The following is a 126,133-nucleotide window of genomic DNA, read 5'->3' as shown; positions in this document are numbered from 1 at the left end:
TGTAGTCCCTTGTTTATTGAACCGGCAGCAGGAGCCTGCAGTCAGCGCGCCTTGTGTAAGCAGTGTCCCCAGTGGTAAAAACGTTTGCTGTTATTGTTGGCTGCTCGGAGCTCACAGTGTTTTCACGGTCGTTAGGGGATCTGCTGCGTTTCCCCGCAGAACACATAAACCGGCGTGCACGTGTCGTTTTTACGACTCGGGCTAAATTTCGGAAAGCCCGCCAGCAGATACTTTTCTTTTGCTTTGCTTAGAGCAAGCTTCCAGGCTTCCCCAGCTCGTCTGCACAATGTCATTTCCAGATGCACGCCCAGGCTGAGCTGAGTGCTTTGCCGCCAATGAAAACTGTTAGGCGGATCCAAATCGAGGACGTCGTGAGCAGCTTTCATGAAAAACACCATTGCAACGAATCTTAACACTCTAAAAGGACAGCTCTCTAATGAGTGAAGTCGCAATAATATGTCGGATGCTTGTGGCTATAACAATAAGAGCGATAAATGCCGATAAATAAAAAAGATCAAAGAGATACGGGAAGCCTAAGGGATCGATTTTGTTTCTGGTTTTCAATAAACAGGGGCTCTTAGACAAGTGCAAGTGCTCCTCGTCATTCGTTCGTTAATTTTCTTCCATTCGAACAGCCCGGCTTCTTGGTCAGAAGTAGATGCCCAACGTCTCATGAGCATACCCCTTATGGATGCAAAATCTTGCTGCATTCAGGCATCTTTATTGATGCTTTCCTATTGTCCATACCCTTGACAGAGGTCTAGTGCACAAGCTATTTGAGCGTTTAAGCTAAATTTAACGCGTTAAATTAATTCAGTTAAAGGTATTAGGCAAAAAAAGAAGCGGTACTTAGAATGAAAATGGCTGGTGCGCTTGTAAAATATTGTAAGTGGGGCTCAATCGATAATGTCTTATCAAGCTCGGAACCCGTACAAGCAAAGGTAGCAACTAAAGAAAATTACATTTAATTACTGCTACAAAAAGGCTGCAGTGATGCTGAATTCACGCAAGAGTGAAATGCAATGAAACAAACGATTCAAAAATAAAATTATAGAACTTATTCTTAACTGTTAATAAAACTCAACGAAAAATTGTGACTAGATTTTGCATATTGCTTTTTATGTGATGTTCTTTTGAAACTCATTAAATCATTGAGATTATTAAAAACTAAAACATGCCAATTAATACTTTCATAAATTTTCAAAAGAAACCATATTTCGGCTTTTAGTCAAACAAGCCGCTCTTTGGAGAATACGATGGAATTGAATTTTGGAAATTATTTATGCTTTATGATAAGAAGTATTAAAACACGCATGAACGCGGAAAACTTGGCTAAGAGGAATATATATATATATATATGAACGCGGAAAAATTGGCTAAGAGGAATATATATATAATATATATATATATATATATATATATATATATATATATATATATATATATATATATATATATATATATATATATATATATATATATATATATATATATATATATATATATATATATTCTTCTTAGCCAAGTTTTCCGCGTTCATGCGTGTTTTATATATATATATATATATATATATATATATATATATATATATATATATATATATATATATATATATATATATACTGTTTAAGAACTTCTAGAAACTACTGTCACATTTTATGTTTCAATGCGGCAGCGTTAAGGCTGCCATTGTTGCTGTTGCCTTAGTGTCTGTCGTTGTACAGAAAATCTGGCGTCATCATCGTCGGCTTCGTTGTGGTGAGCGAAAAGTAACCGGAGAAGCAGCCTGGGTGCGCCAACTAGACATGTGATCTTGCTGCGTCATCACAACCTGCCTCCTGCATAGTCAGCGAACTGATAATCGTGGCACGTGGCAGTTAAGTTAATGGTTAATAGCGAGAGGTTGCTCGGAAGGAGCGATCTGGGTTGCGCAAGCCCCACAGGTGGCAGCACCTGCCTTCGCAAGGCAGTGGCCCTTGGTTTTTAATTGTCACATTATAGGACTCCCAGAGATTTATGAACGCAAAGTCGAGAATGACCAATTAAGCATATATGAGCAATAACCCATCAACGCTTTCGCATCGTACCGTTAAGGCGGCGCTTAAATGGCGCTGCAATTTTGTAAGCATTTTTATTCAATGTACACTCAACAATTCTGGACAGAAGCATTTTTTTACTGGGAACAATTTCTCAACGCGTTTTTTATTATGTTAGTAGATATAAATATAAAAATGAATATATCCGGAGACCTCCCGTGAGCGGGCTCGCATATTTTTTGCTATTCCCGTTTTTGCTGTCTTCTAAAACATTTGTCGTCGGTTGTATAGAATCTAATGCGGAATACGCATGGGATGGCTGGAAGGATGAAAGCAGGCTCCTATACTATTAATGCAGGAAGGCGTTCAGCGTCTGCATGTTCACCTCGCCATGTCTGCGAATTATTCTATGTTAGTACACACCTTTGAAAAAGCATTGAAAGCAAATTACAACCGAAACATTTTGCGCTCGGAGCAAGCCAGCAATGTGCCAGCTTGTCGTTAGAAAGAACACCGCTGGAGAAACTGCTCCTGCCAGCTGGGCAGGCCTTCCTCACTGTCCATGTTAAAGCTTTCCTCACACTCCGTCACTTGTTCTTAAAGACTTCGTCACCACGACCAGCCCAAAGGTGAAAGTAACTTGCGTTTGCTACATGTCTATTGAGGTCTTTCATCTCCATACAGTCGACTTCATGGCTACCAGCGCTGCATGTGCTGAATTAACGACGATATGCATTATGAAATCGATGATATACGAAGGAAAAGCGCAAGAGGCCCATAAACTAAGAAAACTGGCTGATTACTGTGCCGATCCAGCATCAAACAGAGCGGAATAATCTGAAGGCAGTTATATCTGAAAATAAACAGAGATACAGAAAAATTCAAGGACGTGTCCACTCCAACCACCGTGGCCGCTAAGTGTGAAGACAACGCCCACGGCAGCATCTAGCCAGCGAGGTGTCGTTGTGTAGCTGAGGTGGTCAGTGATGCTTAGCGATGGCAATCGGGAAACGTGCGCGATAAGAATCCGCCGGTAGATGCGCGTTAATTTATGTCAGTCGCAGAGCGTCGGAGCCTTGTCCTAGAAAGCAATAGCATACAGCGAGATGCAAAGGAGAGCCAGAGCGAAGTTCTAAGAGCCTGTCCACTAGGACTGCCACTGATCAAAGTAATTTATTAACAGCAACCTGACTCCAACTTTTATGCGTACACGTTCTGCAAGAGATAATGGCTTCCTATTACCTTAGGCGAAGATTGACTAAGCATGCTTGCTGTATTTCCTCACATGCTTTATTATTAGATGACGAGTTGCCATTAAGAGAGAGACGAATAACCAGTATTAAAATCAACTTAGCCATATTTTGGAAGTCTTCGTAAACACACTTTTGTTTATATCAACTTGCTACTTAGATGACAGAGCCTAGTTTTAATTTATATGCTACCAAGTGCATAGGTACCAGCGCCTTTCTGTTTTACATCTCATTCGACAGCTAAGCTTATTGCACATGTGTTTATTTTATTACAGTCATTTACGGATTCTATCCCGAATAGTCATGAAATTGAAGTGCGCATTATTTGTAGAGGTAATAAAGACCCGCAAGCCAAGACATGCCAAGCCAAGGCTCATAACAAGCCAGGATAGAGAAGAAGAAAGAGTAGAAGAGAGAAAAGAAGTAGAAAAAGAAAAAGAAGAAAACAGTATCCATGATACGAGAGAAAAAATGAACAGACAGTAAAGGAAGATGTAGGAGAAGCCCATGCAGAAGAATCATAAAGCGAAGAGAAAAAAGAAACCACGTCAGGCCGATAGAGTGAGAAAAGAAGAGAAGCGAACGCGTAAATAACAAGATAAAGAAATGGAATATACGAAAGATAAAGGAGCAGAAAAGAGCATGTAGGCAGAAAACTTTTTCTTCCGGACTTTCCCTTCCTCATTTTGTCACCCTTTGGTTTGGCTTGAGCCTTCTTCTCTTCCTCTTCACTTTTTTTTTTGTTCTTGGCAGGCAGAACCGAAGTCAAGCTTAAGAGTGTTAAGTCAAGGGGCCATAAAGAAAAGAAGATAAAGACGAATTAAGATGAAGTAGGGAAGGAGAAGAAAGTGAAGAAGCGAAGAAAACAAAAGCCAAAAGTAAGGACGCATGGGAGAGAATGAAGAACACTAGGAACCTAAGAACACGCGAAAGAAGAAGAAAAGAGGAAATAAGTTGCGAGAAAGAAGGGAAGAATGAGGCGAAGAAGAAGAAAGAAAAAGAGAACGAGGAGAATGATACTCTGGACCTTCTTAACCACATTCTTAAAGAAAATGCCGAAAAATCGATAGTGCTTAAGTTGACTGTTGTAGTACCTAGAATGAGTGTCTGCCGAGGTACGAGTAGACTGAGTACCGGGACACGCTAGCAGTCACGGCACCAAAGAAGCACACACGTCTACGAGCGAGCAGGAAGGCATCCGCTCCGCCCCGGATGTGTCAGTCTCTTTGACGTCACAGGATCCTGATCCCACCAAACAGAAGGCTTCAGCCCGCCAGGCGGAACAACGCCGACTTCGCGAATGTGCCCCAGTCAACCCAGCACCCCTACTGGCTCGGCTCCCTCCGGACGCGCAAGTCCTCAACCACGCGGCGCGCTCCGGAGCGGCCCACACTCTCGATGTTCTTGCTAAGTGGAGAAACCACACTGCCAGGAGAGGGCGACTGCCTGATGCGAATCAAGATGTCTCGCATTTATAAGGGTCCTGTTCTACATGTGACATGCACGCCAGCGCTACCATATATCACCTTTTATGAGAGTGTGTCGTACTACAACGAATCTGCGCATTATCCCGTACATCGGCTGCACACAGGATTGGATTTTTTCCTGGAACTTGCCTATCCTTGTGGGCCTTTGTGTGCTCTACTGGCGTCGACCACCTAAGGTGCCCTCCCTCTCAACTTCATCTCACAATAACTTGGGCACTGAGCCATCCAGCTTAAACTAAAAGGTTTCAATCAATCGGTTTTTCTTAAGATTTTCCCGCCTAAGCTACCGTTGGAACCTGTTTCATTTCCCTTCTGTTATATGCATGACTCATGACGCATGACTCTAGCACCTTCCATTGGATTACCATGTGAGAGTATACTAATTGGACACGTTAATCTACCTCAACCAATCCGGTAATCCCGACTGATCCATCTTCATCCATTTTCTGGGATGGGCCTGCTTGCAAACTTTTGAGGGTCCTTTGCAATTTTGTTAGGTGAGAAAATTTCCAAATTTTCGGAGTCCTCAGGTTTTCAATTAGGCAGAGCCCTATGAATTCGGCACTGGTGGTCATGTGGTGTTTATGGCTTCACAACCTTTTTAGTGAATTGCATAGATCGCGAGGACTATGAGAAGCCTTCATAAAACTGCTGGCACAGTGATGCACCGGTTAAGCGAAGCGGCTAAGCTATTTTTTTATTTATTTACCGGCCATCGTAGCATTGACAAGTGTAGAATCCGGCGCTCTGCCTGAAAATTTTGCCGTTCCAGAACAGAACATCAAACAGGTTGCTGTGATCCTGAAATTCTGGAAGCATAGGCACATGTGTAACACATTCTTGTTCAAAAAGTATTTTATTCATGCCTTCAGGCGGCGTCGCACAAGGAATCCGGGTTTTCGTGCTGTGATAAGGGCTGCTTTTCGAATACTAAGTGGGCTGGGTTCTACCTGCGTGCATCCCATTACCGTTCCCCAAAAGTAACCCTACGCAAATCAGAAAATTTGCAAGAATGAAGGTGAAGACATTCAACTGACTATCGAGACCTTTATGCATGCAGCCCGCCGCCTAGCGGTTACCTCGCAACGCACGTGTAATGCATTCCTATGAGCTCAATCCACTTCTAACCAAAGTAAACCGCCGTAAATGTGTTAACTGCGTGCAATGCTGTCACTCCACGGATGTAAGTCGTTAAGTGTTACGAGTAGCTTGGAACACGGAACTTCCATTAACCACACTCGCTCGCACTGGGACGTTACGCACAGAAATAAACCGTCGTAAATAACCGCTCACCGCCCGAGGTGGTGGTCTCGCCCACTTATCGAGGCCCCCGTTCGGCCTCTGATCGTCATGGGAGGGGTGCACGGTGGGACTTCTGGTCACAGAGGACCGTGGGAAAGATATGTGCATCATTTTTTACAGCTTTATATGTTTTTGTTTGTGGCCTCAATACTGTATGATATGTTTCTGTCCTTCCCTCCTGCAATAATGATTTCGGGCTCAGCGTGCGGTGAGTAAACAAACACACGACTAGCCGTCATCAGACTCGCGGTCTACCAAACGATGTCACGAAGACAATAAAGCGAATGCGCAAAGATGATGGGTCCCCATCCCGATGGTGCAGCGGGGTATCGGCCCGAGCGGGATAGCGAAATGATCGAAGAAACGATGACGCAATGCATTGCGAGTTTGTCGATTGTTTCTGTGATGGTGATGGCGGGTTCATGGTTGAGTATTAAATGACGGGAATGCGTATAATTGCGTTTGGCCACTACGTTTATTGGCTGTGTTCTGTTTTCGCTCCTTGCATCCCTACTGTGCGTGCCTTCTTTGCGGGCCAGAGAAAAGCGTGCATATCTGCGCTCGTAATCGTTTTTAAACTGCACTTCCATCGGAAATCGAGATCGATGCACGTGTTTCGTGATTTTGCCGACTGCGTTGGATTGTGTTTCGAAAGTCAAGTTCCTTGTTTCGACGTCGGGGACGAATTGTTTTCGTGGCAAGGACGAATGGCGCAGGACGATCGAAGCCAGCGAGGCAGGGCTTCGGGAATTTTAATGTTTTCGCTGCAAGCGTTTCGATGCGTTTGACTGCGTCCAGTTGTGCTAGGCGTAGACTGCGTGCAAGGTATTGTTGCGTGCTCGTGGGCAAACCAGTGACACACCTATGCACGAGACTCATACGCCGACGGCGAGCACTACGCTAAACGAGCGAACTAGGATAATGTATGTAGTGCTCTACCCTTACACAAATTTATTTAGACGGTATATATACTAAGTACTTCTCTCTACAATTTCTATAGACTTCCTATAGAAAAACACTAGAGAACAGTCTATGGACATTACCAATCCTGTAGATAGTCTATAGACAATATATAGATTTATGGCCATACACATTTAGTATACTTTTGTCTGTAGACAGCCTATAGACTGTGGATAGACAAAAATAAATATCTATAGGACGGCAATAGTCTATAAGCAGTATACAGACTGTCTATAGACCATTTTTATGAGGGTAAAATATCTCACATCTAAAGCTGTTATGTCCTTACTGTTGTAATCGCCGCGGCGAGGTTCGTTACTTGGGCCTGACAGAGACTTGTGCGTGTTAAGGCAAATGAAATGCCTTTATGATTCTTTTTTCTGTATTGTATACTGTCCATTATGTTGACACCATTGAAATGTTCCATTGCTTGTTTCGCATTTGCATTATGGATCTATTTTGTAAGCTGCACCGAACTGTGTGCTCTCGGATATGTTACATATCTTCCCCTACACTAATGCCAAGTAGGGCGCGGTAGAAACCTGAGTAAAAAATAAATAAACAAGCAAAGAACTAAATATCAAGCATTAAATAATGAAATATTAATCATCAACAAATACTTTTTAATAATAAATAAATCAGAGAAGTTGAGAAACAGCACGAAAGAAACGTGAGCACAGGATTTGCTGAGGCGCTAAGAACATCAAAAACGCAGGCGCCATTGACTGACAAAACCATTTCCTGTGCATCGACGTCTATGATACGAAGCACGTGAAACTGCGAGAAAAAATTTCAAGCTTTCGGTCAAGCTCGAATGAGTGATAATGCATCTGAGATGCGTTACATCCAGTACTGGCCTTCCAGTCACGGCTCCTTATCGTAAGTACCCTCAAAATTCAGCTTTGAGGCAATGTCAAGGGGGATCTAATGCCAGAGAGATTCGTGCCAAGAGTACAAACCTTTGGGCGAGTTGGCGCAATGCAATCAGGTACAAGCGCAAAAAACAAGGGCAAAGAAGGACTCGCAGCCGACTGACTTTATTTTTTTAGTAGTCTAATATTTTAACGCTAATTTCACCCATTTATGCTATTTCACGCTCCTTTTCTGAAATCTTCTTTCCTGATCATGGCAACTAAGTTTTATTGACATATGTAAACATTTGTTCAGGGCATTAATGCATTTACTATGATGCGATTAATTTTACTTTCAAGAATTGTTAGAAATCGCAAATAACCATGCAAGTGTTCTTCCATGCAGCTTCCTAAGGTGAAACGCCCTTTTTGTCGTGGCACTCGGGGGACACTGTAGAAAGACATGGGGCAAAAATGGACATTTCACCCAGAGCAGTACGGAAGGATCAAAACCCACGTCAAAGATTCTAAGACTACTGGAGTTTATGGCGCTCGGCTGCTGACCCGAAAGACGCGGGTTCGATCCCGGCCGCGGCGGTCGTATTTCGATGGAGGCGAAATTCTAGAGGCCCGCGTACTGTGCGATGTCAGTGCACGATAAAGAACCCCAGGTGGTCGAAATTTCCGGAGCCCTCCACTACGGCGTCCCTCATAGCCTGAGTTGCTTTGGGACGTTAAACCCCAAAAAACCAAACCAAAATACTGGTGTTTGCTGTGATTTACTGGAATAGAATGTGGATTTGTATTACTCAGGATCGGCAGCGGTCGAACAGCGGAAAAGAAGCACTGTAGTAAAGACTCCTTGCCTGCTGAGCAGAGCTTTAGGAGAGGGCAGCTAACTCATTCCTCGAGAATCTCACCTTTGACAATAAATAGCTGCAACAAGGAGTACCGTAGCAAGGGTAGGCTTAGAAAAACATTTAGAGCCATGGTTTCGCAATCACTATGAGGACTTGTAATGTTTGTTCATTAATGAACATAACTCCTGTTTCTAAAACGCACTGCGTCAACTCATGCTCACCTTTTTAATTGCACCTTTTTATATAGCATTGTTGATAAAAAACTGTCTCACTGTGTAACCAAATGCATACGCTAAACTTGTGCGAATTAAAGATAACCAGTGGCTAGGCTTCGAGTTCATTGTTCTCCATGGACAGCATTGTTATCGAGTCCATAACGTGGCTTCGAAGCCACGTTATGTAACAGTGCATGCTGTAACGAGCATAGGCACCAACACCCATCGCCGCCCATTCAAAGCTGTGAGCAGATTGATCGCTCTAGTGTGCTCCCGTAATCCGATACGCGTGTAAGGGACGGCGCTATATTTGTCGAGCGAAGCGCGTGACGCATCGCAGCCATGCCGGAAGCTCCCTGGTTACGCAACCTTCTGACTGCTTTCGTTTACTGTCTCATCCTTCTCCAGTCATCCACAACGGTACGCAGGTACTTAGATAACCGGAGCTGCTGGACCCAGACACAATGGATAAATATATAAACATACACGCGTGGTCTCTGCCAAGCAACTCCTAGCATTTGCATTCACGCTGGGAGTACTAGGACTGCCTGTCAGCGACCGGTTGCAGAGACAAACCCAGGCTGCCGCCTGGGGCAAGGGGTGTCGTGCCGCTGTAGGGGTGTATCCCGGAATAAGAACAGGACGCTTTCACGGAGGCATCCGGGCAGCGGTTGAAGCAGCGTGCTTTGAAGCGAGCTAAATTGGCCAGCCGCTTTATCACGACGCGCTGCCGTTCTCCCCAGAGACAAGAGGCTAAGGGGTGGGGCTAGTAAGGGGGGGGGGGGGGGGGGGGCAGGGTTTCCAGAATAGAAAGTCATTGTTCGCCCGGGTGATTGCGCTCCACTGGAATTCTGCGGGGGCTTTTGTTTTTTGCATTTATTGTGTTTTGCCTTCTTTGCTTGAGCTTGTTGGTGTGGTGCAGACCACCGCTGCGGTATTTGTCGGCACGGCATCGTTCCAGGTGGAGAGGGAATTGTCGTAAAGCCATGTCTTTCTGGGCGGGAATCGTTGTTCCGCGTTGTGGGGCACCAGGGAGCACTTCTTTGTCCACAGTTGCCCTCGCTTGGCACCTGTTCCCTTTTCTCGCAAGAGCGGCATAAAAACAGCAGCAAGAATGCTCTGTGAGTCACAGGAGTCGAGTGGCTCTAAATGTTCTCGCGTTAAGCGCTTCCTCAGCGTTTTACGACGCTTTCATTAAGTGCTTTTTTCAGCAGTGTTTGCTTGGCGGCTAGTTGGTTGATATATTTTCATGGCGGAATAGATATTTAGCGCCTGCCTAGTTGCCTTTATGGCTTGCGCCAAAAAGTATTCCGCCTTGTATTAAGTCGTCGGCTAGTACCTCATATAATCTAGATGCACAGGCGTGAGTAAAAATGGAGAGACCACGGCACTGGCGGCAGAAGCAGCGGCGGGGCCGCACTGCGGCGCTGCTATCGAGCATCATGTAGGGTGCCTCTATGCCAGCGCCGGGGTGGAGACAACTTCAGCGGCGCCGCCATATTGAATCACACGGGATCAACGGCGCTAGCGCCTGTAACGGCGCCGTTCATGCTCTCGGCGCGCTTCAAAGTGCTTTAACCTGAACGGCCTTTTGCAGCGAGAGCTACACTGGGCTACCAGTCGAGCATTTCGCGGTACATGGCAGAGGCAAGTTGGGATTCAATATGGCGGCGTCGCTTCAGTTGTCTCCACCCGGGGCTCGCATCGAGGCACCCTAACGCCTTGTACTTTATGTGAGGGTGCCCTGAGTGACGACAAACTTCATCCTCGCTCTGGCGCGGATGCTGATCATGCTTTGTAAATTTTCAGTGTGGCCTGCGGCTGTTCTGCTGCTGACGGTCTTGGCAAAGGATAGCAAGCATCGCAAAGTTTCCACGACGTGGCGCTGTCGGGGAGAAGCGATGCAAGTGGACGGTTACGAGGCGTCAAAGCACTGAGCTCCGGAGTGCTTAATGAATTTATGGGGTCTAATGGCCCCAAGCGACATAGGCTACAAAGGTTCCCGTAGTGGACGGCTCCGGATCACTTCAGCCACGTGGGGTTCGTTAACTTGCACTGACAGCGCACACTACACAGGCCTCCAGAATTTCGCCTCCATTGAAACGCGAGCGCCTCGGCCGGAATTGAACCTGCGTGTTTCGAGTTAGCAACTCAGCACCATAACCACTGACACTACGGCTGCTACGGAATGATAAAGGTCCGTTTGATTTTAGTTGCATGGATGTTTTCTGTTTTCACGGCACTGCAGAAAGAGTGGTTTTGTTTTTATTTTGAGTTAAGAACACGCCTGCACGTTGTTATGGCTGTATAACGCATCTAATAGCGCATTCAAAACAGTGATCTCCTTTTCGTTTAAGGCTCCCGCCGCGGTGGCTCAGTGGTTAGGGCGCTCGACTACTGATCCGGAGTTCCCGGGTTCGAACCCGACCGCGGCGGCTGCGTTTTTATGGAGGAAAAACGCTAAGGCGCCCGTGTGCTGTGCGATGTCAGTGCACGTTAAAGATCCCCAGGTGGTCGAAATTATTCCGGAGCCCTCCACTACGGCACCTCTCTCTTCCTTTCTTCTTTCACTCCCTCCTTTACCCTTCCCTTACTGCGTGGTTCAGGTGTCCAACGATATATGAGACAGATACTGCGCCATTTCCTTTCCCCCCAAAACCAATTATTATTATTAAAGGGCGATTTGGATTCACATCCTCAGTAGTGATGGCTACAGTGAAGTCGCAACGTCTTTCGTGATCCTTCGATAGCTACCCTTCGCTGTAACTGCCAGAAGCCCAGTAGCCAAACGCAGTTCTAGAAATTTGTCAACCATGATAAGCACACGCGCGCGAGAGAGGGTGAAGTTTGTCGTCACTCGGAGGCACCATCAGCAAACGCGCGGCACGAGATAGCAGCGCCATGGTGTTCACGCATGCATCCATGCGTGCACCACATTAATAAACACCAGTGACTGAGAAGTGAACAAGGAGACACGAAGCATTAAAAAAACTGATTCCTTATTTGAAAACTTCGCGTTTTGACAGAATCAGAATCCTGCTGCATCTTCCGAAAACCGCAAGCGGAAGTGACATGCTCTTTACAGGCAAGAAATGACAGTGTGTGAAATCTGGAGCCGAACTTGCGAGAAAATTGCCTTTTTTTCGTTTTTATAGTCTTTTTGTTGGCAATATGCGACAACTGCAGGTGCAAAATTTATTTTTCCTGTGTACTACGTCTTGCAGATGCGACGAAACTGTCTTAAAAGTCGGCAACATAATTTTCTTTAAATGTGCGTACAAGTAGCAGCATTTCTCAAATAATATAATAAACCAACAATCAGACACCAAATGAAATTTGTTCCACATTTTAAAGCGCGTTACGGTGTAGTGCGTGCATCTGTGGGAAAAAATAAACTGCAGCTGAGGGCCAAAGAGCTCATTTTTTGGAATATTTTTCCGATGCCTGGTTTAGCCTCAAGCCTCATATTTTGAGAGCTGCTTGAGCGGCCTAAGCGCTTTTTTCTCCTAACAAAAATCAGATGAGGACTATGTCCCAACAGTAATAAGCATGAATATTTTTCAGCGAAATTTAAAATCACCGAGAGCCGCACCTGCGACGTTTGAAATGGAATGGCCTATATATGAAAACGCAATTCCCACATGTTAAGTTTAATGGCTGGCAAAATGATCTTGACGCACTGTGAGAGTCATTAGCTGGGCCATTGCTTGTCGTAGTGATGTTTTCTTGTGCAGCACTAACTGCGTGAAGAGCACGTGATCGTTTAGTTTGCATGGTTTTTCTTGCGTTCGTAAGCACATCGTGCATAAATTTTAAGGCATTAATGCGAAAATCAATTGTTCCCTCGACAGCCTTTATTACTAATGGCTATCGCTTTAGCCACGACCGTAACAACCAAATAAACTGGTCAATTGTGCAGCGCGCCTTTGCGCTGCGCCATTGCACCGGTAGTGGTGTCACATGAGTTAATGTGCATGGCCCATTAACAATTCTGCGAGTGCCTTCTAGAGTTACGTGATTTCTTACAGCCTTCGATTCTATGTTTACTTTCAGTCACGCTTGGTAGAAACTTGGACCACCTGCAGTGGGAAAGAGCGCTTTCCACACTAGGCAGCGATCATCACCTAATTCGAATAACGCTAAACTATCGCCGATCTCAGCGCAAATTTACCATTAAGCACACTAATTGGGACGCGCTCCGCAAATTTAGACAAGCGCAGCCAACACAGGCCCCCTTCGACCTAGACACCTGGATTATTCAGTTGCATAAAGACATTCGCCAACACACTCAAACGCTCGACTCTACGCCAGACACCCCTGTTATTGACAGCAAGCTCGCCCACCTCCTCCAAGCACAGGACAACATAACGCAAAGGTGGAAGACTCAGAAGCACAATAGGAGACTAAAACTCAAACTTGCCCAGATTCAATCCCAAATAATACAGTGTAGTGCCACTCTTTACAAAGCTAACAGGGCTCAGGTTTCTGACGGTCTCCGCGGCAATCTCTCCACAACCCTCGCTTGGCACCTGTTACGGCACATGCTAGACCCCACGCAATCCAAATCTCAGACGCGCCTTAGCATTCGCCGCCTCGCTCACAACCATCAACAGGACACCGACGCCTTCCTCGCCCAGGTGAAATGCACCTATACAACCCCCGGTCTCCCTTGCAAGTATCCTGATTATGCAGGCCCAACCAGCCCGAACTTGTCGCCCTTATTACAGAATCAGAACTTCGCGCCGGCCTATTGAAATTACGGAATACCGCTCCCGGAGATGATCAAATTACCAACGCAGCTATCAGAAATCTTGACGATGCTTCCATCTCTGACTTAGTCAACTACTTTAACGAATGTTGGGAGGCAGGTACTCTCCCTGCCTCGTGGAAGCATGGAAAAATTATTTTTATTCCAAAACCCCACAAGCCTATCACCCTACACAACATCCGCCCCATTTCTCTTACATCCTGTCTAGGCAAGGTCTTCGAGCACATAATTCTTGCTCGGCTAACAACGTACATGGAAGACAACCACCTTTTCCCCCACAGCAAGCTCGGATTTCGTGAGCATCTATCTGCGCAGGACGCCCTACTTCAAATTGCGCATGACGTGCTTGATGATACCATCCCCCACCACACTAAAGCTATCCTGGCAGTTGACCTCCCCAAGGCATCTGACAGAATTCGACACGATGCCATCTTTCGGGAACTGCAGGCTCTACAGGTAGGCCCTAAAACCTACAATTACGCTCGCGCGTTTCTCTCGGGCCGCACTGCCTCCCTGCACATAGATCAGATTACCACATCCCCTTATACACTCGGAGAGCTCGGAACCCCTCAAGGGGCGGTCCTTTCTCCCCTTTTATTTAACGTTGCTCTCATCCCCCTAGCTCACAAACTGGCTCTAATCCCACACCTAAAGCATACCCTGTACGCTGATGATATTACCACATGGACCACTCATGGCTCTGACGGGGAAATTGAGGAAACTCTTCAGTTAGCAGCAGACACCATCTCCTCTCACGCGTCATCCATCGGGCTCGAATGTTCCCCATCAAAGTCCGCGCTCTTCCTAATTAGGCCAAAATCTAGAGCTGACTCGCCCATCCAAATCAATTTAAAAGGATCCCCTATCCCCATAACACCCGCCCTCCGCATCCTTGGCCTCCACTTGCAGGATTCTGGACGAAATGAACATACCCTTAAAAGGCTCAAGGCCTCCACGCATTCCGTTTTGCACCTTCTACGCCCAGTGTCCTCCCTTAATAAGGGTTTAGACGAAGCGGACAACATGAAAGTAGTGCACGCATTTACGCTTAGCCGCATTCTATACGCAACCCCATATCTCAAATTGAACCGCACGGAAACCGAACGCGTGATCGCCATGATCCACCTTGCGACTAAGGCAGCCCTAATCCTACCTCGTAGCACTAGCACAGCCAAACTTCTTGCACTAGGCATGCATAACACCATTCAGGAACTAGTTGACGCGCACCTTCAGACACAGTACCTTAGACTTGCCACGAGCGCCACTGGCCGCCATATACTCTGCTCCCTTCGCATCAACATACCCGCTAACCAGTCAACCCTTATACCCATCCCTCGACACATCCATACACCTCTCGTTGTGAAACCCCTTCCTCGAAACGTCCATCCCCAATATCACATCCCTCGCCGCGTAGCTCGCGCTAATGCCCTCCATAAGTACTATGGGCAAGCCCACGATGCCGTTTGGGTAGATGCCGCATGTACAGCGCATGAAGCGGTAGCAGTTGCCCACAATCCAACCCTACCTCACCCCCTAACTCACCGTCTTCCCTCGGGCTCTACGCCTGAGGAGGCAGAGGAGACCGCCATCGCCCTAGCCATTGCACATTCGTACGCCCAATACATCTTCAGCGACTCCAACACGGCTCTGTCCAACTTTGCCAGGGGCAGGATTCATGCCCCTGCCTGGCAATTGTTGAGCACCCCTACCCAAAATTTACCGCGCAGGGTAGAGCTTCAGTGGGTGCCGGCTCACTCTGGGAACCTTGGAAACGAGGCTACCGATAAATTGGCCCGAGGTCTGATTTGCCGGGCTCAGGACAGTCTCGATCTAGGATTCTCGAGGGAGCGGGCGCACACCTTTGCGGAGCTCACGCAAATACCCCGTTTGGACCGTCGGACTTACCCTCCTCCCCACCCCTCTCTTACGCACTCCCAACAGATCCTCTTCAGACGCCTCCAGACCCGCTCTCTGTCATCCCCTCAGCTTTTATCCCACTATTGCGGCCCATCCCCTGCATGCTCCCTATGTGGTGACCCCCACGCCACACTCTCTCTTATCCTTTTCGGCTGCCCTGCTGACCTTCCCCCGCGGGGACAGCACGCCATCTCGAGCTGGGAGGACTGGGAGGTCCTGCTTATGTCTGCAGACCCGACATCGCAGCTTGCTGCGGTGACTCGGGCTGCCGACGTCATGTCCCGGCATGACCTACTTGATGCAGTGCGGGACCGTGCAGTGGCCCAGGGACCCAGGTAGGTCTAAAACTTACTTGCTGAATAAAGTTTTTCTGCAGCGCAGGCAGAGGCTCTCTTTTTTTTCTTTTTTTTATGCCTCACCATAATTTATGTCTGTCTGTCTGTCCAGTCCGGGGGATAATGCCGCTTTTGGTGATAGACGGGGCATGTGACTTGGAAAAACACACGCTGTGTCGCTATATCATGAAGACGAGCTTGCGCAGCGAGCAAAGCCACATTAGGAGACGTTTTCCGACAGATTCCAAGGAAAGAACAGAGGCTACACAAGAAAAAAACAGTGAACGTGCTAAACAGAACATAGTGATAGATTTTCAGTGGCGCTAAGGTTAATAATCCTCGGATCAGCTTTCGATGTCATAAGGTATGGGACATAAGGTGCGCAAATATTGTGGACCAGAAAGTTCAGAGGGAAAGCAATGGCAGACCGACCAGTAGTAACGCTTGAACGGAGAATCTGAATATGGGCGGTGATATACAAGGAGCAGAAGACCGTGAAGAAATATTGAGTTCTATTTGTAAATGTAAAGTGCCTCTCGTTACGGGTCATTTGTTGTAAACAGAAAGAAAAAACTACTACACTGCATCTACATCTTCGTGTTCAAGCTTTTTCCGATCGAAATCCTATTTATCGCCTAATTGGTCCTCACTGGGATGAAAATCGAGGGCATCTATAAGCAAAAGCTAATTCAACGGCGTAAGGCGTATAAAATGTAGTGACTAAAAAACTTTATTCAGAGTAAGTAGTGATGCCATAGTTTTTATCGAACCCATTAATCTTTGTCTTCAAAGCTATAATGTCATCTCGCAAAGATTCGACAAAACAAAAATCCAAGTGAGGTGCCGCTTTCTAGGCATGCTTAGTGTGCCTCCTTTCTTGATGACTTTTTCGCTGACATGTAAAAATCACTTTTGATCTCAGTAACGAGAGTTGACTTTGATGCGCGCGGCATATGTGGAGGGCTCAGAAATTCTTTCCAACCTTTTTTGTTTCCTTACGCGGAACCAAATCTGTCGACGAATCCTTTTGGATTCCGTGTAATTAGAAATGCGTCAGCCGCTGCCAGTTCTGACTGCCTCGCTATTTATGCAAATATAGAGCACTGCGTCTTCTCCAGTCATCTCCACTCTCCCGTCCCTCCGCCGCCTTTCTTTCACCCTTTTCTTGGATTCGCTGGCTGTCACCGACACAGCTGGAATCCCAGCTTGATATGGTCCAACAGGCGCAGTACACTGAGCGCTTGACCTGTGCTCTTTAATAAAAGGACTCTCTCTTTATATTTAGGCTCAGCAGAGAAGCTCTGCAACAAATAAGAAACTGGGGCAGCTTTACCTCCTGAAATATAGGCCGCCGCCGTCATTTTTTGGTGTGCTGTTTGTTGTTCTTAAAGAAATGCAAATTTCTCTCTTTTGTGATCTGTGTTTAGGGGAAGAGGCAAAGCGCCAATAAAGGAAAATAAAGGGCACGGACTTTAAATTTGAGCACCGATGCTCTCAGGTCTTCGCGGCCGCGGAAAAAAAAAAGTTCACTGAGAGCGTCAAGGAAAACGCGAAGGCTTCACTCGTGACGCTGACAGCACAACGAGATCTTATGTTAGGGCAAAATATTATTAGCACATACTACTTTCATTTAAATAGCGCGATGGCCGGCACGTGAAATAGTTAACGTTCGCCGCTTGTATTAATGGTGAGCACCTGTACTACTTCGGTATTCTTGTTTACTCGTTCGGTTATTCTGCTCGCGTTCGACACGAAGGGGACAGTACTTTGAAAAGACATTTAATGCACAAAATTAATTATCGACGGTAATGGGTATAACGAAGTGGAATCCGAGAGAAGGTGAAGATAAATCAATTAGGCTTACAGATCAGATTTAAAGTTACCATAAATAGGCAAGGTGTAGCGGTCGCATGCAATAGTTTAAGACCAGTAGGACGTCTGTTACGATACAGTGAACTTTGCTTGCATTATGACGGTATTGATTTCCTAATAGCACTTTGTCAATGGATATGGGATAATGGTGTTCATTACCAATGGAAGCGTGATTCATGGGCGACATGATGTATTGAAGCAGGGCATGCCAGGCGTTTCGGGGAGGCCCACCACTCATCTTTAAATATAAGGTTTTCGAGGTAAAGAGAACTTTTTGCGTCATATTAATGCCAAGGCTGGCTGACGCCAGAAAGCAGGTGAATCACGTAAACTGTGAAAGTTGACTAAATTCTAATAATTAATTTATTAACTATTACATATAGCAGCATGATTCCAGTTAGAGATTTGTAGACGGACGTTAATGATAGCCGCATCAATTTTTATAATATCAAAAGTGCGGTTAAACTCGCCGCCCTCTCTCAGAAAATTTGGGCCATTACACGTGCTGTTCGAAAGCCGTGCGTCTGCGGGAGGCACAAATGCGTCGTCCACCTAAATTCGACACTCCGTAGCGGCGTAGCATGCGACAGTCACCGCCCCGCTCCTCGCAACTTCGCTGCTCCCGGCAGTAGTTAATGAATTATTATTAGGATATGCCGCCGCGGTGGCTCAGGGGTAATGGCGCTCAGCTGCAGAGTCGAGAGACGCAGGTTCACATTTCGATGGAGACGAAATTCTAGAGACCCATGTCAATACATGTTAAAGACCCACAGGTGGTGGTCAAAATTTCGACAGCCCTTCACTAAGGCGTCCCTCATAGCCTGAGCCGCTTTTGTACGATAAACCCCCCTAAATCTTTTGTGTGTGTGTCATGTTAGCACTATAATAAATGCTTTTATTATGCCTTACAGAGAAGTTGAACATTACGGGCACACTACCGCGAGCGAAATACAGAGGATTGATAGCGCCCGGAGGTGCGACCAGCTCACGTTGTTCACATAACATCGAATAGTAAACGTTAAACAGACCAAAAACTTTCGCCATTTCAAAATGTAATATCATGTAATTTGATGGCACTATGGGAATATTTAAACTTAACTGGGTTATAGCGGGATAACAGAAAAGTCTCGTTTGGTGCGTGTACCGCAAGGTAAAGGGTTTCTCGGGAGGCAATGCCTTACCGCAAATCCGTGAGAACTCACCGCGGGAGGCCACATATTATTACAATGCATCATGGAACACAGTAAAAACCTTATGTCACAAGAGGTGAGGGACGCTACTCATAATTGTTCGTTCTGAAAATAAACTGCACACGACAGCACATGCTGTGTATTCGGATGGGTTGTTCCCAATGAAACCGGCTTGCCCCAAAACAACCTCTGGTTGCCATATTCTGACCAAATAACTTAGGGCCAACAACGACAGGCGGCCGCTGACTAACCTCGGAGCCATCACTAGCGTAAAGATTTATTCTTGGTATCAACTGAGCGTGCAGGGTTTAAAGCGGGCCCCTCTTCCGTCAGACCATGACTGACAGCGCTGAAATTCCTGGACGCTATCGTGAGCAGGGCGCACGGCCTATGAATAATTCGTATATAGAGAGCCTCTCAGTGTATTCCGCTAACTGGAATGAAAACGCTAAAGATACCTCATTAGAAAAAGAGCTACGGGGTGATTTTCAAGACGCTCTGCGCCTTTAATTCTTAGTGGAGATCTGAGGAAAATGTTTAGATCGCCGGGAAAATAATACGGACGAATTTGTTATGCAGGTAATACTGAAAATGGACTATTCATTTCTGGTCAGTGCGCCACTGCTACAACTGCTGCTAATCAAAATATTCTGGCAGCATATTCCACAGCTTGATAATACGTAGAGTTTTTGAACTTACTAAATATCGTTATACGTTGTGAACTTTAGACAAGTGTGTTTCCCCCATCCGCACCTATCGAATGGAAAGAAATAACCGAATTTTCCACAAACTGCCTTCATAATTAATGTTAAAACTCAAGTTGTAGAGCCGCGTGAGAAGCATGCAGCATACATTTGCGTGCCATATTATTTTGCGTGTAGGGCTTTGCATCAAACGTTTATTCCTGCAAAACAGGATACGAGGCTGGACTCGCAGACATACGAGAGAATGCGAATATAGCTGTGCGCGAAAACGAAACCAAGTTGAGTTCGCTTGGGCCAACAGTGGCTCCCCAGATAGTGCAGCATATCTGGTGCAGCTCAAAAGCGGGTTGCCAATGACCCAATTCCTCAGCTGTTCCTAATGCTAATTTTAATGTGAATGTTAATTTGAGAGGATATGTGAAGACATATCCTCTCCATGCACATTTCGCAGCTTCCGCTCTCTCAAAGCACAGAGTAGCCCACATATTTGTATAGGAATTTAAAAGTATTTTTGATGTAAAGCCAGTGAAGTAATTAAGGGATATGGAGTAGGTCTTCTCTGACCAACGGGTACGATGTTTTCATACAAATAATTTCAACACGAATACAAAATGTACCCACAATAGAACGGTAGTAATAATTTTATGTGAAGAAGCCAGCGCGAAAACCGGACGAGAGGCACAAGAAGACTCACAACACGTTCATCAGCGCTACTACTAACTATTAGTGGAAGCTGTAATAGTCAGCATATATAAGGGGAAGGAGAGGATGCTCGGAGAGGGAAAGTTGAGGCGCAGGTACCTTCCAACTGAGATTTTTAGTAAAACAAATTTTAAAGCAATCAATAGTATCGCTGGTCTGTGTCTTATGTATCTCCTTGTGTCTATCGCCATGTTTTAGCTCTGACTTCTTCCCACAAGGCAGCACCACTTAGTACGGAAGCATGTTCTCTACTAATGATTTATTTGCTTCATTTTTCTTGGGTAGGGGGAAGCTGAAAAATATTTCACTAGCACTTCAACGCCCATTTGAATGATAAAAATGTTTATTTTGTTTTTCTAGCCTGTTTATCGATATAAGACGTACGATGCTCTCAGCCAGAGACAGTTCTACACACGGGTGACAGTCACCGCCTTGTGCCGTCAGTTTTGTGTGTCATTTGTGTATGCTGTTTTCCCACGACGCTCGCACGATGTACTTTCCCTGTTGTAAGCGGCGTCGCCGTCCGCACTGTATCCGTCTCCAAAAGTACAACCACGTTCACCTGTAGGAGGATTAATATCCAGGTAGGAGGAGAGCAGTACTTTTTTATTATATAGATAACACGATACGGCAAGGATATTATATCTCACCTGCTTTCCTTCGTACCTGGATCAGGCACATTGCAATATGTGCCTAGTCCACGTAGACCATGAACTTTTGTTCTCGAACACGTGAGTGGGGCAAATTTAAAATTATCACTTTTCCTTCAAGCAAGAGGAGAGTGAAAATTCTGGGATATATTGTTTATTTTTCTATTTCTCTTCTCTTAGCCAAATAATTTTTTTTATAATGTTGTGTTAAGATTTAAATCCCACTGTGCCATAATTCGTTCAACAGGAGTTAACAGTATTGTAAATAATAATAAAAGTAACATGCCGGAGATTTTCGCCTCCGCCAGTTTTTTATAGACTAAACACTACTTTCTAAAGTACATCCTCCTCAGACACAAGACAAAGTTTATAATGCGAGTCTTAATCAAAATATAGTTATCAGGTCTGGGTACGCCCACAAACGCTTATAAAAGAAAACAGCGGTTGGTCCCACAGTTCTTGCCTTAATCCCTTGCTCCATGCTCTGTGTTGTGGGCCTGAGTGCCTTCAGAAGCAACGTCTTATTGTGCGTGCTTGTTATGTACAGTGTTAACAACAAAAAAAGCTTACCACAAGTTGGAGATATCCGGAGCGGCGGAAACGACAAGAAAAAAAACAGATGCCGGTGATTGGCGATTGGCCGCACTGGCAGCCTCACGATGGGCGTGTTGGTGACTCCCCAGCGCCTCTCGTTGCTATAGCGCAGCAGCTGGGATCGGTCACTTGTAGTGATATTTTTTTCGCCACTTTGCATACTCTGCTGGAAGTGCAGTTAAATCGAGATCGCACATGATGTTCTTGCTGAGCCTAAGGAACTTTGGACCTATTGACCGCGATACTAGACACTTAATTTTGACAAAACAAGCAGTTTGGGCAGTTAATGAGCGCGAGCGTATTGCTACAACAGTATACTGTGACTACATGGGGTCGTAGTGGACGTTTCGCGTCGCTGTTACACTCTGCTTGCGGAAATTATCTGTTTTTTAAATATACCGTGAAGTGCAGACGCATATATTATGATATGCGATTCGTGACGAAGATATGAACCCTTAAAGAACGAGTGGTAGGGCAAGTCTAGAGGAGAGTACAAAGAGTAAAAACACTCCTGAAATTTTGGTAATTGGCAATATCTCTCGCACAATCACCGTAATCCATCCCAATAATTACTCACCTTGTTTTAATGAGTGGCATCCCAGGTTGTCTTGGACATCGACGAAAATGGTCGTTCCGTTGTTTTTATGCATGCTTCGTCTTATTCTGAAGTTTCATCTCAAGGTGATACAGATGAAAGTCTTGCAATATGTTGAGGCTTATGCCCTAATTTCGCACAATAAATTTATTCAGTGACAATTAAGCATCAAAATTTTAAACCTGGGCCCATTTCTTGGAATTTATTTATTGTGCTTAGAACTTATACCTATCTCATTGAGAAAGCACAACTGGATCGAATTTAAGAAACTTGGGTAATAGTTCTTCATTATGAACGAACAAAATAAAATTGTGGCTGTACCTAGCTCTGCATATGGAAATCGGTTTCGAGTTGCGGTTTTTACTGATGTTTAAACCTTCGCTTAGAAACATAGTTATTGTAAGACTTACTAGTAGCACTGGTGTGAAGTCGCCATTCAGCTGCCATTTTTCGCGTACACTGTCTTCTTGCTCAGTGTTCCAGAAATAATTTCAATTGCTTGGGCGAGTATACCGTGCATTGTGACCTCTCTTGTACCGTACATGGACGCACATGTACTCTTTTCCCGTGTACAGTTAAGTGCAAGGTACGAGGCAGCTAGCTGCACAACGGTGAATGGCATAGGAAAGTTCCATGATGGCATCTGGCACCATACCTTTGACATTAAGAACATTTATTAATAGACGGCATAAACGGCGCATTGAATATAATACATTTCTTAGACTCGCAGCGCCCAGTATTCGAATGCTCCTTCCTGAGGAAGAGCAAAAACTGCAACAACTTAAGGTGCGGCGTTTCAGATGGGTGATGGAAATCATCCGCGCTCATTTCTTCTTCACGACAGGCATAGACTTATGCACTAGTACTTCTTGGAGAACAGCACCGCTCCTAATGGAGGTAATATTCCCGCAAATCTTTATGATGGCTCCTTTTTAATCTTTCTTCTCGAAGCTTCCAGCTAGCGTCTTTTGTTTTTTTTTTTTTGCTACGGAGGTTACTAGATTTTTATAGAAAGAGTGAAAGTATGTACAAATGTCTCATAGACGTTCAGGATTGTTATGGGCGTTTCCTGCTACTTGTGGTGAAAGTTCATTCCCTTTAAATTGAGTGCGGTCAAAATCAGCGAGCATTACTAACCGGCCGACATTGGTGCGCACATGATGTTATCGCCACCGCCGAGTCGTATTCTTTTTATCGACATAGGCTTGCCTAATATACAGTTTCCTTTGCACTCCAGTCCGCTGCGTACCGCCCATGTTTGTGCCCACAATGTCATCCAGGTACGTGACAATATAACAAATTATGTGTTCCATACAATACATTTAGAACTTGCATTTAAAACCTACCTTACAATTCGGTTGCATAATGATAAAGACCCAACTGAAGAATCAAACCTTACCGAACACAGCTCATGGCGTCAAGAAAAGAGCAGAACCCTAATCACATAAATACGAAAACCTAAGGGCTCTAGTCCCACTCAACAACAGGTCCTATCTCGTTCACGCACTTTTCAAGTTCACTTGCACAGGGAGCAGAGTTTAAACACTTCTGCAGGAACAGAGAAACACGCTGACTTCCTCGAAGTCTGATCTTCTTCCGGACAAACAAATAGTAGTACACAGCACCTATGGCAAACGTGGCCACAAGCATGGCGTACTGATACGCGTAGCGCCTGACTTGCACCAGAGTCACACCAGCAAGGACGACGCACACCAGCAAACGCAAAACGGCGATCACCGTTGGCACTCTGTACGGCCTAGGCGCGTCTCGCATGGAACGCCGCAAAAGGAGCAAGCTGACGACGCTGACCGCTTCCCAGACATTGCCCAGCAGGATGCTCACCTCTATCAAGAAGTGAACGGAGCCCACGAGGGTCAAGGTCAAGGACAAGATGCAGCGAGCGACCACGGCCGCCAGGGGCACAGAATTTTCCACGTGGACGAAGGACATGAATCGGGCCAGATGGCCTTCTCGACTAGCAGCGAAGAAGATCCTCGAAGAGGCGAGTACGTCCACGCATGTGGATCCGAAAACGGTCAGCGCGATGACCAGCGGCATGACGGCTCCCATGCCGCGGCCCCATGTGGCCCGAGCGAAGGTTACGGCGACCGCGTCCGTGCTTGCGATTGTCTGAGAGTCCAGGACGACAAAAAAGGCGAGGTTCACGAGCAAGTAAGTTATCACAGTTATGATGACGCTGACCGCTATGGCGACGGGTATGTTTCTGCCGGGGTTCTTGATCTCTTCAGCGACGCAATTGATGCAGTTCCTGCGCAATAAATCAGGCTGTAACGAGCAGTACTCTGAATTAAGGAAGTGGAAACAAAAAAACAAAATATTATTATTATTATTATTCCTGCAGTTCCTGCACAATGCAAATCTTTGACAATATTTCACGAGTCCCCACCTGACTGACACGAGGAAGATCCAGGCACAGGGCTCTTGCCCTTACCATGGTGCATGCGACTTTATGCAAACGCGCAAGGCATACGTTCGCGGATGAACGCCATTCGCACAATGTAGCCCGTTTGACAGTTCATTTTCCTCACCAGTCAGTTTACACCATTTAAACGCTGAGGGGTGAGCTCAGAGTAGATAATAAATCTAGCATCAGCCTGGTTAACAGTACCCTATCATAATGTACTGTCTTTAGCAAAATAAACAGGCTTTCGTGACCGTGGCGGAGCGGCAGCTCTGTGGTCGCCAGCCCTCGTTAGCTGTGAGGGTAATCTCCGTGCAGTCACCTAGTGACATTGTTATCCTGTTCTGGATAGTAAAATGCCTGCTGACGGCATAAGCAAGGGTAAGGACAATCTGGTTACTTTTGACAGAGAAGGTACCTGGACCCCAGAACACTGTAGAGTATGCAATGGGCACGAAAAAAGCGCTTTTAAAATTTCGGAGATACCCAAAGCTTAATAAGTACCCGCCGAGGAAATGTTGAGTGCATGCGTATGTTTTTTGTATGAATTCGTATTACCTCACCTTTATCACCTTCATCTGTGATAGCGTGAAAGGCACAATTAAGAAGATAGCATCTCAAGGGTTCCTCAGAGTGTGCCTGCCACTCTTCCTTTTTTCTGGTTGGACAAGCTATGCCTTATAATGTGACATTTGAGATGATTGCCCGTTTATGCTTGCTCTGCCTGTATTACTAGCGACGTTCTCATTGCACCTAAAAATGAAATAAGCAAGATGAATTACCATCCGGAATAGCAGTAGATGGCAGAATACGTAGCCGCTGCAAGATCTCCGACTGAGGGGTGAGTATCAGAATAAGGTTGAGTGTCCCAGATGTGATTTCCTGATCCCGTGGAAAAATAGAAGGCATAATTCAGACCACTCGGTTTTCATAATTCTAGCAGTATTGTGCGTAGTCTTGCAGGGAACCTACCTCGAAATGAGTACACGGCGCCAGTAATAATAACCGCATAGAGGAATGCGCACTTCAACCCAGAAAAAATGTCCTGGACTTTGGTAGACATCCTTATAGAGAAGCAGTTCATTGCCGTTGCTAAAGCTGCAGGTGATAGAAGAAAGTAAAGGACATGAAGGCCCGCCACACCTCAGGTACAGAAACTGAGGTACAAAGCCCGCGAGCTATACATAAATAAATTTTTAAATTTTGCTGTCTGTAGACTATATACATATGCGTACAACACAAAATCATCTCTTTTACTGTGCCTTGCCCAAAGCAATTCTAACTGTCACGATGTTTCTTACGGTCATATTACGGTGTGTTTAAATATTCTGCCATCGCGCATTTTAATTGTTCTAAGTGTGACTAGTTGCAGCAACAGGCCCCGTCTGAGGAACATTGCGCGCTTTCGGCCTCAACAGACATCACAAACAAAGCTCTTTGAGTAATCAGAGATGCCTAACTAGACAAAGGCATGCGCCTATAGCCTGGCTATTATCACAAGCGGTCGACGCAATGCTGAGTTGCACTTTTTGCTTCGCAAAATGAAAGGTTGTGAAGGCAATGCTACATACGTCGCTGCCACTTCGCAAAATCTTGTTCAGGGCAGACAAGACAGAGGAAGGGAGCCTTTAGACAATGCAGACATGAGAGACCTTGTTTGTTTTAACAGCAAGGAAACTGTGGCAAGTGTTGAAACTACATAATTTTTGTCTACCTTCTAGCAAAAAAAAAAAAGTACGTTTTCTCGAAGATAACAGAAATGCACAAGCGCTTCAGCGCCCTGCTAGCTGGCTGTCTCTAGGCTCGGTCCCTCTGGAATATATACAGAGCAGAGGAAATGTTATTTCAAAAAATTGTTCTTTAATGAGAATCGAGCCGTGTGGACTGTACATCGAATGTGGACTGTACACCAGAAATCACGTCATTATGCGCAAACTTGGTGCACAAACCGCCAACTGACAATTGCGATTTTTCTTCGCGTCACAGTACGACGTGTAAGCTCGCGTAAGGGTGCCAGCGACGAAGTGGGCCCTTCCACAGTCTTACAAAAATAGGCCGTCCGGGAAATAAGTTTCAGCGGGTGCTGACAGCACTTTCGCGCTATGTCAGCAGGTGGCAGCCGCTCTAGTGTTTAGCCGCTCATGCCGGAACCGCCATCAACACGATGCTCTATCCTCGTAGCGACAGAGTACGAAATGCAGGCCACCTACTAAGCAGGTTATGTATGGCTGCCCCTTATTCACGGAGCGCTTCCATGCTGGCGTTGGGTGTTCGGCAATTTGCATTCGTTCGCACAGGCTAAAAATGTGCAGTAAGATAGAAGTGAAATGATGTTCACAACTTTGTGCAATCATCATACTGCAACCGCATCTCTGAACACAGTATTCCGAGAGGTAATTAGCGCTTTGAATAATATTCACGAAGAATAAAAAGGTACCCTATTTGAAATTATATATACCGACTGAAAATACTGCTGCATTTTATCAGGGCATTTTGCTCCTTAAGACTTGTAGCAGATCATGTTAACTCTTTTTACCTCAACATTTATCCCTACTAGAGATATGTAACGTAGACCTTTTTTACATGGTCACATAACGTATTTGCTTTGGGTAACACGAAATGTTCCCTTCAGTGAGTAACAGATCTATGTCATTATTGCAGGCGGTATGTCTTCAACTACAGACACTGAAAATGTAGGGAAAATAAATAAATCGACCAGATATACCACAATTAACAGCAGGAGCTCTACTATATACGCCCCGCCCTCCACGCCCCTTCAAGTGCAACCTATCCTACCCCAGCGGTACCACGTGACCACAGCAGGGAAAATCTCGAGGTCACTCATCCCTGGGTGACCAAGAGGTGATTATGAGAATTATTAGGCTGGGAGAACTGCCCCATAACCCCTGACTACTTCAATGTCCTAACGCAATGTTTTTCACAATGCCTGCATAAGCTGGACTCTGAAAACAAAATGATTTCTTTAAAGCTTTTCAGAACAAAAGTTCTGAATAGAGTCAAGGTAAGAAAGAGAAACTAATATTGAGCTATCACGTAACTCGCACGTAATTTGCGAATCGCATGGACATTAGTTGCTTTTTTCAAAAATGGCTAACATTTTTCCTCTCCTTTCTTTAGCAACCCACATATTTATTTGCCCACTTTGAAGTCTTTTTGATCAGGATTCTTTGCACTCCTGCTTCCCGATGAATAATATTCATATACCTGCGATCAGGTAATGAAAATTGAGATCCTCAGACAGCCTCTTGTTTCCAATTAAATATTTACGTGTGGTGACAAAAACTGACGGCACAAATCAAGGAGTCATAGTTTGGCAATAAACGCAGTAGTTCTCTTGAGGAACTATCGTGTGTAACATTAGGTGAGATACCTGGCTTTTCCTATTTCAATAAATTTCAACTTAACATCTGCTCAGGAGGCAAATTAAAATTTTGAGGTGCTCAATTTGTTTCGTTTAATATGTAGGACTTTTTTAAATTCACGGGAAAACAACTGTTTTTGGCTGCGTAATTCTGCAGCAAAGAAGTCGCAAAAATTGATCCAGAAGTTCGGCAATCCAAGAAAGGCATTCCTGAGGAAAGTGATGGGTCAAGAAGGAGTAAAAACACGATGCTGAAACTATTTCTTCGTAGTTATCGCTTGTTTCTACGACTGTCAGATACGTTTTGAAGTTCAAAATACAGAAGTATTTTTTTTTTTGCGGTGTAAAATTTGCTCGCAATAAAAACTGCAAAATGGTGGCCTAAATCCTACTTTGTTCCAAAAATTTTTTAAACATCTAAAGTGGCTCGCAATTCTGGAGCAATAACAGAGCGCACCCTATATTTTTTAAACTTTGAAATTAAATCCCACATGCACTCTACACTTCATTTAGGCCCCTTTGAAAAGGCGAACGTTGTACAATTCGGCATTGAACTGAATTATTATATTTGCATTTTGGTTAGCACAGCGACACAGCTTCAAGAAATAATTTGAAGCTTGCTTTAGCATATTAGCCCTGTTTTTATTACGCTGAAACCCTAGTAAATTCTCTATGTCCACTCTCTCTCCAGGTGTCTGTAATGCCAGTGAAGAAATGTAATGTTATTGAAACATTTATTTATTGCTACTACGGCTCATTGAAGATTTTGTGCTTCTATTGTTATTTTATATCAATCTTATTTCATCCCTGACTGCACGTAGAAATTACGTGTTTTAGAACGGCGACTTTTTCGAATGCAAATTTCATAACGCGATATGAAGAAGCACTTTTTAACTAGTAAGTTAATTTTGACTAAGCCATAAGTCGGTGCAGGCTTAGTAATAACCTGACGGTAATACAGCATATTGTTCGGCAGAGCACATTTCGCCACTAACACTCTCGCCTCTTGTGTACAGGTTCGGCTAAGATATTATGAAACACTGTTCGGCGCTTCAGATTCTTTCTTACGTTCCGCATAGATTATGGTGTCTTGGTTCAATACACGAATGCACCAACGCCATAGACAAACTTGAGTATAAAGCACATTTAAATTTTTGCTAGGTAACGTGTGAAAGTGTTTGATGGGCGAAAATTTCTCCGTAATATAATGGCCGGGGCCGTACATAGCTTTCGAAGGCGGAGATAACAGAGGACATGGCAAAAAGAGTGCACACAAATACATAGAGCACGGAGTGAGTCATCTCCATTTCAGTGTCTCTGGCGAAGGTGCCTCAAACGTAGTGCGGAAAATTTGTTCACGCACATGACACCGTTTCCGTAAAATGCACTACAAAATAAAATGGGACAGTTCATGTCACTACTCCCGAACGTAAGGCCCCCCACAAGACGTACATTATTCCAGATCAGATTACACTCCGAAGGAGGTGTGTAGGGACGAACTTTCTGGCAGTTATCGCTCGTTATCGCGTAATTTATTTGTTCTTTTGCACTCTTCCATTCTGTCCTTAAAGTCAGCAAGCTTTCTGGACAGTACAATGTGCATGCTGATATCGTTTAGGTTTCTTTTTAGGCAGCCTACGATGTCACTCGTTGTTTCTATGGCCTCAAGTTCGGGCGAGAGAAAGTTGTCCAGTGCTTGTAAACTAGCCTGCCATAAAACGTTCCTCAATCAGTGATACATTCTATCTCAGCGAAGACTCTTTTTGTGTGGACATTTGTACCTCACGCGTTATCGCTTGCGTGTCGTAGCCCCATAAATACTGTATGTGGACCCATCTGGGCACCTTAATGTGTTTCAGGAAACAAGGCTGCTCACTAATAAAGAGTGACGAGACTAGTACGTTGACTTCGTAGGGTGGCGAGCAGTCTGGGTACGGTAGACTCAGCAGGTACGCAGAGAAGGTGAGCCCTTGTATGGAAGTGGCCGCGGGTTCCAAGAAAAAACATGTCCAGGCATAGAAGAATGCCGGAAGGTCACCACACACACCGTACGGCCGACCAGCAGCCAAAAAGAAGGCGTAATCGCCTCCAGATGCCGGTAGCAGCGCGCCTAGCTCAGCTGCGCAGAGGCCACCTGCAAGGACGAAGTCATATTACCAACCCGATCCAGCGGTAGAACTCTGGTGTTCTTATTTAAAGGCTGTCTAACTGTCTGCTTTTATCTGATGTCATGGCCATATAGACATTAGTTTAAAACAAGCACTTGATTTTAGAATGGAGCCCTTTATGATTATTTAAGCGTGCAAGCTGAAAGTAGTGTGGTTGCCAGCAACAGCCGATGGCCCACAGGTTGTTAAGCTGAAGAATTGCTGCTGTAAAGAGAGATTTTTTTTAGAACATCAGTCTATTAAACGACAGAAATGTTTCCTTATTATTGCGCGTGTAAACTTATGACTGATTTTTGCGCGGGTAACGGGAGAGCGATAGACATAAGCGGTCTTTATAAGGCCCGTAATGTGCGTCCTTGTTCTATGGCGGGGCATTTCCAGCTCACACTCTCTATCTGCTTTTTGCAGGCAGAGTTGTGGTGATTCACTTGGGTGGAGCGCCACTGCAGACGGACTTAATTTGGCTCAGTTTTTTCTCAACTTTGGGTAGTCGTTTACAAGTACACAAACCAAGCTTTCGTTTCCTCCTGCGTGTCTAATGCGGCTTTTATCATCCCACGCCAACAAAAGTGACTTTTTATATTTTTATTATGGATAGAGAGATCGTCTCATTACGGTAATGAGAGCTACCCTCCACGGAAACTGGCCGCTTCGATTCCCAAAATGATCGCATAACAGTAAAAACAACTATTCTGGAACGCACCAATTCGCTATATGCAGTACAACTCCGGCCCAACTACAGCAGGAAAGCTATAAATGTTCATCTCTGCCCAACCCGACGTTCTCTAACAAGAGATGGTCCCTCATAGCTGCATAGCTAATGGAAATAGTTTAAACAAAGGTAGTTGCTCCGAAAATAACTGGGGGATTCGAAGGATGTGATTGAATATCGTGTGCAAGGATGGAATACTAAGTATTCTGGCGTGACAGTTCAGTACAGCCAATCGACTCATAGTGCGCACTCTGAGCACAACCTGGGTCGGAAATAGTGAAAGGAACTTTGCAGAGAGCCTCCTGAATACACAGAAATTCAACACAATGGAGAGTTGTGTGACATGGATCTAGTGTCTTTACGATGGGAATTTCGGTCGCTACAAGAAATTTATCTTGCAATATAGTACAAAATGATATCTTTTTGCGGAGAGAAAGTACTGCTTTCTGTTGGATTAATTACAAGGAGAGTTTAAAAATGTTAATGAAGTTGCTTTGCGTTCATGAAATTCTCGCAGGTGATGTGACGCTGAATTTCGTTTTCTTCTTGAGCAGGAAGCGTTGCCGAAACGGTTTCTGTGTACCGATGCAAACAAATCTAATCAGAGCACGTTCTCGCCTTCTATTCATTTGGTTAGCAGCATATTGTTGAATTAGGAAGTACTGGTACCATATCTCATGGCGCCATATCAGTGGTACCATATCTCATAGCAACACAATCACTTTTTGTGTCTGGGATGCGACGTGACTGCAGAATAAAAAGAATGTCTGCAGTTTAGTTATCTCTGCATATGTGCATTTCCAGCTCCTATAATACACGCTTTGCCGTAACGCTTTGTAAAAGAACAACAAAGAACAAAGCTTATGTAGTTACGGAAAATTAAGCACACCAGATGTATATGCAAATTCTTTTAGTCTCATTGCATTTTCTAAGCACGGAAAGCTAGAACGTTAGGGAATGCTCATTTTAAACAATAGCAGCTGCCCACGACATACAAGATTACCGTGCGGAAGTTGGAGCGACTGGGTTGTTGAGCAGCGTAACTAGGAGCGAGTACCGCCATTTTTGTTGAATCTTCCTAGACATTCGCGCGCCCCGCCGCTCTAGGACTGGTGCCGCCATCTCATTTTGAGGAGGCGTACTACAACTTTTATCTTCATTTGTTTATAAGTGCAGATTGGCCTTCTGCTAAGAGTTCCGACAGGTGCCGCTTTTGTACATCGAAATAATGCGCACAGAAATTGTGAGGCACAACAGCAGGAAGATAGTAAGACAGGCGCTGAACAATTCAAAATTTTGAACACTGGCAACGGTTGCATATTTAACAAACCTTCCAACACCGTCCTCCCTTTTGAATTCCTGACTGACGCTTGGAAAAGAGAGATATCTTTTTGCATATGCTTCTTACAAAATTAAGTAGTATACTGACAACCCGAGCAGCCACTATCTAGTCTGGTTCGTCGCAAAAAAGAATTAGAAATGTTGCAGATAACGGCAGCGCAAAAAAAAAAAAAATTAAGGTACTAATTTTGTCGTCCGCTGCACGGCACAAGAGGCTACAGAAGGCAAATAAAGAAACCTTACTCTAATGCCTAGTTTTCGGAGCCTATCACGTTGTCACAGTGCCCGCAGCACTGCAAATAATATCGAATTCTATTCATCGGCCCCTGCTTCAGCGAAATAGTCAACTCCTCTAAAGCAAGGTTAACTACGCTCATTTATGTAAAATGTGACGCGAGATCACAAAAAATAGCCCCTTTTCTAAGAATTTAACGACAGTTCTGAACACATTCTTCAATTACTTCTGTAAACGAAGTGAGAACTTGGATATTGTTTCTTGTGTTGCCGTTTGAATTTTTATTTTCTTTTACATCCGCTGGACACCACAAGCATCTTTATACATAGACTTTTGCTTACGTTGAGGTATAACTGACCAGAAACAATACCATGACATGCGTGGCCATTGGGTCCGGTTGGTGCATATTGCCAGAAGAAAGGAAACAGCGTGCAAATGTGATCGGCAGAAGTGGAGACTAGTGCACTCTCGGCAGGAAAAGTAAGAGATTGTGAAAACGGCTTTAATGTTTTATTCCAGTGCAAATAAATCACGCAGACAGAAATAACGAGCGCGACAAAGAGACCTACCATGCGTAGCGTTCATATCGACGCCGTGAACGCTTACGGCTGTTGCAGAATTCATCAAATAAAGTTTTAACCGGATTTACGCGGTGCAGATCCTTCTCTGGGCCATAGTACGAGTGGCATGCAAACAATTCTCTTAGGTAGACTGTTATTATGTATGAAACCGCAAAAACATCGACAATTAATACTAGGAAGCCTTATTCAACCGGACTGGTATGCAATTCTTTTAGCTAGTAATGTTCCGGAAAGTTTTCAGCAGCAAGCTTTGTCACTGTGCAGTGGACAGACTGATTCCTAAAGCCGTAGTATATCGCTTGTCTGTTGTTAGTGGTACTGCCTGATTATCTTTGAGTCGCAAATTTATGTGGAATGCTAAGAGATTGTATACAGTGCAAGGCTAGTTGCTTGTGCGTAGACCGGTTAAGGCAATTGCTGTGCTTACGTAAACGTTCGCCGGTACATCACTCGGTTTGTCCAGTATAGAAGCATCCGCAACAGAGTGGAATACTGTGCCTCTCAAGGGGCGAGCAGTTAGCAACTAAATCTACGCACGGATTCGTTCCCACGGGGCTGCCGTCAATGTTTTTATTGATTTATTTATTGTTTAGTAACAGCCTAGAATGCTCTCACGGTGTTAGGAGTCGAGATAGCTACCTCAACGCATGAGCACCTAACTATGATGTTTAGGCTGTAGTATACATGGAAGCAGGAAATAACAGTCACCTTGCTGTTAACTTGGTAAGGCTTACTTTGGTTAAGTAAGGCTTATTTAAACGCACATGTGTCAGGTTCACAACTCCAGTGAGGCTTCCTTGTATAGTCCCCCAGCGGCAAGAGCAACTTGTCCTTTTTCTCTTGCTGTTTATCGCGCGATGATAAAATACAATGGTTTTCATCCATATTTTTGGACACTCAAGTTCACCACGAAAATTATTTTGCCCTGAATGAATTCGCGTCATGAAACCAGGAAAAAATAGGGAATCCATTTACCTATTAATGCGTTGACTCCGCCGAGAGTCCATAGTAGAAGGTCTATGGTAATCGTCTTCGAGTTTCGCAGAACGTTTCCCGGTGTGATGAAAATACCAGTACCTTAAAGAAAGCAATTCAACTGTTCAATGGAATAACTTTTCACATCTACTGAGCAGATTTACTGCTCTGGGTTGGAAAGTTTCAGAAATACTTAAGAAGTTACAGCCAGGTCAGTGAAAGGAGCATAACTTATGTTCACTTATTCAATCGCATATATTGATGTTAAAAAGGGGCGAACCCACACTGGCTTCGAAGGCAAAGTGAATGGGTACAGAACGTCTCACCTATGATGGCTCCGAGGAGTAGCGTGATGCTGCTGAATAGACCTACGTCTCTCTTCAGCGTAAATTCCTGACTCCGCTTCTGCGTATCTTGGGGAAGCAAACTGCAGCTGTCGTCATCTCCCCTGTAATCCTCGTCGAAATCATTGAGCGCATTGTATCCGGCTCCGTTTGCGCGCCGTTGCTTGTCGCGACAGGAAGCCGGTTTCTTTCTCGAGAACAATGCTGAAATGAAACGAAATCCCCAGTGCATGAACCCTACACCAGTCGCCTGAGAAGTATAAAATCTCGGTTCCCTTTCATTACAGCATGAGAAAGAATCCATAACTACAGCGCAAACGACAGGACAGAGATGAAGAAGGGACACCACACAGCGCTGTGTGGTGTCCCTTCTTCATCTCTGTCCTGTCGTTTGCGCTGTAGTTATGGATCATCGTAAACACCAACTCGCCCAACAAATGCTTTTGATGAGAAAGAAGCACGGAATATGAAATATATAATTTAAAAATAAAAATAATAATAATAATTGGTTTTTGGGAAACAAAATGGCGCAGTATCTGTCTCGCATCTAGGTGGACACCTGAACCGCGCCGTAAGGGAAAGGATAAAGGAGGGAGTGAAAGAAGAAAGGAAGAACGAGGTGCCGTAGTGAAGTGCTCCGGAATAATTTAGACCACCTGGGGATCTTTAACGTGCACTGACATCGCAGAGCACACGGGCGCCTTAGCGTTTTGCCTCCATAAAAACGCAGCCGCCGCGGTCGGGTTCGAACCCGGGAACTCCAGATCAGTAGCCGAGCGCCCTAACCACTGCATCACCGCGGCGGGTAATCAATAATTTGCAAAATTGGTTTTCAGCATGCGTCCGGTATGCGGAAGATGAGGGGTTTGAACCTTAGTGTCGTCAGGTACCCACCTAAAAGCCAGTGAGTACAGATTTCCCCCTGGATTCGCCTGTTTTCGGGTGATTTGCTTTAAAAAAAAACGCTTTTGGACTCCACCTCCTTCAAGAACAGAAAAATACGTTAATCACTCCACTCTTGGGCCAAGTTGACCTTGTTTCGTCTATCAATTAAAAAAAATCGTCATCTTCATCATACCCTATCTGGAGCACTTCATGGCAACAAGGTTTATGGTCTTTACTGGCCCTGTCGGCGCAAGCAGTCCCTTCCGCAAAGCTCGTTACATCCTCCGTATTCCCACATACTCCGCATTAAGCATGGTGTGTTTGGCTTCATTCGGACACGGTGGATCCCCGACGAGCTCCGGTGGAACGAAAGTTGCTTTTCACGCTGTCCTAGAACTGGACACACGTATAGTTGTTTTTCTCCGTCTCCGTGCAACCTCTACTGTTTGGAACATGTGAAGCAAACATTGCTGCTTAAGATGTTTCGGCATCTTCAGCTATTTAGTTCTGCAGTAAATATGACAATCGTCTCTAAATTGTAACTCAGAGCTCACAGCTTAAAAGCAACAGGAAATTCCGTACGCTAGATAAAAGAGGCATGAATATGAATGTTCTGGTTATGTTTTCTACTGAGAATTAGGGTGAGAGTACGTACGCCGGTACACGCAGAAATAGCGTAGAATGACAGGCTACGAGCAAAGTATCAGAGTCAATAAACACGCATACGCAGAAAAAACTGACATCCAAGTAGAACCCTGTTGCAGCGAAACGCAGTACTGCTAGTATGCTCTCATGAAACGTGGAGTTTAAATTGTCGTAGACCATTTCCAAACATTTAAGAGCACACATTTTTACTCTAAAATTGAATAAAATATTCCGAATAAATTCTGCGGTAAGGAGAAAAATGTGAAATTTCAGAAGTACAGGACACTTAGACCTTTCTTCGCTTAAATATATGCAGTTATGTTTGAAAAATTGCGCGGGTGCGAGTGCTACAAAACTAAAGCTACAGAGAATGTTTGCTACGTTCAAATCAGTGCGAAAGCGTGGATTTGGGCTGCATAGAAGGCGACGATGAGCGGGCAGTGCCGCGAGACGGAGCGCTTGGGTTTGGCCAGCTGCGAAGAAACAACGGACGATCTACCCACCAGATCAGTGCTTACGCACTAATAAGCACATAATGTTCATTTACTGCAGGTTAAAATGTATGTTATTCGGTTGGGTTTTTTTTTTCAATGGCATATTTGAATTTTCCTGCAATCACAATCTTTCATTTTCTTTACTTGTCTCTGATGGAAGCCTTTGAGAGCACAAAAACGCTTGAAGGCATAGGCTCTGCTTGTGCTTTACAAAGTGTTCGTCATGTTTTCTGCGTAGTAGTAGGTATTCATTGCTTTTTTTTGTACGTTGAGACTACCCTACTATGAAAGAGAGCGCGATAGTGTGGCTAGAGCTTCAGGTCTTGCAATAAAGCCATTTAATTAAATGTAGTACCACCAGAACAACACAACATCGCGTTTTGCCACCCATATTGCGTGTTACTGAAACAAATCTTTCCTAATTATCCAGTGCGCAAAAATGATTAAACTTCCCATAATAGAAGACAAAATCTAATTGTATTAACAAAACACTTGTTAACTTTACACTCAGTTGTTGTGGACACTTTTTGTCCCACTCTCCCTTACTCCTCACAGCGTTCACGCCCCCAGTCAAATTAGGCACTACTAATAAGAGATACATACTTCTTATGGACACTTCAACAACACATGCCTCGGGCAGGGTTGTGCCCAAAATGTTACTCTTGCCTAACGGCGACATTAGAAAGAAGAGCGACGGCAATGCCGGAATGCTGCTTTGCAAGGCTGTTTGGTCGATGATATAAGACCGGGAGATAGCAAGTGCGAACGGGAGGTGTATAGCGAACCCTTACTCGATGAAAGTGAATTTCGTCCAGCTGGCGGACAGATTTTCTTCATTACTGGTGTCGCACTGTTGGTTTTGGACACTTCTGTCAGCTCATCTTTTTGGTGTGTTCGTTTATCGCTTCCGAAGTGTCTAAAAACACGTCTAACGTACTCACTTCCTTCTACGTAAAGGTACGGCGGACGTAGCTGTGAACCCATGGCGAAATGCAAGTCAAACAAATTCCTCTCATTCGAGTTGCTCGCCGCTTCTCAACGCAAAGCGTATACAGGTCACATGCTACCTTCACTCCTTTCGAGGCGCGGCATAGAGAAGTTTCTCTTTCTCAGATTTCCGCACTTCCACAGATCGCACAGGTCGGCGTCCTCACGATACCACCGCTGTCACTTGCACCCTGGTTGCATGCTTGCGACTGCGTGACGTGATGTGGCGTACGCCAGCAGAGATCGCGTTCTCCCTGTGCCTTCGCTTCGTACTAATTTAGCAGTGTCATGACGGATCACTTCGATGTCCTCGTATAATTTAAACAAACTATCACCAGCATTGGCCCCGCCTGCAAGACTGCACCGAGAGCTGAAGCGCAGATACATCTACTGAAAATAAGGTTTTCTTACCCATCGCAACTAGAATCTCACAAAGCAAAGCAGGCATCCATAATATGCCGTAGTACTTACAAAGAAATTTTGCTACCAGTTCTTTACATGAAGATGCAGCGAATAGGATGGTAATCTCTTAATTATTTCAATTCTACCTCACAGCTGTGGCAAAAGAAATAACATGACAAACTCATTCGAGGATTACTGGGGCAGCGGCGACGGCCAGGAGAGCGAGCCTGTCGTGCTCGAACACAATGCACGAGGGAGAAACAATTGCAAATCTGGAAGCGTGAACAATCCACTTCCGGGAAAAACAAGGAAGTTGTTTGCAGGAGAATAGACAAGCGCTTAACCCGCAGTTTAGTCTTTGGCGCTAATGGTCACGTATATGAAGTTTAAAGCCAGTGGGTTTGAGTCTTGCGTGAGCCGAAGGGCCCCCCTGAACCGTCGCCACACGCCACACACATATCTGGAGCATCAATGCAGCGCACGCTAGACATCAACTGGATCACTGCGCCTCGCCCCACGAAAGCAACTCCCCAAGTTCAGTAACAGGGCTTCGGCACAAGGCAGGAATTCCCATGTTGCCTCATGTCGGCGTAGAAATAGCCGTGACTAATTTTGCAATTCACGCACAGCAACCAAACGACGTGCGACAAAGCGGTAGAAATATGTACAAACGGCACATGATGTTTACAGTGCGTGGAACAGCACGAGCATTGCTGGCGTACTGAAACTATGCCCTGCTCTGAACAGCAATCGTTCCATTCCGGGCAGTGGGCAAACATTCTTGAACCGGAGGTATAACTATCGTAGTACATCAATGGTAATCCAAACTAGCGTAACGAGGTCGCAACGGATTGGGTCGCCAGGCAAGCATCAAATGACAATGAGCTTCTACCTATGCCACCGCGCGACCCACACCATGGACATGAATTTACCCACCGTCGCGTCCTCGATACCAAAATCTAAGAGAACAATATTTTTTTTAGATACGTTGGGGCATTGAAAAACACTGATCTAATCTACCTGACGTGCGCGGAAAAATTATGTACCCTGTCCGTCTGACCTACATTTAGTCCCAGCCTTTCTTTTTAGGCACACCCAGCCAATTCGTGACAAAAGCCTTTTTGGAAGGGAACCCATTCATGAACGCAATTTTTTCATATGTTGGAATACTTCCCTATAGCAATCAACGTATCTGCAGATCATCCGACGGTGGTCTTGAATTTTTTCTCCTATTAATGATTTTGCTACCGTCAAAAGCGTTCGCAGATGTTTTTTTATGGCAGGCTTAACTGTTGGATGTGAGCAATGGAAAGAGTTCAAAAGAAAAATTTTGCTACATATCAGAAGAATGGTAATCTTTAAAGTTACCGTAAGAGTATCTTACAATTTTCCAATCTTCAAAAATTTTGCGCGATATTGCTGGACATGGTTTTCCCCTGATGCCTGCAGAACGTGTCTGCCGATCGGCGCTTGGTGGGCTGGCATGCAGCTTTCCTTCGTAATGAACTCAGCGGCAACTCAGCGCTTTCCCCGCGCGTGTTTCCGGCGTCGCCACCCGGTCGTTCGTCAATCCACACTGCTCCTTTCCCAAGCGTGTTTTCCGCTGTGCGCGGCAGCGCGTGGTGGGTTTTCACACCCCGGATAAATGCTTGCAGGTTTATCTCGGCCACGCGTGGATTGCCCCTACTGCATGAAACATCCCTTCATACAGCAGGTAGCTTGCCTTTGCGCCTGCCTCAGTGGAGCCCCAGTAGAGGCCTTTGGGGGATTTTATCTACTTTTGCAACTACACGGATGGATACCGGTTCGTGATCCGTGCAAACACAGAGGCGTTCCGGTGAAGTGAGCAACTGCGGTAGCTGTAGAAAAGATGCTGGTGCTTTGAATACGTTGGGCGCCGTCACAAGCGCACCTGTGCAAATGCAGAGCACAAGTGCAGAGTACGGCTGCCATTTCAAAGGTGCGCTGTGAACGGAATAAAGAGCAAAAATGACCTGACACAGGAGATACGGACAGGGGAGAGCGCGCAGAGGAATGTCAAAACATAACTCCACAGTATGGTTCTGGCATGGAAAGTCCATCTCAGTCCCTCTTCTCTGCCTTACATACTTCTGGCTGGATCTTATTGGGTCCTTGGTACATCAAAACACCTAAAACTTGTTCTTCTGCTACTGGGTCCATGCTACCCGCAGAGCTGCACCATGCATCCATGAGGAGCAGGAGCAGTCATCTCTCCATCTTTGCACCTACATCTGTCACTCTCATTAGAGTGTAACTTCGCTAAGCTGTGGTACTCCAAACAGAGCGCCGTCAGCTTGAGTTGAACCGCATCACACTTCAACGACACTATCCAGCCCTGAGCTGAGCTTGCAAAAAGCTGTGTTGGAGTCAGTCTATGGTATGTGCATTGTACGCCTTAGGTGCTGCTTTTGCGTCGACGCGACAAGTTGATGCGAGAAGTCGATGCGACAAGTAATTTTAGGTCACATAAACACACGTCTGTGACGCGTTTTCGGCACCTCTTATCTGTGTGGTATGCGATGTTTAGCGCCCCGAAGGTACTAAAGGGTTATGAAAGGCACTGTGGTGTACGGCACCGGTTTAATTTCGGCCACCTTTACCGCACACTGACGTTGCACTGAATGTGAGCTGGTTTGCATTTTGCACCTCGAAATGCGACAGCCGCGGACGGGACACCATCCCGCAACCTTGGGCACGACAGCTCAGCATCATAGGCACTTGCACGATTATATCAGCCGCAACTTGTGAAACAAAATCAAAACGATGGACATTCGTGGTCTGTGGCGTTTCTTTTCACGAAGTATTTCGAAATGTCCTGCAAATAAATGGCTTACTCTCAATGCCGGAAAAACAATGTTCACGGTGTTTTTTACTCAAGCAGAAAGAACATGAGCTGTCACCGCATAGCACTATGTCCTAACGGAAAGCGTTTTCTTAGTGTTTCTCAATGCACAAAATGTGGATGTGTTTCTCGACTCGCTTGTGCACTGGAAACAACATGGTTGATAATTTTCCTTTAAACTAGGTTGCACGGCCACGTAATGTTAGGAGCCGCAGAATGGTTTTTTCTGACCGCTTCTATCCGTAATGCATTTCGGTCGACTAAAATATTCTGTGGCTCCCAATAAAACGTGTCAGCAAAACCCTTTTAATCCAAAGCTATAAACTATGTTGTTTATAACTGCTTTAAAGTAGCTTATGCTGTCACGTTTTATTAAGAGATTTCGTGCGTAATGTATTTCGCCGCCGTGGTGACTAAGTGGTTAAGGTGCTCGCCTGCTGACCCCAAAGGCGCATTGTCGACCCCGGCCGTGACGTTCGCATTTCGATGGAGGAAAAATGCTAAAGGGTGTCTACTGTGCGATGTGAGTGCACGTTAAAAAACCCCAGGTACTCGAAATTGTCAGGAGCCAATGACTGCGTCCTTTATAGCCTTAGTCGCTTAGGTACCTTACGCCCCAAAGGACCATATACCACAACCATAATGTATTTCCCGTTCTTGCGCAGTCCGCAATGTTTCAATGGCATGCGGTAAACCAAAATATATTTGGATCCAATTTGTCGCCTACAGAAACGTGCCCTCCGTATTCTTTCTTGGTGTCTGCGCACCGGAGCAGAACACTTTTTCAACAGTTGCGCACATTACCGATATCAACGACATATAAAACGAAAACAGCTCGAAGAGTAAACGCCGCCTTAAGAAGTGATTATCTGCAGCCCCTCACACTTCTCAAAGTCACTGGTGAGACAAACAAGTTGAGCCAATAGTAATTAACTGAACCTGCAAACCTGTTATTATCGTCATAATGGAACGCGTCTAGTTTAGCGCTGCCAGTGTAATAAATAACGTTTCTGATGCCTTCAAATAAAAGCATATCACTTTTTTTACTATATTGAAAACATTTTCTTATACTGCCAGGAAATAAGGAAATGTCAAATTGATTATGTTTGGGATTAAATTTTTTTTTCATTTCTCCCCGCCGTCCCTATTTCGAGCTAGAAAAGCGCAAACGTTTGTGAATTTATTGATTTAAATAGCAAAAAACCAATTTCGTCATTCAGTGTGCATAATCGCACTCAGATTTAATGGCGCACCTTTTTCCAAATTGTGAAGCCTGCGGGCAGAATCACAGGACTCGCCGAGATGCCTTCGTACGCCTCAGGATCCCTGTCCGCGAATTTTTGGTTCTGAATCTGCGTCGGTGCTGCGCTTAATCTTGAAAAGAAATTATTAGCACATTCTGCTCGCTTTAACATATTCCTCTGCTCATGCTTATCCACGCAGTTTGATGAAGACAACAGAGAGCCGATTGTGGTTGTCACTGCGGCTGCAGTCATCTGGTTTTTGCAACAATGACGGCAGCTACGATATCATTTGCTCGCTTCAACTCCACTAATGCGCAATTTGTGGAGCTAAAAACAATCTTGACAGTAATTTCGAGAGTTATAATGTCTGTAAACAGCAGTGATCTATGGCAAATGCTGCTGATCTGGTCACGTGGCACTTAGTTTTAAAGGCTTGCCGCATAGGAACAATGCCGTGAAAGAAAACTTCTGTAGTAACTCGCTCTACGGAACAGTAAATGTTTCGGTTCAAAAAGTGGCAGAATTAGACGGTTTTCAGGTACAATCTAAAAGCATATCCCTAGGAATGTTCCGCAACTGTATATTCTGCCAAGGCTCCCTATAAACTTTTTTGCTTTCTTTCTTCTTGTCATTCAGATAAAGGCTTAGTTCCTTGCATAACACAGCTTGAAGCCGGTGACGACTACCTGAAATGTCTTTTTTCTCCGTTTTTGAGCGAAACATCGCACCCGAGGCTGTGCACTGCAGTAATCTGCAAATACCAACGTAAGCATGTTGTAAGCATTAACCTGCTTGTTATTTTTAACTCGTCATTTACGGGAAAGACCGAGAAAAAAGATGGAACGTCCAGTGACGAGGAAGGTCACACTTCGCACTGTAGCTGGATAGCATATTAAAACGCAACTCGAAATCTGGAGATGACTCACTCATTTCCAGACAGGCCGAGTACACGTGGACTCCTCAAAAACTTGACGCCGTCTAGGCTAAGCCACAGTCAACGTCACGCGTTCATACATTCCGGGAATTCTTCACACCACCGTTACACATCACAACGTTACGTGCACGAAAGTACGCCGGCGACGTCATCCTTCCGTCGCGCCGCCGATATATCCACCGGAAAAAGAAAAGAATAAAACATCCGTCTGTCGCGCATTAGCAGCTGAAACCAGGCATGCGTGGCTCCACATGTGTCCAATGTTGCTGTCGTCCCTCCGGCTGCGGCTATGGGGCGCCTCGGCGCTCAGAGCGACTAGACCGTTCAGGCGCGCAAAGCGCAGCAGCAGCTGTCTGTGCGACGGGGCTAGGCGGCAGCGACCTCCCTGTTCGAGTGCTTTTTTTTTTCAGCCGCCTTGTCGCGACGGTGAGTGCTTTTCGGCTCGAAGCCGCGTGCGCAGGCGCGCTGTGGCAATCTCGAGCTTGTCGCTGGGGTCAGGCGTCAGGCGTGCACCGGTTGCTGCGACTGCGTTTTGATGCTGAGATGCACCGCGCCCGACGCGTCAAACCAATCGTTTTGTATGTGCAGCTTTATCGTATATCCCGGGGAGGCTGCACTTGCGCACACACTGCGGCGAAGCAAGATTTGTTTCTCCCTGTTATGTGCCTATCACAGCCAACGAATATTTTTGCTACAGGAGGTGGCCCAGAAACGCTGTAGAATGGTAATATTTTATAATATTAAGGGGAAACGTACGGACTGCAGGTTGCGGAGACCATACGCAGTGGCGCACCTTTAGGATTGTGCCACTGCCTTACGATGGAAGAAGCAGCTATCTTTGTGGCCCGTGAGACCTAGGTAGCTCCTCCCGATTAATTTCTTGCGGCAAATCATCATTCAGTCCGGTGGGAAGGTGGCAGGCTGCCGCCTGCCAGAACCATGCTTGAGGCAAACAAATACACATCGGCGAAATGCGGGGAATATCCTGTATAAGTTCTAGCGGACTGCAAGTGCTCTCGGGTTAGTCCCCACACAAGGATGAATTTTTTGCTACCAAAATGTTTGTGTGAAAGCGGTATAGTAGTTTACTGCGGCCGTAGGCCTCCGGTTGGGTGTATTCTAATGTGCAATTAATTCCTCGTTTTCAACGTTGGGGATGGCGCGAAGCCCTTTCTTTGTACCCCGAGACTGTTGTGCGTGTTTCTATCTCGAAGGTTCGTTGGTAGCTTTAAATTGAGCACGGCCGAGGAAGAGCTGGAATTTTTTAAACGGACAACTGCGGAGATAATTTGCTTGCTTTGGTTTGGGTTTTCGGGGTTCAACGTCCCAAAGCGACTTAGCCTATGAGGGACGCCGTAATGAAGGGGTCCGGAGATTTCGACCACCTGGGCTTCTTTAACATCCACTGACATCGCACAGCGCACGGGTCCCTAGAATTTCGTCTCCATCGAAATTCGACCGCCCCGGCCGGGATCAAACCCGCGTCTTTCGGGTCAGCAGCCGAGCGCCGTAACCACTGAGTCACCGCGGCGGGGAGAGAATTTGCTTCTGTTGATGACACTGAGTTTTTGCTTTGTATACCGATACTTAGCCCGGCAAACAGCAGCCTTTAGTATTGCGCAAGCATGCTTTTATGTTTGCAGTGCCCAGGTGACGCTGGAAGCGCTCACTCTACGCTTAAAAACTGTTACAGTAAGCCACTTCCGTCTCGAAATTGTGAGTGGACAATCACGAATGATTAGAGGTGCGCGTTTGTCTCATATCGTTATTTGTCTTGGGGCTCTGTGACTGTATAGCGCTAAGATTTTCCTCGCAGCCGCTTGGGTGCATGCAAATGAAATTACTCATTAGAAACCTACTCCATGCTCGAGGGTTTCCCTAAACATTGGCAAACAACTGGCGTACTCACCCTCAGGAAGATAACGTAATACGCTTTCAGCTATTAAAGGCAAGTCTTGCTGTATTGAAATTCCATTGGTAGTTCATCATCATCATCATCATCATCATCATCAGCCTGACTACACCCACTGCAGGGCAAAGGCCTCTCCCATGTATCTCCAATTAACCCACCCTATGCCGCCCCCTGCTACGCTTGCCATCTCTTGGAATCCACTATGTTACCCATAAGGACCAACGGTTATCTTGCCTTCGCATTACATGCCCTGCCCAAGCCCATTTCTTGCTATTGATTTCGACTAGGATGCCAATAAACCGCGTTTGTTCCCTCACCCACTCTGCCCGCTTCCAGTCTCTTAACGTTACACCTACCATTTTTTCTTTCCATTGCTCACTGCATTGTCCTTAACTTAAGCTGAAGCTTTTTCGTTAGCCTCCACGTTTCTGCCCCGTAGGTGATTACCGGCAACATACAGCTGTTGTACACTTTTCTCTTGAGGGATATTGGTAAACTGTCATTCCTGATCTGAGAAAAGCTTCCATATGCGCTCCACCCCATTCTTATTCTTCTAGTTATTTCCCTCTCATGATCTGGATCAGCTGTCACTACCTGTGCCAAGTAGATGTACTCCTTTACCACTTCCAGCACCTCACTGCCAATTGTGAACTGCTGTTTTGTTGCTGGATGTTGAACGTTACTTTGGTTTTCTCGATGTTAATTTTCAGACCCACCTTTCTGCTCTCTCTGTCTAACTCTGTCTGTCCAACTTATTGATCGTGATAAGCAGTTCACCTCCTGAGTCACTCAGCAAGGCAATGTCATCAGCGAATCGCAGATTATTTAGGTATTCATTAACTCTTATCCCCAACTGGTAGCTGGTATGAATAAAATCGACAGGTCGGAGTGCCACGTGGCTATGCCATTGTCACAAACAACGCCCGCCGCAGCCTCGCCTGTCCTGAATGACATAGGGATGAAGGCCGGCGGTGGAGAGATATGCTGCTCAAACTTTTAAGGGCTTTCGTCCTTAGAGCGATTCTCTCTCAGATGTTTGATGACACTTGGGACGTAAACATCAAGAACCACGGACTGGTGATGCTGTGCAGAGTCTGTGGGAGTCCCTCGCGTCGTTGTTATCCTGGACGTACTCGACTTCAACGACTCCTCTCATCTCTGCATGCAGTGTTCGTTTTGTCTTCTTGTCCATGACTCGGGCGAACCCGTCGTCAGTCGAGGCCGAGTACATACAGTACGGTGGCCTGACTGCTTGCGTCACTCATGTTACTGAACGAGGCCTTCTTTGTGGCCAGCCCTTGCCGACTAAATCAGTTCCAAAGGACGCTTCCAACCTCTACATACACTGCACACACTAAAAGGAAGCGACGCCACGGTGATTATGCCAGTAACCAGGAAAACTTTCCGAAGAATAATGAAGAGGGCGCTGCTATATTGAACAACTTCATCGTTTTGTCTCGCAAAGAATGTTATTTGCCTAACGCGCTTCTCTGAACGAGCGATCATGTCATGTGAGAAAAAGGAGCATAACCGTGCATTAGGGAATTGACTCAGCATGTCTGTGCAAGTATGCCATGCGTAATCACTGTACACATCGGTTGACAAAGGAAAATTATAGAGGGTACATTATACTACTCATGTACTTTGAATGCCAGACCCTGCTTTCTTGATTTTGAAGCGAAAAGCTTCACTACGCCAGCTTTTCGAGCCGTCAGCTTGGCCGCAAGTTGAACCTTGAATGTAACTAGAGGTCACGGGGGCCGCAAGTTTTATCTTGAATGTAGATAGAGGTCAAATCATGAGCATAACTGGTGGTACTCAGATTCGACACATGACGTCAGCTACAGCAGCGGCACCAGCGGCTGTTATACCATCTCGACTTTGATCTTTTATCTTGACTTTTGACACTTGACCTCCGACTCTTGATCTTGACCTTTGACCTTGACCGCCGGTCAAGCTGGAAAGCGTCTGCTGGCATCGCATGCGCAGGTCATGAAAGTGGATTCTGCATAAAACGGCGGTGCACTTTGATGCGTTCAGCAGAACACTAGGTGTGATCGATGCGGCAGGCACGCTTGCCGTGGAGACCGACACCCGAACCGCGCCCCTAAGGGAAGGAAAATGAAATTTTAATTGAACTTAAGGAAAAGAAATGACGCCTGTCTCACATATCTCGGTGGACACCCGAACCGCGCCGTAGGAGAAGGAAAGTTCAATTAAAGTTTGTTTTAAGGAAAGAAAATTACGCCTGTCTCACATATCTCGATGGACACCCGAATCGCGCCTAAAGCGAAGGAAAATTAAAGTTGGTTACAGGAAAAGGAAATGACGCTTGTCTCATAATGCGCGAGTTGTTTTCCCCATAAAACCCTCTTTTTCAATTTGCCTTTCTAAAATTATCTGTAGGGCTTGCGCGTCGTTTGTAACCGGATTTGGTTCCATATCTCCGCGTACAACGAGCAATAATTACAGTTGTAAATATCACCGAATCTATATTAAATATATACTGTCTTGTGTGAGCGCCTTTAATGTCAGTTCGAAGAAAGCAAGATGTTTAACAAATAAAAAAAAACGCCTACTACTGTGTGTGTGTGTCAGTATGGTTATCTACGGAAACCGCCAGTCTGTCGACCACAAATGTTGCCAGGTAGATGCAGCTTTTCGCTTTCGACCAGGGTTAACCCGAGCTAAAGCACCAGCATTTTTTTTTATTTCCTGTTTATTTCCGAAGCATAAAACAAAGATTCTGGTTCTTTCTAATGGCACACCTACTGATTAGTATATATATACGTGAACCCAAGCATATATTAGGTTCACTTTTATTAGCCAAAAAGCAACGCGGTTATGTGGCTTTCGGTCTCATGCTCGCCAAGCAATCTGAGAGTGCGGAGTTCAATTCCCCTACTCCTCCAAAATAAATTTTATTTTTCTTCGATATCACAGTGTCGTCATCTGGGATGTATGGGATTGGGACCACTGCTCCTGGTTATCGCCGACGCCAGGTCTCGTTGTTAATGAGCTGTATAGTGTTTTCGCAATAAATACCTGTTTTAAACCATTCGGCTAAAAAGGCTTTGACATCAGATTGGAAGGCTCTGGCGCGTGTCTCGAAGGCGAATACCCGAGGCAGATGTGCACATGGGCCGCAAAAGCACCGGCAGCTGCTTTTACGCCGGTGCGCACAGCAAGCGCAGCTGCGCAAACTACTTTGCTCCTATCCGTTTGTGCCCGCTTTACCGTATGAAAAAAAAAAACGGCACGTCTTTCTTCGCGATCCGCACTCGTGTAGGTTCCGTTTGTGCGCAGCGAGCACGGAAACACACTGCCTTCACTGCTGATGAACAGCGGCTATTGTGTAGAACAAATTACATATGGCTTCGTTACGATGAATTCGGTTCTGCTGTAAAGAGTGGGAGGCACCTATAACCATTGGCTATGGTCCACGACAGGATTGGTCTTTTGAGATTTGAGTTTTATGGTGTGCACCACAAAAAAAAAACAGGCTGAAGCATGATTAGGCTAGACAAACACAGTCAGTTGTGCTTTTCTTGTCCTTCCTTCGCCTGCGTTTCCTTATGCCACATTCTCTGAGACATATTCAGTCAACATGCCAGATTCGACACTTCTATAGATGCTTGATTGTTTCATTTTTCCTATAATGTGCATATATCTATTTGCAGGTATCCTCTCTTAATGAATTGTCGCTTTCGTAAGTATTCTTGTCATGAAGGGTTTCTTTTTTTTGTATTTGTGTGACGCGCACTGGTCACAGTTTGGCCCTCAATGAGGAATGAAGCACGAATTGTAGACGCTTGCATTCCTTCTTCCTTGGTTGCCGTTCTGAGCAGATTATCGATATGAAATACAAAAACGATATCTAGCACTGCTGGGGGTAATTGACACTTTGCTAAAGATACAACGCAGTTTTGTCCTGGAGGGTACCATAGTAACAATAATAGTTGCCAGTAACTATTTACTTGAAATGCCGAAATTATCCTTGCTAAAAGTCTTGAATGTGTGTGAATCCAAGAGTCCCAAAAGCTAAAGAAAGCATACGGGGATGTTTGTCATTTATAAAATTCTTGGTGTTCTTGAAAGCTTCTTGAAAACTAGTTCACGTATTTTTAAGCGAGGCAGCAGCAATTTTTTTTGGGCTGCGGTGGCTCAGTGGTTATGGAACTCGGCTGCTGTCTCGTGACCCGCCGCGGTGGCTCAGTGGTTAGGGCGCTCGACTACTGATCCGGAGTTCCCGGGTTCGAACCCGACCGCGGCGGCTGCGTTTTTATGGAGGAAAAACGCTAAGGCTCCCGTGTGCTGTGCGATGTCAGTGCACGTTAAAGATCCCCAGGTGGTCGAAATTATTCCGGAGCCCTCCACTACGGCACCTCCAATTCTTCCTTTCTTCTATCAATCCCCCTTTATCCCTTCTCTTACGGCGCGGTTCAGGTGTCCAACGATATATGAGACAGATACTGCGCCATTTCCTTTCCCCAAAAACCAATTGTATTATTATATGACCCGAGAGACACGGGTTCGATCGCATTTCGGTGAAGGTGAAATGTTACGAGACCCGTGTGCTGTACAATGTTAGCACACGTTAAAGGACCTCAGGTGCTCGAAATTATCCGGAGCCCTCCACTACGGCGTCCCTCATAGCCTCAGTCGCTTTGGGACGTTAAACCCTATAAGCCATTAAGGAGGAGAAGTCAAAATAGCTAGCTACTCAATACTAAATAACCAGCCTAATAGTTAGAACGTCTTAGCTTTATAATGATGCGCTACATTCACCGACAATGCAATGCAGAAAAAAGCGCTCTTCTAAGACAAAAATTCTGAGTTCTATTACGAGTGCCTGCTTCCTGCGTCTCAGTCATTTATACATTCTGTTTATAAGCCTTGCAGTATAAGGTTCGCACTGATTCACTGCAAGTAATATGGGTCATAAAATATAGGATGAGTGAAAGAAAATTTTGAAGTAAATATTCGAGGAATTCGTAGCTTGCCTTTTACTCAAGAATGACGCCTACACCGCATTGATAGGCTGTTTGTAACTTTTTTCTACTGCTTTCTCACTTTTCAGAACCATGATTTCTTCAGAAGCCGTTATCATTTCACGTTCGCAAATAATACCGCGGAAGAAACACTGTGCGAAATTGTTCAGTGTACGAATGCATCTCATTGGCCGCGAGTGAAAATCAAACGATATGAGCGCGTTCGACTCAAATATTTTTTTGCATATTCAGCATATGGGCACAAGCGTATATCTACGGCCTGAGCAGCACTCGCACTGCGAGCACAATTAAAAAACGAAATATGTTAAAAATCAACACAATGGCACTGTGAGGACACTTTCTCAGTAAACTGAAGGATCATATACTATGCTCGGCATAGTACCTCCCCGCCAAAAGTAATGGAAGGACAGGTTTTGTTTCAAAAATAGTATACCAGGAGCCGTTACGGCACCCCTGAAAACCGAAAGGCGTCGCAACGTGAGGACAAGGGCTCCCCTCACTTTGCACAGATTCAGAGCTTAAGCGCTGCCATAAGTGCTTCGCTACGCGGCTAAGAAACAAACCACTGTTGCTCGGTTACTTTTGACAAAGGGGGTACATGCTAAGCACAGGTAAAACGTTCCTAACGTTTTAGAAAGTCACGAGCCTTCTCACCTAGGGACCGGAGTGTAAAACTTCTTTTCAACACTCGACAGGCGCAACAGCGTCTCTGCTACGCACTACCATCTGTAAAACACCATTGCTGGTGCTGCAAGCAGATCATGTCCGTTGACCTCTAGCCGGAGTGATGTGACTGAGCACATATACATTCATCTGGGTCTACACGAAGATGTTTCGTAAGCACTAGAAACAATTAAAAATTCGTCTGTCATGAACAGTTCCCAAAGACACAGGTTCTCACATCTTTTCTTTAAGCATGATCTCCAGATCATTCGCGCAAGGGGCGGAGAACAACACCTTCTGTAGGAAACGTGTAAGCGGTGCTGAACCAGGAACACTCAGCGTAAACACCACAAACACGACGTAGTACAGGGCACCAGCGACGAACATCGCCGCAATCGTCAGGTACAGCACGTAGTCCACGGGCTTTAGCAGAGGCAGCACCACCAGCGCCACGACGACTAGGAACCTGATGACGGCCAACGGCAGTGGAACTGTGTAGGGCCTGTGGGCGTCTTTCATGACGTACCGAAGACAGAAGAGGCACAGCAGTACTACAATCTCCCACAACACTTCCAGGAACACTGAGGCTTCAATCAGGTAGGAAATAGAACCAATGAAGGTGAACGCGAGAGCGAGCACACCGCGTAGTATGATGGCAGCCATAGGTGTCGAACTGTTAACGGTGATGCAAGAGAAGATGGGTGACAGGTGTCCCTGTCTTGACGCTGCCAGGATGACGCGAGCGGAGCTGAAGAAACCGGCGCAGAGTGTGCCAAAGGCGCTTATGGACACCGCGATGGGGATGATGCCAGCGGCTTCCTTGCCCCAGGTGGCGGCTGCGAACGATACAGCGATGGCTTCGGAGCTGGCGAAGGTGTGTGGGTCGAGAACGACGAAGTAGGCGACGTTGGTTAGCACGTAGATGGCCGTCACCGAGAGGATTCCTATGAGGGCGGCTCTGAGGATGTTCTTGCTGGGGTCGCGTACCTCTTCTGCGATCAGGCATATCTGCTTCCTGTAACAGAGAGGAGGTAAAATATTGTGATGTGGCTTTAGGCGAGGAAACTAATAGTTTCAAGTTTTTTTTTTAAATGCATACAGTAATAATGAATAGAATAAAATCAATACAAAAGGAGGTTCCATAGTACACGACTGTCGGGGGGACCTCCTAGAGCAAAGCAAGTGGGGTAAAATCTCAAACAATGGAATGCAGTGTATTAATTAGCCTAAATATACAACCTACAAAAAAGCGACGGAAACAATGTCATGTGTGAAACACGGAACAAAAAGTATATACAGTAGCAAGTTTTAAACATAATGCAAAGAAAATGAAATTTTAAACAAGGATTACTACTGCCTAAGCATGTGAACCACACAGCAACTTAATTAAGTACTCTTTAATGCGATGATGAAATGAGTGAACAGTAAACGACGCTTTAATTTCAGATGGTAAGGTATTTCAACAGGATATGCCGGCAAATAACGCCCTTAATAACTGTCCCTCTACGTGCATCCGTTGTCACTGTGCCATGCGTAGCGCTCTCATATACGGAGTTTAGCATTCGGGTTTTTAAAGTGTTTTGCTTCGTCATTCTCTGCTCTTGTTTTTCTCGGTTCTGCGCATGCGTCATACTTCCTTGTGTGCTAGTCCTATTGCACCCCCTGCAGTTTTGTTTCTGTGAGCTTTCAGTTCGTTTCGTGAATACGGCGGCTTGCAACTATCATGCCGACCGCCGTACCTGATAATCAGTGATGTGTAGGATCTAGTTAGCAGCCCCCGTTTCAGTAACTTCGGCGTCCCACAGGCGAACATAAATATAAAATACATATAAAGAAAATATAATTGTATTCATAGGCATTTTGCTATATATTTCAGGCATTTATGAAGCGAAAGTGTCTCCATGGAAGAAAAAGCAGGGCTTGGGAAACAAAAGGCGCGCTTACTTTATATGATGCAATAATTCCTGGGAAAAGAGATAAGTGCGTTTCAGCTGTAGAGGCTGTTCACCTTATTGCAATCCAAAGCCCTTGTAACAGCTTACTGATAACACCTTATCAATTTTTATTGCAGACAGCGCGGCTGCAACAAGAGGCTATTGAAAATTATCGGGAAGGAATATTGGCCCCACTCGAGCAAAATGAGAGGTATAAGAAATGCTCTTTTTATGGTATTTGACTCCATATTACCGGATGAATGAAGACACCAAGAGATGCTTCAATAAGCTCTTCCACTTATGCACAGTTTTCTTTGGTGACATGTTTGTCCCGTATTTTTTTGCGGGGTATTTTTAATTGTAGTGTAAGCACTCACAAAAGCTGTAAAAATTGACAGTCGTTTGAATTACGGATAAAAGAATTGCTAGATGTTTCAGTCACTACCTGTTTTCAGCGGTATGTCGTGATTTCCTCCCCTATTTTTAGGTGTTCAGTGTACTGCACTAATATTATCGGTCAATGACTGCAATTGCTGTATAACCTATTTTTAGTTTTACTTATTTTTGTCTGTAATTGTTGCCTTATTTTTACGCCAGTATATCCTTGGTTATCTTAGGTTATGTCACTGACGTTTTTAATATTAATTTATTGTTCTTATTAATGTGTGAACCATGAGAGGGCCCATAGCGAGAAATCAGTGTGTGGAAGTGATGCCTGCATTCAGACGATAAATGCACAAGAACGAAAGAAGGAGCGAAGACGAAAAGTGCAAACCAGGCGGGAAACCAAGGCTGCGCGCGCTTTGGAGGCGGCCAATGAGAGCGCGCCTCTCAGAGAACCGAAGAGCGGAGAAAGAGGAGGTAGGAAAGAGAAGCGGTTTAACGGTGATGAGAGAGAAGCAGTGATAAATCTTGGATACTTGGACGCAGCTTGAGTTCGGTCACATCGAAAAACAAGGAATGTTTAATCCACAAAAGTGTGCGAACGCGTTCCGCCACATGAAATCCAAAATGTCACACAAATGTGGACCGGTTGTGCTCAAATATGCGTGATAAAAATCGCAGAACTGATAGTCGCAACTTGTATCAGCCATAGCTCGGGAGTCGAACCGTCAACAAATGCACTGGTGAGCTTATGTGGAAGTGCATGCGTGTCTTCGTTGCATCTCTCATTAGGTGGGCACTTCAAAGCATGAAGTTGCGTCCAGTCGCACCGATCAACAAGGAAAGCTCAAGTCGCAAGTACATGTGAAAGCTTTCCGCCGTACCAATTACATTGATCAGCCTAGAATTTTTATTAGTATTTACTGTGAACATGCTTGCTTTTTGCTATAGTGTCTATTTTCCGTTTTCAATTTGTAGTTACCATATCTGGCGTGTGCGTAGTGTCCCCATTGTCGTATTTTGTGCACTGTGCGTCGCATTTATTCGGCGTGTTTTTAGCCTTGTGTTGGCTGTTCTAGTGACTTCATGCATTATGCAAAAGAAGCAGCTCGCACCGCTGTGAGGCATGAACCCCTCTTCTCATGTTCACGTAAAAATAAAAAATAATATCGGCTGATGAAACAACGCTTTTTTCCTTTCGTGTTTCAGTTTCTGTTTTTGCATTAATTGCCTTGCAGATCGATCATCATAAATCGATTACCTCTACTACGTTGACGGAAGTGGAAATAGAGTTTAAAGTAGCTTATGTCTTCATTTTAACGGCATGGCGCAGTTTCTCAACATTCGTATTCGCTGCGAATCAAAAAAAATATTTCAACAGCTCACTATGCGATGTGTGATCGAAGCAATGTTAGATACAGCTTCAGTAAAAATCGGTGCTCGGATGGTTGGTACTTTAGAAGTAAGATAGCACTACACAACAATCGCGGTGTCCCGGAACATGTGTTGTTGCTTGCACGCTTGTCGACCCTGCTGTTGTGACAAATTTCTTCGAATAAAATACAGTACTGTTTCCAGCGCCGTCCTGTCTACTCCTTCTTCTTATGAATGCGCCCTTTTGTGCTGGTTCTTTCCGTGATTATTGCGATTAAAAACCAACTGGCCCATCAAGCTATGCTTCTTCAATTACAGCATACGACGAAAAGACGACACGATACAGGTCAACGTCACTGCAACTGGTCAACGCCACTATGGCTCAAGATCACATGTATTACAAATTCACACTACATGAGTGCACATGACGGTGTCATCGGTTTTTTAACCCAATAGCGTTAAAGCTATACCGTTCAGGGGAAAACGCGGTAAAGTTGGGTCGTATAACCACGTCACGCGTGTACGTTTGGAATGAAAGCAATTGCAAAGAGGACTTGTAATGTGAACTCAAGGTGAACGCATGTCTTAATGCAATGAAATTTTTAAAGTAATTTATTATATGAAACAAAGCTTTTCATAAATTTTACTCCCTGGGGCCGCACGTCCGGTCTACCACCGACTAGGCCATGTAGGCACATGGGGGGATGGTGTGTGATATCGGCTTAATTTTGCGCTTATAAGTGTGGTTTTAGTCGAGTGACCTGAAGACATGTTAATCAGTGAAATACATATTAAAGTCACATTATATGCGTAAAATGTAGTGGGAAAGCATTCAAAGACCAGAAAGAATGTGTCGCGATTATTGTGATCAATGTGTGAATGTGAGCAAAGAACAGTGACTATGTAAGAAAAGGAAGAGTTAGAGCGGACCATTAACACTGTCGCATCATACCCATTAAGGCGGAGTTTTCATCATCCCCATCATCATCATCCTGACTACGCCCACTGCAGGGCAAAGGCCTCTCCTATGTAACTCCAATTAACCCTGTCCATTGCCAGCTCCGTCCGCCCTATGCGGAGCTTTAGTGTCGCCTTAATTTTTATTTTCTATTTTCCCGCTTTCTCTCTTCTCCTTTTACTGTGATTAACACAAGCAAATTTTAATATGTTCTCTTGCAAGGACGTCTCTATGAATTCGCGCTCTGATGAACACAACGCGATCGATGCGTCGCTGAAACGTTCCCCCACATTCTTATGCATGTCATAAGCTTGCAAAGTGAGTCTCTGTTTTTCGCTTCCTCTTCTGCCCACAATCCTTGCACCTCAATATTGCGGCACAGACTTGGTGTCTGTTTGATTTCAAACTAAATTCGCATATTTATTCTCTTGCTGCAAGTTTAGCGCGTGCTCTTTAAAGCGTTCATCTGGGTCGTGCCGTATTTTCGTTGTTCTATGGTCGTTTGTCAATAATAAAGCATTTCTCGTTTGCGGGGCTCGAAAGCTTTACCCTCTTTTCTGAGCACCTCGGACAGCAAAACTTTCGATATGCCTGCGTATGTGTAAGGTTCTGTCAACTGCACAATGTGATACAGCAAATCGCACAAATAATTTCTACATGCGTGACGCTTTACTCACATTAGGAGGAACTTTCATTTCAGGCGATGGAAGTTCTGTCTCTATGTAATCCTTGTTTGGCGGCCATAATTTTACGCCATTCTGTGATAAGCATCAAGAGTACATAAAACTGCTGCCTTTAACCAGTTAAAATCTGGCAGAAAAAGAATAAGCGATTTACGGTTAGCGGTCTTTATGAAACTGAAACAAAGGACAAATAAGCACAATATTAGACTACAACCAGCACGTATGGTCCAGCACGTATACACTCATCATGCTCACTACAAAAAACAAGGAAAGTATTGACTGCCTCAACGTCTTTCGTGGTTTCATGGTAGCAGCTACTAATGCAGCTCTTCACAAACAGCTCAGAGGTGGACGCCGTGTTTGACACTGCACTCTGCCACTTGCGCACTTCTAAAAGCAAAGTAGGTTGAAATGCGAGACTAACACTACGGCCTCGACATTTGACAAGCCACATGCTCGCACAGTCCTATGATGGGCATCATTAGTGTGCTTTGAGAGTCGTACATGCGAATGACTTCCAATTGACCACCCGGAACAGGTTACGAAAAATATGAAGCACATTGAAATGTTCGCACCAGAACCTATGCCCTGCCTATTGAGGAAGCTTTCTCTTCTCCCCAACGAAGCTCCTACGACTCAGACTCCGGCATCTGCTCCACCAAGTCAATGCTAAGGCGCCGAAAGAGAGTTACGGTACCGGTGTTGTTGAAGCACATGGATTGGGCGTTTTCAAGAAAAATTGCCTGCCTCTTTTTCATTCTAGTTTTTGCTTAGCGGTGCTTTACAGCACGACAAACCCATCACTTCTATAGTTGCTGTTTTATAGTCTCATAAGACGAACAGCCATTGGCAGTAATTTTTATGTAGCGATACAGCAGAACGCAACCTCATGCAAGGAAACCCAGAAGACAGGAAAATTGGCTCAAAGAAAGATAGAAAAAAGCAGGCGACAGTGTTTCAGCGCGTTGTCACATTGCGACATTTCGTAATATGAGTGTCTAGTTCTACACGTCAATCTCACAGAAATTTGCAATGATATCCAATTTGAAGTATCCTGCTAATAACGCTGCGGGGTTCCAACCAAGGCTGCTAAATTGCTCGCACTGGATGCTCCATAAATGCACGTACGATAATGTTGTAGACTCTGGCATACAGGATGCTCGATGCTTGGACTGCACTGAGTATCACGGTTGCGAAGGCACTAATGATCTTACCATCCGCCGTAGGAGTATAGCGCTCCGTAGAACGCCAAGACTAAGCGGCTCGGTGACTCTGGCTTGTTGAACATGGCCTCCCCTTGAAAATGATTGCCTGAAATACACGCGGCACGCAAGCTGTCGTAAGCTTCTTTTCAGCAATGTTGAAAAAAGAAACATCGTTGCTTTACGAAACATTAGTTCTTGGTCCCTCTGTTCTTTTCACTCCTCAGATACATCCTGCCAGTATACTGCAAAAAACTCGCGCACACATTGTATACCTTGGTTACTACTCTGATATGTAAACCACGCGGCGCAAGCAATCCTACATGCCTGAAGGTAATTATTGTCAGAGATGCATCTCTACGCTTACTAAGAACCTGCGAGCACTGTTCTGGGTCGTACTATCGGGAATAGGTGGGTGTCGCTGTAACAGTTCCGGCCAGCCAGCCGGAGGTAAGAAACATGATCCGACTTGTTCTCGAATGTGTTATTTTTCGCTGATTAAAACCAATAAAAATGCACACGATGGCACGGCTTCAAATAAAAATACGGGATTTCATCTCAAAGCGGTTATAATGGCAGTGTCACGACCAAAGCAAAACCGCAGTTAGTCGCGTCTTCCGTGATCGCATTCTGTTTTTCAGTCAGTTTATGATAGGGAAGTCTTGGCAACTCAAAAAAGAATACGTACTTTGAGTTGGAAAATATTGCTTGTAGTTTTGTAGATGTTATAGTCATCTTGCTTTGGAAGTTTTACGGGTACTAACTGCTATAACGTGAACATCTTGACTACTGAGCATTTGTCTCTCTGTTCCCTGCTTTTGTTTGCCTTATTCGTGTTTGAAAAATCAGACAGGTTTTTAATCTCTTGTCGGAGATGTAGTTTTGTTTCCTCAGTTCTTCCTGACGAAAAAAATCAGCAGTTGATTTTTTTTTTGCTTCTTCATTGCTTCGATCCGATGGTTGTTCCTGGCCTTCTGCCTGTAGCAGTATAATCCAGCATGTATTCAGCTTTAAAATATGTTCTCAGGCTTACTCCACAAGTATGTATGCTCTAAAATGGACTCCCAACTACTTCTTTTCTTTGTCTCTCTGGCCCCTTGTGCCGTCGTTTGAGTTCATTAATATATCTTAAGTTTCACTCAAAGTAAAAGACTGAACTATATCCTCTAAACATAGCTGCATACAGTGAAAGAGCTCAGCTAAGTGTTTTGCTGCGAAATAACTAAGGCCTGAATTTTTTTTTCTCAAAGGCAAGGGTAAGAATGCAGAACCAATTAGATTATCTGAAAGTTAATTTACAATTTGAATAAATGTTTACAAAACACGAGCTTTGTTGCTTTTATATCATACTTTAATGCCTGGATGATCACTTTAAATGGTGTTACACAAACCAGGCGAGTTTCTACAAAGCGTTATCGTACAGATGAGGCCTTATGTCGTTGTATTTACCTGGAGAATTGAAAAAGTGGAGGTAGATCCGCGAAACATTGACGAGTCTGCCCTAAAACACGTGCGCCTGGCATAGCAGGTAACCACACCAACTGTTCACCAATTCGTGGAATCTTTCCACCAGCAATTAGTTAAAAGAAATAACACACACACACTTACTATTAGGAGCGAAGACTGCCCCTGTGATTATCACAGAGATCAAGACGAGACACTTGACGCTCGAGAAGACGTCCTGAACTCTCGCCGATGTCTTCACGGAGAAACAATTCACTGCGGTGGCCAGTGCTGCGCGAAAAAAAAAAATAGAGGTTGTTGCAAACGTACATTCCATGCCCTAAGCAAAGTATATGTTGACGAAATCTCAGACCTGAGCGTAATAACGGCGTGGCCTTCAGAACACAGCCGGAGCGAAAGGCTATTACGCGTTCAAGTAAAGTGTTTTATACGCAAGAGCAGTCGTGCGTTTATGCAGAACGCTGGTGATTTTCCGGACAAGAATTATTACTTAAGCAACACTGCACATGACTGGTAAGCGCGAAAAGGTAGAAAAAAAATAAGGACATGAAACCACTCCATAGACCTTTACGCCTCTGATGTTGGCATCGACTGCTGGCCGGTGGGATACTGTAACGACTCTACCTAGTCTTAATGCCTCAATAACATTGCAGGCTCTGCAAGGTATGTATGTTTTTAGTGATGCGAGTAACTTTATATCCTAGAGAAAGGCAGGTTTCAGAAAATAAATCACACAACGCATATTCGCATTCACTCGTGCACAGCACATCTATTTTTGCAGCTGTAGGTACTGCCCCCTTATTTCTTTTTTCCTGAAATGAAGCCTGTAGGTTATGCACAGGCGCGCTGCCCAGTAATTTTCTGAAAAGAAGAAATGTCTTTTCACTACATTCAACAGGAGTAGTAATTACCGACATATGGGATTGTGGTGATGGCACATGGCAGCAAACGTTCCTGCACATGCTTCAGAATCCTCGGGTAATGAAAGCTTTATCTTTAAATTTACGAGATACAGCAGAGATACGGTATATGCAAGGTGGTGGCGGAATGTGCATCTTAAAATAACAATATAGTAGCGAACATGCGGTTAGAAGACAATCGTGTAAACATGGCCATAACTTAAGTCACTGTGCGCTATAGAGCTCCGCCACTTGAGCAGTCTAAGTACAGAGCGTTTCTCCATTTATTTGGCGCTCGCCTCATTTTGTTCTGGAATCGCCATCATAATCTATCGCCGCCACACTCAGTCTTCTCGGGTGCACTGCAGGACAAAGTCCTTTCCCAACGTCCTCCGCGTAAAGAAAGAAGAGCCCACACATCCAAACGCAAGAGAGTAATATTGAGGAGCGCTTTGTGGCGGCCTGTAAAATCATCAAGTCCTTATCCGTGTCACTCGCATCCACAAACTTTCCCAGCAAAACACTCCGCTGAAATTCTTCCAGTTACCACCGCCTTGCTCCAGCCATTAGCAAGCTATCTCAGCAAACCAATCTCAACCTTACTGTCTCCAGCAGCCCCTCCCCACCTCCCTCTACCACATTAGTCTACAATGTCATTTACTTTGGTGCCCACTCTCTCGCTCTACTAGACCATCTCTTGTCACTATACCTAGCTGTCCACATATGTGTCCTTCTTTGTTATTTCATTCAGAGAAACATCAAATGTACCACTTAGACTCTATACCACATTCCTTTCCTTATCTCTCTAAGCGTTACATCCATCAGGTGCCTTGCCATCACTGCATGCATTGACTTATGCCTCATTTATAGATTTTCTGCCCGCCTCCAGGCTTCGCCACCACAGGGAAACACTACAAATTAGTACCTCACCATATTCCTCCATCCACGTTTTGCATGGTGCTATGAGGTGACTGCTCGTTTGGTTACACTTGCCAACGGTACTTCAAGCAATGAAAAACCTACCTTTTACTGCCACAACAGTACAAGAGCGTATTGACGCTTTGCATGCAACATTTCTTAATCGCACGCGTCACACAAGATAATAATAATAATAATAATAATAATTGGTTTTTAGGGGGAAAGGAAATGGCGCAGTATCTGATGCATTTTGTAAAATGGCGACCCCAGGCTGCACGTGCGCATCGCAGACTCACTGGTGAAGCTCAGCGCAACAAGGACGCTGATCTCGTACGGGGCGGCGCAGGTCGGGTAGACGACGCTGAGCGCGTAGCTGGAGAAGGTTAGGCCTTGCAGAGCGGCACTCATGGGGTCCAGCACCAGTGAGTAGCACCACATCTGCATGAAAGGCAGCACGTCCCCGAACCGGCCGAGGACCTTGCTGGCTGCCGTCAGGTACGCGTAGTCCCCGCCAGATGCCGGCAGCAGCGTCGCCAGCTCGGCGTAGCACAGCCCACCTACGAAGTGTGCAATACAAAGTCGATGGGCACTCTGCGTGTTTGGGCGAGTTGAAATGACATCTTTTCATTTCTCCCAAGCAGCGCAGGTAATGGGCCCAATATTGCAAAAGGATGGTCTCATACTGGTCCTTTGTAGGGCCGGCCTTTGCCAATACGGTTCCAGTATTGGGCCAATTACCTGTGCTACTTGGGCTATGACCTATTTGCATGCCAGAACAGAAAGGCAGTATAGGTTGTCACTGTTGGATGTCACCTGATCGAGGCAAAGGCATGGTGTGGTAATAGAAACTCCATGAAGTTTTCATATAATGACTAGAAGTTCAGCTCAGCCAAAGAGCAACATCTCTTAAAGGCACTCATAATAAACAACTCTTTGAACTTCCCATTAGGCCATCATACACACAAGGTTAAACTTATCAGGATCCCATGCAGCTGGGTACAGTATTCGCTTTCACTCCATGATGCTTAGATTTTAGATGCTAGGAAAATTTTCAATACTGCTTTTAGGTTCACCTCAATTAATTAACACAACCTCGTAAACAACAAAATGAGCACATTACCGCACCGGTTAAGGCTTTGTTGGCCGCGGGACGTTTGCCAGAGATCGGTAGGTAGCGTGAAAGAGATTACTTCTTTAGCATGCCTACAAAACATCGCACGTCCCATGTCCCATATTCGATATCTCACGTCGATTGACACTCATAAAATTTCGTCGTCCATGCCAAAGCAAAAATTCATTGCCTTATCGGGCGAAATAAGAGTTTCCTGAGCCACAGCTTGCTCCTCCACGCGCTATTATAGCTGTAGTGAACAGATGATAATAAATAAAGACGCTTCGTTCTGAAAGTCTCGGAGTTCATGAAATCACAAGTTTACTTCACCAGCCACGCTCTCTAGACTGGCCTTTATATAGGGCCAGAGATTGTTGCTTTTTATTTGGGTTATTTTGCATGCCGTTACAATGGGCGTAAACAGGAGGCCAAAAAAAAGCTCACAAAAGGAAACGCACCAGAAAAGGAAAACAAAATAGAACATCCAATTTTAAGCTACTAACACGTGCACCTCTCACTGCAAAAAATGTTCTGAGATTACGTCTCACTAATTAATTTCATAAAAACTAGATCTCTTTAGTAGATTAGCTCCCAGGAGGTTTACGTAATTAGTACATGTAAAAGAGGTTGGCTCTCTTTCTTTGGTGCTCGTTTTGAAAGGAGAGGCTTTTTAAGGTGTGAGGAAATTCTGAGACTTACCTATGACACTCAACACTCCGCAAACGAGCCATACGAGGAGGTCCACTCCAATAGAACCGGAGTTCCTGAATACCGAGCTTGGAGTCACGAAGATCCCAGATCCTGCGAAGATTCGTATATAGATTTTATACAATGACGGATAATTTTAAGGCGCTCCAGTAATTAATGACTAATTAAGCAATACTACAAACGCAATTACCACCCGGTCTTAAAGGAATCTAATTACTTGGGACTGTGATGATTGTCTCTCCCTTTCTCGCCGTTCTTGTCACTAGCGGTTACCTGTGTGCAACGAACGGCGGTCTGTTCTGGAGCCAGGCTACCTGGTTTCATTTGCGCTTTATGCCACGCAATTGATGCATGCGGTGGGCGTCTATACTCTGCTTATTTCAAAGCCATGACGCTGCAGCATGCCCTACTTTCCTGCGAACAATACGCGCATTACCTCTCGGCCGTTCCGCTTTTTGTTTGTCATCACTGATTCCACAAATACAAAGACCTTACATATCAAGAAATCACGATTCGCCGGAAGGCGTGAAGAGCCGTGTTTTAGTTTAGATTGAAGTGCCGCAGCCGAGGCCTAGTGGTTTGAGCATCAGCCTTGTAGGCGGGAGTTGCCAGATTCGGTGCCCACTGCTGCCGCGTATGCACTGGTTTTACAATGGGTAGAAGCTTCTCTCTGGCCTTGTGGTCGGCTTCTCTGGGGTGAAATGCTTGGAAAATTGATCATTGGCTCCACATTGTGTTGACTAGAAATACCGCGAAGCATGGCGCTCTTTGACCAATGCTGCCCTTGGTGTTTTGAAACTCATCATAATCATCATTACCTCTAAATGTGGCACAATGCCATGAGCGCATTTCTATGCTTTAGTTAGCCAGTGCATTAGAATAACGGACAGAATTTTTCATCGTATGCAGCAGAATCGCCAGTTACGCAAGTGGTTTGCCAAAAACCAGGCAACAAAAAAAAAAACCAGAACAGTGGACAAGCACTCGGCGCACTAACATTTCATGTGAGGAAAGGAATGCAAGAAAGAGCAATAGGAGACATTCTCCTTCTGCTTCCTAATTCTTTCCCTGTTGGACACGCTGTGACGCTTCAGTACGTAGCGATTCAACATGTATTACTTCGTAACGAGAGGCCGACGCAGAACCTAATCACTCCTGTACTAGCGGCCCCGTAAAGAGTTGCTAAAACAACGTTTGATCATACATCTTATTGCCCGATTCTCCGTAGCCTTTCGTAAAGCTGCTGGACAAGCTTTAAGACGGGTTGTGGCAGCGGATATCGCTTTGAATCTGAATTTGGCAGAAAACCTTAATACGTCGGAGATAAAACGACTCCACTCATGCTGAAGAATACAACCACATATTCTACAAGAAGGCGATCCAGGCTGTCTAACTGAGAGCCCGCTAAACAAAAGCTGACAAATATCTTCAAGAATGCTCTTTTTGTGACCAAGAACTCAGGTCCATAGGCTAATGCAGCTTGTTTGTCATCTGCTAGGATGCTATTAAGGCACCTTGGGCGACTCAACTGGGAAGACCGCAAAGATCAGGAGGACCGAGAGTACCCCGCACTTTTAATTTGTATTTTCTAAAAATATTATCATCCATAGCCATCCAATTCCGTCATTCTGATGACCTCACACTGGACTTCGCAGCGCGTCAGCCACATCAAAAGTGTTTACCCGACACCTGCTCACAATTCTGCGAATCTTCTCCCATTTTTCTTCCAAATTGGAAGAGACTAGAATCATCTCGCTCATGCAGTGCTCCACTGCAATCAGCAACATTTGAAGGCTCATTGAGTAAATATTACACTTATGTAATCACTGATGTATTCCTTTTTACATAATACCGCTAACCGTCCTGTAATACTTCATGTCTGGAGCCTTTGAGGTTATTGTAAATAAATAAATAAATTTCCAGAGATTTCACAGCACCGAATCTACCCTCGAGGTGAAGTACGCGGTGCTTAATGTACCGAATCACTACGTGGTCTATGAGAGGCGGCCCGGTGTTATGAGACAATTGTGAATTAGCGCACAGCAAGTGCCCATACTTTAAATCGAAAGGCAGCCGTAGGGGTCGACATTCCCTAATATTGGGCTCAGCAGCTGAAAGGCCGTTAAACAGGATAAATCGATGCGCTGGAGAACGGATCAAAACCTCGATAAATTATGTAAGATATTTTCAAAGGTGGCGGCGTATAACAGTTTTTGTGTACGGCTTACGCGAATTGTTCTTAATTTTTGAAGCGACAAGCTTCACTGCGCTAGGTAAAGCCGTCGTCGCGTAGGCCGGCAACCTTAAACCCGACCACGGTAGCCGTGTATGACAATATGTGGTACAGTTATGGTGTCGAACCCTTGACCGCTGACATTGACCCCTGACCTTTATTTGACCTTTGACCTATGACCTTCGACCTTTGATATCGGGTTACCTTTGGGTTTACCTTTGACCATAAGAACATCCGAAGGGGTGAGTGAACCCACGTGATGACATCCCATGGGGGTGTCGTAAGAACATGTGTTACTACGTCATAGCCACGTGGTAGTGTGGATATAGGCAAAACGGCTGTCGCGAGCGGGTAGTGGAGCTGGCATGGACGAGCCTCAGACGCTTGGCAAGCGTCCTTGCTTTTCGCTAAATTCCAGGCTTAGCCAGGTTAAGCCACTGCCGATATTTTCTTTCAGTTGAACGAATTTTTACTGTGATACGGAATTTTTGGTAACTATAGCTACCAATCTGGATTTTTCCATTTACCATTGTGATATCCGACTTCTTTCATTATACTGAGAGATACAACTTTTGTTTTTAAATAGAAGTGAAGGATGTGTATTTATTTATTACATTTTCCGTGCCCAGAACATGACTACTTACCAATGACGCTTCCGATTATTAGGGCGACTGCGCTGCCGAGACCAACTTGCCGCTTGAGGGCGGTCTTTTCCACCGAAAGAGCTGGTTAGGTTGTCTGCTCTTGCGGGACAGGAACTTTTTGATCTTTGGCTTTCTTGCTTTCTTGCACCGGCGACACATCGACCGGCGCAGACGTAGGTTCCCAGCTTCCTCTGCTGGCTGAAGATCCTGCACCCAGAGATGCGGTGTGTGGGCAAATTGCTGAGAAAGTAAATCACTTGAAGAATTCATCGGCTTTGAAATAGAACAGCATCCCAATAAACGTTAGGGTTCAAGAGGAACCACTAGGAGGCTAATAATATCTTGAATGCGGTGAGAACAACGATAAAAAACAAAACCGGATCAAAAAGTCAAAAGAAAATTTTATTGACGTCAAAAGAATTGCAACGAACTTGTGAACACAACGGACTTTTTGTTAAGATCAAGGTAGAGGCATGCTTGTATCGAGTCAAGAATGAAAGACGCGAAAAGCTGGACTAGTTAGGGTTAATCAGCAACATTACACTTAGCTGAACCTTGCTGCAACCATTAAGTCAGCGCAGAATAAAAAAGAGTGTCACGCCCAACGTTTCCATTACAATTCTCATCTTGCTCTTTGACTAGTATTTGCTGGAATGGAAAAGGAAACATTAGAAAAATTTATGGCACCTGATGTTCAATTCCTGATCTCCCAAGCTTGATTTGCGCAGGCCTCGGTGTATAAATAATGAAACTATGTTATTCACAGTGAGTAATATGTCCTCTTCATTGCGGCATGATCGACAACGAAGACATCTCACAGTAAGCGCTTGGGTACAAACAACAATAAATTATTTATGGCGCTGCGGTTCTGGGTGTGACTGCCGCAGTTATCTTAGTTTAATAGAAGATGAATCCTTGCAGAGGCTCAAAGCATCAGCCGGCCAGCGGTGATGCTGCAGCCGTAGAGCAGTTGCAACGTTGGCAGCCGTGGAAGCTGGTTCATCGAGTTCCCTAACTTCATGATTAAATACTGATTAAGCAGGACCCCAAGAAGAAACTTTTATTTTGAGGACACCTTTCCGTCCAGCTATAATACGCAGTAGAACCCGATTTCTCAAGGAATTTCGAATAGAAGGCGGTACAAATTTTTGCTATCCATCAAATTATAACTGCTACGCAACAATGTTATCGACCATGAGGTGGTCCCGTGATCCAAAAATGGTGTCCTAATTCAATTTTCTCCTGCAAGATGTTAATACTGCTATTGCGAGTGAAGCTGCAAAAGTAATGACGACTATCAGTGCTACTATAGCATTACTACTGCCGCACAATTATCACCATCGCAGCTATGTGCATTGCATGATAAAGGAGTCTCAAATACCCCTGCAAACAGCTCTGTTCCAATACCCTTACAGGCTACACTTGTTGATCATATCCGCGCATCCGGGTTTCCTATCCCACTGCTGCGCTCGCGTTCTCTTGTAAATCATTCTGTTAATCTAGGGGACCATCAGCTACCTTGCCTTCACATTACAAGCCCTGGCGGTGCCCCGATTTACAACTAGGACACCATTCATTTAGTGTCCTAGTTCTCAGTGTTACACCTTTCATGTAATTTAATTTATTGATCCTGAAGGTTCTTTTCGGGGTACTACATAAGAACAGGGGTAATAATTGAGTTCCAGTGAAGATCATGATGTCATGTCTTTCAATGTTTGCCTTTAAGGCTGATGGACAGGTGATGGCAGTGGCGGAGTGCGAAAGGCCGTCGGGGTCTGACGCGGCAAGTGGGAAAAGGATGTGGTGAATTTCACGGTACGAGTGCATGGGCGATGAGCTTAAAGGGGATGGAATTTGTGACAGGATATATGTTGCGGAAGTGTGGATATGTATGGGTTTTGACCACTGCGCTATAATAAAATGCATGGTCAAGAGACAGGGTTCCGGCGCGGCGACGGAGAGAAAGACTTCGCAAGTTGGACTGTGGTTTCCAGAATGACACACCGACGCCGTGCGAATATTGCGATCTTAAGAAACATGTCGTGCGATTTCGGACGGCTTAGAATGCAGCGATCAGATATGCTACTTGGGTGCTCCACATAGAGGATGCATATTCTAATATTCGTCTCACCAGTGATTTAGAAGCAACCATTTTTACATGTTTAGTTGGGTGCCGTTAATGTTTCAGAAATACTGAAGATTTATTTGCAGGGAAAGCTCGCGCGAAGTAAAGGCACCTACCATTTACCTACTGCTTTAACCAAGTCAAAATGAGGTCCGAAATTATAGGCACTCGTTGCGGTGAAAGGCATCTATGGTGCACTGGGGCTGAGCCTGAATTCGCGGCGACAAAATGTGGGCCGCATATCAAGAGCAAAATGATGACGTCCTCACGTACGCTACGACACCAGTCCACGTTGAAGAGTTCCACGTGGTCAGAATTTATTTACAACCCTAAACTATGCAGTGTTCAAGGGCTTACCTGTACACTTGGACGTTAAATTTTGCGATCTTTCCGATAATCCTTCCTATCTCACTCCGCTCTGTGACGACGCCGTAGACCTCACACTTACCAGCCTTGGAGTTTAATATTTTGCGGGTAAGTTATATACGATTGATCCGACTGTAGCCTCCACTAAAATAAATTGACAAATATGCAGCTCCCAGTATGCCTTTAGTCAGCGGAATTCATACAGAAAAACCAAGAACCCCAACGGTTCGAACAGTGTCGCGTTATTTGTCAAATTTGCTTTTCTAACCAGTTACCTGGTTATCGCCGTAGGTACTATCGCGTTGGAAATAAACGCGAACAACGCGGTGCCTACGCGCTCTGCTAATTGAATTTCTTTTTTTCGCGTTTTACCTCGGCGGCAAGAAAAAGAGGTTAGAGTTGTCCTAGAATGCATCACGGACGACTCCTGCGGCTGTTTAGTACCACGGAAACAAAAGCGTTATAAAAAGAAATGCGAACAGCGGAGCGCCTGTAGGCTCCGCTCTGTTCGCATTTCTTTCCATCATCCCTGTACGTAGTTATGTCATGTTCAGCTCAGCTTCACAATTCGAGTCATCTAATTTTATCATTTGATAGAAGCAGACATGCAGATAGACATAAAATGCAAGCATGAGTAAGAGGGTACCTTCCTTGAACAACAGTGGATGCATGACGAGGGAATATTAGCTCGTTCTGACTCTCACTAGCCTTCTCGGCGGATGCGTAGGGAAGGAATGCCGCCCACGTGAACTGCTACTTGTCATTAGAGACATATATCAGTGGGCAGAGAAAAGGAAATAAAATAATGTTGGCCAGCCCGCACCGCTTTCCTTAGAGACAGGCGACGCGACACAGACACGGAGTCTTTATGTGAGAAATTTTTCGCTTTAAGTCACCTGGCGTGTTGCCAGGGGCATGGCGCCTGGCGTAAGAACACAGATTCTGCGGGCTGTTTTTCAGATAGCGGCGTTGGCTTCCGTTTTGCACTAAAGGGTGTTTCTCGGTTACAGTGTGAGCAGCTGGACATCAGATTCCTCTCAAGCGCCATCATGTGAAATGCCTGCCGTAGCTAGAGGGTTGAGCAATAAAAGAAGAACGCCCGATCACTAGCTAGTACAGCTGCACATTTATTTGCAGGCTACTCAGCCTTTTCATGGTCAAAGGTTACACAAGCCACAAACACATGACTTGCGAGGTAATTAGGATTTTAAAACCATTTTTAACAACTTTTGGCGGTGCATCGGTTATATTGAAGGACATGCAAACAATGGATAGTGTTGTACTGTGGGATATGTTACGTTGTGGTGTGGTATGGTTCGGTACTGCACGGCAAGGTTGAAGCAACCACGTGACGCCGGTGGGATCCAAACCCACGTCCTTGGAATCCCACAGGGGGCACGTGGCTTCTCCTTTGTGATCAATTATCTTTATACGATCAAATAGTCGCCAATATTTTCCATTGATCAGCACCACAAATTAATGAGAGTTCCCGCTAAATATTTCCCGCTGTGATACTACGCTGTTGTGTCGCCTGTGGATGGGAGTGGCGTCCACAAACGCCTATTTCCATCCCATCGCAATGGCAGAATTTCCAGCGTGTGGGCAGTGCGAATACGATCAAACGATCGTGCACCTACTCTGTGACTGCCCTCGTTTTGAGCGACAGCGCACCTTCCTGGCTACTACACTCCGCCGCTTGGACTCTGGTCCTCTTGCAGATACCACGACTCTGGGGCCTTGTTCTACACCTCCAACCCAAAGGAAAGCGGTGAAGGCGCCTTTGAAGTTTTTAAAGTACTCGTGGTTGAGTTCCCGCCAGTAAACTTTGAGCTCGAAGTGAGCGCCCCCTGTCCCCATGGAATTGCGATTGACTCATTTTGTTGGCGCTGTTTCTTTCCCTTTTTCCCTTTGTTTCCTTCCCCACGTGTAGGGTGGCCTACTGGGTATCGCCTGGTTAACCTTCCCAATTTTCGGTCCTTCTGTTTCTCTCTCTCTTGCTTTTGGCTTCCTTCATATGCACAACTAGCCTCTCCTTTCCCTTTCCTTGTCTTCTTAATTGCTTAACGAGGGCCTCGGTTGTGGCAGCCTTGATGCCTTAGGAGGCATAAGAGGGTTCTCGCATAGTTACCGCCTTCGTAGTTGCACGACGCTTCGTGCCATACCATCAGTATACGGGACGTACTACTTCCGCCTCTATGGACGAGGGTGGCGCTGGTGAACACTCTCAAGGTTAGGTTGTACGTAAACATAAGCAGCCCCTTAAGCAGAAGATGGAGCAGTCGTCGCCGTAGCTCAGTTGGTAGATCACCAGACGCTTAATTTGAAGGCTGTTGGTTGGGATTCCACCGGCGGCAAGTGGGGGTCTTCATTCTGATTTCAAATGAATTATGTTTAAGAGATAAAATAATGACTAATAATTTCCCTTCATCAGCATCACAAAGTAAAAAAAAGAAATTTTCCCTCATGCTTCTTCGTTTCTATGGCTTTTAGCTTCTTTCGTACGGCAATGTAGTTTATGGGATGGGGAGGTTTCCCTTAGAAAAATGCGCAATGAGTTTTAATTGACAGCTTATTAAACACCGACAGAGTTTATGGCAGTCCACCCACTAAAAACAGAAATTTTATGCGTTTTGTGAAAACGTCAAAACATTTTTTTTTTGTGATATTAATCAACAAGAAGGCAATTTGCTAAAGGTCACTTCAGTCTCATTTCTACTTCAGTCAAACCTAAACGAATTGCCCACGAGAGAATTCAATCTCAATTATTTAGCTGGTCAGTAATTTCTATAGGGCTTAATACTCACGGAACGCCCAATTAAGAGCGAGTATGTCGCGTTAGAAGTATCAAGGTTTAGAATTATTTATGAAACGTTGACTTAAAGCATTAACAAGTTGCCTTAAAATGAAATAAAATTAAAGAAAAAGTTAAAGTGTACGCCAGCCAGCAATTCCAAGAAATGCATTATAATTTTTTTCGCTTTTTTGTGCAGTAATGAGTCAATTGAAATAACATTACTCCTATGTTCGATATGTTGTGTTTTTTGTATGTTTTATTGCGGCACTGTCTGCGAGTTGTAAGAAACATAGACGTTATGTTTATCCATGTACGGCGTTCTTATAGAATGTTTATAGCCATCGGTACAAAACATTATAGGAGCTGAGACACCGGATAAGCCGTTAGTGCGGCAAAGGTACCAGATGCTTACGCGTTGCCAGCTCGCATCCGGCCTCTTTGAAATTCCGAAAGATCATATTCTTCCCGCTTATCTTTGTAGACAGTTGCGTGCGCGAACCTGAAAGCTGCGTACTGCGAAAGTAAACTGTACGAAGGAGAGTGAGAAACCCTCACATCACTTCTGACGAATGGGAAAGCTCGAAAGTGACGTCAGAATGATGTCCGGGGGAACGCTAATTTTTCTCTTTTAGCTTCATCTGTGGAAAGGGTGGGGCCCGGGTTACACCTTTGAGACGTCGAGTTTTCTGGGAATAGTTTAGCAGAACCCATACTCCGCGGAGTGGCCGCGGAGAGGGCCCGCGGGGAAGGCAGAGTGTTTGGCCACTGCATGTTGCTGTAAATGCCTTCTACATAATACGTGGCGTGAAACCATTTGTCAGTTGGATCTGTCTCGAGCTTGCGCGAGACCTTTATATCCGAAGAAGAAGAAGACATTAACGGGAACGAGGAATGCGTCATCGGCAACAACCTGCCGTTAACCTCTTGTGTTCATCCACTCATTTTCAATGTGGCAATGACGCCGAAATTCATTTCGAAAAAAACAATGTGCGGGAGTTTAGCCCTGATAGGTGCGAAATATTGCATGAAAGCGCAGTTTTTTTACGTAAACGCCACCGCCACGTACCTGAAAGCGCGTTTGAGGTGTCCACTGACCCAGGGAGGCAGTTATGCATGTCTTAAACTTTTTCATCTACAATGCCAATTAACCCAATGTCGCCGGAAGCCTAAGCTCCAGTGCCGCGTTTCTCCAGCAATGTTGTCAACGCCAACGCGTATTGCTCAAGTGCCGTGTTTCTGCCACTGCGTTGTCCACACAAACCAATGCAGCGCGCATGTCTCTGTCACTTCCGCCATTTTAGTATGTTGCAGTTTAACATGAGGAGCGGCGCTTTCGGCACTACGCAAAAGTCTAGGGGTCTCGTGCAGTGGCCAGCGAACCAGATCTTTTCTCGACGCTGCGGGTTCGAGTCCAAGTCGGGGATATTTATTTGGTTTCTTTTTACTTACTCATCAACATGGCGCAAACCCAATTGGCACAAAACTCACAAACATAGCAAGTTCTTTTTCGGCGTTTGCCCATCGGAATCGGGCTTTCACAGTAATATGTGATTGGTGACAACTCAGCACTAACACTTAATAGTACACCTTTCATTGAAGGTGTGTAAGCAAAGAACGCAGGTTTGAGTCAGGAGAATGTGTTGGTGTAGCATGTTTGTTCAGTAATGTACTACTGCCTTCACAACATTGTTAATTGCTCCTTCCATACCTCTGGTGGAAAGTGTGTGCTCTACCATTTGGCCACCTGGCCATAAAATTTTGCTCCAACATTTCAGCGAATATTGTGCATACGTTGCAACTGTTTCGCGAAAGGCAAAGTCCGTAACCGTGGAGTCTCTCCCCGACGTTACCGAAGGGTTAGAAGGTTACAGGGATCGACACCACGAAACTGTAGCAGCATTTCAGCCACGGCGCTGGATGAGGCCACGGTGAAGCTGGAACTTGTTTTTGTTTTCGTCGCCTGCGCTTTGTTCATCATGATATAAAAGTCCGTTGGGCCTTCAACACAGAGTTCTTGCACTTTTTCTCTTCTCGTGGGGCGGAACTTGATATTTTCTGTGATAGCTGGTTTCTCAAGCTAGTTTCAAGTTTCATTGTAATCAAGATTGCCAAGGCTGTCCTATCTACTCCATGAATTTGTTGCGTGAGGTTCGCGCAGGCTCACCTACCGCATATTGGGAGTAAGCTGGGAGTCGTACTAAACTTAATTTCTGCTAGCGCCGGGACGTTGAAATTAACCTAAGGTGACTAATATGAGAATAAATATGTGTGCAGCGCCTTTTCAAATTCTCACAGGTTTTGCTTATTGAAGATATTCCCAGACGAACCTTAGGACATACTCTGAGGCTGTGGGGCTGATGCAGATGTGCTTCTCAGGTGTAAGTTGATGCAGATGAGGTAGTTGTGCAACGCAAGTAAAATAAAAAAGTGTCTGGTATATGCAAAGAGTAGCAGTATTTTGCGGCGAGCTCAGTGATACTGACCGCTTTATTGAGCTATGAAAAGCATTTGTTATTTGGTGAGCTTCTTACTTTACAAAGCATAATGCCGCATACAGACCCAGCCAACTGCGCGACTCAAGGCACCACAACTTCGTATAAAAAAAGTATGCACACAATAACAAAACAAAATCCCGCGCGTTGCTAGTGGTATAAGCGCGGCGGCGGCCAACGCAATTCACGTCACACACGCGGTGCTGCAATATTCAAGACTTCATATTGTATACAGAAGTCTTCCTTATATATTTCTTAGCTTTATTAATTTTCTTTTGATTTTTACGTCTTTTTTATGAGACTGCTATGTTGTTCATGAGGTACACAGACGGAAAGAAGCAATGCTTATATTTCACCCTATTCTTCCTCTGACTTCTGCTTTACGATGCCGCGCCACACGCAAGCTGCTGTGTTTTTTCATCACGATCCGAGCAAGCAGGCTACTGCTTTTACTATTCAATACATGTTAGCTGGCGCATCCCTCCGGCAGGCAGCCAAAAAGGTTTGTCCGTTTGCCAGTCGTTCTAGACTAGGGACCGGCCAGGCTCAAAGCATGGTTCAAGCAGCCAACCCGATTTGTCAACCGCGACCCGTAATTAGTACTGCAAAGTAGCCGAATTTTTGTTTTTAGGTTTTTCTTTTAATCTCACACGAGACGAGCGCATCTTTTAAGAAATTTTTTGACGTCATTACTGGGCTTCTGATTCGAGGAAAACAAATTAAAACAGGAATGACCAAAACAACATTTTCCTACGTGCTTTGATCCCGGTTGTTTAGCGTCCTGCTATCGTTTTTCCTAAAACTGATGGAGTAGTTACGGTCAACATTATCACTCTCTGAGCACTTGTTGCGGATGCAGGCTACTACAAAACCTGACATCAATATTTCTAGAGAGGGGTTTTAGCTGTTGCTCGTGCTCTTACGAAAAATAAAATAAAACGGAATTGTCAGTATGGTCCCAAGAAAAAGATGCAATTTTATTTGTGCAGCTACATCAACGTTACCAGAATTGTCACGCATGCAGTAAAAACTGATTAAAAGATCATAAAATGTATACTTTTAATTCCTGGAGTTCAATAACTTAGCGCATGAAAATCATGTGTTTGTTGTTCTTCCACCTGTAATACGAGATCAAGTGCAAACGCGATCATTGCGTTCATGTATTCCTGGACTGTACAAGGTGGTACTGAATTTTAGCGTTACGGGAGATTATTTAATGTTCGGTGATGCGCCTGAAAGTAAAGAGCTGATGAAAGATACCACGCAAGAAAACGGATAAGAGTGGTGTGATACATATCATACGACGCCGTTCACAAGCAGGAACGCAGTGGCTGGGTGACGCGTGTACTTACGTTGGCTAACACTGACAGCTAGCCAGAGACAATTATAAAGACGTTGACACATCGCAAGTCAAATTTGGCTGTGATGGAGCATGGAGCTGCACGTTTAACAAATAATATTTAGGGGAGCTCATCTGCTGCTGGTGCTATATTTGCTTACGGAAATAGCGTCCCAATTCTCTCATTTCCTAATCGCATTAGTGTTTGCGAGCTTTTGTGCAGCTCACTTTGAAGGTATAGGTGCGGGGTTAGTTAAGATTGAGCGCAAATTTCGATTGACGGTGTGTACGTACAGTTCGCCATCAATAAAAGAATGACGCTTCACTGCTCCATAACCACGCGAAGTTTTTGCGCGGGCTGAAAAAGAACGGCTCGCATTAACTAGCGTTGTCTATAGGGAGCTTTAATGGTGTACACGTGTTCATGCCTTCAGAGGCGTCTTTTGAAAAGTAGCTTCATTCGAATATCAAGCACATGTCCGTTAAAACTCAGGAGCGTGCGGAGAGTTGCAAACAAGATTGTGCACCTCATGTGCCTGTGCTGTTAGGAAGCAAATTATGCGGCATTTTTGAGACAATTGACATTTTGCTCGTATAATTGTGCTCTTGAATACATGTTTACGGCTCAATGTACTCCTTCAGATAAAAAAAATACGCACAAGTAACACAAGCATAAAGCTTAATCTGAGTAACGAAGTGAAAACAAATTTTGATGTAAAATGGAAAACATTCAACACCTACTCAGAGCAGTATGCACGAAATGTGAGGAACCTTCGCTTAGTGGTATTGCTCAATCGCTTCATAACTACAAAAGTCTGAAATGTAGCAAAAACACAACTACGAAAGAGTTGCAGCGGCGTATAGCAGTTGTGCAAACAAAACAGGGGAAGCTTTGACTTTTATAATTTGGCACCAAAAACCTCTCTTGTCGTCATTGTCATCATCAAATAATTTTCCCTCTCAATGAGCGGCTTTTGCTGGTGAACCGGTCAAGAGCGGCGGCAAAAGCCAATAGGCTCCTGGAATAACGGCCCACGTACCCAACCATTCTATGCATTAAACGCTTTTCTCTCTTTCTCTCTCTTTCTCTCTCTCTCTTTCAGTGATATTCTGTAGAGCTCAATCTATATCTGGTTTTCCTAAGAGAGGTCAGTCCAGCAGACCCGCTAAGGTCGCGGCGATTTACCGCATCCGCTTTGAAAGCTCGAGTTGTAAGTTGCATCTCATAGCGAACGACAGACTGCCACAACTTTAGAGCTTATTCGCACTATTAAAAAAATAAACTGTCTCCGAATTTCACCATACGCAATATAAACAGAACGTTTCCTAGCTCTTACAAAGACAAATAAAGACGCTTAGCATTAATCCAGCTTTAAAATCACGTTTCTTGTAATCCATATGAAATCCGGCTCGTCGATTGGAAATTTATAGCTGTGTTGGAAGCGGCCTCAGTAGGTACACAAAGTACGAGGAAGAACCGGAGAGAAAAAACGACCAAAATGCAGGATCCGGGGACACGCTCTTTCATGGCGCTGTCTCCAGCCAACGACCCGAGGCCAAACCACATCAGTGCTTTATTCCTTCGTCATAATATCCAACGCAAACGGCTGAAGGGAACCTGCTCGACAGGATTCTTCAATACCAAGAATATACACGACGGGTTTGCTAACAGCATGTCAAGGAGGTTCATGGGCAAGATTCTGCGCGCCGATTAAGGGCGCGGCCGGTTACTGCTGAGTGATTAAGGTCGTCCGTTTCGACCGTGTTCTTAGGGAGGGTACGTAGCTGGCTAGCTAAATAAGTGCTCGCCTAGTTTGTTTTTAAATGCGGTCAGCCCTTTAAAGAAAGCACTGCCTAAGCCCTTATTGAGAGAGCTGCGAAGAAAACACTCCATTTATTCCCGCGTTTCTGAGAACTTGCAATTTACTTTCGAGTTGTTATTGCGGTTTAAGAAAATGGGAAACAGATCTTATTCTCAGCTGGAAATTTTCTATGACATACTTCACAAAATTCTAACACTAAAATTACGCTGAGATCCCTTTCGACTTCAAATGAACATTTGTAACTTTAGACATGGGTACGTTGTTGTTACAGTTTTCTTGGGAGCTTAGAAGGCGATGAGCTGGTTGCTAGAAGCTATTTCATATATCGTAATCAACATCAAACTCTCATGAGAAAAATGTCTTTCTTTCCGTAACTGTGTACATCGAGCCACAAATATTGTTACTTTGTCAATTTTCATGCCAGATACACATAGACGGTCTTGGAAATCAGCGGCAAAAGTCTCGAACCAAATGTATATGGTACAGCCAGGCAAAAAATATCGTTACCAGTCAGTTCCTATAAATTTTTAAATAACTTTATTTGAGTTCGGTTTCGGTGCATTGTATAAAAAACTGAATAATGTATTGAGTTATGAAGCAATAAGAGCTGGATATGGTGCGTTAATTTTTAATTTGGGATTGAATTGTTCAAGATGTCACAACTCTTGCCAGGACTGGTATTACTACGTCAGGTACTCAAGAGAGCTCTACAATACGAAGTCCTAGAAACGACAACGACTTTAGTATTGCGCATAGCCGACTACTGCATTATATTTTAAATACATGCTAAGCACTATTTTTCACTCATGTACAAAAAATTCTGATCAACATGAGGGCTTGGGCTGACAGCAATGATGACCGCCTGAAGGGCGGCCAGCTTATAACATGTGACCGCTTCCATACTCCCCACCAAATCGTGTAAGGCAGGCAAGCACAGAAGAAAAATGACAGTTCAATACCTACGAATGCTTTGCTTCAGCGACTTTTGAAAACATGCTGCCGTATGGCAAAAATTTCCCTTCAGCAACTCGGTAGTTTTGCTACTCCTCAAGGCAAAGTGCCCAGGAATTATCAGTACATCCATCTGGGCTTACTATTTGGAAGAAGCCTTGAACCTTCGCAGGGGACCCACTAGGCGACACTGAATCGAGGGCATAAAAATTTTTCAAAAAATACGAAGTGCTGTTTCGTTTCACCATGTCTCCATGAAATACTTTCAATCCCTCCAACTGCACCTGCGAAGTTTGCCTCACGTTTCCGAGCTATGGGAAGCTTTACAAAAATATGGGAATGGACAGGGGTTTATGCATTTTGTATTGTTTCTATGTGTTTTATGCACTCTAGAAAGCATGGTGCCTAGCGCATATTATAAAATCTGGCAGAAAGTGGTGGAGTATTTATCATGAAGAAATGCAGTATGATTAGGTTGTGTCATTTAATCACAGCAAGTAGACAAAAACGTACAAAAGACACTTACCCATGTTGTGTTTGAAAAAAGGTCAGGTGATAGTTTGCATGTATGAAGTTATCTCCAGCAGCTCGTCGTCTTCTTTTCTCGCCGCCTGCAAAAATGACTATTATGTAGTTATGCCTACGTGAAAAAAAGAACTTGTTCACTTGTACGCCGAAAGGTTCAGTAATGAACATCAGCGTGTTCAGCGCAGTGTGATGGGATTATGGGAATACAACAATAGGAAAAAACAAGAGAGACGAACTTAATCGCAAAGAAACAGTCGACAGCCAGTTTGGCGAACACAAATTTTTGCTTGGTGAGAGAATCTGGAACTCGCAGTTCTTCATAACGCTAGCCTTACCGTAAAGTTAGTATGACCACTTTAATGTATGACTCCTCATTTGCTACATTACGTCTTAATAGTTATTCGTTCTGCGGCGCTTGATAATTCGCAATGCCTGCTGTTTTCGTACGTTGATCTTTACTGCTGCACACTAACGCGCTGATTTTCATCGCGATCGGAAAGTAGCGGCTCTATGCAAAAAGAGGTCATAACGCTCACTAAAGACATACTGACTGTCATGGCCTCGTTATGTGGAGTACTATTATCTGATGCTTGTAACCTGAAAGGCTGAAAGGCTGATAACGTCGATAACACGACACGCTGGTTGTATCTAAAAATGTTAAGCGTGCAGTGCTCTCAACAAGTGTTTTTAAAATAATCGGCACAGGGTGTAGCCCTTCTAGAGTAGATAAGGTAACGCAACTTACAGCCTGCGGTAAAGACAGATATCCACTCTGCTGATGGCCGGGACAGTTTACAAGCCCTGCTTTAGAACCTTTTGTGATGTTGTTTGGTATGTCGAAAAGTCAGGGAGTCCGAAAACGCGGAACGCTTTTGCTATTCTCACGTGATCGCAAAGACAAAAGAGTGCGTCGACAATGCGCGGAAGTTGCGCATGCCACCCGGGAAATGGACCGCTTTTTTTTTTTGACGAGCACAATGCCCGAACTCACAACTACCAAAGAGGACTGACCGGCGGATTATTTGCACGCGATTGCAAGCTCGCAAGAAACAGTTTACCAAGACAACAACAAAAAAAAAACAAGACAGTATAAACACACTTGCGGATGTCACCTGCCAGCGTACACTTCAGCAGCATTATAGGTCATAGGCATGTATAGGGTTGGTCAAAAGTTCGCAGGCCACAGGGCCTGTTGTTCAGCAGCTAGTATATCCTGCCACTTATGATAAGTAAGTCACTAAAAACTTTGATAGCAGTAAAGCTATCAACGCTCTCAGAGGTGAGAACGATGCTTACCCTTTCATTTTTTTAATTGGTTTCTGGAGAAAGTAAATGGCGCAGTGTCTGTCTCATATATCGCTGGACACCTGAACCGCTCCGTAAGGGAATGGATAAAGGAGGGAGTGAAAGAAGAAAGGAAGAAAGAGGTGCCGTAGTGGAGGCCTCTTGAATAATTTCGACCACCTGGGGATCTTTTAACGTGCACTGACATCGCACAGCACACTGGCGCCTTAGCATTTTGCCCCCATAAAATCGCTGCCGCCGCGGTCAGGTTCGAGCCCGGGAACTCCGGATCAGTAGCCGAGCGCCCTAATCACTGAGCCACCGCGGCGGGTTGCTTCCTCTGTCCTATGTAGAGATTTTGAGCTTTGGGGGGTGTTATAACTCCCCGACTATAGCTCTAGATAACAGATCCTGTGACCTGAAAACTTCACCGATCCTGAACACAACCTTCCCACACACGAATATCCTTCTAGCCTTGCGCATGCAACTCTCTCTCTCTCTCTTTCTCTGTCCTTTCCACTCTTTTATTCATGTCACGACCACCTCCGTTGGTGCTGGTCAAGGCTGCCAACCATGTACGGCTGGTTGCGATGTAGTCACCTCGTTTCCATTAGCTATTCCTTGAAATGCAAAGCTACCTGCCCACGTGTCCACCCACGTATTGAATTCGAGGCAACGGCGCTTACGCCTTTGTGAAAGTACGACTCAAGTCTCCCAATTCTATGCTGCAAACTCGTTTGCTCCTAAAATGGGAACCAACTCTTCGTTATAAGCAAGCAAATTATATTTTGCATATTTCATGGGCAAGCTTCTAATGCTGCTAAGAATATGGTGGGTAGTTTGAATCATACGAGATAAATTGTGGACCGGAGTTTTACCGCAGGAGATGCCACTCAATCCTTTACCCAGAACGGAGAGTCAGAATACTAGATTTAATTGAAAGAACTTTCAATCGCATTACCTGTGGAAGATTAAGGCGCTTGCTTAGCTAGCGTTCAGGTGAAATTAGTATATGAAGCGGATGGACTATTTTTTTGACACTCGCTTTCATTGAAAACCAAGCGAGCCTAGGAGGAAAGCAAAGAGTTTGAATTGGGTAAACTGTATTGATTGCACGGTGAGACAAGAGATTATTCTTAATATTTCGTGATTCTCTGTACCCAAACATAATAAAAGCAGCGCTGACTGCATTATTTGTTGCCTTTTACACCATGTAATGATGGGCAGGCTGGGAGTAAAATGTATGGCCGCCTCCACTTGTGCGAAGTTCCAAGCCCCCGAGCGCCATACAGTGGCACAGGAAAGCTATTCGCGCCCTTTCACATCTACAATTCCACACCATAAATGCATGAATAAATGTAGAGATAAGACAATTGAGAAATCGATACCTTTCGATTCATGCGATTGAAATAGCGCCAAGTTTCATATTTGAGAGAATTCCGAAGGCACTAGTTTATTAAAGGCTTTGTAGCGCTGTTGAATGTTCAAAGGTATTATCAGAACTCGCATGGGTATCACTGCCTTTCGGCGCTGAAAAACTAGTGGCTGCATTACAAGTATGTAACACCGAACAATAAAGCAACGCTAAAAATTGTTCTGCGTCTTAACACGCTGCATGAGTTCCATTGTAATGTTATGCTAATGTTAAAGATGGAGTAATAACGTTATGTGTTGTAAAGTAAATATTATTTGAACTCTAGAACTATAAATTGTGCTAATGATGTGCTCTAAGTTCTATTAAAGTGCAGAACTCTCATACCCAAAAACTCTGGGAAAAAGAATTTTTGAACAAGAACCAGTTTATGAGCGCAATTTTTTCACATAAGATTTCACTCTAACAATCAATATATGTGCAGGTCTCCAGTCGGCAGGCTTTGAAATTTTCGCTATTAACGTTCTTGCTGTCACCAAAGGCATTACCCATTCGTTTTCTATGGCAGTCTTAACTGCGCGATGCGAGTGATGGAAACACTGTAAAAGAAAGTGCATGGTACACGTCCTAGTCGAAATCAAGAGGAAGAAATGGGCTTGGGCAGGGCACGTAATGCGAAGGCAAGATAACCGCTGGTCCTTAATGGTAACGGAGTGGATTCCAAGAGAAAGTAAGCGTATCAGGGGGCGGCAGAAGGTTAGGTGGGCGGATGAGATTAAGAAGTTTGTAGGCAAAAGGTGGATGCAGCTGGCAAAGGACTCTGTTAATTGGAGAGACATGGGAGAGGCCTTTGCCCTGCAGTGGGTGTAGTAAGGCTGATGATGATGATGATGATGATGATGATGATGATGACACATCAGAAGAATAGACCACTGCCTTCAAAATTGTCATAAAAAAACTTACAAAATTTCAATATTCAAATTTTTTTCCCAAGAATGTAGGTCATCTAACTGTCAAACAACATAATAAATAGATTTAAGAGCACTGTATTCCAAAACGTATTTCATACACCGCTATCTATAGACCGTATGCAGTGCCGAGAACATCAGCAGAAAACTTATTCATTGTGCTTTCCCTGATCTGACTCATTGCGAATTCCTCCTGCCTCGTGACAAAAAATTACGGCCCTGGTATCCATTCGAAGGTGTGTGTAAGAATTACATGCATTACCTCCAGTATAGTGCTGCAGTGTCTCCGTCATTGCCCGTGATCCTTGCAAAGTGGTGAATAACGTGATTCGCTTTGGCAATTAAAGGGCCTTGCTTTTGCCAGGTTACGTAACTATTTCGGCTGGAGTTGTATTTAATTTATTGGGATGCTTGACAAAAGTTATAAAATGTTATTAAGATATTCATATCTAGCATTCTTCAAACGTTATTATAAATGGACATTAGGAACTATCTTTTAATGTTGGACAAAATGAGAAAAAGTAAGATTTTGAACGTTAAGGTGCTGCGTCGGCAGCACTGGTTTTGATTTTGTAAAGCGAAGATAAGTGAGACCTGCAATTTTAAGCAACATATATCGCATTACCATATATTTCACCTATAGGGATCAATGCCAGTATTATTTTAAATTCGAGCAGAGACGCGCACGTATAGAATTTTTCGAAATACGCATCCTACCTTGTGGGCCATGATTTGTCAGACGTTTTCGGAAATCCTAAATTTAGAAACTCCAGTCCTCACTCTGCGGAGCTTAGTACTTCAACATGTGAGTGTGAAGAGTCTCATTACATGAAGTAGAAAGAACACTCGTGAATTCCGTTTGCTAAAAAAGGCATTATATAATTCAAATGCTCCTGCATACTACTTGAGCATGTGCGCCAGACTGCGCATAGGTATTATGATATTATCAATTGATGCATTGCGTAACCACATTATGTATCAATTTTTTTTTCAATAATGTGATGAGGACCCGCCTTTCAGTTAGGCACTAACGACGACCAAGACATTCGACCTTTTTTTCTTTATAAACAACTTTTACGATCGCTGCGATCACTTAATCCTGGTAAACAGTGAACCTCGTTACACTCAAGATCTGTTGTACTATACAGAAACCACCGGGCGATTGGCCTCTTACTGGTTACTCCACATTCCCGCTTACACAGTACCGCACTTCCTTTGCCTTGTCGGCAGAACACTTACCATTGCTGAGAAGCGCGGCACAAACTGGCCAGCTGGCTTCGTGCAGAACGTCTCAAAAGCTCCACTTGCCTAACGGTACATTTTGCGGCCGCCCGATCGCATTGCTCGTGGCGGGGCAAATGCGTCTTGCGGAGGAAGCAGTAGCGGCGGAGGGGAAAGCACGCATTCGTGCGAAAACAGGTTTGGAGAAAGCGAAAGACCGCAGACCTCGGGCTGCTGCCGAGAGGAAAAAGTGCGCTCCTTCGCCTTCGCGCTCTCTCTCCCTGTCGCTCTCTGTTTTCTCGTGATTTGGGAGGCGTACTTATTCTTTTTTCTTCAGTTTTATCGCACGTGCGGCTCGTGTTTCTGTCGTCCTCGACACGAGCGCGCGTTCCAAATGCTTTTCCTTTGGCATGGCGCAACTGAAAAGCACGAAATTCTTTTGATCGTGTCAGTTCCTTTCCATTAGTTTTGTTATAATCGGTGCTTCGCGCGCTCACTCGTATGACTGACAACCGTGCGTGCTTTTATTAAAAGGCCAGACGCAGTGAAGAGTAGTTTACTAAGCACAATTAAGCAGCGTTCCTTTTGATAAGGCGCTGTCTGCGCTGCATTCTTGAACGTCAGGTGGCAGTGGAGGTTTACGTGCCATGGTACACATCAAAACTCATTAATCATTTGTCTCGCCATCGTAATTTCTACCTTTGATGTTTCAGGGGAGTTACCTTGAGTCACCTTTTTGTTTTGTATGATGTCTGACTTAAGTTATTTACCTGCTACAACTTCAGTGCTCCGAATAATGTACAAAACTTGTATTTACTGTTGCAAATTAGAGGTAAGATGTCTGTTTTAAATATAATATGATGTTAGTGATACTGCCATGTAACGGTCTTCTTGTCCTTAGTCAAGTTGCATGAGCAGCTTTAAGCCAAGGAGACCCTCCAGGCACTTTCTGGAAAAATAAACATTGAATTGAATTGAAAACTGCCTAAATAATGGCGATAATCTCTTTCAGTGAAAATTTTTAAAAGTTGTATTACATATGACGTTTAACGTTCAAAGAAACACAGGCTATGAGGAATGCCGTAGCAGAGGGCTCGGGAATAATTTCGGCCATCTGGGGTCTTTTAACGTGCACTGACACCGCACCAGATGAGCGCCTTGCGTTTTGTCTACATGGAAACCCGGCCGCCACAACAGGGATAAAACCTGCGTCCTCCGGCTCAGTAGTCGAGCGCCCTAACCACTCAGCCATCACGGCAGGGTGTTTGATTTTTTGAACAAATAATCAAAAAAACAAATGAGTCTTGAGTTGAACTAAGTTCCTGCCTTCGCTACATGTATCGCAGGGTCGGTGGTACATTAAATGAGAAATGTCCATCACAGACCGTTCGTTTTACTAACTAAAATGCTTTGTTTAGCTTGTCTTGCCAATTTTATGGAAAACGTTAGAAGCGAGGATTGAGAAGGACCGGCTTTTCAGAGTTACTCGATGTACACGATTCCTAAAATGGGGCTTATTCTACATAAAAATGCCAAAAAACTTTTGATGTTCTCCTTTGCGGGGTCGAAGCTGAGCGCCCCGCGGAGCACAAGCGTTGTTGAAATGACATCATTGTGATGTAGAAGTCGTCATCAATTCGTAGAAGCAACTCACTCCGTACCTGAGCTGGCTGAGACTCTCATGGCTCTGGAATTCCTTGCGTCTTGCATTCCGGATAACGCTACTGAAAAATGTATATAGGTTTTAACGGGTCAGCAAATAGGATTATGGTACATTTGGTTTCGCTTTATAGGATGGACGTCCCAAAGCGGCTCAGTCTATGGCGGACGGCGTAGTGGAAGGCTCCGGATAATTTTGACCACCTGGGGTCCTTAACGGGCACTAACAATGCGCAGTACACGGAATTTTTCACATTTTTCCTCCATCGAAGTGCTACCGGAGTGGGCGGGTTCGAACCCACGACTTGCATGCACTGTGTGATGTAAGTGCACGGTAATTAACCACGGGTAATGGTAGTTATACGGAGCCCTCCACTAAGGAGTCACTCAAAGGCTGAATCGCTTTGGAAGCTTCATCCTATAATGTTAAACGAAATGTGCCATATTCCTATTTGTGTCCTATTCGAATCTGTACACATTTTTTAATCGGGAAACGTGTCATTTTTTTTCTCGGCGGCAGTAGCAGGTGAAGCGGCTTGCGCGCACGTTTCATGACACTGCTCGCAAGCTTATACGAAAGAGGCACGGTTTTTTGGACATCAAAAGAAAGAAAACCACACATCACTGCCTAACAATTAACATTCACGGTAAAAAAATGAAAGGAATTTGGTTCTTTAATAGGAAAGATTGTATTCATCTAAGAGAGGAAGAGTCCTGGAGCATAGAAAAAAGTGTAAAGGTAGCCTCTATTCATAATTAAGATAATGAGCTAATAGCAAGATCGCAATAAAAAGAAGAGGAAGAATTGAAAACCGAGGCGTTAGAAGAAGAAAAAACAGACAACACCAAATCCCAAACCGATCACCTTGTGTGGCATGTGTCAGGGTATGCATATAACAACAACAAAGAATCCAAAAACAGGTGGAAGTCTTATACACTAATTTAGATAAAATATGAGTGCTGAACAATTACAATTAAAGGATTGATGACAGGATTAAAACAACTGTAAAGAATCTAAGCTGCTGACAACTTCACCTCTTCCTGCTCTCGGCCCATCATCTACATTGTTCTTCGCTCCACCGACGCCATTCTCCCATGCATCAACGCACTAAACTTCTCGAGCTACTTCGTCAATTTCGCTCCTCCTTCAAGTCCCACCGACCCGCTTTGAGTCCAACGTCCTCTGTCGCCCGCCACAGTGACAACGGTTCCCATGCTGATCTCCGCCAGCCCCTATGTCAAGCGTGCGCTGCTGAGTGCCAAGTTGTGAGGAGCAAGCAAGCATCGTGTTCCAGAGCTGTCTGGTTCAGCTAACAGCCCATGGGCCTCACCGTTTGTGACCGTGAAGAAAGACGTATCCATTTTTTTCTATGTTGATTATTTCCGCCTGAAACAAGTAATGCGACAAGACGTCTGTGCTAAATTTTCCTCCTCGAACCTTGGACTGCGACGAAATTTATTTATATGGCCCTTTTCTTTACGCAGCTGCTTGCAATCGCTGAATTATGGCGCCATTCATTACTTGACGAAGTATGCTGCAATCACCGTGCTTCTAGCTGCAACGGCTCGAGATCGGGCCTCCTTGATTTTGCAGCGATTGAGTCTTCGGCACTGAGTTCTTCTTGAACTGCTCAGGGAGAGAGGCCGCGACGTCTTGTCTGACATCGCTAAAGCCCTACTCACCGAGTACAATATAAATCATAAGACTTGCACCGCGCACCACCTGCAGACACAAACAGCCAAACCAAATGATTTAGTCGCACCCTAGGTGACATGCTCGCCATGTGGAATGCTTGCTACCACCCGAACCGCGACCTCATTCACCTCTATATTACCTGCGCCTGCAACACTTAGCGGAATCCGCCACAGGTTTCCCTCTGTTCTTTCTGCTGTACCACCAGCACCATCCCCTCAAAATGACACCATTCTCCCCTACCATCATTAAGCATTTAAGTGCAAGTACAACTACGCTTGAAACTTCCCAGCACGTAAAAAAGTGTTTCCAGCTACCACGCTCGCTCACGACAGAGATTCAGTGGTGCCAGAAACATCGTCGTGACGAGAGTAAGATTGAACCTGCTTTTTGGCCTGCCTGACTACTGTGGCTTTGGATGCCATGAAGTGCTGCGGGCCTCTCCAAGAAACTGCTTGCCAAGTACAATGGCCTCTACCGCGTATTGGAGCGCACACCTCCTGCCATTTACATTTACATTATTGAGACACTCACATCATCTACCAATCACCGCCACCGCGCCAGCGAGCCTGTGCCTGTCCAGTGCCTCAAGCCCTACATCGACTTGGTCATCTTGTCTTTCTCAAGATGGCTTCTCCTTTGCCCTGGGGTCATTGTAAAGAACAAGTTGCGCATCCTCCTAGCCGCATTCCCATCGCCCCAAGGGCAAGCTTGCACGACCTGGCGAACCGCATCATTTGCTGCTCCCGTTGACGTCAGCCTCACCAAGAAAATAATTTACAGTACTTTAAACACGTGCGCATTGACACCTTAACATTAAAAAACCATAAAACTAATTTGTGCGCAGAACAGGAAAAAAAAGAAAACATCCATGAATTGCATTTACAAACACGCAATACAAACAGTAAAACAGTAATTTCAGTTCTCTTTTACAAGTAACTGAAATGCAGAGTAACATTCTTAGTTGTGGGCAAATTACTCCACGATATGAAAGCAGCAAGCACCAAAGTTTCTTTACTAAACCTTGGCAGCGTTGAATGAGAATGAAGTTTCATAGGAATAAAAAATCGTAAAATTATTGCTAATCAGACTGTTCAGCCACGGGATACACCCTTGCCAGCAACATTGCGTTAGAAGGATATCTTCACGCGGCATAAACGAACAGCGTTGAAACAGTAAGGAGCGCAGATGATGCCAGCGGGGATTACCTGCTGCGCAAAAGCTATCTAAAGAAATTAGAGAGATAAACGAAACATAGAAAACAAATGAAACGTGCTGTTACGAATGCCAAAGCGTTTATATTGCGTTCTATGTATAATTTGTGGTCCTTTAAAATCGTGGAGAGTGAATATATTTGTATATTCTCCGCTTGCTTGCGCCTGTCAGGCCGCCACGATACCCTGTGATCGCTAGCGCCGCAGCCCGTAAGCTGATCACGGCGCCCCTTGGCCTTGAGAACAAAAAAAAATACGACAATGTGCTCACTCAAGAGGCATTTACTGATACTGAAACAACATCGGCTAGCGACAAACGATGTGCTCTTCGGAAAGCTACTCTAGAGAGCCTATAGAATGTCTGACTCACAAGATTAAGTTACGGGAGAATGTTCGCACGGGCCAGGGCTAGACGAAACCGGTCCACCGATGCCTGACAGAGGCAGCTCGCAAGATTCAGTCGCGCAAGGCTGCATTCCACCGACGAAGAGCGGTGCCGTGCGCGGGCGTCCAGTTACCCGAGCCAAACACCCCAGATCAGCTTTCCTCCGTGCCGACGTGGTGCTTGTACCTTAAGCGGCGCTCACTACGCAGCCGCAGGTGCGCTCTATCGTTAGCGCAGCTAAGCTAATTAGGTCGGAAGTGTTTCTGGGGGGTTGTGCGTGGAAGCTGGACTGCAGGAGACGGGAGCGTCTGGCGAGTCCGCTCATCCTCCCACCCAAAATCTTACCGGCGCCTGTGAGAATACGCTACAAGGTGTCCGCCGCGCTCAACATAAACCGGGCAGAGGCATTTATGATGGCAAAAGAAAGGGACAAGAAATCACGGCTCTATCTGGAATCGGTGACTATTCAGATGACCGCGCATCGGATTAATCGGAATGACTGAAATTTGCCCCCAACCTACGCCAGGTGCCTTGGTTCGCTCATGCGCCATGTATAAATAAGCAAAGCAGCTACGTTAGTCCAATCTCAAGCAGTTCTTAACTTTATCGGACTTGTAGCACCAGAGGCCCACAAAGCGGTTCAAGGTATAGAAAGGCTTGTTTGTTGTACAGGTGGTCTGGACAACAACACTGGAGTGCACTGTAGAGAAATGCCATGTTCGCGGTAGGCTGCTGTCTTAGACTACACACAATAAAAGATTGTGTGGAGCTGTTGCTCCGACACTTTGGACTGAAAAATAAATGCATCTATATTAATGCATGAAAAAGCGTTTCGAATAAAAATATTGAACATCTCTAGTTTGTTGCTTTGTACTTCTTAGTTTCACAGTGGCCGCAAGTGTATTTGACAAGGGCCGCGAAGCCAGAGCTGAAATTATGGGGTCTGGAACCTTGTCCCATGGACATCAGCTGGCGAGAGTGTAAATGAATCGCGTGGTAAAACAGTGACAGTAATTTTTACAGCATATTATTTTTATCCATAGTCCAAGAACAGTGTACGCATACTGTGATTTAAAAGCTTTGTAGTCATGTACACATTCTTGGAAAGAACAGCGCTTTTCTGATCGTAAAAAGAAAATGTTTTAATTTTAACGCGCCCTTTTATAGCAACGGTGCTTACGCCGCTAGCTCCTGGCCAGCTTGTGTCTGTCTTGTCATCATCTGACGCTGTCAGTGGCAGGAAACAATGTAGAGTCGGTTCCAACTGTTTCAGCGTAGTTAATGACTGCAGGAGAAATCATGCATAAAACGAAGAGTTCCAGCACATGCAACGTTTTGGTTTAATTTTTAACACGCGCATTATTTGCTGAAATTTATCAAAATACACTAGTACGTTTTTATGCTTTAGTACATTCTCATCCCTGAAACGATATTACTGTATTGTGAACGGTGAGAGCCCGTGCGCATGCGCGTGCTGTCATGGCTTCTGCTTCAGTAGCGCATTCGGCAGTCCGCAGGGCAAGACATAATGCTTGTGCCGAGCTTTGCACTGGACATATGTGGCGAGTGTGCCTACACCTCGACCATGCCTAAGCGATGATATCACGTGTCTTGTGCGGCAGTGTGGTGAAGCAACCCACTCTACATCAGCTATGAAGAATTTTGGTCCGCGCTATCGTCTGTAAACAATTTCGGAAGGAAATGAATTTAAATATCTATACAAATGACCACTACTTATTCACGACCAGCAAATTGATTTTTTCCTGCAAGCCTGAAAACTTGCAACCCACCGCAGAAAACCAACTTCCTTAAAGCATATTTCGAGCTCGACAGCGCTTATGCTGTTATGCTCCGGTTGTGCCTTTTATGTGCCCAAAGCCTACATCACTTTGGGAAATGGCGTATCATTTGGCTCAGGAGAGGATTAACTGTAATGGTTTTTTTTTCGGATCTTTCATACGAGGCGTATAACTTTATAGATTTCGATGGATGGTTTTAAAATGGCCGTCTTCAATCAGATAAATATACTGCTGTCGCGGCGGGAAGCCCATGGAGAAGACAGTTTTGTTTTTACAAGCGTCCCGCATGTCAAGCGGCGGTGATGACAGACAGGCAAGGAGAATTCGGACAGGCTAGAAAAGCTCTCGGTTTAATGGGCGCGTTCGCTTGGAACAGTTGAAACAGAACTGGCCGGCGACGACAGTGATGCAAACTCTCGGCGTGACAATCCCGGAGGCTGACGGGCGCTTTCTATTTCATTGCGACTGGGCAATAACACAAAAACGTCGAGGGCGGTTTCGAACGGACGGTAGTTTGAAGAGCTGCTGGAGCATCACCGCAGACTGTGGTAAACATTGAAGTCCTGTATAAACAAGAACGAAAGCAAAATTAAAAAGGAAGTGTTGCGGCAGCCAGAAAACGCACGGCCATAAGCTGGTGATGACGTAGTACGTGGAGCATTGTAAAAGAACTGGGCCAAGCATACTGGCAATATAACTTTCTGGGTGTTTCCGGACCCACCTAAATCCCTTTTCACATCTTTTGCAAACATTAAGGCAAACCTGCCAACTTTACTTTTTTATTTCACTTTTTTTATCGCCGCAGGTGGAATAAGTGGCTGGAATACGCCAATCTGGGGGACCTGCAAGGAAATACGAGGCGACAGGTTAAGGTCTAGCTAGCTTCGACCATTTCGCGGGCAATGACAGCACGGACGAGATGAAAAGGAGTTTTGACATAGTGGGACCGCGCAGCGGCCCAGCTACCCAGGGCGCCGAAACTCGCCGCTTTAAAGTTTTCCTCTCTCATTGTTGTCGGCCGTGCTGACGGAAAAATTCAATCGCGCACGTGGATAGACGCCACGCACATACGTATCAAATAAGTGTATGCCTGTAAAACTTATCATTCACAGTTTTTCTCATTAAATAGAGGATTCCTCTCAGGCTGTGAATCATTTATGCTAATAAATTACAGCGAAATAATGTACTGGGTTGTCCAAATTTATTTTAATGTCCATAGTCAGTAATGGGACCCTTCACATTGTTGAGTCAGTCACTGTGCAGACACAAGTAATACCGCACTGCTCACTCATTGTTTGAAGATTCAGTGTCTTTTTCCACAAGATATATATTACTTGGCATATGCAGGCGCATAGAGTCCTGTAGACTGACTTCGTCAACAGCAATCCAATATGAATGGAATGAACATAGCGAATCAGCTTCAGTTTTAGGAAAAAGTAAAACATGCGAATCACCATTTTAGCACGCAAACAGAGTCAACTGACCAACCTGAGCTCTCCCCTACCGCCCTCACACCATACCATCGGCAGCGTCACGTTATTTTGAAATGTACCGTTGCCATGACAACGACAGGATGTCTGGTAAGCTTTCCTTCGACCGTCAAAGCGGCAAGTAGCGCTGACGTCTGGATAAGCCATGTAATGCTTTCTTCGGCTGCATGTGCGCTCTTTTTTTTTCTGTCATACCAACCTTTCATCCAGTCGCAGGTATTGGCGCTGCCGTCCTCAGAAAGACTTCACATGGTTCGAGACGAAGAGTGCACAGCGCCTAAGAAGTGATACTCCGTACAAAAGTGTCTAAGTGGGAACTGCTCTGCTGGCATCTCACTGCAATTGCAGAGTATTAGAGTCACTTATTACTAGTGAAGCGTTGTCACAGGATGCCTACAAGAGGCAGAAAGGTGTCTTACAACGCTTGTGAAGGAGGTGTGGGAGGAGAATTTAGGATGATTGTTTGGTAGTTTGTACGCAAGATGGTGCCCTATAAAGAATTGTGTTCATTTCCTGGCTTCTTACAATCTACCGGCCTGTGTGGAACGCCTGGAACGCCTGGAACGCCTTGTGTGGAACGCCTTGTGTGTGTGTGTCTCCATGTGTGCAAGTTCCTTTTTTTTGCGTTTTCCTCTCTGTCATCTTTCTAACCCCTATCCCACATCCCCAGTGTAGGGTAGCAAACCGGGGACTCACATCTGGTTAACCTCACTGCGTTTCCTTTTCATTCTCTCTCCTTCCTTCCTGGCACCTGTCATATGACTATTCGTTGTGTTGACGCAATTGTAAAATGCGGAAGGAGATTTTTCTACCTTCATGCATGCTGAAGAAAGACACTACTGAGCGTGGACCTCAGTCGCATGAAATTTAAGTGATTTCAAGTATAGGCGTATATCTCATTGGATGTTAGCCAATGCTTTAGTAATGGAGAAATCTATTGCGCTATCTCTCGCAAACACAAAGTGAGCGCTGCAAAGAACGCTTGCGCTACTTTTGTGTTACGAGAAGCGGAAGCTAGGATTGAAAAGGTTTTTGAACACGACGAGATTTATTTATATTTTGCTGCGGTCATGCTGCCTTGACTTACTGCCTTGTTATTGTATATTTGAGAAGAGACTATTGTATGTCACATTGCTGTGGTTTGCTGCTCCCTTTGCAGAATCTAGATGTAGAGTTACTAGCTCTATTTGCGCGTTAGGCAAAGGAAAGTCGACAGTTAGGTTAGCTGTTTGATTAAAGTCTTCCCAGGGAATTCCTTGGAGCAGGAAATCCCTTGAACGTCGCCTGTGGCTAAAAACTTCCGATTCGTATTTGTCCTTTGTGCTCTCACGTATTTTGCTTCCTCAGTGAGTGCCGGTTCATATAAGCTTTCACTTAGACTGCGGAGACTTTTATCGCAGTAATGAAAATATCTAGAAGGCAGCACTATTTTTACTTGAAGAATGCAGTACTATTTACAACTGTCTTATCCCATTTATGCGCACAAGTCAACTAGCTTAGCTAGTTCATCTATCTCTTTCTACATGACTATTCCCCTTATGTGTTTTGTGCTGTGTTTTTCGAAACAACTGTGAATTTTAATAAAAATTTGCCCTTTTGGCTCTTTTCATGCAAACAGAACTCACTCAACAGAAATCTGTCCCAGCCCATTCCTCGCAAAACTGGGTGCTTGAAAACAGCTCCGAATCCGCAATTCAGCCTCTTAGAACTGCACCTCTCGAGCCTGAGACTGAGCCTGGTCGCACCTTTAAATGAACGGCTGTTGAAACGTTACCATCTTGAAACACAACGCAACACACGGGGCTTGAACGACGGTAGTAGTCACAACTAGCTGTGGTTATTTAAACACTTTGTTGGCAATCAGCTATTTGGGTGTCTTATTTCTTCGCCTCGTGTGCGGAGCTGAACGCCGTGACAGTCAGGTATTTCTTACGCAAAACAACTCATCGGTACAAGGCAGGTTCTTGTTTTTTTAATTAAAACACATCTGCTTAGCTGTCCAGTAACTACAGATATGACGTCGGCTCCGCAGTGCAAAGCAGCCATGTTTAGAACATAAGGTCGCCCATTCAAGCTAAACTACCACTGTAGGCTTATCCTGGATGAGCCGCCGCGGTGGCGCAGTGGTTACGGCGTTCGGCTGCTGACCCGAAAGACGCAGTTCGATCCCGCTCGCGGCGGTCGCATTTCGACGGAGGCGAAATGTGAAGAGCCTATGTACTGTGCGATGTCAGAGCCCGTTAAACAACCCCAGGTGGTCGACATTATCCGGAGCACTCCGCTACGGCGTCCCTCGTAGCCTGAGTTGCTTTGGAACGTTAAGAGCTCACAAAACCAAAATCAAACTACCTTGGGTGACTCCACAGGCATTTCCTGCTGAAGCAGCTCTTCGAATTTGCCGCTAAAGGAGAGCGCTGCTGTCACGTGCCGCGTGTTATCGTAAGGAAGCTATAACATAAATGCGCTCAACTAAAACTTCGTCCTTTTTTTTTTCGAGCGTAACAGACCCTGCTTGGCCGCACAAAAATTGCTGTGAATTTCGTATTCTTAAAGACGCGATAATCCTGTACGTGGGTCACTGCTTCAACATGAACAAGTTACACTTGCAACGACGTTCTTAAATGAAGACCTTGTGCCTTTCACAAGATTTACTTCTTTAGTCAGGCCGATTTTAAAACCGGCACCCGCTTGAAACTGTGCTCTCTTGGTCTCACGTGCTACCGAAAACTAGTTCTGTCACCGTTTTTACGTTAGAAATAGAACGCCTAATCTATGAGATTAATAGTTAGGGTGCCGGCAGATCGTCGTGGCTGTAGGCGGTCGAGGATCAAAGGCCACCGGTAGATGACGTGACTCGAAGTGCGAAGTACTTCCGGGAACATCTGTACTTTTTAGTGGTTCTTTCTTCCTATAAGGCGAACGTGTCGTCTGGAAATTCCACGCAGACGATCTCCCGAATAGTTTATTTTCCTTCTTATTTGAGCAAAACCCCTACACTTGCACGCATGCCCGCAATAGCTGCCACAGTGATAGAATGAACCAGCTCTTGTATGCGTGGCAAAGGTCATGTGAACGTTGTTTTTTCTTTATTTATTCAATTTTTTTAATTGTTTCATTTTGAGAAACTTTGTTGTATAACTCAAGACTTAATTTTCCTTAAAGATCTACCGCTCACCGCCTGGCAAAGCTTGCGCAACGCGCAAGCTTTGCCAAACGATATTGAGCCCGCAAGGCAGACCTGCCCCGCAGATATCATTCCACTCAACAAACCACCAATCAGTGCGTTTAGATTATTTGGTTTTTGGTGGCGGTACTTGAAGATGACACTATTTGTTACCGATTGTTATCGTTTTTGTTACCGTTTTTGCAGGAAAGTATTTCAATACAAACGGTATTGCTATACAAACAGTGCCATCTTCAAGTACTGCCAACAAAAACCAAATAAGCTAAAACGCAGTGATTGGTTGTTTGTTGGGTGAAATATTATTATCTGCGGGGCAGGTTTGTCTTGCGAGCTCAATATCGGGCTCAATATCAGTTGGCAAAGCTTGCGCGCAAGCTTTGCCAGGCAATGAGTGGTAGATCTTCAAGGAAAATGAATATTATACAACAAATTCTCTCAAAGTGAAACACAACGATAGAATCAAAATAGCAAGCGTGCTGAGAAATATGGAATGATTTAAAAAAACAGCGATCTCAAATATTTTACACGGACTCTCACGCTTGCATATAGAGCAAAATTTTCATTCATAGAAAGAAAGCGCAACGAAAAATGTTTTGCAATTTCTGAACATTCTTCAGCCACTAAGAAAAATTTTCGTCCTATTGATGAGAGGAGTCGCAGTACACTTTTGATCCACTTATGGGAACACAAATGCATGAGGGCTTTTCCTTTGTTTGCGTTACGCTTATGAGTGTACTTCCCGTACACTTTTTCTGCCAACTGCGCTTAATATTACCAGCTCAGCAAAAAAACTGAAATGTGGAACTTGAAGCCACAAACTAAAATTTCAATACCTTCTCTACGTCTGTGTTCATGTAGTTTCGCTCATGTGTTTGTATACAAGGCCTCTTTTCGCGGAACTAATCAGTGAATCAAAGTGTGCAGAAGGCGAAAGTTAATGGCCTGTAGTCCGTCTCGTGCCCTGAGTCACTAAGCATCTCCTGCCCTGTCCACAACGACTGGCTGTATTGTGGGTGCACGGAACGAGCTGGACCAGCATCGAACCTGGGTTCAACGACATACTGACCAATTTCAGAACATTGAGCGTGAAGCACTGCTCTTTGCTCTCGTCAAGCGCACTCAACTGTGCCGGTTATAAATTTTTATTATTTATCCAAAAACAGTTTTGGATAACAAAAGTTGTTCGGCAAGATAGTTTAAAAAAGGTAAGAAGCAGCGCAAAAAAATACGTGGACACGCGCACGGCATGTAGCAGCAGACAGTACACGCAGACACAGATGGATGGCACTTGAAGAGCCACGGTATTCACAGTCCGGTACAGAAGAAGCAGTGAACTGCAACAAACCTTGTTTTTGGGCTGGTTGGTGCACAACTGTAGTTGGGGCATAACTGTGCTGCGCACCAACTAGCCCAACAACAAGCTTCATAAGAGCTCGGGAAGATGCTACTGGAAGGCAGTATCTACAGCACAAAAAACATGGACGCTAATAAAGGAGTAAACTGTGTCGTTCACTGATCATTTTATTCGCAGTAAAGTCGTATAATTCGCCCCACTGGTTACTATGAAAAAGAATGCACATATACTATAAGCATAAATGTTGTTATACACTTTTGAACACCAAAAACATGGTCGCCGCTATATTTCGTCACGCAACCACGTCGCCATCGCCACCCCTCGGGCCCTCTAATTTCGACGGCTGCTGGCGCACTGGAGCCCTGATTCAAGGCGCTGTTCGGGCTCTCGCTGTGGGTAACGAGTTGGCGGGCGGCACAAAAGCTTCGTTCGAATGCCCGTAGTGCTTAGGTGCTGCAAAATGTTTTATTCAATGACGTGATATCTTCATCTGACTGCCGACACCAGTCCGAATGTGCCCACAAACCGGTTGTCCTGCAGCGAGTTTTTATTTATTTCTTCTCGATTTAGCTGCTAGTCCTCTTTGTGGACCACATTATTCGTTGTCAAAGTGCGCATATTATAAGCGCAGTATTTTTAAAGGCCAACCAGACCAGCTCACGGTAAAAAGAGAAGGGCTGCAGATTTATTCCACGTTTTCACTCCTTACAACAGTACAATATTTACAGCTAAACAGAGCAGGGCATACCATTGCCCGATTATTGTACAGATATTCTTTATCATTTGCTTACATTCAAACTTCCACAGGAAAACAATGAACGTTTCTCACAGGCTGCTACAAGCACCCAGATGCACATTGCTATGCTCTGGTGGAAGCGAGACTGAAAAATCCACCAGAATTCTGGCCCTGCAGCTGCAGTAAGACGGAATCGGTGTAGAGCATTCTAACATGAGAAATTTCATCAGTATTTTTTTTACATATGCGCAGTTCTACAAGCATTTGATGTGTTGGACTACCGCCGAAAGTTGGCGAGATAGGCCACAGGCAGAACACAATCAACTGCCTTCTCCACTTGACGACTTTATTGCAAAAGTGTGCGCACAATGAGTCTTAACAAGGATCTTCCAAGAACAATGCACTGCTGCAATAGCGCCGCGAAGTGGCTGCGGCGAGGTGCTGAGAATCAGCAGCTCGTCCTCGCGTTTCCGCATCTGCTGCCAGCGCGAAAATAACCTGGTGAGGTTTGTGAAATTTTTGTGTTGGTTTGGTAGAGGAGCTTATAAATTCTCTATCTTCACAGAAACCAGCCTAAACTTCCACAGGTCGGAAAAATGCCGGCCAGTGCCACGAAGGTTCCGACCAGTTAGCAGCCTCACCAAATTTGGTGCCGAGAGACCACACGAACATTTTGCTCTGCATCCCTGCACACTGCTGCAAAAATGGACTGGGTGTCGGTACTACAGGGTCAGCGAGGAACACTAGATATCCGTACACACGCTGCTGCTAGTTTTCAGCAATACACACCAGTTAGACATGTACGTAACGCGATAAACGTAATTGATCACGTGGAATTAATTACATTTTTATTGAATTTCGTAATGAATTGATTAATATTTGTAAAGTGTAACGTTCTTGGCAAAATATTTAAAATGTTTCGGTAATAAACGGCTTGTAAGCTGCTGCATTTTTGATTCCGTGAACAGGTTGTAAGCAGTGTTGTAACTGAGAACTTGGACTGAGTGGCAAACACTGGTGTAGCGCGCAGTTTTGTCTCGTTACAATGACAGTGGTAAGCTTCGGTGCGTGAAAAGATATCTGCACATGAAAGCCCGACCTTGCTGCCTTCGACAATCGCCCTCTTTCGAGCTATACATCTTGAAGTTCACCAGGGCAACAGAACACACTGTGAAATCAAATCAGATCAAGTCAAATCATATCATATTTTATTTTTCTTTCCACAAGGTATGCAAGGATGGAGCAGCCGCAAAAGCTGCTGCTACCAGCAGCTTCATGAAGTGACTGCCCCAACCTATCACAGCAGTATAGGCACAATTTCAAAAGTCTTATTAACAAAACAAAAGCGCAAATGCATTTCAAAAGAAATAAAACAGTACTCGCAGTTTGAAACCAACTGATATAAAAACAGCACACTGATTGGAAGATGTTGTCTCAATATATTCACACTGTCCCAGTATTTGTATCACAAGAACACATTTTTCGAACATCTTTTAGGCAACCTGTTAATATCAACAAACTGATTAACATATTTGTTCAGAACTGCAAGATTATATGTTATTGGTTGAAGGGAACAGTTCATGTGCGACCTATGTACAACACGAATGAATGACCTGTGCTATATGCGAAAAGAGCTTTCTTGAATGTGGAGATGTTGTAGTAGAAAAAATTGTTTTTTTAAAGCTCCGCTGTAAGTCATGTTCAATAACCTTGGCCTCTGTAGCCTCGCAGCGCGAACAAAAGCGAAGCACGGTGCTCTGCGTAGCTTCGATGAGGTGCGCAAGGTCTTCGTATTTTAAAGCAAGGCACCCCCGCTCGGACATCGAGATACTCATTCAGTATCGCTGCTGACGTGTTCACTAAGAAACGTGAAAAAGAGTCGTTGAAAAATTCGAAAAAGAAGAGTAGGTGAAATTGCCAACCTTATGTACTGCAGTACATTCTACAGGGTGTTGCGCCTCTCACACGATCTTTCAGCAATTTTTAGAAATAAGCTTTTACAGTTAGAAGAGCGTTCTCTTTGGCTCAGCATTCTCAGCGAGGACGTGCATCAGAATACAGCTGTGGCGTGTTAACTAGCGGGATGGCTAACTATAATTTTGCATCGCAATTTAGATTGTACAGTTAGGCACCTTATTTAATAAAAGGTTATTTGGTGACGGGAAGTAGCATCCTTATCAGTTTTTAGACTTTCTAGAATGCAAATACCGCGCACCACAAGAGTAAAATCGCAACCACATGACCAGAGTGAGTGGGTACCACACCTTAGAGTGAGTAACACAATGGCGCGGATTTCACGTATTATTGTAGCCGCGTAATGGGTGAGACAGCCGAGCGGGCAGAGTGCACGTGACACTCTCATCGCTGTGTGATGGCATGCTGATAGTGGTGACCACCGCTCTCTCTGGTCACGTGATTCCGGTTCCCCTCGCGCGGGGCCGAAGAATTACTTGCGCTGCAGCGGCATTGCGAATGGCGTTTTCGAATGTATAAAAACTAATAAGGTTCTGGTGGGCTGCAAGGGTCTCAATATATAAGAGGCCTAACTGCTACGATCAAACGAATTACATAACATTGTATACCACCCTGTAAGTTACACATCATAGCTGTATTCCGATTTACAACATCGCTGCCAAGCTGTGCTCATTTAATGAAACAGAAATCTACATGTTCACTTTTAGGAACCTTTTTCATATGCCACAATATTTAGCTCATATATAGATACGGCCCAACAGCAGCGTTTCTTTGGATATAGAATAAAAAGTTTAATTGCCTTTCAGGAATTTAAATTTAAAAAAAATTTTGAATATGACCTATTATAAACGCTGAATGGAAGGCTGTGCACACCGCTGGATTTCTCCTGAAGAGTGATGCTGACTAGCAAAAAAAAAATTGTTCGCAAAAAACAGATATTTTCAAGCAAACCAGCTCTTTACATCAACCTCTCACACAGGGGCTTCGTGCCTGACTTTCAGCACAATACAATGTAATCAGCAGCATTCAGGTACCTGCATGTGCACCCTCTGATGAAGAGTTCACTGCCCCGACTGACATTGATGTGAAGTGTGCATTTCTATACAGATATCTGCTTACCACATGAGGATACGCACTAGAGTCAAAAGCGTACGACCTTGTCAAATCAAACCGACATATATTGTCCGCGCGTGACCAATGGAGACTACTATTTTGCAGCAACATACTAATAACAATGCAGCATAGGTTGTCGCCTTTTTTATCAGGATACCACTCTTTATTTACTTTTACGTACGGGACCAACCCCTAACAAGGGGAGAGCGCCATCATGCTAAAAATGAAGCTCTTGCCACGATGTCAGCCTTGAAGGCTAAAACCGTGAGGATATCGAACTGGCACTCGCACATGTCCCACCTATCTGCACTGGCGTGTCAGAAGCTTGCGCGGAAGTATCCCGGTAACGATGCCGTTTAGACAAACTCGGCGAATCCCTGCGTGCGTAAATCGCAGTAAGCACTGAACCGCTAGGCTTAAGTGAACCGTATGACTGCGTATTTGCGTCACCTTGTGCAGTAAGCGTGTTCAACTCAGGACACTCGCTCTCCTGGAGCATGAACGCGAGCTCATCGAGGCATGGAGCAGACAGGAGGAACTTCTGAAAGAAGTGTGTCACCATATGTGATGCTCGGCAATCTAAGCTTGCAGCGACAAACACCCCATAGTACAACGCACCAACAACGTGAACACCTAGAATAATTACGTACTGATAGTAATTCACGTGCTCGACTAGCGGTATGATAACTAGAGCGACAGAGCTCACTAGCTTGAGAAGAACAACTACAAGGGGTGCCTTGTACGATGCTCCTCTGTCCTTCATTGTGAATCGAAGTACGAGGAGGGAAAGAACGACAATGGCGTCCCACAGAGTCTCCACAAACACTGAAGCCTGGATCAGCACTTCCAGAGTCCCGAAAAAAAGAAAAATAACTGAGAGAAGACCCTTGCAGAAGACGCACGTTAGTGGAATGTGGGACTCGATGGTGACGAGTGAAAGGAAGCGAGGCAAGTGACCTCTCCTTGCTGCGGCCAATGTTAACCGGGGTGCAGTGAAGAAACTCGAGCAGAGCATTCCAAAGACGCTGATGGACACAGCAATTGGAACAGCGGAATAGGCAATGTCGCCCCAAGTCTTCTGGGCAAAAGCAGAGGCGATGGCTTCGGTGCTGGTGAGGATGCCGAAGTCCAGCACCACAGCGTAGGAGAGGTTCACCAAGATGTATATGAAGGTAGTGAAAAGCACACCGGCCATAAGTGCCCGCTGAAGATCCTTCGCTGGGTCCCGCATCTCTTCGGCAACAATGTTGATGTATTTCCTAGGACACAAGAAGAGAAAGAGTTTTAATCTGTTACTACCTCTAATTAATGGTGTGCCGATATTCAAATTGTGAAATAGCTGGACGAATATTGTCGCATTCGATTAGTCTAACGAATAAAATAGCGCAGGTAAAAATTTGTTTGAAAGAATTTTTATGAATATGTTCTCCAGTTCCTGTATAGTTTCGAATGACTTGCGAAAAATTCAAATGAGACACCTTATTTGACAATGCGACAACTGCCCAAAATCTGCGGCCCACCCCGAAGCTGCACAGCATGCTGCCGCCAAGACGCCAAGGATTCAACGCCAAGACGCGGTAAATTTCTATGACGGCATACAAAATGCTCAGACATGGCCTCCAAGATAGACGACACGGAAAGGCCCAAGGAGGTTCACGAAACACTGTCTTGGACTATTTCGGAGACCATGGCTTATATGTACGTACTACTCGGCTCGCTCATCTACTAAAGCTATGTACTAGTTTTGAAGCGAAAAGCTTCACTACGCTAGTCAACACCACGCTTCGCGCGAGACGGCGTATGTCGGAGCACTAGTGACGTCACGCACGGCGCAGGTAGCCGCCGCCGACTTCGTCACCTGTTTCTCTCTCGCTCCCTATTCACTATACTGCGCATGCGCCACTAGCAGCATCGAGGCACAGGTGTCCCGCCGCTGTGCAGCGCCACCCCTTTCCTCAAAATCCAACTTTCAATTTTCAGTTTTCTCTTTCTTCTTTCCCTCCCTCCTTTATTCCTTCCATTATTGCGCGGTTCAGGTGTCCTCGTAGATATGCGAGGCGCTTACTGTGCCTTCTCCAGTCCTCAAAAACCAAAGAAGTGAAAAGACGGCGTTTATGGAGTTCATTGGCGTTGACGACTTTGCAAATGCTGTTCCTTTTCATGAAAGGAAAGGCTCACAGCCAGCTGCGTGGGTCCGTGGAGACCTCAATCTCGCTTTCATGCACGTGGCGTTGGTGTCTAACTGCAAAAACCTGCTTTGATTGTGTTCCGCACACTGGATAGGCAGTGCGCCCTCCCTGCCACCCTGGAAGGTAGCATGCAGTTAATGGTTGTTCCCGAGAGATTGATCACCAAATGAACGCTGAGGCCTAGCTATTGCTGCAGAGCTGCCTGTCAGCCACAGCGTTGTCAGCGCTAATGCATTCAGGCCACATCTCCCTCTCTCACCACCGCCACATGTATCAAAGCACGAATGAGGCGTTCGCATATCCAGGGGGTCATATATGCACAATTCCTTTGCTCAAAGCCATCGCTGTCTGGAACATTGTCAACGCCAACGCCAATGAACACAGTGAACTCCAACATCTTTCGCTTTGTATGTCCTCGATTAGCTGAGCTAATCCACGTTATTTTATTAGGTGGTGTCATCACACCAAAGGGTTATTCGGTAACAAATGCCAAAGGACGGTTGTTGAAGCAATATACTGTGTTTGTGCTGCTTGCCCCTAATGTAATAAGTATGGCGCCATTTGATTGCTACTGCTCTACCTCAGTAAGTTGCAGCACACTACCGCAGTGCAGCCATAGCAGTTAACTCTTTCGTGCGATTGTTGGTTTAGTATGAACACTCACAGAAGTAGCGCAAATTAATAAAAATATTCGACTCGTATTCATCTCGATTCTACTACTACATACTTTAGTTGCACAGGCGAGGTTGCTCATCTCACAGGCAGCCTGCCTGCCTGCCTGCCTGCCTGCCTGCCTGCCTGCCTGCCTGCCTGCCTGCCTGCCTGCCTGCCTGCCTGCCTGCCTGCCTGCCTGCCTGCCTGCCTGCCTGCCTGCCTGCCTGCCTGCCTGCCTGCCTGCCTGCCTGCCTGCCTGCCTGCCTGCCTGCCTGCCTGCCTGCCTGCCTGCCTGCCTGCCTGCCTGCCTGCCTGCCTGCCTGCCTGCCTGCCTGCCTGCCTGCCTGCCTGCCTGCCTGCCTGCCTGCCTGCCTGCCTGCCTGCCTGCCTGCCTGCCTGCCTGCCTGCCTGCCTGCCTGCCTGCCTGCCTGCCTGCCTGCCTGCCTGCCTGCCTGCCTGCCTGCCTGCCTGCCTGCCTGCCTGCCTGCCTGCCTGCCTGCCTGCCTGCCTGCCTGCCTGCCTGCCTGCCTGCCTGCCTGCCTGCCTGCCTGCCTGCCTGCCTGCCTGCCTGCCTGCCTGCCTGCCTGCCTGCCTGCCTGCCTGCCTGCCTGCCTGCCTGCCTGCCTGCCTGCCTGCCTGCCTGCCTGCCTGCCTGCCTGCCTGCCTGCCTGCCTGCCTGCCTGCCTGCCTGCCTGCCTGCCTGCCTGCCTGCCTGCCTGCCTGCCTGCCTGCCTGCCTGCCTGCCTGCCTGCCTGCCTGCCTGCCTGCCTGCCTGCCTGCCTGCCTGCCTGCCTGCCTGCCTGCCTGCCTGCCTGCCTGCCTGCCTGCCTGCCTGCCTGCCTGCCTGCCTGCCTGCCTGCCTGCCTGCCTGCCTGCCTGCCTGCCTGCCTGCCTGCCTGCCTGCCTGCCTGCCTGCCTGCCTGCCTGCCTGCCTGCCTGCCTGCCTGCCTGCCTGCCTGCCTGCCTGCCTGCCTGCCTGCCTGCCTGCCTGCCTGCCTGCCTGCCTGCCTGCCTGCCTGCCTGCCTGCCTGCCTGCCTGCCTGCCTGCCTGCCTGCCTGCCTGCCTGCCTGCCTGCCTGCCTGCCTGCCTGCCTGCCTGCCTGCCTGCCTGCCTGCCTGCCTGCCTGCCTGCCTGCCTGCCTGCCTGCCTGCCTGCCTGCCTGCCTGCCTGCCTGCCTGCCTGCCTGCCTGCCTGCCTGCCTGCCTGCCTGCCTGCCTGCCTGCCTGCCTGCCTGCCTGCCTGCCTGCCTGCCTGCCTGCCTGCCTGCCTGCCTGCCTGCCTGCCTGCCTGCCTGCCTGCCTGCCTGCCTGCCTGCCTGCCTGCCTGCCTGCCTGCCTGCCTGCCTGCCTGCCTGCCTGCCTGCCTGCCTGCCTGCCTGCCTGCCTGCCTGCCTGCCTGCCTGCCTGCCTGCCTGCCTGCCTGCCTGCCTGCCTGCCTGCCTGCCTGCCTGCCTGCCTGCCTGCCTGCCTGCCTGCCTGCCTGCCTGCCTGCCTGCCTGCCTGCCTGCCTGCCTGCCTGCCTGCCTGCCTGCCTGCCTGCCTGCCTGCCTGCCTGCCTGCCTGCCTGCCTGCCTGCCTGCCTGCCTGCCTGCCTGCCTGCCTGCCTGCCTGCCTGCCTGCCTGCCTGCCTGCCTGCCTGCCTGCCTGCCTGCCTGCCTGCCTGCCTGCCTGCCTGCCTGCCTGCCTGCCTGCCTGCCTGCCTGCCTGCCTGCCTGCCTGCCTGCCTGCCTGCCTGCCTGCCTGCCTGCCTGCCTGCCTGCCTGCCTGCCTGCCTGCCTGCCTGCCTGCCTGCCTGCCTGCCTGCCTGCCTGCCTGCCTGCCTGCCTGCCTGCCTGCCTGCCTGCCTGCCTGCCTGCCTGCCTGCCTGCCTGCCTGCCTGCCTGCCTGCCTGCCTGCCTGCCTGCCTGCCTGCCTGCCTGCCTGCCTGCCTGCCTGCCTGCCTGCCTGCCTGCCTGCCTGCCTGCCTGCCTGCCTGCCTGCCTGCCTGCCTGCCTGCCTGCCTGCCTGCCTGCCTGCCTGCCTGCCTGCCTGCCTGCCTGCCTGCCTGCCTGCCTGCCTGCCTGCCTGCCTGCCTGCCTGCCTGCCTGCCTGCCTGCCTGCCTGCCTGCCTGCCTGCCTGCCAATCAGCCAGCCAGCCTGCCAGCCAGCCTTCCTGCTACCAGAAGAGGGCTGTGATTGCATACTTTGATGACATGAGTAAAGCGTTGGCGCGTGTTCAAGACGGCTACGACATGCAGATTGCACATGCGCCAGCCCACAAGCTCAGGAGTGAATCAGTGCTAGTGAAGGACTTACTAAAAAAGGAAATAATCCCCGGCATCGCATACACAGTCCCATGTGTATGTGTATTTGCACACGTTTACCCTTGAGTCATTTTACTTAGACGGGCAAGTTTTGGCTTAAATTGGCTCTTCAATAAATTTTTCATGACTGCTGTTATTTTCAGCTAGGTGGCGCACCGCTATAAACAGGAAGTCCACTCTATCTGACGCATATCAGAAAGCTGTTTCCTTTGCATGAAGAACCTGAAGCACTTAATACCTTTTTAAGGAAACAATAAAGTTTAAAGGAAGTCCCTCATTCACTTAAACAATTGATTGGCTGAAAGAATCATTTGGCCTTGTCTCCAGACGTGAGATCACGTCAATTGCAGACCCCGCACCTCCACCAAATATGCAGCGGGAAAGAATATATTTACAGGTATTTACAGGGAGACATATACCAGCAGCCTGGATAGCTGCGAGCAGCGTCAAGCAGACCTAGCAAGAGATCTTCGTCGCCTTCGTCCGTCTTCGACTCGTGACATAGTGCCTCACATCGTCGTCGCCAGTTTGCTACAATATGAAATTTGCTCGAAAGGACTTATATATTTAACGCAGCAACCCTAAATGTAAGGTGTCTAATTGCTATCAGTTTCCTGACATTGAGTGGCCAGAATTAATTGTGAGGAAATCTTGCTAGTATTCACAAATTATCTGGGGGCATCAAAATAACTGACATTTCTTTTAATCATCAGATTGCTCAAAGCTCTGAGTCAGAGGAGCACACCACTTGCCAGAAAATTAGGAATGCTTCAATAAACCAAGGATACCTTATACTGCAGTGCGGAATATAAAATGTTCAAAAAGAAATTCCCCATCGATATAACCACCATACTGTTAAGCACAATTTTATGTTGCTAATTTTCTGCTCGCCTTGCCAGAGTCCCTCACTTTTTTTTTTGCCCTCAGCCCGGCTTTGCTACCACGTATAACGTATCTTTCAAGCCTCTCGTTAACTGTATTCTCGGGAGCTGCATGGGCCAGTCCAGTCGGTTTAACCGACTTTCGTGGTACCCTTTGCGAGGGGGCAGCGGTTTAGGACACTGTCAAAGACGGAGTGTACCGAGCTTATACTGCTGTTTAGGGCTGAAAACGCATTCCGTTGAAGCAGAGGGAAAGGTATGCCTAGTTGTTGTGTGTACCTAGGCTTTCATGGGCGCCTTCTCTCAAAGCAAGCTAAACTGCTCGAAAGCATTTTCTCATCAAGGGTTTTAGAAGGCGCTCTGCGTTGATAATCATTAGAAGAGCAGTAAGGAACCGTCTTTCTTTACATGTTTAGGCACTAGATTATTCCATATCCATTCTTAGGCTTGTAATGGTCGTAAAAGCACCCATTTACCATCCAGAGAAAGACAGCAGGGCTCCGTAGAAGGCGTCCACGATGCCAGTCGTCGTAACGTGAGTGGAGAAGAGCGGAGGTTGTAGCTGGCTGCCACCTACGTTGTAACGAGTGCGCGTTCACTTTCTTCATTATGTGGAAGGTCTCATCGGTAAAGCTCTAAGCACGTCTCATCTAACTTAATTTATTCGCTCCCTTAGGCTCCGGTAGATCTGAATATACCTATGAGACATTAGTGGAGACTCTGGTGGCGAAGACAATAGTCAGTACGTAACAAGCATATCTTGCTTAAGAAGCAGCGTGAACAGCCTTGTGAAAATGAAAAGGGAACAAGAAAATTTTCTTTTCGTAAAATTTTTCTACATTGCTCAGCGAAGCATACAGAAATGGAAAATGGGAAGAGTAAATGTTGGCAAAGTAGTCCTGAAGATAGTGCTTTTTGAATATCTAGAACACCGTAAAGGGGCTGCACCCTGAAAGCTAGGAACTGCGCACTTCGTAACTAGATATGTTAGCCGAGACGTTGTTCACGGCACGACGATTTTATTCTTTTAATGACGCTATTTTCAGTTCTTTAGCTGAACTCGAATGCCAGTTTTTTTATAATGCCTGTGTGGAAAGTATTCAAGCGTTTCTTCAAAACATTGCTCAATAAAAGTGCTCTTTTGTCACCACTTACATTTTATGCCAAACACTATACCCGAGCTAAATGAGAAAAGTACACTTCGTGGCATTGCTGGAACTCTCCTTTGTTGACGAAGGACCGCAAGCACCACTTTCCCCACATGTTAATAATGAGAAAATGTCTGAACGTGAGCCATAAGCGGCATTTGAACCGCAGGGTACAAACTAACTCTTAACGATGTACCGCAGCGTGAGGCGGCGGCAAGTCTAAATATTTTTCTTTCACATGTTATGTCTTTTTCGCGGCTCGCTTTAAACCTGGTGTGTCGCAGCTTCTGCGCTATACTTTCACTGAGGTGCCTCCCGTAAGCTGAGTTGCATGATTCCAGCCAAGATTGTTCTACAAGCACCCCTTGACAGTAGGGGCACAGTATCTGTACTCTGTCCTACTGAAAAGTAGAAGCACTGTGAAAGTCACACCTGGAATAAGCAAACCGAGGGCCGAAATCTCTCACGTGTTTGCACGGTAGAGCAGCCCTCGACTGCTTTCTACTTTGGTCATAGTTTGCTGGCGGTCACGACTGCTCAGCTCGCAGACATAAGAAAATGACTAATCGCGCTTATGCACGAGTCTTTTTTTAACGTTTTTCATGATGTGGTTACTACAAGGGAAAGCAGCTGCCATGAAGCTACGACTTTATATAATAACTACTCACACCGTGCGGCAAACATACAGCATTCAGGGCTACAAGCATTAGCACAAAACGCCGAACCGAAATTGTTTGCGCACAAGACAACGTATTTGGGGTACGTTAAAAGTGGCTACAAATTTCCAGCTTATTCTACGCCACAAAACTGACGTCGTCGCCTTTACGTGCCTACTACATCTTCACAGTGTCACAAAGATAGCACAGCAGTTTAATCACACGACCTCACACTGTACGTAGGTTGTACGTGTTCACACGGCCCAACTCAGATAACACACTCGTGCATCAGAAGGTGAACGAGAGGGGCTTTTTTTTCTTGGCGGCGGTGTTATTTGCGTGTGAACACAGTTCCATGCACTTCAGCTGACTCTGTAAGGTTGACCTCTAGTCAAACACAGTATAATCTTGGAAGCACATCAATGTGCCTCCTTTCCGCTAATTCATTCATAACTGTAAAAGAGTGCGCAGAACGAAAAGAGGTGCAGCCATCTCAAACTTCGAAGCTTTGGGCTTTCCTCGAGAAAAGCTGATACAGTGATCCTCCCTTTGTTGATAATTTTATATTGTATCTTCAAGGTCACTTCAGATATAATCATGACGAAATTAAACACGTCAAGCTGCGCGAGTTGCACTTGCTTTATATGAGAGAAATTGTGGTGATCTCCTTCCAGTATTTCATAAATGGTGTAACCCAGAGCGGAAAAAAAACGTTTAAAACTGACAATGATCACCGCGATTATTTAGAAGCCTGCTAATGCCATTCTTTCCGAAAACATTACTGCAGTGCTTAAAGAACGTGTGGTAGCTTGCTTTTTTTGAATAACGCAGTACTCTATCGACGATACATAGTTTTCCTTCCATGGCTAGAAAATAATTATCACCAATTTACTGCCACGAGAACTTTCGTGTGAAAGCTGGGAAGGATAAATGTGTGCAGCACAGAAAAAAAGCAGACAAATGTCAGGTAACGGGAGGTAAGAACTTACCGTTGGCAAAGTAAACCGCTGCCGTGATGACAATGGACAGGAGTATCAAGCACTTAATGGCAGAGAGCATCTCTTGCGCCCAAGCCGACGATTTGTTGGAAATGCAGTTAAGGGCAGTTCCCAAGCCTGGAATCGAGCGAGGTTTTAGTTCACCGTACCTATAACGCAGATTTCTTTCGTGAATGATATCGCTTCTGCTTACTTTCTACCATTCTGCGGACTTGTGCCATTTTAATGTTTTCGCGTTAAAATTGTGGTACCAGCTCACAAGTATCCTAATCAGTTTTAACTTGAGAATTATTATTGTGATTATTAGAGATCTAGTTAGGAGCACTGGAATAAAAGTTAATTTAAGACAATACTTAGCGCTGCGTTATTTCAGCGCTGCTATCACGGTTTATTTCTGTGATTGAATTAAGAAATTTCGTTTTTATGCTCTGTTCTAATCGAAGTAAAATAGATACAGTTTATAAGACACAGAAAATATTTGCTCGTTCATGTTATCCATTTATTCAAGAGTTATTTCCAACATTTGAACCACGTCCTCTTTTTGGAGGATATTGTTCAGTATGATGTAAGCCACGCTGTGGCCTGTGAAATAGACACACATGCACTCTGAATGTCGTAATATTGTGAGATGGTTTAACTGTGCACAATATTATGGGTGTCATGCGCGACCTCCTCTCTCAGCCACAAAGAATAAGAAGCTGCTACAAGCGCTTCGGGATTGCTGCGTCTTGTCACGTGATCTGCTTAGACTACCACCACTTACACCAAAGTGGAAACGGCAAATGAGCCACTAACTGGTCGGTGTAATAAGACATATGTCGGACGCGGTGCAGCTTGTAATGTGCCGAGCACGGTCCATAACTCCAGGGCTGCCATAAATGCGCACGTACCTGCTGCTTAATATTAGGGCGTCGTTTTTTTAAAACTGCATATAAGACTATAGAGTTTACGAAATTTCCGTATCTGTTCTTTCTAAAATTGCTTCAGGGTTGTAAACTTTGAAAATTTCTGAATTCTGAGAATTTCGACAATCTGACGACCCTGAAGATCAGAGACCCTGTTTTTTAACGACCCTTTCCCGATTTCTTTCTGGTGTTATCTTTGCTAGCTGTGGCGTGTGACTTCATGACTCAAAGCTAAACACGTTGTTTAAAAGTCTGCCTCTGGTATACGACTCAAATGTTCAAATAGCGCCTCCGCCAGAGGAAAAGAAAGCATTCCTGCGTTACTTGTTTACATAGGCACAAAAGCTAGAGTTGAGAGAAATAAAGCTGCTGGTTCACTGCTTCCAGTTATACTACCGCTGCTACTAGTTCTTCTTTGAACTATGCCAGACAATTAATCATTAATTATTAATTCTCCTACATGAAACTTCTAGATCACTTGCAGTGTTTAAGGGGTGATACCTTACAGCCTTTGGCAGGATGTCAATGCATCTTCTCATCATCGTCATCATCATCATCAGCCTGACTTCTCTTATACCACTGCCCACCTGAGCAGCACTCACCTGCCTACCTGAGCACTGCAGTAGAAAAACGCGAAAGTGTTTAGGTCTACACTTTGCGATGTCATTTACACCTGGTAAAATCCCTCTTGTGGCTAATGGTGCAAAATATACACGCTTTATTAATATTCTTTGCGGCGAAGAACTGAGGCAGTCAGGCGCGCTGCTCTTTCCAGCAGACAGCGCCCCATCAGACACCTCAACATTCACACCGACCCGGGTCACATAATCGCAGTGTGTGCCGCCTCGTAGTTCCACGTGCTCAACAAGCTGGCCCGGTGTTCTGTAACGATCTTTAATTTTCGTTCCATTTGGCCGAGAGCTCAAACGTGACGACGCCAACGGGATATGGGGAAGTGAACGACCAATCACTGGCACGCCCCACCTAACCACAGCCACATTCAGTCCAGCCACGCCGCAGGGACCATGACCCTTCAGTTTGTCGCAGATCCATTGCAGAGGTTCTTTAGTGAGGCTGAAGTAGGGAAAAAGAATCTCCTGATGTAAAGCGCGTCGTCGAGCTCCGGCCGATATTCGTTGGCGTTCCTGGCGAAAAACTAGTGCGGTATGAGTGAAGGCGCGTTTATGGAACTAGCACAAGGAAGGTGTTCCTGTCACGCCCAGCATGACGTCATCTTTCAAAGAGGTCGTTATTAGTTAAAGCGACCAATTAAACAGGTACGAATGAAACGACTATGAAATCAATCGTTTCAAGGCAAGGGCCTTGTTTAGCTTTCCAGTGGGCTGCAAGTGATCCGATTTTTGATCGCATTCTATTTTTATCTTCTTTTCACTTTGCAATTCATTTTAACGAGGGCTATCCCTGAGCTTCATCCTCACAACTGGCTCAAGCATTGCGATGATAGCGGTGTCGCTTTACTACCTCCAATTACATGGACTGAAAAAAGGAACAGTGGAACAGAATGGTTGCATTGTAAATGCCTTGCTTTCAGTGACGCCTTAAAGCAAACAGGCTGATGCTGTGCACCCTGAAGGAAGGTACCGCTAAAACGTTCATTGTAAAAGGTGCCAAAAAACTCGAAAGATGGCGCAATTATCTGAAACGCTTACACGTAAATACGACTCCCACCATGGCACTGACGGCGTACGGAGGCGAGCAGTCCTTGTAGACGACGCTCAGCGCGTACGTGGAGAAGGTCACGCCTTGGGTGGCGCAGCCCAGGGGGTCCGAGAGAAGTACGAAGCTCCAGGCGCACATGAAGGCGGTCAGGTCGCCCGCCCGGCCCAGGTGTTTGCCAGCGGCCATAACATAAGCGTAGTCGCCTCCGCACGCTGGTAACACGGCCGCTAGTTCGGCGTAGCAGAGACCTCCTGCAGAAGCCAGCATCCAGAACTAATCCTAAGCTTTAATGTTGCGGACCGATACCGACCTTCGAATGGATGTTAGTTGTTCGCTTTGGCATCGGTTGGCATCGGTAGAACTTATTGCAAAAAGTTTTTTTTTTTGGGGGGCGGGGGGGGGGGGGGGGCGCTTAAGTCACCTTAACAAGAAAATGCGATAGCGGCGTGTTCTGGATACACTGCGCACGGATGGAAGATCATCAACTCATCGACATCCAAAGCACAGCGTGAGAGACTGGCCGTGAAATACGCGGGATGTTCGACTGCGATGATGGCGTAGCTTCCTAATGCTGTGGCCAGCGAAACCAATCTGTTCGCGCCAGCGTTGGTTTGAATTCCTCTCACGGCCATAAAGTGGTTTGTTTGTTTATTTATTTTTTCTGTCATCCCCAACATGGTACACAGACTACACTAGCTATTTTTGGCCGCTCCAGGATCGAAGTCGATACAGCTGCTGCCTGCCAGCTCCTCCGGTGTTGACCGTAGACTGATGTCCAAGCTAGCCTCCAAGGAGTGTGACCAGGACCTATTTCTCGAAGGTTTTAAACTTGATGCGGCTGCAGTGCTTGTGTTGTGCGCTTGAGTGAAATATACTTCCCTGAAAAAGTTCTGGCTTATGTCAACTACATTAGTCCGAGGTCAAGGACACATATCCTGCTACCGGTTTCGAAAATTGCCTTTTTTATTCTGAGAAACTGACGAAAAACTGTTGCAGAAGTAAGCTTAGAGCAGAATTTGGTCAAATGTTTTAGGGGAATCCCCTAAGGCGGAGTAATTACTCATTGGCATCTCCCCGAACGCAGCCATACTGCTAGCAAGGAAAGCTACACAGCTTTCTCAGACACCTCGTAGTTAAAGAAAAATTATTGATCAAAAGAGTTATTGATCAATTCGCTCTCGCCATAGCATAAGCTTGCCGGCCCGGTTAGCTCAGTTGGTAGGGCGACTGCTCCAGTTAAGCGGCGGTCCCGGGTTCGAACCCCGGACCAGGACGAATTATTCTTTAACTGCGAAGTTTCTGAGAAAGCTGTATAGCTTTCCTTTGCAGCCGTATAGCTGCGCTCGGGTGGATGCCAATGAGCAATTACTCCATTATTAGAGCAGAATTTACATGCAGGAATTCGGCCCCGTTAGAAATATAAAAGTTTCTCGCTCCCGCCGCGGTTTGTGTCAGCCTGCGGCGTTTACATGTTGGAACACTTTCCCTGCTCCTGAAGTGGAAACTACACCATTTCAGGCAACCAAAGCCATAACTCTTGGACTGGGCTGCAGACGGTACCTTTCGACAGATGCTTGAAGAAGAGAAGAAATATCTTGGCATAATCTTGCTGTATGTTTTGGGAGATATTCGGTCATGCTCTTTCTTGGAGCATACGATGAGTGTAAAAGTTGAGGAGCTATAGAAAGTTTGCGTGCGTGCCTTACTACCCATGGCAAATAGCACTTGCAAGAAGGGCGAATTGTGGCCATGCAAATTCTTATAACTGCAAAATAATTTGGAAAATAACAAACGAGCTTCATTTTCTGCCCAAATAGATAATAACGCGACTGTTACATATGCTGCACTGTGGCTGTGGTCTCCACGCAGCAGGAAATGCTTAAAACTTCCCATTACGAACTCTACGACATTTTACATTGGTAGCAGAATTCATTGATTTATTTGTTAATTAACTTGAGTAAAAAGAAGAAAAAGCCATGGGAAGAACATGTAATGCTTAGAGCAACGACCCAATGTTATCGCAGGGTGTCGGTGTGGGTACCAACAGAAAAAAAAATCAAAGGTGGCCGGGGATGATTCGAGTGACGAGCATAGAAAATTCCCTTGAATGATAAGGCCGCAGCTGGCGCCTAAGGAGGTCCCTGGGAGAGGCCTCTACCCAGCTGTGAACGGACCTCTGCTTCTGTTCACAATGATCGTCCTCTGCCAGACTGGAAGCCTTTAGTTTGAAGCTAATGTTGATGTTATTCACTGACGAAGTCTTATCGCAACGCGACACAGCTATGGAGCTTCTAGGTTCTCATTAAAATCAGATACTTACCCATTATAGATATTGCTCCGCTCAAGCTCCATATCAAGAGCGCCATCCCGACAGATCCGGAATTGCGAAATATTGAGCTCGGAGTCACGAAGATGCCAGAGCCTTGCAAAAAAATTAAAAAAAATTGTGAGTTTGAAGTATTTTAGAAGTCTACAGGAATGAAATAAAATGTGAAACAAATTAACTTGAAGTTCATGCTACTAGCACCACACCTTGATAAATATTAATTCATGTTGTTGGGCTTTGTCGATGTTGCGTAAAAATATATTTATTTCGCAACAAATTAACATGAAGCATCATGGGACTAGCACCACATCTTGATAAATATTAATCCATGTTGTTGGGTTTTGTCGATGTTGCGTAAAAATATATTTATTTCGCTGTCCTCTGTTGTCATTTACCGTATGCAACCTATTTCATGTCTCAAAGCAAGAACTTGAAAAAATGACGGTAAATATGAGACCGTTCGCTGCCCAACGTTTCGACTAGTTCGCTTGTGTTTGTCTGGCTAAGATGAAGGCAGTTGCTGTGGTCCAAAGTGCTGTTATCAGACAGACGCCTTACTCCAATCAATTGTTCAAGCACTTAATCTCTCAGGAATGTCATCTTTCCTGCCCTCTTGCTTTTCTTAATGTCTAGCTTACAGCGCAAATCATCAACCTTTTACAGTTTTTACTTCTTGGAGACCTTACCTGTCCTGATACTGTGAAATGTATATGGACAATCTTATTCCTAAAATAACACATCGCAGATGTCAAAGTCGGCAATGCGAATAAATTTGTACGCTTTGATAAAGTATTACAAGGCTGAACTTCCTTAAGTAAGCTATTTGTTCTGCAAGATGTCTAGTTTTTTGTTCATTAGATGGCCTGAAATCAAGACTCAAATTTTTTTATCACCCCCCCCCCCATATTTACTAAATATATGCCTTAAGGCATACAGTTTTCGCATCTCCATTCCAGCAAAGATGTAGAAGGCGCCAGTATGCTGTCTCCATTTAAATTTTGTGAGGTAATTTTCCTTTCTGCATCTTTCAATCCAAATTTGGCGTTGTAACACAAAATATTGCACAGCGTGAATATTATTCTGGTAGAGTGAAATTATTTCTTGCGATCCTGCCATGTGCGTATCCAATAGCCGGCCCCAGCAGTTTATAATGATGGTATCGGTGCCTCCCATGCGTTACAACACAACCAGCTTTCACTGAACTCCCTGCAGTGACAGAAAAGAAAAGATAGCGCCATTTTAATCAAGTTTCAACATTGTGTATCAGGAAACTAAACTTCCCAACACACTTCCCGTATTTCCTGCTCAGTAGTCAGAGTGGATACGCTTAACGTACCGATACAGCTTCCAAGGACGAAAGCAGTGGCGCCCACCCAGCCAAGTTGCCTCTTCAAGCGGATTTTAGTGTCAAGTGCATTTGTGATCGTGTCCTTTGCGCGTTCGTGATTCGTCGTGATGTCTTCCGCTTGCGCCGCCATAACCTACCGGACGCCTCTTGTGCGGCAGACTTGGGCAGTGACTGCAAGAAAAATAGGCCCAAAAATAAACATCAGTGATAACATCATACACCCGTTGCTGCTCCGCTATCACAAACATATCTGGCTTTGATGTCCTTTCGCTCAGTTTCATAATTCTAGCAATGAAATTTATTCATTACGCTTTACCTGGCCATGTATTCTTTCATATACACATATAAAAACTGACATTTAGGGACTCAAATAACGTTCCCAGGATCTTCTTTTCTTTTTTTGTCGTCGAATTTTCCTATCGAGTGACTCTTCTCCTCTCTTTCCGGGTCGCTAAATGCTTTTATGTCGCATCCGTGTCATATAAGCGCTTTTTATGGGAAGAAGAAGAGCGCATTTCAGATCCGTTTCATGAAGGATATTTATAGCGTCAGTTCATGTGGCGCCATTAGACTTCATTACAAATGAGATCCGTGAACTTTGTCCCCTGGTCGCCAGATGGAGGTATCACTTTTTCGTCTGACAAAGGGCTCCCGCTACGCACAACCCCTAAGCTGTCATAACTCTATACCAGAAGGAAAGAGTGCTTGGACACTTATATTCATTTGAGAAAAGAATAACCTATACAGTTACAGAGAAACAGCTCATTCCAGTTTTAAGGAAAGCGCTAAAATTATCATAAGTTACAGTCTCCATATTGCCAGCGTTTTATAACCAAGGAACCCTTTACCACAGTGAGTAAGCATTTAAAAATAATGGCTGTGGTTTATTTCTGGTTAAACCTGGAGTGACTCAGTGGCTACAGCTGGCTGAGTGGAACTCGTTCAGTCGAATTGAAAAGTCAGTCTTCCGCCGCTCCGTTTCGCTGGGCGCTTCTTCTTCATCTTCGTCCCTGGACGTGATTCACTCTCTCCCCACCTCTCCCGTGGTTGAGCTCTATGCATGTGACCAACCACGCACCACATGACCAATGACGCTATCACGTGGCGGCGCCGCCAAGCTGGAAGGCTTGAAATGCTAGAGTAAAATGTAGCTATGGATACAAAACGCCTCACATTAAACGGAATGGCAAAATAAAAATAACGCGTTTATAGTAGGACACAAGTATAAACAATCTATGAAGACACCTAAGAGTCGTTAGCAAGATTAATATTTGGCCAAGTTGCTTCATTGTAGCGTTAAAATGGGTTGCGCAAATGGGACATTTACATGAAAGAAGGCGGGAAGATTGCGCTAGTCCCGTCTTTGATGTGATGTCCCATTTGCTCCACCCATTTTAATGTTAAGACTCCTTATGAATGATAAGGCGTCAGCTTTCCCGCTCAGTTTGTGAACGCAGTCACCACGCGCTGCGGCGTGATGCAACCCGATGCCATGCAGCTGCAAGTCAACCTCTGCATGGTACGTAGCCGCAGCCACGACGCCGCCGCACCCCTTCTAATCTGTGCGGTGACTTCGTGAAAGTAGTCGCCGCCGTACCGCGGCCTGCGCTCCGCCTAAAGGGTATGACCCGATAGCTACTGGAGTATTATAACGCCTACATATCTAAATTGACAGTGGCGCAGGGGTTAAGCGTTACGCTGCTACCATGGCATGACCGGTGCACGTGTGCGATCCAGGTCGGCCAGAGCAATCTCGAGCGACCAATCGTTAATTAAATCGCCCCCTGCCAGGTTTCATGAGGACCCCCTTTTTTCAGTGCCATCGAGTGTCACTACGCCAAACAACAAAGAAACAAGCACAAATTAATCATTGTTCATGCGAGGTTGCTCGGGACAACCTGGATCGCATAAATACCACCAGTGGCAGCACCTGCCTTTCCAGGACAGTTACGCACCGCTTAACCACAGCACCATGGCGCCAGGAGTGGCATGAGGACCCCAAGAGAGCTATGAATTTTATCTAGAAAAATACCTATAGTGCAAAGACAAATTACAATAGCCCATTAGCTGCCGCGTTATATCCGATAGGCGAAGCGCAGGCCGTGGTAACGCGGCCACTACCTTCGCTAAATAAGACCTCAGATAAAAAGAGGTGCGGTGGAGTCACGGCGGCGGCTACGTACAGTGATGCAGAGGTAGAACTGCCAGCTGCATGACATTTGGTACAACGCCGCAGCTCGCTGCGCCAGCGTTCACAAAGTGAGCGGGCAGGCTTACGTCGTCTCATACGTAAGCAGCCTTAAGAGCCTTAAGAGTCTGGGACTTCTGCGATCCAGGTTGTCCCGAGCAACATCACGCGAACAATCATGAATTTAACCGCTACCTGCAAGATTGCATGAGGACATCTTTTATGTGTACCATCGAATGTCGCACACACACGCACACGCTCACACACACACACACACGCGCGCGTGCGCGCGCACACGCACACATGCGCACACACGGATTTTCGCCCAATGGACAAGTAAAGCTTACGCCTTAAAACCGCAACTGGTAACACGGTCACTGTCAGCGGGCTCAGTCCTGTGTTGCTCCGATGGCTAATTACAGCTGTAGACAAAATCAGCTTTTTAATATTTGACTATAATGAACAAACCAGGCATCAAAATTCTGGGGATTCTATTTTTTCTTGTGGTTAGCTTCTCGTTTAGCTGAAAAGATAACGTTTTAACAACGGACTACTTTTTTTCGAGGCGAAGTTCTGTGTGGCTGTTCTGAAAATGGACGGAGCTTTACTGCCAGCTGTATACGACACAGCCTTCAGTTCGAAATGGGTCGTTCCAATTACCAACGTGTCGCGACAAGATCATGTATTCGAGTTCGTATTTGCGTTAACACGCAGTTATCCAGTAGAGATTTTTGACGGGCTAGTTGGTCTATGACTGCAGCGGTTGCTCACATTCGCGCCTTTCGTCGGGGAAAGTAATGGGGAGCGTGGGTGCGGTCGACAGTGGAGGTGCACAACGCTTTATTCACGGAATTTCTTTGGTACAGCTTCTCTGTAATTGGAAACATTCGAAAAAACAACATACAAAGCCTACAAAGCATCCACCTCAAGCTCTCCGGACCTGCCTAAGATGGCCGAAATGTGTTTCTACGGTCGTAACTGTACTCATCGGCCTGGAGCATCCAATCCTTACCTACCTAACAGTTCACGCACTGAGGCCACATTTTCGACACATCTCCCCGGGTTCCCTCTCACCAGCATGCCAGTCTTCATATTACCACGCCGCGTGCATCGTTCACAAACGCCATTGATGCACATCGCGCCATTCTGGCGTCCCAGTTTACACCCGCCTCTAGACCGTCCTCGCTACTTTGGAGCCTGCACAATCCCCGTGTGCTTCTTTCAGTACCTGGCATCAGGAAGAAGATCGATTTATCCCCGATAGAACTGAAACAAGTTACTCTAGAATATTTCCATGAGCACCATGCAAACCGGGTGCACGGCTAAACGGACGGCTCAGGGAACCCCATCAGTTCTTCGGGCTTCACGTTCATCCCCGCAAGGACTACAGAAATAATAGTTAGGATAACCTTGAGAACTCCTGGCTTGCACGATAGGCTGTTGGTTTGCCGAACGCTTGCTGAGCTTGCATTAGTGACTTCAATATCCTGCTAGTCTTTTTTCTCGGTCATTTTTTATTCCCTCACCTCTTGCCCCCGTGAAGAAAAGCAAACCGGTTATTCTTCCGGTTAACCTCCCTGCCTTTCACCTTCCTCCTCCTCCATGAAGTAGAGTGATGGAAACTGCGCCAAAGACAAGGACCTGAGACGCTTGTGTTGTCGCGTCACGTGGTTGTCTTTTGCGCTATTTCCTTGTTGACAACATGCATTTGTTTTAGTTTGAGCTTAGCCACCCGCGGCCAGCCTGAAGTACGTCATGACAACAAAATAACTCAGTGCCTGTTGCTAGTCTTGACACCAGTATGGACGAGTATCTATCTTCATTGTTAGCAATAGCGCTTGCAACAACAGCTGCGTTTTCGCAGCTGCTCCCAGAAACAGCCTGGAAGCTATCGTGGCGCGCATTTCTGCCGGTTGGTGATACCGTCAGCAAGACAGCTGTTCGCTGGCTTGTAGCTGTGAGCTAATAAACAAACCCCTCGGCGATACTAACGACCGAGTAAGTTTCCAGACAACTGTTGGCAACACGCATAAAAATGCAGCATTCAATAGCAGGAAAACAATCCCAACATTGCCCATGTTTAATGTACTACAATTAATTGCGTCGCAAAATGGCCTAGACATAATAGGAAGTTTGCAAAGGCTCAAAGTAAGAAAAATTACTTTGCAGAGCATTCCAGCACACCCTTGACTAAATGATTTAAGTTGTTACATTTCTATCATTTGCAGAATGCAAAAATGGCGCACTCAATGCATGGCTTAAATAGCAACAGCAATCCATTTGACGTGCCCTTATTTCATGAGTGTTTACATTGCACTGAAAAGATCAGGATTGGCGATTTCTATCTTCTCGCTGGCAAAAAAGTTTATGGTGCGGGGAACACAGAATAGTTTCCCGCCAGATTTCGGAATAAAATTCTTGTGCACTTAAGCACACAAAATTTCCTGCGAACAAATGAAACATTACTATAATTTTTAAAAGCTGAGCATTGTCTTCACTAGCAGATAACCTTGAATATTTGAGTCTTAAAATGCAGTCATGATCTACGCGCTAAAACACTCTTGAATGGCTTTCCGACTTAGTGAGAACTTTTCCACTTGTTCGGCACTCTGTGAATTGTTGGCTAGCTTTTGTCTATAGTTTAGATTTATGGAAGTTACTTAATTTGCATCCAAAGCAAGATCTGCATTTTTCTGTTGTTTGAAGGATGCCTTTTTCTGTAGATTTTCATAGCATGGACATTCCTATTACTTGGCTGCGACCGTGAGCACAGTTTTCATACTTTTCATTTGAAGAAAGTGAATAAAATACATTGATTTGTTATGATTGCATTACGCAATTCTTATGAGAAAGTTGCTTCTGGTGTCGGTATACGATCTTGCACCTTGTTAGAGTTCATGGTTTCGTCTACACTCGACGAGTGTGCCAACTTGAAATTCTATAAGAGCTGGAGAAGAGCACCCGCGCACCTAAAGAAGGACACCATATCGCGCACGGCTAAAAGCTAAAGTTATACTCAAAAGGGGCATACCCAGGTAACCAGGCAGGCGTTGCTTTGCAGGAACGCATGCGAGCTCTATTCCGGATGGCAACTGTACGTACCCATTTTCTGGAAGTTTGAAATAGTCCACATCATGGGAAATCCTTCAGTGTTAACTAAATTGAGCCAGCCCAGTACTACACGGTATAACTTTCGAAAGAACTTCTTTAGACTACCCGCTATAAGAACGAGCTATGGTACACAAACACTGTCGTAATTAATCCCCAACTTTATAAATACACACCCACCTCTTCTTGACATATCACATGAATGTAGAGCACTCAAAACGTTCAAAATTGCCTTCAAAACGCACATACTGTGCAAATCAAAGCTTTAAACATACGTGTTTTGAAAACCAAATAAACTTTATGTTGGATGCTAATTTTTGTTATTGCATTAGCACTTGTATAATGTTGTAATCCTCTGTACATTTCTATGCACTGTACGGGTGACAGGGCCCTCGTCAGGCAGAGAGCATTTGCATTTTGCTCTGTCATCCTAGACCGTCTGTGCCTGAAAGAATGTTACAAATAAAAAAAAGTTGAAGGGAGGTCTTGTACTGGCTACGTGTCCACCAATGTGACTTGAGTTTCTGCAAGTTACCTTTGAAGTCTAATACGGATGTCTGAATTTAGTGGCACAAGGTCAAGCTATCAGGCTTTTCAATTGCTCTTGAGCTCTAATATTAGAAAATCTTCCCGTCTCTCAATCGATACTTGATCTTCAGGCCAATTAGTTCAGCAGAAAGGTAGGATCCAAATTACGTAAACGTCGTGTGGCTCGAAAACAGAAAAATCGGAATCTACACACACTTCTCTATGAGGGCGAAAAATGTTCGCCTGAAATCGCTCCAAGGTGACCCTAAAAATGTTTTGTGACCATGGGGAGCAAAACACCGGGCTGAAACCTGCGCGACAGTAGCCGATTTTAAAGCGCGATACCTACGATTCTGCACCGCCGATAGCGACAAGTGTAGTATCTCCCCAAAGCTCGTTCCACTGGAGTTCTCCCCGGGTTAGAACCACATGTCTACAGTCAAAAATTGCCGTGAACTAATTAAAATTGCTACGGCGTCTAGACAGGCACTGCCATCAAAAGCTCGTGTAACTTCAGTGACAGCTTTCCCAAAGTGTTTTTGACCCCACTGCTCTGCGTGGAGAAAGCGCAGCACGAAAATGAATTGATGGACTTTCACAAGCTTTGCGTGACATTTTTTATCAGATATATATGCAGTGGGTAAGTACATTTTAGTTCGGACAAAAGAATATAAACTTTCTGTCTTAGCGGCACTCGCCTAAGGGGCAGAAACGTGGAGGCTAAAGAAAAGAGTTCAACTCAAGTTCAAGACAACGCAGCGAGCTATGGAAAGGAAATGATAGGTGTAACGTTAAGAGATAAGAAGAGGGCTGAGCGGGTCAGGGGAACAAACGCGGGTTAATGATATCCGAGTCGAAAACAAGACGAGTAAATCGGCTTGGGTGGGGCATGTAACGCGAAGGCGAGATAACTAATGATCCTTTAGGGTAACAGAGTGGATTCCAAGAGAAAGCAAGCGTTGCAGGGAGCGGAAGAGAGTTAAGTGGGCGGATGAAATCAAGAAGTTAGCGGAGATAGGGTGGTCACAGCTGGCACAGGACTGGGCTAATTGGAGAAACATGGGACAGACCCGTGCACCCTGCAGCGGGCGTAGTCAGGTTGTTCATGATGAAGAGCTTTTGAAACAAAACAACCGTGGTATTTAATAAAATAAACCCTCACAAACTTTAACACCAGTTCCTCGGGACCGAATCATGCCGTTTTGCCGCATTTATTATCTGGAGCAATGCGACAGTTGTCTATGTAGAGGTTTGTTATTTTTTGGTGTTGGGGCAAGAAATTCAGATGGAAAACTAAGTTAAAGAAAAAGGAACCTGATGGCACACTTTACCAGATAACGTAGGCGGTTGCTGAGCGGGGACTTAAAGTTGCTACCGCTTCAGCATTCCTGGCATCGTAGAGCTGTGTAGAAGCGCGGCATTTCTGAACTCGAGCATGTGGTTAACTACTGAGAATTGTGAGCTCCCTTCACACTGAGTTTCGCTGCTCGGTGAAGGACGTGGGATGTTTGGTTCTTTTTCTTTTACTCGCTTTTTCTTACTTGTCTCCCTGGGCAAGTTAAACATGGCGCGCAGTATGGAATTTTTTTATCCAAAACAAAGAAGCACGACTGCATCGGAAGTGGCAGCTGTGTTGAAGTGAGGGCGAATGTGGAAGAGGAGTGCTGGGCGATGCCTGTGCGCAAACCTATTGTGCGATGAATTTCGATTTTTTGTATTCTTATTTTTGAGATAGGTGTTTTTCTATCCCCTATCCATGCCCAGCAGGTAGCAAGCTGCCATGGAACTGGAGCTTTGGGGCTGGTAACTGCACACGTGGTGTGAGTTTCTAATTAAAATAAAGAAAAAAGAAGGGGCCATATTTTTGTAAACGAATGGCTGGTGGTATGAAGGTCGGGAACGCTTTATTTAAAAGTTCGACTTTAGACCAGCCAGCAGATTGTAATTTTTTTTTACGAGCTGGGGTTATAGAGTATGACAATGACTTGCAGTTGCACTTACCGAAGCTGTAAGCTGAGTACTTTGAGACAGTAATAAAGACATATTAGGTTGCACTGTATTTGGACGCAAAATCAAACGCGCAACTGGACCGCTTACAGAATGGTCAAGCTCGCATTATGCTCGTTGGCTGAGCGTTCGTTGGTTATTCCTGGCCACTAATTTTTTCTTACCGATAGCATCAGGGCAGAGATGTGACAGATTATTAGTGGCCATGGTACTGTGATATTCCCGCTGGCAACTACACCACCAAAGCACGTGACCTGAGGGTTGCCTAAATTACTGCTGATCTGAAAGGAAGTAACTTAGCAATAGTAAAGGCACCGTCCTCTACGCTAAGGATGACTTGAAACGGCATGAAATCCGTCAGCAGATGAGGGCAGCAGCACGAGAAAATACCACAAGACAGAAAATCCGGAGCGCATTACAGCGTGAGGAAATTGTCTGCTTCCCAGTGACCAATCCGCCCTCATAGAATGAGTATTGGAGGCTTGATTAACGTCCTCGACTTTCATTTTTGTCTATCTTTGTTCTCGTGTCACCCATGCTGCGTTTATGCGTTCCGGATCTTGGCCCATCCAAACTCACTCGCTCGAATTGAGTCCGCCTTACAGTTAAGAAGGAACTCCGCGCGATGCTTGGATGCAAATCACGACGGTTTTGAAGCGAAAGCTTCAATACGCCAGGTAAAGCTGATTTCGCCGTGCGTTGCCGGTTGGCCTTCATGTGAGCAAGAGGTCAAGCCTGGCTATAGGCCGTATTATATAAGGTGCACCACTGTGTCGCACCGCTTTGCCTTTGACCTTTGGCCTTTCTATTCACAGGTAGAGGGTGGTAGAATAGGCCGCAGCGTCCATTTGGTGGCCAACCTCTCGCGATGAACCATTGACTGCCACCTACCAGTGTGGCAGGGTGGGCGCGCTTCCGATCTAGTTGGCGGAACGCACTCAATGTTACAGCCGCCAAGCCGCGTGTACTTGCCCGATACACCACAACTTTTCCTCTCTAACCAGATTCAGCGGTTGTTAAACAGCAGCTAATTTTTTACTCTCTGGGAATGCACTGGGCTCTGTGTGGTGGTACAAACATTCGATGGCGGCGACCGGTTTGTATTGATTCGTATGACAGCACTCCAGTCATTAATCCGCCAGGTAGCCACCTTGGACAACGGTTTGGATCCATGTTACGTGACTCTCTTTCTGAGCCTAAAGAATTACTTCGGAACTTATCATTTGCGCTAACTTCATTGCAGATCTTTCCCGATAGAGTTTATGCCATTGTCGTCCGTCCTGGTAATCACTGTAACAAAATGATAACACTACTTGCACGGCTGACCTTCGTAGAAGGAAATGTAGTGCGCAGCTTAGTTCGGTGAAGATGCGGAAATATATGTAGCCTTCTTTAGGTACCACAATTCCGTTGCTTACGTTATGAGCGAAATTACTGAAAGCGCAATGGTGTCACTGTTTGCAAATATGCAGTCGGTGTTGCGTCGATGAAAATAAGGTCCCAAAGCGACATGGGCGCCAAAGAATAATTTCTAAGGCTAACATAGAAGCAGCAAGTCAAAGATGAAACGCACACTTATTTGAATAAGGCCCCGCGAATGTGAACTTCCGCACTCATGTGTTTCGTGGCCATTATTTCTTGAACATATGAAGGTATAGTCAAACACTAGTAAATGGTGCCCAACACTTTCTTTGATCGCCACGTCTGTGGTAAATCGCTATGCTCGAAGTTCGTCTTTACAAGTCGAAACACAAAGACCAAGATGGTAGGTCTGAACAATGCGCTGGGTGTATGGTGACTTTGAACCAGAGTTACCCACTTAACGCCTTAAAATTATATGATTGCCTCTAATATACTAGATTTTCTTTTAATCTTGTGCAACATTGATTAGTTTTTGGAAGGTGTTACTTTCTCGGTAATCTTAGTCAACAGAGGTAACTCATGTGTAGGACTGGGTAACTTAGCGCTAGAACAATAGGCGAGCTGAGGAAAGTCCCCCAGGACTCGCCCCCCGCTGAGCAGGAACAGCAAAGCGTGGCGCTATGAGTAACTTTGGGGTGGTGCGCAAGGCCTTCGTGTGTTAAAAGCGTGCTTCCTACAGCGCGTAGATCGACATAATCTCCCGAGTCCCTGCTGATGTGTTCGCAAGGAACCATGGAAGAAATGCCGAAGAGAACTTCGAAATACAACTGCAGAGAAAATTGCCAACGCATGTACTGCTGCATACCAAGCACGAAACAAGCCATACCAGCTTATTCTCGTACGAGTAAATTTATGCTATGGCGATAAACGATGGGCGAAAAAAAACGTATTATTAATTGATTGGTCCTCTGTAGTTCGAATATTTTTATATGGTGTAACTACTGAAATCAACTACATTTCAGATGAAATAATCCCAATTGTATTCGGTTAATTACTCTCTTCAAATTGCACAGGAAACAGCCGCGGCGGCTCAGAGGTTATGGCGCTCCGCGGCTGGCACGAAAGGTGCGCATTCAATGCTGGCGGCGGGGGTCAAATTTCGATGGCGGGGAACAACTAGATTCCCGGGCACTGTGCGATGTCGATGCGCGTTAAAGAACCCAAGGTGATCTAAATTAGCCAGATTCCTCTATTGCGGCGTCTCTAATAGGCTGAGTCACTTTGGGTCCTAAAGTTCCAAACACCAACATGTCAACCAAAATGTACAGGACTGTTTCGAACCTAAAACAGCGTTTTGTGGCTCGGGCAGCGGGGAAATAAAGTCGGGGGGTTGCTGGGAGGCAACAAAAACGTCCGCTTCAATTTTTTTCAATATTCGCATGGCGCTTTATGTCTTGAACAGGAACCCCAGTCATTGTGAAGGTGCATACAGTGTCTACGAACAGGCACTGTAGTGACAACGATTATATAGAGGCGTTTATAAAATAACAAAAAATGGCTCTCTGTAACTCAACTCAACTGTGCTGAATTTCTCGACGCCATGCCAACAAGCATAATATGAGAACTTTCATATAGGAAGACTCAAAGTTACTTTCGATGTCCTTATGCTGTTGAAAGGGCGTCGGAACGCTGGGTTGGGTCCCTTTGTTGATCTTGGAAGTAAGGTTCCGAGTGGAAGAAAAAGAAACTCTTCACCAGGGCGGCGTGGCCGATCTTTCGATCCTTAATGAAGAAGGGGCAGCACTGGACATTACTTTCTCAAGCCTCATACCCGTACGTCACATACGCTTGTAACTGCTCAACAATTATTGCATTAGGTGCATGCGTACTAAAATGGCGGTTGATATTTGCTACCGTATGTTGCATCTCACAAGCAGTAGGTTTGCAGAGGTGCGCCTAATCTCTGTATTCTTTCAGCGACGTCTGGTAGACGCGCACATAAAGAACGGAACCTTTACTGCGGCGATAACCCTAATGCCTTAAGAACAAGAGCGCTCGTTGCCATGACGAACGGCCTTTTAATGTACAGGGAATGTAAGTTTGATAGCTTTTCATAGAGTCCGTGAAGTCACCTGTCTGGTAGTTGAAAATAAATCGCAGCAAGAGCGTAGAACCTAGTGAGCTCTGGTTTGACGGGTGGATGCACCTGGTTTGCTTCCAACTTCTTCACAAAGCGACGCATTGCAGAATCTCGATGCGATTTCCTCCCAGGTTCGTAGTCCAAGTTCCTCATGTTACTTTCTTGGCTATGAGCCACCACAGAAACTGGTTTTTTATCTTCATACCTCCAATGCGGCTCCATACGCGCCTCATTAAATTTCGCACATAGTCCTGGTTTCTGGGAATCTTTCTGTTTGAGCATGAATGTCAGCTCGTCAAAACAGGGAGCGGAGAGGACCAACTTGTGAAGAAAATTTGTATCACCATGCGGCGCCCGACATTCATAGTCCGCTGCCACAAAAATGCTGTAATATAGCACACTAGCCGCGTAAACACCTAAAATCATCAGGTATTGGTAATAAACAGTGGGTTTAAGGAGTGTTACAATAACGAAGGCAACCGAAGACACTAGTCTCAGAATGACAACAAGGAGTGGTTCCTTGTAGCATTGGCTTCATTCCTTCACTGTGAAGCGAAGCAGGAGAAGAGATAACACAACGAGAGTATCCCAGAGCCTCTCAACGAATATCGCTGAGTGAATAAAAATCTCCAGGGACCCAAAGCAGAGGAACTGAGTCGCAGGGACACCCTTGAAGAAGACGCTCCTGAGCGGGACACTGGACTCGATGGTGACGAGAAATAGCACACGAGACAGGTGCCCTGTCCTGGCTGCAGATAGGACGAAGCGGGGGAGCTGAAAAAGGATGCACACAGCGCACCGAAGACGCTGATGGAGACCGCAACAGGAATGGCGACGTAGGCCACGT

General features: G+C 45.4%; 3 protein-coding genes across 8 annotated transcripts; all 3 read right to left on the bottom strand.

The window, feature by feature from the left end:
• Positions 1 to 22,422: 22,422 nt before the first annotated feature.
• On the bottom strand, positions 22,423 to 43,309 carry LOC144103964 (Y+L amino acid transporter 2-like). Of its 3 annotated transcripts, XM_077636708.1 has the most exons (7): positions 42,895 to 43,309; positions 34,431 to 34,652; positions 34,105 to 34,206; positions 29,969 to 30,226; positions 25,683 to 25,808; positions 25,493 to 25,592; positions 22,423 to 24,557 (listed from the first exon to the last, which is right to left on the bottom strand). In XM_077636708.1, the coding sequence occupies exons 1-7, from the start codon at positions 42,896 to 42,898 to the stop codon at positions 23,756 to 23,758; spliced, it is 1,614 nt and encodes a 537-aa protein (XP_077492834.1). In that variant the 5' UTR covers positions 42,899 to 43,309; the 3' UTR covers positions 22,423 to 23,755. The 3 variants fall into 3 exon arrangements, with proteins under 3 accessions (XP_077492834.1, XP_077492835.1, XP_077492836.1); XM_077636709.1 differs by lacking the exon at positions 25,683 to 25,808; XM_077636710.1 differs by lacking the exon at positions 29,969 to 30,226.
• Positions 43,310 to 50,029: 6,720 nt separating this feature from the next.
• Positions 50,030 to 82,419, bottom strand: LOC144103963 (b(0,+)-type amino acid transporter 1-like). Its single transcript, XM_077636707.1, has 8 exons — positions 82,283 to 82,419; positions 77,418 to 77,502; positions 65,002 to 65,208; positions 62,116 to 62,217; positions 60,602 to 60,862; positions 58,633 to 58,758; positions 57,037 to 57,133; positions 50,030 to 51,504 (listed from the first exon to the last, which is right to left on the bottom strand). Exons 5-8 carry the CDS (start codon positions 60,747 to 60,749, stop codon positions 50,724 to 50,726), a joined length of 1,152 nt encoding a protein of 383 aa, XP_077492833.1. The 5' UTR covers positions 60,750 to 60,862; positions 62,116 to 62,217; positions 65,002 to 65,208; positions 77,418 to 77,502; positions 82,283 to 82,419; the 3' UTR covers positions 50,030 to 50,723.
• Positions 82,420 to 95,232: 12,813 nt separating this feature from the next.
• On the bottom strand, positions 95,233 to 121,241 carry LOC144103961 (b(0,+)-type amino acid transporter 1-like). Of its 4 annotated transcripts, XM_077636703.1 has the most exons (8): positions 121,109 to 121,241; positions 119,173 to 119,250; positions 113,942 to 114,124; positions 112,600 to 112,701; positions 110,270 to 110,530; positions 107,686 to 107,811; positions 105,369 to 105,465; positions 95,233 to 100,124 (listed from the first exon to the last, which is right to left on the bottom strand). In XM_077636703.1, the coding sequence occupies exons 3-8, from the start codon at positions 114,081 to 114,083 to the stop codon at positions 99,122 to 99,124; spliced, it is 1,731 nt and encodes a 576-aa protein (XP_077492829.1). In that variant the 5' UTR covers positions 114,084 to 114,124; positions 119,173 to 119,250; positions 121,109 to 121,241; the 3' UTR covers positions 95,233 to 99,121. The 4 variants fall into 4 exon arrangements, with proteins under 4 accessions (XP_077492829.1, XP_077492832.1, XP_077492830.1 ...); XM_077636706.1 differs by lacking the exon at positions 110,270 to 110,530; XM_077636704.1 differs by lacking the exon at positions 119,173 to 119,250.
• Between the last annotated feature and the right edge of the window lie 4,892 nt (positions 121,242 to 126,133).

Source organism: Amblyomma americanum, chromosome 9 (assembly GCF_052857255.1).
Source record: "Amblyomma americanum isolate KBUSLIRL-KWMA chromosome 9, ASM5285725v1, whole genome shotgun sequence".
Classification (NCBI taxonomy): domain Eukaryota; kingdom Metazoa; phylum Arthropoda; class Arachnida; order Ixodida; family Ixodidae; genus Amblyomma; species Amblyomma americanum.
Note: the sequence above shows the minus strand (reverse complement) of the source record. Positions and strands in the feature narration are given on the sequence as shown.

Bases quoted from the DNA above. Each gene is read 5' to 3' on its own strand.
- LOC144103964 (XM_077636708.1), bottom strand. The intron at 25,809-29,968 runs GTGAGCAGCCTT...TATCACCTGCAG, and splicing joins AGTCTCGTCACTCTTTATTA to CTTTAGCAACGGCAATGAAC. The intron at 25,593-25,682 runs GTAGGTTCCCTG...CCACGGGATCAG, and splicing joins CGCCGTGTACTCATTTCGAG to GAAATCACATCTGGGACACT.
- LOC144103963 (XM_077636707.1), bottom strand. From the start codon at position 60,749: ATGCAGATGTGGTGCTACTCACTGGTGCTGGACCCCATGAGTGCCGCT. The intron at 57,134-58,632 runs GTAAGTGTGTGT...CGTGTATTTCAG, and splicing joins GGCAGTCTTCGCTCCTAATA to GCAATCATTTTCAAGGGGAG. The intron at 51,505-57,036 runs GTAAGATCATTA...TCTCTGTTACAG, and splicing joins CTATACTCCTACGGCGGATG to GAAGCAGATATGCCTGATCG.
- LOC144103961 (XM_077636703.1), bottom strand. From the start codon at position 114,083: ATGGCGGCGCAAGCGGAAGACATCACGACGAATCACGAACGCGCAAAG. The intron at 107,812-110,269 runs GTAAGCGTTTCA...GCTCGATTCCAG, and splicing joins GGTGGGAGTCGTATTTACGT to GCTTGGGAACTGCCCTTAAC. The intron at 100,125-105,368 runs GTAAATGGGTGC...CTTGTGTCCTAG, and splicing joins CTGCTGTCTTTCTCTGGATG to GAAATACATCAACATTGTTG.